The sequence below is a fragment of the Neomonachus schauinslandi genome, chromosome 3 (assembly GCF_002201575.2).
Source record: "Neomonachus schauinslandi chromosome 3, ASM220157v2, whole genome shotgun sequence".
Lineage (NCBI taxonomy): Eukaryota > Metazoa > Chordata > Mammalia > Carnivora > Phocidae > Neomonachus > Neomonachus schauinslandi.
In genome coordinates, this window is record NC_058405.1 from 164054510 (window position 1) to 164198688 (window position 144179).

General features: G+C 39.9%; 4 protein-coding genes across 4 annotated transcripts in view; 2 read left to right on the forward strand and 2 right to left on the reverse strand.

Annotated features, from left to right (window-relative positions):
- Window positions 1-39576, forward strand: part of ADAM23 (ADAM metallopeptidase domain 23) — a 169516-nt gene extending 129940 nt beyond the window's left edge. Inside the window, exons 16-26 of the mRNA XM_044913386.1 lie at window positions 2698-2769; window positions 3494-3583; window positions 4850-4930; window positions 10942-10992; window positions 11705-11768; window positions 13476-13581; window positions 16338-16457; window positions 17788-17956; window positions 19936-20047; window positions 32494-32584; window positions 39528-39576. Coding sequence (XP_044769321.1) covers window positions 2698-2769; window positions 3494-3583; window positions 4850-4930; window positions 10942-10992; window positions 11705-11768; window positions 13476-13581; window positions 16338-16457; window positions 17788-17956; window positions 19936-20047; window positions 32494-32584; window positions 39528-39576 — 1005 coding nt within the window. The remainder of the gene's footprint in view (window positions 1-2697; window positions 2770-3493; window positions 3584-4849; window positions 4931-10941; window positions 10993-11704; window positions 11769-13475; window positions 13582-16337; window positions 16458-17787; window positions 17957-19935; window positions 20048-32493; window positions 32585-39527) is intronic.
- Window positions 39577-65364: 25788 nt separating this feature from the next.
- Window positions 65365-69934, forward strand: FAM237A (family with sequence similarity 237 member A). The gene is made up of 2 exons (XM_021702701.1): window positions 65365-65776; window positions 69795-69934. Exons 1-2 carry the CDS (start codon window positions 65365-65367, stop codon window positions 69932-69934), a joined length of 552 nt encoding a protein of 183 aa, XP_021558376.1.
- Window positions 69935-73158: 3224 nt separating this feature from the next.
- DYTN (dystrotelin) lies at window positions 73159-118212 on the reverse strand. The gene is made up of 12 exons (XM_021703245.1): window positions 118194-118212; window positions 114407-114481; window positions 111304-111505; window positions 108752-108837; window positions 108132-108232; window positions 103467-103538; window positions 103054-103217; window positions 98687-98798; window positions 97085-97233; window positions 83516-83675; window positions 80562-81069; window positions 73159-73262 (listed from the first exon to the last, which is right to left on the reverse strand). The coding sequence occupies exons 1-12, from the start codon at window positions 118210-118212 to the stop codon at window positions 73159-73161; spliced, it is 1752 nt and encodes a 583-aa protein (XP_021558920.1).
- Window positions 118213-129705: 11493 nt separating this feature from the next.
- Window positions 129706-144179, reverse strand: part of MDH1B (malate dehydrogenase 1B) — a 24341-nt gene continuing 9867 nt past the window's right edge. The window contains exons 5-12 of the mRNA XM_021702996.1: window positions 143471-143967; window positions 139901-140042; window positions 137986-138149; window positions 135659-135798; window positions 135299-135350; window positions 133415-133495; window positions 130558-130626; window positions 129706-129746 (exon numbers count right to left, since the gene is read on the reverse strand). Coding sequence (XP_021558671.1) covers window positions 129706-129746; window positions 130558-130626; window positions 133415-133495; window positions 135299-135350; window positions 135659-135798; window positions 137986-138149; window positions 139901-140042; window positions 143471-143967 — 1186 coding nt within the window. The remainder of the gene's footprint in view (window positions 129747-130557; window positions 130627-133414; window positions 133496-135298; window positions 135351-135658; window positions 135799-137985; window positions 138150-139900; window positions 140043-143470; window positions 143968-144179) is intronic.

Here is a 144179-nt window from a genome sequence, read left to right on the forward strand (position 1 = left end):
AAGATACATTGCTTTAACCTGTTCCTCTGAGAAAAATCCATTTTCCATTGATATTCTCTCTAAGAGTATAACTAGTTTCCTGGCTTTTTTTTTTTTTTTCTTTTTAAGTGGTCTATTCTCCTAGACAGGAAGCATTACTAATATCAGCTAGCCAAAAAATAGCCCAAAGTATTTATGGATCTCATAAATACATTTATGTATTTATTATTTATTATATAGTCTCTTTATGTGGGGGTCCATGGTGTCGACTGGCATTTCATCAGGATTCATATATACATTGTCACAATCCTTATCCATAATTCCTTAACTCAAAAAGCTCTGAGAATTGGAAGTCTTTTTTATGAGTTTGCAGAAAACACGTCAGGCAGTAAAACTTATCTTGGACTGAAAACCTTTATTACCCCTCATAGTATAAATATTCATAAGTATTACTGCAGAAATAGAAATGTTTTTGATTATAGGGTGTGCACCAGGCCCCTTAGGGCTATTACATAGAACATGGTAAATGTATCATACTTTTCTAAAATCTAGCAAAGCCAGAATTTTCAAACTCACTGGCTACAAAGCTTTTGCGTAAGGGACCGTGGACCTCTAGTAGCGTATTTGGAAATGAATCGTCAATAGACAAAAAGACAGGATTGCTGCTAATTAGCAGATGGTATAGAAACTCTTAACATTGCACATCTCATATTTCTTTTGAAAATACTACTTCATAAGTCAAATGTAGTCCATTTGCTGTACAAAATGTTTAATGCTCTATGAATTGAGAGAGCAGTGAAATCATGTTAACCTTCAGAAAAAAAATCAGTGACTAATGTGGGTAACTGACAGAATAATTTACTCCTAGCCTCATAATTAAGTGATACCCCTGTAGTCAGGGGATGGTAGTTGGATGCCTGACATCTGTATAAAATCTCAGTGAGTCTGCAGAAAAAGAAACGGGAATTTTAAAGTGACCTTGCACCATTAAATCCAGCCGCCTGCCTTTCATGACATTGATCTCAGTGCAACAGGAAGCTGAAAACTTCGAAGTGTTCAAAGTGGGGGTAAGGAGTAGTAATGATTGACGTAAGCTGCTGACATTTATGAATTGGAGTATACATGACTAATTTCACCTGCCTTGCATCTCACCAGCCAATTAGAAGCATTGTGCCTGAGAGCACAACACTGAGTCCTAAGGTTTCTAGTGTGTGTGGAAGGATCCATCATTAGATTTCTGTAATTGCCTGTGAGTAGGAAGAAAATTATTCTGATAACTTGGAAACTAAATGAATATAACGATATATCCTCAATTTTAAAAGTTAGTAAATATGGATTTTTTTTAACCTACATGGCAGAATGATTTTTCTTTAAAAGCCTCTATGGATTCTAGTGGAATAGTTTGTATGTATGTATCAAAGAATTGACTTTTTTTTCCCCAAGTGCTTTTAGTCAATGAATGTATGCATGCATAGTTTACATGTTATATTCCACATTATCTGCATGCCTCTTTTCTGCGCTGTGGGACCCTTCCCACCTGCTATGTTTTCCACCTGTCGCTGGATGGAAGAAGGCTCCTAAGAGTGAGATCTAGCAGCTGGTTCCATGTGAGGCCTGATAGGAAAGTGCTAGCCATGTTCCAGTCTGAGCTTCCCATTTCCATTTTCTCCTGCCTGCTGATAAAATACCACAGAGATCAGGACTGTTGATTTCACTTATTGGACTTTCCTATGGTGGAGTCTCACCCAAATATGCTGGAAAACTTTCTTGCTTTGAATAAGAGTTTTTCCCTACTGGAAGTGGAAGGAGAATCGGGTCTTTCTCAGATGGACTCGGTAGAAGGCAACCCTTCCTTGGGGTCGCTGGAGGAGGAGTCTCTCTTACCCTCTCATATTCCTGTCTCCGAGCATTTGGGTTGGAATGTGCTGTTCCAGTCTTCATCCAAGAATGATGGGCATGCATAGGGAGATCTTGCCCCAGCTAAGGGAAAATAGAAATATTTCTCATAAACACTCAACTGCCTCCACAATTGGTTGCAATATAGTTTGTCTGGCAAGCAAGTTCATAGCACTAGTAGAGTGGATTATTCTAGAAATCTGACTCTTCCATTGCTCCAGGAATGACTGAGAGATTTCTATACATCCGTGCATATGTCTGCACGTTTATTTAATATGCTTTAGACAGTGCAGATTTCTTTTCAATGCAAATGATGGGCATGGATTTCCAGCAGGACCTTTTCTACGCTTATTTGCATTTCCTTGATTGTATTTGTTACATTTGGCTGTGACTGAAACATTTTTATCTTTTTGACAGTTTTTGTGTTTTCTCAGCTGCCTGGAGATAAGTCAGTAAATTAGATATCTGTGAGTCTTAGCATTGCATCTTAGCTCCATTAGCAAATATGATAAATAATCTATTCCTTTTGACAGCTTATTTCCATTAATAAGTAATTCTAATGGTAGAGGTCATCTCTGGAGCCCACCTCCAGAGAATCCTCCAAGAAATAGTACCCCATTTGGAATATGGTTTTTAGAAGTGTTATTAATAAGTGAACAGTGTTACCCACAAAGACATCATTTGTAAGATGCCATTAACAACAGATCACAGAAGAATTTCACATGGTAGTGGATTATAGGACCATGTATGTGGCCCTATTGGTGTGTTGATTTTCTGTGATAAATTAAAACGTTTTTCCTTTCTCTTCCTAATCTCTTTTAGCTATTTGAGCCCACAGAATGTGGAAATGGATACGTGGAGGCTGGAGAGGAATGTGACTGTGGTTTACACGTGGTAGGTATAAGAGATCTTTCCTACCTTCAACACGGCTCCTCCCCAGAGCAAACAAGAATAGTGAGAAGCCTACAGGGTCCTTCTCTGTGGTCTTACTGCCTTTCTTTCTCATCTCTCTCATCAGTGCTTAATCTCAGCTCAGACATGTTAGAATTAATCATGTCCTTATGGCCTTGTTTGAAAAAAACCTAGTGGGTTCTTCTAATCAAATCTCCTACCTCTTAAAAATTCATAGCTCATATTCATCCCATTCAAATTTTACCAAATCATGAAATAGTCTTTCCATGGTATGTATTATTTTTGTCTTTATAAAACTAGATAGAGTCTTGGGGCCCCTGCCTGGCTCGGTCAGTAGAGCACGTGACTCTTGATCTTGGGATTGTGAGTTCAAGCCCCATGTTGGGTGTAGAGATTACTTTAAAATATTTTTAAAAATCCGAAACTAGATAAGAGTCTTAAGAATGTATTGGAACTAACTGAAGGTGAGCAGCTTGCTAAGAAATAAGCTTACTTTTTGGTAGAGAAGCCCTCTCACAGAAGATCATACTTTGCTGGAAAATATGGCAGGAAGGAATTTTATCATTGTTTAAAGTGATTATTTACTGAAATATTTGCTTGTTATTGTATAAGTCTCCTCATGTGGATTATAAGTCACATGTGGAGAGAGGGTTGAATGACCAGCCTATAAGCTTTCTCACTTACTCACGTGAAGTGTTTCCTCTAGGAATGCTATGGATTGTGCTGTAAGAAATGCTCTCTCTCCAACGGGGCCCACTGCAGCGATGGGCCGTGCTGTAACAATACCTCATGTCTCGTGAGTCAACTGACACTTTCGCCTTCCTTTTCATCGACATGTTAGCTACATCTCTCAATGCGTACACAGAGTATTTGTAGAGCTTGCCACACATTTGTTGATTGACCATGTGCCTCGCAATTTTGTAGAATCAACAAAGCTACCTAAATTCTGTGGGTCAAAGCATTTACCTTTACTATGATGCACTATCAACTATCCTATCTTTCAATGCCTCCTTAAGAAAATATACGTATACTCCTTCCAAAATAAACATTGAGAGTTGTCCTGCTAATGCAGATGAGAACCACATTAAGTGGTTGAATAGAAGAGGGACAATTTCTGTGGTCTTTTTAATAATATGACCTACTTATAATATTTTTCTTTAAATTTATTACTATGTATATGTACATTTATTTTGGACATGAACCTAAAACCTAGTGCTCACATTTTTTATGCTTGGGTTTAAAATCCCCTATAGAGGCAAGAAAGCTGGATAAAGAGGTAATCTATGTGTGTATATTTATATGTGTATATATACAGCTTATGTATGTATGGACACAGTTCATTTCCCTCTGTAGAATCTCCAGTCAATTTTTGAAAAGTCATTTTTTAAATCTTCCTTTTTCTCATTTACTAAACCTCTAATATTCCTTATAACCATAAGGTTACATGATTTTATTATTTTATTCAATACAAAGAGGTATTAAGCATTATGGTATTTTAAGATACTAGCTTAGTTGCCTTATGTTCCCCACCAGATTATAAATTGCTTGACATCAGTGGTCTTTTTCCTTCATCTTTTACCCACCCCCTCAGTGTGATTGGTGTCACTGAAAGGAGTTCATATGAATTCACTGAAATTTGATTGTATATATTTAGCTAAAACAAGATTAAGATCCAAGCTAATAGGTTCAATTAGTGAAGGTTGGGTGTGTATATTCAATCTTCAGAGAGATCTTAAATGTTTATATTTTAGTGATTTGCTCTTTTGTTTTAAACCATACTACTCTATCTTCTTTACATAATTGCCATTACCTTGTTTTCCAAAAGTAATACTCTGAAACCGTGGGTTTTGAAATCTGAACATTTAATGCCTTGGTTAATGATTCATATTTACTACAGAGAGTGGTATCTGGGCCTTGTCTCTATTCTGCAACTATCTTGCTAATTCATAAAGAGTTTGGTAATGGTTATGAGAGAGTGCCTGAATTATTGGTGAATATAACAATGCTAGCTATTTGAAATACTAATTAACACTAGCTCCTAATATTGAATTTTGATTTGCAGTTTCAGCCACGAGGGTATGAATGTCGGGATGCTGTGAATGCATGTGATATTACTGAATATTGTACTGGAGACTCTGGCCAGGTATAACAAACTGAGTTTTTATATAATACATTTTACTTGCAAATATTTTACACATTGGAAAGCTTTCAATTGGGCTACATGTGTGAATATGATTTGGTTTCTTTGTTTTTTGTTTTGTTTTACTTTGTTTTCCAGTAATTTCTAGATCTCCACTATGCCTTTATTTTAGGAACATTTATTGTGTTTCCTGGACCTAGATCTCTTTTTTCTTCCAAATTTCCCCTTCCTAATTAGTTCCCTTTATATGGTTTCTACCCAGCAAATTGATTTTTCTTTCCGTCCCCACATCTAAAATAGTATATTCACACTGATGAAGAATTAAAATACTGTTTGCAAACATTTTTAAGCCACCAAGCCCTTTCTTCTAAGAAAAAATTGGTAGGATGCCCACCATAGCAGAGAACAAGGAACATTGCTCTGATTGAAGAGGGATCGGGAGCAGGTGTCCACATCTCTCGGTTCTGTCTCCAACTCTCCCCCACTTACATTGTCCTAGCATCATGCCCCATATGCTTTGGTGTGGTTTTCTTCACATTAAAAATTACTATAACATAATTAATGCTGCCTACTAGGATTCCTTTTTTATACAATTTTTATGTTTTAAAAATTTATATCACATTATTTTAAGTCTTCATTTTTCATTCAAATGGGCATTTGCTGAGCACCTGCTGTGTGCCAAGCACTGCTATAAATATTGGGATATGGTAGGGAACGAGATAGGCAAGTCCTTGCAATTACGGAACTTACATTCTGCAGGTGGAGAAATAAGTCAACAAAAACATCCGGTGGTGCTAAGTGCTAAGTGTAATGTAAGGTGATGTGGGATATGGGGTGGGGGGCTTTAGGTGGGGTGCTCAGGTGTATTTTCCTGGAGGAGTTGGCATTTAAGTAGAAAAGCACAGAAGGAGCTAGTCAGAAAACAGCGAGTTAGGAAGCTTGGCTTCTTCAAGAAATGGAATGAAAGTGGGGATTACTGGAGAGTAGTGGGAAAAAATCAAGAGGAAGTCAGGAATCAAGGCAGTTAGGGAATAGGTAAGAATTTTGGATTTCATTCTACTTTTATTTTTTCTCTGACATGACTTCAAAAACATGTTCCTGTACTATTACTCAGTTTTTATAAATACCCTTTTTACAATTGCACGAGAGTCCGTCATGTGGATTCACCAGTTGACTGGTGACTTGTTATCCAGTGGTGGATATTTAGGTTGTTGGCGGTTTTTCATTATTGTAATTAATATGGCAGTGAACATCTTTTCTTTATGCATATTTCTCGCTCAGGATTCACTCCTTAGGATAAATTGCCCAGAAATAATGGAGTTATCTGTTGCCAGGTATTATGGTTTCTAAGGGACTCCCCATAAATAGAGTACAGCTGGCGGTCAAAATACTATTTTTTGTATTGAATATGGCCAAGGTGGAAGCCATAACTTAGTGTGAGAACTAAATGAGCTCTTTATAGATCCTAGATTCAGGCTGTAGGAACAGGTTATTGACAAAGTGGGTCTGGAGCGACTTCTCCATGCAGAGATGGGCCGTTGTCTTGTATGTGTTGGAGGAGCAGCGAGAGTAGTATGATTTATGTGAGTAGGCAAGAGAAGAATGGCAGAACCGAGCCAAAGGGCCAGTAATTCTTCCCAGGTTTGTCAGTCATTCGGTCACTCTACCTGCCTCAGGGGGAATGGAGTGTGGCAGCAGAATAGCTGGAGGTACCCTGAGTTCCCTTCACTGGGAAAAAACAAGAGGGGAGGGAGACAAAGGTTTCTAACTAACCTTTTTGGAAGCTCTTGATGTGTATTATCTGAGATGCAATTCAAAGGGACCCTTTTAAGGATGTGATACAGTGAAATATGTTCAGGCTATTCTTTATTGATTTTTATGCATATCTGTTTCTTCTATTTATATATGTAAAGGGGTTTCTTTGCAATTTTCCTAGAATATAGTAAAAGGAGTGTTAGAATTGTGGGTTTTGTGTTTTATGCCAAGTTTTATGTTTTGTGACAATCCTGGTATACTGTTTCACTGAGTTATATTTTTAGTTTTGTAGAATACTACTATTCTTATACCCATCATATATGGTTTTGGTTCTGTGTTTCAGCTCTTTTCGAAGTACAGTATTTTCATTTCAGCCTTTAATTCCTGAATTGCCATAGAATTTACTGGAAATAAGGCTTTTATAATGAGGGCTCTATGTTCAACTTAATATTCCAGTGTCTAAATTTTTAAAACATTCTTTTTTTAAGCTTTTATTTATTTATTTGAGACAGAGGGAGTGGGAGTGAGCAAGAGCAAGCAGGGGGGCGGGGGCGAGGGAAAGGGACAAGCAGACTCTGCACTGAGCGTGGAGCCTGATGCGGGGCTCGATCTCAGGGTCCTGAGACCATGACCTGAGCCAAAATCAAGAGTCGGACGCTTAACTGACTGAACCACCCAGGTGCCCTAAAACGTTCCTTTTGCCTCATGTATGTATGTAAGGTGAAAATTGCGCTGTTAAATTAATTTCTAAGTGGCATATTAGAATAGCATGTTCTTTTAGCAATAATTTCCTTATATGACCAGAATGTGCCTGAAATAGATAATTGGAGTAGAGGGAGTTAGGATCCCCCAGAATTCTTCTGCTTTGTAACAGGCAGTGAGCCTTGAATTTAATTGATACTAATTATGATTAGGAAAAAGGGGATCTCAGAGAATCTCTGCGTCTCTGAGAATCAGCATCATTGGCAACATTATGACTGTATGCCTCGTATCTCAGTCTTTGCTTAATTTTGATCTTAGCCTTTACTGATGCCTTTGAGCTACTTTTTAAATTCACAGTTTATCACAGAATAAACAATACTTGAGCAACTGAGAGAAATCCTTGGCAAACGATACTGGATGATATAATAAAGGTATTTTTGAAAAATGTAGGAAATGTATCTTGTTGGCGCTATAAAAGATGCCATCTATATGGGTGGTATAACACAATTAAAAATAAGCACATTTAAATGCTACTGCACTGTTGAAGGCTGCCTCCTGTGAACTTTCCTGCACAGCCTGAAACTGGGGGCTGGGAGGGCATTTAGAGACTGAATCTAGAGCTCTACTCACAGGTAGAATAAAGCACACAGATTTATGGTTCTTCTGTTTTAGTATATGTGCAGCCGAAGTGAGCAGTATGGTTCTTCTGTTTTAAATGTCCCCAGAGAATGTAAGACATTCCATAATTCCCCATGTTAAACATTTCAGTGATAAGCAACTTGCTTTTATTAGCCTAAACTAAAAATAAATTGATTAGAAATCTTGCATGTAGGGCGCCTGGGTGGCTCAGTTGTTAAGCGCCTGCCTTCAGCTCAGGTCAGGATCCCAGGGTCGTGGGATCGAGCCCCGCATTGGGCTCCCTGCTCCGCGGGAAGCCTGCTTCTCCCTCTCCCACTCCCCCTGCTTGTGTTCCCTCTCTCACTGTCTCTCTCTCTGTTGAAAAATAAATAAAATCTTTAAAAAATAAAAAAAAAAAGAAATCTTGCATGTAGCTGTAACAGTTTATAATCAGGGCTTTTTTTTTTTTAATTAGTAAAGAGTTCTACAAAAAATTTTTTTATTGAAACATCACAAAAGTCAACTGTGATAAATTAATTTTAGACCCTGATATACCTATTCTAGTAGCAACATTTCTTTTGCATTTTTGTTCCATGTGATTGTATTCATCTCGGAGTAAGTGAATAATTACTGTTAGTTGATTAATAAGATACTGATTGCATCTGGACTGGATTTGGGTGGATGAAGGAGCCCACGAGGATCTGTTTCTATGCTACTGGCCCAAGTAGGCCAGGTTTTGGTGCTGATAATTTATGTCCTTTGAGTAGTCACCATCAGATTGATTGAAAAGCTATAGTGAATGAAGGCTTATATGAAAGTTAGTTATTCTTTAGAAAGATGTAGAACCAAAGCATTTTATCTCAAAGTGTTCCTTTTAAGTTAGTGCTTCTTAGCAATTGCGAATTCTAAATTAGTTCTATTACCTTTCTGTAGTGAACTTGATAAACAGCTTGAGATGTGCAGAACAGAGTAAGTTTTTAAAAAAAGATTTTATTCATTTATTTGAGAGAGAACACAAGTGAAGCGGGGGAGGGTCAGAGGGAGAAGGAGAAGCAGACTTCCTGCTGAGCAGGGAGCCTGATGCGGGGGCTCCATCCCAGGACCCTGAGATCATGACCTGAGATGAAGGCAGATGCTTAACCAACTGAGCCACCCAGGCGCCCCAGAACAGAGTAACTTAATTGTGTCTGCATGGGTCATTCATTTATTTATCCAGTTAGCCAATAGTAATTGAGCACTTACTCAATAATAATTGAGCCCGGTTTTGTTCCAGCTGCGAGGGTGGCAGCAGGGAACCACGCATACAACCCCTGCGTGTGTGGGATGGGGGCAATAGACAAACAAATAAGTAACGTATATGAATATGAGGTGGTAAGTTCTACGGGGAAGGAAAACACCAGGAAATGGGGAACGGAGAATGCCAACATGGGAGGTCTTACAGTTTTTGAGAGCAAACCGTGGGGGAAGATCGAAGGAAGGGCAAGGGCAAAGCCATGGGGTGGGAAGCATGCCTGGCACGCTGGCAGAGAGTCAGCTCAGGCATGGCAGAGCAGGGATGAGGTCAGAGAGAGGATGGAGTTGGGGGGACAGCAAAGTGCGGATTGTGTTGAACTTTGACGTCCATTGAGTATGTTGGGAAGCCATCGAGCAGAGGAGCAACACGATGGGATTTATGTGTTTAGAAGGACACTCCAGTAGCTGAATAGGGATGGAAGCAGGGCAATCAGTTGGAGGCTGCTGCATAATTCAGGTGAGGGATGATGGTGGATTGGACTGGGGGTTGGCAGTGGAGATGGAGAAAAGTGGTCAGATTGTGATTCTAGTTTGAAGGTAGGCCTAGTAGGATTGGTTGACAGACTGGAAGGAGGGTGTGAGAGAAGGAGAGACAGAGGATAACTTCATGGTTTGGGACCTGACCAATGGGAAAAGCGGAACAGTCCTTTACTGAGAAGGCGAAGACCGTTTCTTACTCACTTGCTTTCCCTGTATATTGCTTTTTCTTTGCATATTTGCTTTGAACACTGTACTAGAGCCTTTGACTTGAACCGTTTTCAGCTCTCTCAAATGTGGCAAATAAAATGCATAGAGAGTAAAAGTTTTTTGTTTTTTTTTTTTTTAAAGATTTTATTTATTTATCTGAGAGAGAAAATGGGAGACAGAGAGCATGAGAGGGGAAGGGTCAGAGGGAGAAGCAGACCCCCCCACTGAGCCAGGGAGCCCGATGTGGAACTCGATCCCGGGACTCCAGAATCATGACCCGAGCCGAAGGCAGTTGCTTAACCAATTGAGCCACCCAGGCGCCCCGAGAGTAAAAGTTTTAGTTCATTCAGAGTAACTTTTTAGGGAAATGAAGTATACTTTTAAACAATGACTTGATAAACAGACCTGGAAAAAGAAATAACCATCCCATCACAATTGTTCTAGTAGCACGTCTGTAGTTGGAGAGGTCAGGGACATAATGGAGATGCAGCACTCACATTGAGTTGAGAGACTATTTCTTCTTTTTCAATAATGTGGCCTAGAGGTGAGCGTCAGGGGTGTCGAATGCAGATTTGACACTTCCCAGGGCTGAGAAACGTCCTGTGAGTTAGTTCCCAAATGTGTCCACTCCTACATAACAAGCTGATTCATGCCCTTCGTTGTCCGTTTTAATTCCTTCTACTTTTGACTCTATAAGCAAGTGAATGTAAGTTCCTACTTTAGTCCACCTCATGGAAAACAGAGAAGTAAAAAGTACTCACTGCATGGATGAATTTATTATTTTTACCAATAATAGAAGAAGTAGTTTGGATAACCTACTTAAGGGGTTACTCATGTTTTTCTAGACATTCCCAATTATATATTCACCATGCTTGCTTTTTTTTTTTGCATATTTATGTTATACACATAAGGTGAAGGTACTTATGTTGAACATTAATGAAAAACATTGTATTTTTCAGTGCCCACCAAACCTTCATAAACAAGATGGATATGCATGCAATCAAAATCAGGTATGCTGGGCTATAAGTTTTCAATCTAATTTTAAAAGGACTAGTTTGTGAGGTTTCTTTTTTTTTTCCTTTCCGATGAATATATCTTCAAAGGGAAATCGCAACTCAAAGAACCATACATTATTGCAATGGACTTCTAATTCCGTGTTGCTTCATGGCATATTAAATACTAAATCTAGTATGATATTTAACTCTGGTGACAAATTGTCCAGATTGAGAGCAAAGAAAAAATATAATGACTAAAGAATTAGGAATCTAATTTACTGAGTTGTGACCATCTTTCAATAACATCAGCCTCTAATGGGAAAATATGACTGTTATAATGTGCTATCGTATGTGATGATGTGGGTTTTGTCTTTTCTGAAGCCATGTTATAATGTAACATTCATACCCCAAAGAAGCTAAAAATCATTTTGGAATCGCCCAAAGAAGTGTACCAATGTTTGTTTTCCATAAAATTTAAAATTTCAGGGGATTAGTTTTGACTTAAAGAGCTGTACTCTGAGGTCTGTTCTGAGTTTTAGAATTTAACTGTCTGTTGTGCTTCCCTTAAGATGTTTGTGATTTTTATTTTCACTGTGAAAATATTGGGGTATGGAGTGAAAAAACAAATCAACTAATCCAAATAACAACAAAAGGAGACCTTGCAGTGCAGATCTGGGGACAAGGGAACTGGCTGCATGGGCCTCCTAACGTGTGTCCCTGTCCCCAGGGCCGCTGTTACAATGGGGAGTGCAAGACCCGGGACAACCAATGTCAGCACGTGTGGGGCACAAGTAAGTCGCGTTTTCCTGCTTGGTGGTTGCACACGGTTTCTCTGGGTATTATCCTGCTCTGCCAGTGTCGCTGAAGACATGGATAGCTTGGAGTGATGTTTTTATTTTATCGTATTTTTTTAAGATTTATTTATTTATTTTAGAGAGAGAGAAAGTGGGGAGGGGCAGAGAGAGAGGGAGAGAGGGTCTCAAGCAGACTCCATGCTGAGCAGGGAGCCCCATGCGGGACTCAATCCCACGACCCCGAGATCACGACTTGAGCCGAAACCAAGAGTTGGATGCTTAACTGACTGCATCACCCAGGCGCCCCTGAAGTGATGGTTTTTAAAAAAAAATCCAGAAAAGGGTGAGAATAAAGAGAACTGTGAATCTCAGTCACAAAAACCACAGAAAAGAGCTGTTGAAGCTGGGGACTTGTCATCAGAACCAAGCCGTGTCACACAGTGATGGGGCTGTCAGAGAGGGGATGTCACATGCACCTGCAAAGATTGGGTTCAGTGTGGCTGTCACATTATTATCTAGCCACTTGTGTGAATCACTCTCATTCTGTACCTTGGGTTTAACCACTATCCCTCAGGTTAGCCTTTTGTTCCTTTACCTCAGGGAAGTACCAGAATTACTTTTAAAAATTCTGTAGTTTTATCATCTCAATTTGAAAGGAAGAAATGCAGGTACTTCCTGAGGTGCAGACCCAGAGATTTGGGTACATGGTCCTGGCTCTCAGTACAGTCCCTAAATGTTTTTTTTTTTTTTAAAGATTTTAAGATTTTTAAAAAAATTTATTTGAGAGAGAGAGAGAGCAAGCGAGCATGAGCAGGGGTGAGGGGAAGGGAGAAGCAGACTCTGCTGAGCAGGGAGCCTTGATGACAAGGGGCTCAATCCCAGGACCCCGGGATCATGACCTGAGCTGAAGGCAGATGCTTAACTGACTGAGCCACCCAGGCGCCCCAATGCACTTACTCTCTTCCTGACGTTTACAGTGCCTGTCCTTTTAATCTTCAGTTCATGGGGGCCAGACCACAGCAGAGAGAAATGGGTCTGTCTTGCTGGCTGAGACTGGGTCACTGGAGAAAAGAAAAGCACACGAGATAACAGAGCTCCTGCAGGAGTGATTTCAGTGTTTGGCAAATATCATGTAACTGAAAGATTTACTGTCAGTGCTTCAGTTTTGAAAGAGGAAAGATAAGAGAGGCATATTTGTCTTTTAAAAGGTTTAAATACCAAAACCCAAGTGTCGACATAAAATCTTAATTGCCTAAGATTTTATAGTATCTTTTAATACTTGTGTAAAACAGGCCTAAGAATCTTTCTTCATTTTCTAAGTGCCACTTCCCTAATTCCTGCTGATGACCCTTCCTCCCTCCCTCAAACCCACCAAGAATTGAAATCAGTTTGTTTCTCAAGTTAAAAACAGCAGCTTGTGGGAGCTGTCTTGGAGTAGCTTGCAAGAGCCAAGTGTGAGGTTTTGAGGAATTTCAGAAGCCTGTTGCCATCACATTGATAGCTTGAAATTAGCCATGTGTTACACCATGGAAATTGACACGATGGTATTTACACCATGGAAATTGGCAAATGCTAAGAGTGGGGATTTTTTTCTTTTTTTCTTTTTCTGGAGAACCAGTTGTTAAACATTTACCATTGGTGCTGTTGGTTGTGCATAACACAGACAGCTAAAACACATTGTCTTCCTGTGCTCTTCTCCAAAAGAGGCTTCTGGGTCTGACAAGTTCTGTTACGAAAAGCTAAACACAGAAGGCACCGAGAAGGGAAACTGCGGGAGGGACGGAGACCGATGGATCCAGTGCAGCAAACAGTGAGTGGTCAGCTTTGGGGGCACGATGAGTGATTTGGAAGCCCTGATTCAAATGTAAATTGAGCACGAAATAAATGTTACTGATTTTTAATAAATACTCAACTATTTAAAATTTTACAGTATGTATTTCAAAAAATACGTTAGTATATCTAGAAGCAAATTGCTGTGGACCAAGCTGTTAACTGTGGTATAGACTCACAACATTTCTGTAAACTTCAGAACATGTCTCATATGTTGTATTTTACTTGATGCTTATTTTGAAAAGACACGTTGCTAAGGTATTATAAAGTGCTATTAGGTCTTAATTTTCTACTTTTGCTGGAACATATGGCCTATGAATGTCCTACTATACACAGAACTCTACAAGCAAAATATGTAGACTGTATATATTTGGGGGACAATTCAAAATGAAGTAATATATATTTTTGATTTTTCCGTGAGTGCAATACCATTTGATTTAATTAAACATCTAATGTCCATATCAGATTTTTTCCCCCTTCTATAAAGCATCTAGTTAGTGCATTCCAGAGGCATCTTTACTCAGGAAATGACATATTTTCAGAGTACGTTGGTAATATTTTCCCTGGATTAGTTGAGGAACATTAAAATTGTGATTTAATAGTTTATTAAGGTTAACTCAATGACATGGATCAATGAGCCCATCAAGTTATGGGCCAAATTTCCTTCATTACCCTTCCATAACAATGAGGATTCTCACAATTCTGAAGCAGAGCAAGGATTTAAAGAAGTTTCATTTTTCTAGTTAATGATCTCTCTGTTGTGTTTCATGAAACTTTGCTTTTGCCTGCAGCCTTTGATGGTGGATGAGGCTGATGAGGCAACAAATCTTTGACCATAGTTTCTTTAAAATTAAACCAAAATAATAGAACAGAACTTCCCACCTCATGTCTCACGAGTGAGGCACAGATGTTCCAAAATATTGATCCTCCTTCTGAGGTAACAGAGACCAAGAGGAAGTGGGGCCTAAAGTATTAAAAATCCATGTGGTTGGACACCTGGATTTCATTAGCTTCATTCATTAGCTTAATGTCCTAGACAAACCTGATCATTTCTCTGTGTCTTTGTCCCTTCAAAAAGTTTGGGAGGCATTGGATTGGATCATTGTATAAAAGATAGCTTTTGACTATCTAGTAACAGAATATCCAACCACCACTGAGTTAAAGAAAATTAATGCGTGTTTTCTGAAATGTTCAAAAATTGGAAGATGCGACATATAAGCAGAAACGTGAATAATACACAAATATACAGTTTGCCAAATAATTATTACATGACCTCCTATGTCACCCCCTACCTGAATCAAGAAACAGAACTCGCAGCATCCCAGAAAATGTATCCTTCCCCACAAGGTGCCCTCATCTTGCTCCTGGAGGTACTATCATCCTGACTTTTGTGACAATTACTTTCTTGCCTTTTTAGAGTTTGGCTGCCTCGGTTTTCCTCCCTAAACAATACATTTTGCCTAAAAGTTTGGTATAGCATTTGGGAATCATACTTCATGTATTATTTTGTATTTTGCCTCTTAAGTTCAGCATTTTAAGCATCTTGCATGGTGTGTGTCACTCTTCATATTTATTGTTCATTGGTTTTACTATCATTTGTATTCATGCTCACATACCATGATGTAGCTCTCCACTCTGCATTAATGGTCATTTAGGTTGTTTCCGTGTGTTGGCTGTTAGGAACGATGGGGCCGTGGGTATTCTTGTACATGTAACTTAGTGCACATTCGTGGACACTCTTCTAAGTCCTATACCTAGAAGAAAAATTGCTAGGTCAGAGGGTATGTGTATTTTCAGTGCCACCAGATGATGTCATGATTTTCTAAAATGGGTGTGCTAGCAAACTCAACCATCAATAATATGCATATGAGAATTTTGTGGAATCACATACTGAACCAGCACTTGGTACTATCAGACTTTTTACTTTTCTCCATTCTGGTGGGTATAAACTGCTATATTATTGTGGTTTTAATTTGCATTTCCTTGATTACCAGTGGAACTTAGTACATTTTCATGCATTTATTGGACATGGATCTCTCTCTCTCTCTCTCTCTTTTTTGTTGTGCCATTTCAATTCCTTGACCTTTTTTAAGGGGGAACTCATTGTTTACTTAACAGAGAGGATGGAGATAGCTGCTTTCATGGGCGCTGAGTCATTTAACAGTGTGACTAAGGACCCAGATGATTTCTCCCCTGTGCTCTGGAATGCTTAGCATGATGAGTGTGTATCCTGCTGCTGGGGAGCTCGCTATGGCAAGGTGGATGCCAAGGCCGCACGTGCAAAGGCAGGCAGTGTGGGAGTCGGAACAAAAGGTTTTCTCCCCGTCAGCCTCTAACCTCTTGTCCAGAAAGTAACATTCTCCCCAGCAACTTCCTAGCTGGCTTTTCCTCACATCTCAACATCCAGCGGCCACTTTGAGCTCTAGTGTCCTTTGAGGCAGGACAGTGGGATGGCTAGGAAAGTGGGTATAGGGGTCCGGGGGTGCCACGACTGGCTTCGACCAGTCATGATCAATCCCTCGGGGCTGGGTATGTTGCTACCCAGACAAACTGTGATCCTGTTAGCAAGGAAGGATGGGGGTCATAGCCAACCAACAATATCTGAACACACGTTTTTATTTAGAAGGAGAGAAAATATTTTCAATTTTTGAATATATGTGGACTGAATAGTTTTGATTATGTTGAGCTTGATTCCTCCTGTCCTGTTCTGTTTCTGTTTTTATTTAACATGCTCAGTGATGTGTTCTGTGGGTTTTTACTCTGTACCAATCTTACTCGAGCTCCACGTATTGGTCAACTCCAGGGTGAGATCATCCCAACTTCCTTCTATCATCAAGGCCGAGTGATTGACTGCAGGTAATATATTAAATGTTTGAAAACCTAATGAATCACTAGAACTACAAATTCAGAAAAATCAAGCGAAATTTTTCTATTTCTCACAAGAGGAATGTTGACTTTGATTTTATGATCTCCTTTCATGTTTAGAGTTATTTTAAAAAAACAAAGTTGTATATTTATTTGCAAATTACATTTGCTCAAAAATCAGGCCACTTATTAGTAATGGACATTCTTTGTAATGATGATCATTGAGTAGACTCACAGTATCCATTTTGACCCATGATTAAAGCTTTGAGCATTGGAATAGGTCACTATTTGAACACTATGTGTTTTATTTTTTATGACAAAAGAAAAGTTTAAGCTTTACTTTGTGTAACATATTTCTGGCTTAGAAGATGGTTTAATAGTCAATCACATACAGAACGTATTTATTAAAATATTATTTATACTGTAGGCAAGCATTTGGTGTCCAATTATCTGTGAGTACAAGGCACAGAGATTATGAGGCTTATTTTTTAATCTAGGGAGTCATGTTATATTCCAAATAAGTATTGTTCCTTTCAAAGTAGTCATAATTCTAAGATGCTATGCTTTCATTCAAATGGTACTGTTGTTGCCTGAAACACTTCTGGGATTCTTTTACAGAATTGCCATTAGCATCTGCAAACTTTTATCTGTAGTATCCTTAGATTTAGCAGACCTTCATTTTATGTGAGTGAATATGAGATTTGGAAAAATGCAAAAATTTTTTGAACAAAATTTAGGAAATTTATTGGGTAAACAAGTTGAATAATGTTCTCTTGGTCAAATGATTGCTGTATTTTTCTTTTATTTTTTTAAAAAGACATTTATTTGTTTGAAAGATAGAGAGCATGCACATTGGGGGAGGGGCAGAGGGAGAGAATCTTCAAGCAGATTCCCCGCTGAGCACGGAGCCAGTTGCTGCCGGGCTCAGTCTCACGACCCATGAGATCATGACCTGAGCCGAAACCAAGAGTCAGACACTTAACCAACTGAGCCACCCAGGATCCCCTGTGTTTTCCTTTTAAATTGTTCTGAAGACAATTCTAACTGGTCTTAGACAAGTTAGACCCTTCCTGGAATAAAGGACAGTTTTTCTTGATGGCATGCAATATAATAATGACAATGAAAGGTATTTCCTGTCAATGTGCTCTTCTATTTTGGGAAAGTGGGGGAAAAGGAAAGGAAGGTAGAAGTGGAGAAATGCTAGGAGCCATCCACGTCCGCTGACAGCCTCTTTAGTTTCATGAGGAGCAAGCCTCATTCATGTTGACTTTTCTTTCTAACTATGGTGCTAATGGTTGTATGAATATCTTTCTCCTTTCAGTGGTGCTCATGTGATTTTAGATGATGATACAGATGTGGGCTATGTAGAAGATGGAACGCCGTGTGGTCCATCCATGATGTGTTTAGATCGGAAGTGCCTACAGATTCAGGCCCTGAATATGAGTAGCTGCCCACTTGATTCCAAGGGTAAAGTCTGTTCAGGCCATGGGGTAAGTAAGCATCTGTGTTCCGGTTCAAACCTTTATTGTCTGGCATCCTGAAAGTTCACAGTGGTCAGACTTTCATGCCAGCCATTTTCCTTTTGTGAGTGTTGCCAGTATTTATGCCCTGACTATGATGATTTCCTTAGTATCCTTATCTGCTAAGGATAGTACCCATATGTATTGATACGGTTTTATTTTGTTGTTTCTTCTATCACTGGCTATTGTATCCGCCACGTTGTCTATAGCTTGACATCTAAAGAGTTGGAAGAAAATTGATACGGTTCCTAAAAGAGTTATAGACCCCCTATGCATTACTTTGTACCATTCAAAATAACTTTAGTCCCCTCAGTAATCCCCTTTTAGCCACTCAGCACGTATACTGAGCATCTGTATGTGCCAGATCACATAGACTAGGGGTTGGATCACTGATAGAATTCACATGTTTCAAGTCGTATGGTTATGCTCAGACCATTGCCAGCTGAAGAGAAGATGCTTTCTCTACTCACACCTGCATGTAATTGTAATTCTATGAACTACATTTCTAGTTGAATGAATTACATTTGTAATTCTATGAAGTGGTTGGGCAGACGCTTCCTGGCAAACCTAGGCTTAATATCTAGAAACAAATTTTAATAATTATTTAAATTGGCTTAGTAAAAAAAAGATATTTCAAAAATTTATATAGAATTTAGAAATGGAAAAAAAGAGACCTGGGGAAATTGAGAGTGATAATGTAAAAGGAGGATGCTGGAGTGAAGGTAAACCTAATTCAGAATATAGCTAGCAGATGATGTGGAGTAGAACAAGGTAGAGAGGCCTAAGAAAGGCATGCCCAGTGACTGTTTAGAGTTTTGGGTTTGGTTGAATCCTAGGCTTATAAGTGGAGCCAGTATAGCTTAGTGATTTAGAGCATGGATTTGGAGGCTAGAAAGAGCCATGGGTTTGAGTCCTGGCTCTGCTTCTTGCTCTCCTGGTGACTTTGGGTAAGTCGCTTATCCTCTCTCAGCCACCAGGCTGCTAGTGTGAGGATTAAATTAAATGCTTTACATAAAGCGCTTGGCATAGTCGATGTGCAATAATCACTATGTTAAAATAAAAACACCGGACGGACCTTTCAGTTATTGCTCTGAAAACTTCATAAAACTTAACGCCTACAAAGGCCCTTCGTTCCTACTACCCCTCCCACTTTTTCATCCTGTTAAATAAAAGGTCAAATTCAGCATCGTTAATCGTAATCATGATATTATAACATTTCAGATTAAAAAGCTTCTTACAGCAATAAGCTTGTATTCAATTTATCATCCCTAATGATCAGTCTCTGGATGTATCTCACAGGCAGATAAGAGTTTAAACACCTCTGTCTCTGGTTTGCAGATGGTGGTTTATTTCATATAAACTACAAGCCCATTCCAGGATGCTGCTTGGTCTCCAGGACAAGCAAAAGGAGACAAACATCATGCTAGGGGGTCTTCAGCCTGGCTGACTAAGAGAAGGGGAGGTGGGCAGGGTGCTCTTTTGTCCGGGACAATGCTACCAAACAAAAGTGATATTGGACATGGTGAGGTAAAACAGTGCATTGGTGATTTATGTCTTCTGGTCTTTCATCACTGGCCTTGCCACTGGAGCCCAGTGTCTATTAATTTCTTGAATTAAGCATGTTTCTAAAGTATGTTCCTTAGAAACAACTACTTCTGAAAAAACTACAGCGTCAGACATTTGTGCACTTAAGTAATTTTTTCAACATAAACAATTAACATTTAATTAAAAGTTTTCTTTTTTTAATGGATGTCTCTCTCTAAGTAACAAGAAAACACCATTCAACAATTTAATGTATCATTGTCTCTCCTTGTCAACCATGGGAGACCTAAAAAATTCAAAGAGGTTTTTAAAAGTTTCCGCCCTGCCCCGTGTCTCTTTTACATTTATCTCCATGATTCAGAAAAGCGCAGTGAAAATGTGCCATCTCTGTTGTTTGTTCTTCACAGGTGTGTAGTAATGAAGCCACCTGCATCTGTGATTTCACCTGGGCAGGGACAGATTGCAGCATCCGGGATCCAGTTAGGAACCTTCACCCCCCTAAGGATGAAGGACCCAAGGGTTTGTGTGATTTCAGTTTCAGTTCATTACATAATGAATTTGTTGGTACTCTTTCAGTGGTGCCAATATAAGAACTTAATAAATTTGAAAGGAGACACATCAGATTATCTTTTTTTGCCATTCAAATATATAATTCATGTTACTGCAGAATCAAGGATTCTAGAATGACGTATCGAAAGAAAAATGTTTGAATTTCCCCTTAGTTTGGAACTGAGGTTAGGAAGAAGTAAATATACCAGTTTCCTTCCTTCCAGTTTCCTTTCTTTCCTTTCAACCTTCTTTTTCCATAATCACATATGTTAATCATTTTACAGTTTGTCTATGCTATGCCAGTTTTCTAATAGATACAATCTTTTTGGCTGTCGTGAGACTCTAGTCGTTCCTCAATATTTGAGTCCCGCCAGAGGGGGATGGCAGTCTTCTATGCTCTGTTTAAACACACTTTTGATTAGGAAGAAGTTGAAAATCTTCACAGAACTTTAATTCTTCAAAGAGAACATGAACGATCTGGACTTTGTTTTAATCAGCCATCAGATGGAGAGAAATTAGAATTTTATTTTTTTCTTATTTTTTAAAAAGATTTTATTTATTTATGTATTTATTTATCTTTTTATTTAGGGAGAGTGAGCAGAGGGGGGGCAGAGGGGGAGAGAGAATCTCAAGCAGACTTCGTGCTGAGCATGAAGCCCGACTCAGGGCTCAATCCCATGACCCTGATATCGTGACCTGAGCTGGAATCAAGAGTCAGATGCTCGGCCAACTGAGCCACCCAGGCACCCCTAGAATTTTAGAATTAGAAGGAGTCTCAATAGCCATCTAGAACCACCCTCATTTTGCAGATGAGAATACCTAGGCCTTGAAATCAGGTGACATCCTATAGTAACTCAGGTAACCAGACACAGGGCTGAGACTCAGGTAACCAGACACAGGGCTGGGACCAGGACCCAAATGCCCAGTCTCAGGCCCATTGTCTTCCATTACATTGGGTTATATAATCACTTTCTCATTATTCCCCCCATTCCCAAGCCCTCATACGATTTTCAAAGATCTAAAAAAGGCATCAGTTGCAATAGGCTTACTACAGCATCTATAGCCTTGTACCTGAGAAACCGGAGTTACTAGAACAAAGGGTGGATCCCGGTGACATCATACATCAGCTTCTTCCTTTTCATGGTACCACTAATGGTTTTATTTTTATATTTATTTTATTTTATTTATATTTTATATTTATTTTATTTTATTTATTTACTTTATAAATAATTATCATGATTTTTTTTCCCTGCAGGTAGGAAAAATACATATAGAAATAGTATCATTTTGATCTGCTTAGTTTTGCATGAAAGCTCATTTAAAATCTCCGAACCAGCGTTGTCCATATGGGAAAATACGACTTCAAAAATGTATGAAGCTCCGTGGTCCTCAATTCCTGAAGAGATTTAGCTGGTCCGGGTGCATGTGTAATGTTCAGTAATGGTGGGCGTGTTTAACACTCTCCATGCATTTGCAGAATATGGCCATGAAATTAAATTCTGTAAGAATCATAGTCATGCCCTCACAGTCTATTTCTGTTCCCCTTCTTCTATTTGTAAAAAGGAACCAATTCCACTTTTACATTTAGTCTTTAGTTACGTTAAAACTGGAACAAAAAATTCTTGGATCCACCCTCAGAAGTTAGATTTAGAGCAGATTTAAAGCTCTTACAAGGGAAGCAGACGTTCACGCTTTCCAGATTTTCTCTCCATGGCACGTTAGTTCCTCTTCATTCTCCTGAAGACCTAGATGCTGTCTCTTCAAGTGATGTATAAAGATGCCTGAAGAGATGAGCAGAGCTCAAATGGCTTAACCTCTGTCCTTTTTCATTAGGTGGGGTGGGGGATTATCAGGTGTCTGCTTCTGTCAGTTCCCCATTCCCTCGCCCACCCATGCCTAGAAAGTTTAGTTGGAGGCGTAAGCAGCTGCATTCTGGAGAAGAGGAGATTCACGGCTGCCTTCTGTCTTAATTTTCCTTGTTCCCGTGGTGCTATTCTCTATTATCTTTTAAAAATAACTTTTATGACCATTCAAGTAATACTAGAGAATTTTGAAAATACAGAAAAGATTCAAAAGGAAATAAAAATCATGCTTAATTCCACAACTCAGAGGTAATCCATATACACATCCTGGTATGTTTCTTTCTGTTGCATGTTTTCTTTTTTCGTTTTTAACGAAGACAGTGGAGTCACTAAAGTAAAGGCACCCACTGGTTCTAAAATTGTTAAAATCCTCGTGACTGCAGTAATCTTGATTAAATTGAAAAAAAGCCATTAATTACTACAAATGAAGAGCAGTCATTATTGTAAATTATTAGATTGCCAGAAAAGGCAAGTAATTTTAGTATGACTAAATAATAGCTCTGTCTATAATGGTTATTAATATCTTTCCAGCCTCTATAGAAAACTCTGTTAATACACTAGTAAAATGAGAAACAACAGAAATCAAAGTTTAACACCTTGTAGTGAGTTTCGTGATTTTATTTTTGATACTCTGCTTAAAAGAGAATGTTAAGAGAGAAACTCTGGACTTTATGTCTAATTTTATCCAGATAGCAAATATTTATTGACTGTCTACAATCAAACGACCACATATCCTTGGCGTACTGTAGGCACTTAATAAATGTTACATCCTTTCCTGTTGGGAACATGTGAAGGAAATAAAATGGTGCATGTTAGTGCTGATTTTCAGTTTATCAGTAATCATTTGTTGTATTGCCTTGTTGAAGAGGAGCAGGTCGTGAACTCCAGACATTGAAACAGTCTGTACTTTCCTGACTGTAGGTTCAACTGCTTGTGAGGTGCCTCAGGTTTCCTCTAACTGCCAAGTATTCTTTCTCGTGATCGAATTAGTTTGGTTGACCCTTGCCTTACCGATCACAGGGGGTGCTTCTCAGTTGCCTGCCATATATAATGGGCAACACCCAAATGATCTGGCCTGTCCTATCCGTAGATGAAGGTTTTTTGTATAGATACAGTGACAGCATATTAAAAAATACTTAGTTTTATTTAATTTCAGTGTGCTTTCTTGTTAGGGAGAAAAAAATTCAAAAGAAAATTGAAAATATTGCCTTTTTTATTCCAAACGTGGGCATAAAAGATAAATTGTATCCAACTGCAGACCTCTGGCTCTAAGCCTAATTAGTAAAAATCAAGGAGAACTCTGTGACTTTGGTTCAGTTGATTTGGGGGCATCAGAAATGAGCCCATGTGGTTTGGAAATTTTATTTTAACGGTAAGTTTCTGGAAGAATAAAAATTCAACCTCTTATCTGGGTAGGGACAAAAAAAAAAGCACACATAAAAATATTGCCATTGAAGTCACTGTGCACTTGTTGACCCACAGTTTTAAAGCACATTGGTTTATTTGCTCCAACCTCTCAAACCAAAATTATTAAAAGACAGGAAATAGCATTTCAAAGCAAAAACCATGTGAGCGGGGATTTTTTTTTTAAAAGATTTTCTATTACATATTACTTCACTCATGTTCTCCACATTGCCATTTATTTCACATATGAAGACTCTTATGGTCCCTCTTCTCCCAACATGTGTCCACTGAATTCACGGGGAGAAATTATTTTGGTTTATCCTCATGGGGTAGAATAATTTTTGACAATTTGTGGGCATCTTTGCACCGTGCTTATTATGCAATACAATGGAACGTCTCTCACTGGATGGTTTGCATCACCATTACAGGAGGGAAGAGAAGAAACTGGAACATATCACATGTTTTCATTGATAAGGAAGGGCAGAGACTGTTCCTGGGAGCTTTGGTCAGCCCCTCTCATTATGTCCATAGTCATCAAATCAGAGATAGAAGGGCTTTAGTGGCCATTCAGTCCAGACCCACTGCTTTGCAAATGAGAAAACGAACTTAATTATCCAGGTTAACTGCTAGGTAAGGACAGAGCCAAGAATCAAACAGATCACCTGATCTTGAGCCAAATGCTTTTTCTGTTATTTTGCACTGCCTCATTTAAAGCTGAGTATTCAGTTATTCTGCTGGTTCTCACAGCATAGCAATAAGTTGAAGGGGTGAAACAGTAACCAGGTAATGATTAAGCTGGTATTAAGGGAGTATTATATTATTAGCACTTAATATTTTGAAAACAATAATTTCTAAGCCTTAATACCTTGAGGGGTATTATTTAGTGTTTCCATGTACCTTTTGCATTTATCTTGTTGATAACTTCCTTTGTGAATGCACAAATCTTTGATTTTGTAGTTCAGATGATTAGATATTATGATTACCATATATGTTTATGCTCATGTATAATTATATATCACCTACGTATTTTTCTCCTTTTAATAATGGCCTCATTAATAACCTAAGGATTTACCAGGTTTAAAATTTTTTTAGTAACTGAGTTTATTTTGTTTGGGTTCAGAAAAACTCGATGATATTTTCTTTTTTTTTTTTTTTTAAAGATTTTATTTATTTATTTGACAGAGAGAGACACAGTGAGAGAGGGAACACAAACAAGGGGGAGTGGGAGAGGGAGAAGCAGGCTTCCCACTGAGCAGGGAGCCCGATGCGGGGCTCGATCCCAGGACCCTGGGACCATGACCTGAGCCGAAGGCAGACGCTTAACGACTGAGCCACCCAGGCGCCCCTCGATGATATTTTCATTGACAGTGTAAACTGACTGAAATAGTATTCTTATATGAAATAATTTGTTTTTCATCTTTTTTAGACGTTTGTCCCAATGTATCTGAAAATGAATTTATTTTTTAATTTCATGGAAAAGAGTAAGGAGATCTGATTGTGTGTCTAACATTGAAATATGGAGCTGTGCCAGTATTATACTCTAAAGTATAAAGAGTATATTTAGTATTTACTTCTAATCTTAAATTTTAGGAAAATCACAAATCCCTGCAGAAAGAACTTTGGCTTATAGAGCACAAACGATGGCTTTGATGCCTCCTGCCTTTGAAGTATTAAGGGATGCAGGATTATAGTCCCTTTGGCTCATTAGAATCACATGGATGAAATAATGCACCATTTTGTTTCAGAAACTCTCTAAAAGTATGAAAAAAAACCCAACTACTCAGTTTCAAAAGCACAATTTCACGCTATCTGAAGCATGACCTGTCTGTGGAAGAATTCTACATGTAAAGTAGAAAGTCTTATGAAAAGGAGGAAAGTTATAGTTTGTATCTTAGTATCACATGCTTATTAAAAAGTTCTGCCTTTTTAGCATGTATGATCGAACCCAAACGAAAAACAATGATAACAATAAACCAACAAACAACAGAAATTAATGAGAAAACAAAAATGAAGACATACTGCTAGGTATTAAAGAACTTCCACAAACAAGTTATAATGGGAAGGTAAGTACGTTAAAGAGTTAGGGAACAAAGTCGAGTCCCTAATAGGCTAGAATCTTTACAAGTTCCATCTCCAGGTTTGGTGGGATGTGAAGAAAACTAAGGTGTGTCATCATGTGCCTGGCATAGTTCCTGGAACAAAAAAAAAGACAGTTAGTGGATAACAAATGAACGAGTGAATGAATGAACAATGACATTACGTCATTAATAAATTAGTACAGAAGGAAAACGACAGCACAGGCCCCCAAAGGTCCAAAGGTTGGTTTTGGGTTTTTTTTTTTTTTTTTTTTTAATAAGAAGATAAGTCCTTTGTAGCTGTGAGGAGCAGCTAAACTCTCAGTTTTCAAATTTGTCCCCTATAAAAATCCACCCACTTGCGAGCCACTCGATTAATTCACGTCAGTTTAAAAGCAGGTTGAGTCATGACCCACTGGAAGAGATAGCCCTGTTAAGTATCAGTGATAAAGAGTCAAGTGTACTTTACATACATTTTCAGTGTACCAGAATTAAAGGTAGTGGGAGGGAAGGAGGGCAAACGGGGCGGGGGGGAGGTACTTTTGAAAAAACTTTTCCCACTTACTTTATCTTGCTTTGCTTTTAAGAGTGGTTATCAGTTAAGAATTTGGAAATTATTATTCTTGCTCAGCAGAGATTATAGACTGTATCTGTTTATCTGGAATGTGTATTTGAAGCAAGGTAGCAATGCTTTGCTCCTCTGGTTGGTTTCTAAAACCCACATGACAGATTGCCTAATTTTATTGATTCTACTGTGAAAAATTATGTCCGTAGCAAACACAAAAGCCTCTTTAAATTGCTATTTTATTCATCATTCATGCCGTTATAGTTTTTAAAAGTTAACAAATATTCAGTCAGCACCACATTTTACCAGTGTGTGTGTGTTTCCTACAATTTAGCATTAGAAAGTGGTGTAGCTTACATAAAAATTGAAGAGGTAATAGGACTTTCATGCATTTTGGCTCTGAGGGCCAATGCCCAAATCTTTTTTTTGTTGTTGTTAAAGATTTTATTTATTTATTTGACAGAGAGGGACACAGCGAGAGAGGGGACACAAGCAGGGGGAGCGAGAGAGAGGGAGAAGCAGGCTTCCCGCTGAGCAGGAAGCCGATGTGGGGCTCGATCCCAGGACCCTGGGATCATGACCTGAGCCGAAGGCAGACACTTAACGACTGAGCCACCCAGGCGCCCCCCAATGCCCAAATCTTAAGAAAAACACAAAATAATATATCCTTGTTAATTTAGTATTCTGAAGGCAGTGATTTTCTAAGATCTTAAAAAAATGAGTATTTATATCTATAATACCTTTCACTCCAGTATTAGCCTCCACAATTTGGAAATCTGAGATATAGTTTAGGTTATTTTGGATGATAATGTATTGTCATATTTGGAAAACATCACCACCACCTTATATGTTGGTCTTCTTTCCATTCCCCTCAATGCCCTCAGTAGACTTTCTCTGTTTTCTGTTGTGTTTCCCATCCTTTTTTTTTTTCTTTTTAAGAACAACTCAGGTTGTGCCTACCTAATGATAAAACTAGAAACTCTCACTCATATTGTTTGCCCTGTGATAAAATGCAGTACAGCTGCTCACCAGGGTTGGAGATCCAAGGTTCTCTCTCTTCTGTGGGAGAGTAGTTAGACAAAAAAGTCAATGAACCCAGTATTAAGCCTTAAGAAATTGTGAGTTCAAATTGTGGTTCTTTATTTTGCTTCACTGTCTCCCAGCACACAGTCGGTGTGATGCAGCCTTATCACAGTGACTCTCTCTTTTCATTAGTAAAGTGATCTGAAACCAGAACTTTTGGTTTGCAGGGAGATGAGGTAAAGTGTGTATAGGTCCACACGCTTGCACCTCCGCCCCCCACACTCAATCTTAAATAATCTGCCTTCCTGCTTCAACACTACGCTTCATCTTGCCTGTGTGGAGAGCAGCTTGGGGACTTCTGCTTATTGCAGGCCCTTTTTGCAGTATCTGAAAGCTCTGCATGGAAGGGGTGAGGTGTGGGGATGGAGTGTCTCCACTCAGTAATCTACCACGGGGCGGTCCAAAGCTTCCGGGCGACCCTAACTCTCTCTCAGTGAATAGTTTATGCCCTGGAAACTGTAAAAAAACACCTAAATGCCCAACTACCAGGACAGAAGCCCAAACGTTGCAGAGTTATGTGAAATACACACTTCCAGGTGAAAATACACTTAATTTTAAAGATACTCTGTTTTAAATTTTAAGGATTTTCACAAAATTGGATAAAAAGTTCCGAATTTTAAAAACACGTAGCGTCTTAGGCATATTTTGCAGTTTGAGAAGTTTATAAAGTATATTAATGGTTTGTTACTTTGTAATTAAAATCCAGACTTGCTGTTACGCATTTTAATTGACATTTTAATTCCAACTCATTCCTTGTAGGAACTCTAACTCCAATTAGATTATTTATGTGTTGAAGAGTGTTGATAAGAGATGATGTTTTTAAGAAGGGTTTGTGGAGTTTGAAGTTTAATTATCCTCAAAATTACCGAAATTATCCTCAGGTATAATATCCTAGGCGTGTCTGTAGACCTTCATTTCAAATCTTAAAGGAAAGATGTCAGTATTTAACTGACTCTCAAAGCATTTCCTAAATAGATTATTTTGTGTGTTAGCAAAATCAGTGTGTAATTAATACCCTGTGTTAAAAACAATCTCCCTTTTCCCTCCACACAGTGAACATGGCCACAAGCAGGCTAATAGGTGCAGTGGCAGGCACCATTCTGGCCCTGGGGGTGATTTTTGGAGGCACAGGGTGGGGAATAGAGTAAGCATCTTTGTGAGTTTCAGAGTGTTTCTGTGTGGTTCCTGGTGTGTGAGCTGACCCTTGGTACCTGGCCCCTACCATGTGTTGTCTCGTTGACGTATTTCCCATGCTAGTGCAACTTGTGGTGTGATTTGGATGTGTTTGTGTCGTGTGGTTCTCTCGTGCAGTGAAGAACCTTCTCCTGTCTGGAACAATGTGGGGCATAAAATAATACTGGGGTGCTTATGATGTCTTCACAATTAAGACGATGGTCCAAAAGCTTCCATTGCTCCTCTACTTGTAAAAGTCATTTTAAGATACAGACCTTTTATTTTCATTATTTTTTATTGGCAAAAAAAAAAAAAAAAAGCTTTTATACGAGTGTTTCATTAGGATTCCTTTAATGAATGTAATCCTCACCAGTCAAATAGATCCACATATCCAACTAGGAATTATCAACAGTTGTAGCTTCTTTTTAAGATAATCTGAATGATAGTCACTAATACCTTTTCCACTCAAAGTGATAGGGGAGGCTTTGGCTTAATTTTTTTAAAGAAGATATGTAGGATATTGCCTTTATTTTTTTTCACATAAAATAATTCAGATTAGAAGTTTACATAAATATTTGGGACCTAAGAGTATGAAGAAGAAAGATATATTTATCCAAACCTGCAAAACCTTCAGTGAATAGTTGCAAATTATCTGGTGGTTTGTCTTAAAAGTAACCAGTGCATTAATAAGTAAATTCTGTATCTCTTGCCTGTTGATCTCTCACAGAAATATAAACTCTTCTTGCGCCTTTATTTAGGTTGCTCTGTACTTGATCCACATCCTCAGAATAGCTGTCAGTTCTCCACGGGATATTGCTTTCATGGGTTTGCTAATCTGTAGACCAAAAGAGTATTGCGATTTTTCCCTCTCTCTCTAATTCTAGAGAACACTTATAGATGACAGAAATACCCCTTCATGCGCTGTCTTTGTGTTCACGGGGGTGGTGGTAACACTTCCCAGTGGCCCAGGGAGAGAGGACTAGTATTACAGGATAGCCTCTACTCAACCGGTCCAAACTATGGGCATGTTGATCCTATTACACACATTGCTCCTTAGTCCCAATAATTACAGCCCACGGATGCTCTTCCATTCGGAGCCTGGGAGACCCAGGCACTAAAACAGCAGTTAGGAGGGGCGCAGGCCTGAAGGCCCTGCTCTGTGTTGAAGATTACCTGAACCTCCTCTCCCTTGGTTTGAAGGACTTTGACTAGACTTGCATCTGCTCACTCAACATCCCACTGGTAGGGACTGTGAAGCTAGTTATCTCAAGACAGCTAGAAACACTGAAAAAGATATTTTGTTTCTCTTTACTCCTTAGAAAAAAAAGTAGTAGGGCAGAGGTAACATCTTTAGAGAAAACAAACTCTGTCTTGTAAAAAATCTCACCTTGGATCTGCTGACTGGATTATATATAGAAGTAAGATTCCTTTTCCAGGGAATATTTTATATATACGTTTATGTGAAATTCCTCCTTGAAGAAAGGTAGTTTTCTAAAAAAAAAAATCATTCCAGTGTTGTTTTTTAGATTATTTATTGACCATAATTGTGATGTGCTGCAGTGTACCAACTAAGGAATGAATTTTAATAATTTTCCCTTTGAGCCTTAGAGAATAGGCAAACCCTAAGGTATTCTTCGTAAAGCATGGTCCTTGTTACCAGGCTTTGTTCTCATCCTCCCTTCCAGTCTTGTTGGTTTGTGCCTCTTTCTGGTTGTGACAGGTAAGTCCGTATAAGTGTATTTTTTTTCTAAAAATAGATTTGTTATTTATTATCCTTGCTTGATGCACTATTTTTGTTTATTAGCTGATTGTTTTCCCTCGATTTCTAAATTTTGCCTTAATTGCTAAATCATAAATATAATTTTTTAAAAATCCACAATAGCACAATACAAATTGTTTTAATACTTCCTAGCTTAGCTGATAGTGTCATGTTCATCTAGTCACTAAGGATTCCATGAACAGAAGGTTTGGGTTTTTTTGTGTGTTTGGGATTTTTTGGGGGGGGGGCGGGAGTGGGGGCTTTTATTTCTACTCCTTAGTTTATAATTGTAAATCAGGAATCATTTCTCATGAATTATGTATTGATTCTAATCCCAGCCTGTGTTCTGAGCTAGTAAAGTGCAAATCATGCCTAAAGCATAATGTACACGGAAATATAAATATTTTCTCAATGTTTGTTTCCAAATGTGTTTCCGTATTAAAGTGTGGGAAGGAAATACATATAAATGGAATGTTTCATTAGAGCAGGGGTTCGCAGACTTTCTGTAAGGGGCCAGGAGGTACATAGTTTCGACTTTGCAGGTCACAGGATGTTTGCCACAACCTTGTGACTCTGCTGTCTTAGCACAAAAGCAACTTGTAAACAACATGAAAAGTAATGAGTGTGGCTGTCTTCCAATCAAATTTCTTCGCAAAAACAGGAAGTGGGGCCAGATTTGGCCAATGGGCTATAGCTTGCTGACCCTTGATTTATAGCATAAGCTTCAAAGACAAATCAGTCTTCAAATCTTGCCTCTGTCACTACATTCTAGAAGCCACTGTTTCTTCTTCTATTAAACAGGGATAGTCATAAATCGTACCTCGTATGGTTTTTGTGAGGATCCAGTGAGCTAATATTTGTCATGTGCTTAGAACCACACCTGGCACATTGTAAGTGCTCAATGCAGAGTAACCAGCCTGCTTTCCTTGCTCTCCTATTACTAATTGTTATATTCGTGCATTTTTGAAAGCCCCTGAGATGTGTGTTCTGTAGGACCTCAGTGGTTAGTCTTAAGAACGTGTCACAATTGGGCGCCTGGGTGGCTCAGTCGGTTAAGCGACTGCCTTCGGCTCAGGTCGTGATCCCGGAGTCCCGGGATCGAGTCCCGCATCGGGCTCCCTGCTCGGCGGGGAGTCTGCTTCTCCCTCTGACCCTCCCGCCTCTCATGCTCTCTGTCTCTCACTCTCTCTCTCAAATAAATGAATAAAATCTTAAAAAAAAAAAAAAAAAGAACGTGTCACAAGCCCACGAGCCTGAAGAGACCACATCCCCAAACCCCCATGCAGCTGTGCCCCCACCTTTCTACTCACCCTCACAAGCACTGGGTGGTCTCTGAGTTAAAAACGTGATGCACACAATTTTAGTGCTGCTCAAAGTGGCATCCATTTATGTACACAGTTGAGGGCACCAATGTGAGCAGAAAAGAGAATTTTTTACACAGAAATGGATATATTCACAAAGTCGAGGGGTTTAGGGAAAATACCAAAAGTGGCTTTGTGACTTCTGGAACAGGGCATTCAGTTAGGACTGGAAGTATTTTGCTGTTAGGGGCCCTGTACCTACGTATTAGCATCCTGAAGGATGTGATATTCAAAATAATTCTTGTACTAAAGTTAATGTTGCTTACATTGAAAACTTCGAGAGCTAAGGCATTTTCCCCTGTGAGTGGAGAGGATGTGCTGTCCTACGTGTCACCTCGGACTCAAACAATAAATGGAAACTCCACCTTGTGTTTTCTGTCTTGCTGTCCTTTCTGCTCCCTTTTTAAAATCTATCTCCAAGCCTCAACTTGCAAATGGGAACTTGAAAGATAGTCTCAATTGAACCTGCAGAATCTTTTTTCCATTTCCCACAGAATTCCCCAGATGAATGCCACTGTTTCAACACTGTATGGATCCGTACAGTGAAGAAATGCATCTCTGGGAGCGAAGCTTCAAAAGCAGATCTTTATTAGTAACCTCCTTCTGACTTTTAAATGTATACTGTTTCCACGTGGGAGATTAAAAAAAAAAACAAAAACGTAGCCTCCGGACCACTTGGTGTGGGGCTTGAAAGAGCACTTGATTAGAATATTTTCCCCTCTTTTCCTGCCCTCACTGGCCAGTCAGGTAGAGCTAATTCTAATGCATCTGTGTTGTTGATGTGCTCTTTTGCTTGTTTGATTCATGATATTGGGATGGAGGAGGAGAAGAAAGATGAGCAGTGCCGGCCGTTGGGGCACATTCACTTCAAATTCTGTGGAAGGTGAATTTAAAGGAACTTAATTGTCAGCGGTGCAGAAGCTTTAGACGTAGAGGCAATTCCTCTCCAAGGAGTAGCTCTCCATAGCGTCGGAAGTGCAATTAAGCTGAGTCAATAAAGGCGACGGAAGTGTTTAGCATTTTTTTTTTTTTTATGCAGGGTATTTACTTCCTGAAACCGCCTAACTGCCTTTCCCTTGTGGTAACGACAGTCGTTGGCTCATATGACTTTCTTCCCATGATCCTTTGTCACAGGTCCTAGTGCCACCAATCTCATAATAGGCTCCATCGCTGGTGCCATCCTGGTAGCAGCTATTGTCCTTGGGGGCACAGGATGGGGATTTAAGTAAGCAACGGCGCATGTCTGCTTCTCAGTGGCTCTGGCACTTCTCTTTTCTGCTTACGTAACCAAGTTTTGAGTTCCTGCTACAAGATTGCAAGGTTTAACGGTAAACTGCTACAAGTAACTATTTTTATTGAGAAATGGGTTAGGAAAGAAGAAACCTGGAACCTCAAGTGTCATCTTCAGGCTGGTGGGAGGACAGGAAATGTAGAAGGCCTTCACGTGCACGAGCTTCAGGAGAACAAAGTAGAGGTTCTTCAGAAGACACTCCAGCTTTTAGGGGCAAGCATCCTGAGATAATGTTTTTTTTATACAGCATAATTGGGAAAAGAGATAGTCGGAAATAAGTGGCTATAAATCCTTTGTATCTCTTTAAAATTGGTTTATGTTCCACTGACATGTTGAGGTTTGCACAACCTAAGTAACTATTTGTTCCTTATTTTTCACACATAACACATTATACGTAGCTTATTGTGATTTGAAAAGCTTCATTATTTTATAAAAAATAGATCTAAAAAATTTTATTAATTCCCTAACCAACTGAATTGGTTTCACACTGGAATTTGAAATCTGTGGCTTTGTGATACTTAAATATTTTCTAATTAACTGCAAATTAACTGGTATGTTTCCATAGTAACTTTTAGTTTGGACCGTGCATTGATCACTGAACTAGGTTTGTTCAAATACACATGGCAGATATTCACAAATCAACCTTAATTATCATCAAAATTTGTAAAGCTAACTTATCAGGTTTAGGTGTTTTCATAGCTCAGATTCATTGGGTAATTAATTTTTATATCTTTTCATATTGTGGTGGCTTGATTATTATGATGTGTAGATAAGACTTCCTATGCCAAATACTCCGTGTGATAAATTAAGTCCCAACCGGATCTATAGAAACAGATTTAAGTGGGAAATAAGACCATTACCTAAATTCAAAGCCCACTTTGCCTCCATCTGGTTACTCAGTAGAGGAAGTTTTTTACTTGGATTATCTGAATAATTGCATTAATTATGAACTTTATGCTATTTTACATTTTGAATCCCAAATTCAAAATATTGAAACCAGATAAAATGTTATTAGAAACTGATTATGAAGGAAAAACAAACCACACGATGATTTAAATACATTCAACATTTTCTGCTAATTTTGTTATCATATTAAGATTTAATGAGTAAGCCTACATATTGTTGAGTGGCTTCAACTTGGAAAGTTGTTATCAAACGGTACTTTCTTTCTACAGAGATATTTGTAACCTTGAACTTGTTGGCCGAAACAAATGGCATCATTATTTTTTCAAAACCACACACAAAATGGGCAACTAAATTTGAATTTCTCACTGTGGTTTTAACAAACCATTGCCCGGATAATGAGTCACTCACGGTACCTAACAACAACAACAACAACAAAAGACATATATATTGTCGTTGTTTGGTTTTGGCTGGCCTAATTCAAGCAAAAATTTTTCTTAGTGCCATATTACTGTAAAAAAGTCATGGCACATTATGGTAGTTCCATGATCTGTTATTACTTCATAATGCTCCCTTGAACTTTTTCATCAATATGTTTCAAGAAAAATAAATTTGGCTTGTGCCCAAGCTTAAGCCTTCTTGGCATCAGGAAGCCTCCATTTCAAGGCCTGGAAAACAGTCCTGTGCATCTTCTTCTATCCAGCCACACAATGCCAAATTGTGACCATCTTGGCCTTTGGAGACAAGAGCACTGTTCTGTAGCAGGACCTCAAAACAGTGGCCTGGCCTAGTGCACAGCTTGAATTGCATGTTTCTTTGGGGAAAAATGGAAAAGCTTTTATCACTGTGTATATAAGTGGATTAGGCCCTGTGCAGATTATTTATATCCGAGAGACATGTCTAATCATCAGAAGAACAGAGAAAAGGAAGGGGAAATGGACACCTAGTGAGGTGAGAAGCAGCCTCTGGTGGCCGCCGAGTGGGGACTACCGTGCAGACATGCATTCTGCTGCGCTAAGCCAATGCCCCTTCCCATGCCCTGGGACCCTAAGAGTTACTGCAGAGGAAGACGCTGTAGGGACGCACACGATAACGTGAAGTATACTTATGGCCTAAAGCAAAGAAAAAAGCAAGCACAGAATAATTCTTGAACGTTAGGAGTTTAAACTTGGAGAATCCACTGCTCTTCGTGATGACTATTGGTTGCTCTCTGAGGATCTGAATTTGCTTTAGGTTTTAAGAGTAGCCATGTGGTTTATATTAAACGTTAAATAACTACTTCTCCTTTGCAAGAAAAGGCTTTGGGTGCCCAATGATGCAGGTTAGGTTTCCCCCAACTTGGGCAGTTTTGGAGACTATTGGTCTAGAAGTTATTTGCTAATTGAACTGAAAGTCTTTGAGTTTTTCATTGAGTTCAGTGTAAATACAAAAGAGGGTCATTTAGGATCAGAAGTAGGAAATAGTTTGTAAAAGAGATTGCTCTAACTACTGTCATTGGAAATCCCTCCTGGAATTGTGTTTTACTAGAAGAGAAAAGCAAAGCAAGTAGCAAAGTCGCCTGAGGATTTGGAGGGTCCATAACCTTTTAGGTTAAAGGAAAACATACTAACTGCTCATGGGAAGTACTGCTTTTTCCTAAAGTCACATTTCTTGAGGTGGAACACTGCGAGTTATTTAAATGTGGAAGAAGTGTCATACCATACGTGACCCGGTCAAGTATAAATGAGGAAACAGCTGTGCTCTGACCCCTGACAATGTCTGCCATTCTCCGTAGATTTTTTTCTTAAGCCATATTTCCTCTGAAATAGGTGATAAAAAGCATGAGTCTTTGTGAGTGTGCATGCGTGTGTGGGACTGTGTGCACCTTGTGAATAAATGATAATGAAGTTTGGTCAAGATAATTGTGATAAAAAACAATATAAGTCTAGATGACATCTTTCTAGCAGAATAAGAGTCTGCAAGCTTTGCTTAATGCAAACAAGACTTCCATAAGCAATGTTGTAAAACTCCCGAGAAGAAAAAAAAAAAATGCTTTATTGGGTAGGTTATTTCACTGAACATATTCTGATACATGGGGTAACGTGTGGTAACTTCAGTTAATCCCATCCTCCGGAAGTAGTTAGTTTATGGATCCCCAGTCTTTGGAGCATTAGTACTCTGAGAAATCCTGTGAAAAATGAAGGTAGGTTCTTGGCACACTCATTTGTCCAACTTTTCCCCCCAAATCTGCATCTGTTTACAAGCCCTCTCCATCACCTGCACACACAGAGTAAAGCTAGGGATTGTGCCTCAGAGTATTGCAAGTCTTGGTCCTGGTTGACTCGTGAAGACTCATAGCCTCTGTTCAGTTTTGAACAGTAATGCTGCTCGATTTGATTTTTAGGGCTGTTGCTTTACTAGACATTAGCAAAATCAAGTAGATGGAGGACCATTTTAGTAGCATCTTCTCTAAATCTTAGGAAAGGTAACAAATACATGAAAAGAGGATTTCATGTTTCCATTTGAAAATGAACAGAATTGCGGGTCCCACCCTGGACATGGTTTTTTTTTATTGGGCATTCCCTAAATGTGAATATAGGAATGAGATGTGAGCAATATAGTTATTTTACAGGACCATATATGAAGTATGTGATGACCATAAGCGATGGTGGTCAGAAAGAGAAATTCTAGGTGATAAAGAACTTGAAGGTATCAGTGACATAGTCTGTTGCCTGGATTGGGGGATGAGTCTTGAGCTCTTCCAACCATGTTACCGTGCCTCAGACTATGGAGCCCTATCACCATGTCCCACTTTCCCACCACTTGTTCTCTCAACGTAATTCAGTGGCAGTAGTGGTCAAACGCTTGGCAGAGCTGCTCTTGACATTGAAAGTGTTACTTTAATAAGTCTGTATAGTAACCGTGATTTCCTCTCTATGAGAAGTTACTTGGGTTACAAGTTCTTACTGAGCCTGATTTTGACCGTAAGCAATTCTGTTTGGCCTGCTGTGTTCCATTTCAGAGGACATGCTAAAGAAAAGGTACTCACATAAATGATATGTAAAGGATCATATCTGGGTTTATCACAAGGAAAGTTGCAATTTTGCATGTCAAGTTGGATGAAATTTGGAAGGAATTTAATACTGCTAATTATATTTTCTCAAAAGAGTAAATGTCTTTTGTTTTTGATTTTTGTAGAATTAGGAAGTGGAATCAATTGTAGCTCGTCTTTCTATGAGGAAAACCAAGCTGCTGCTTATCTGAATTCCATGACCCTATCCCAGTGGGAAACAGGAGCCTAATTCCCTTAAATCCTGTAGCTCCTGGGTTAGGCACTTTCTCACTCAGACCTAGCAGGCTGGCCAGGAAGACCCAAGGTCAGCTCCCTGACTCAGCCCTCTAGGGAAGTGAACGCTGTCAGACGTGGCCTAGGAGGGGTTGAGGGAGGGGTTTTTGGTGGGCAGTGACGACTCGCTGTGGAAAGATAAGAAGGTGATAGCGGTGGGTAAATATATACCCTTGAAGGAACTAAAGGGTTTATAAACCGGAGATGCCTGTTGTTACCTGAAGAACTTTGTTTTAATTTTGTATAGCTGTATATACATACAACGTATATTGTGGACGAAAGTACAGGTTTTTCAGGCATAAAGATTGATGAAAACTGGGTCAATGCAAAGCTTATGGGTTATGCTAATATTGTATAATGATCCAGAAATACCTCACGGGTTATGATGAGAAAGTTCATTGCCTTCCCAATCCTAGTGAGCGGAGGGAATTCAGATGAAACACTTGGGGAAGGGAGGCAGCGAACATCTACCTGTGATAGTTGTGCTTTCACATTAAAATGGAAAGAAAAGATTTTTTTTCTGTAGAAAATTCAGGGCAGGCAGTTGTCATATATGGTGAGTTCTCACAAGTCGCCGTGGTAGTTTTGCAGTTGATACGCGAGGAGCCCTCCCAGTCAGCCTGCCACGGGAGGGTCCCTCTCTGTCCTCATCGCAGGGCCCTGCCTTCCTTCTGCTGGGATGCCTGTGGAGGAAATGTGGTGCCCTGCTGGTATTCAGAGTCCACTTTCCCGCAGAAACACAGGGTTCTACGGGGTGGCACAGCCTCCTGGTCTGGCCTGGGAATGCATTCACCCTGTAAAATAGATTTTCTTTAAAATAACGCAATCTAAACTTCCAACATTGACTTTAGAGCACAAGCTTTTGGACCCTGGAGGTTGACTGTATTCCAGGTTGAAATGGAAAGGCCTATCTGCATTTAAAAATGGACTGGATTGCAGTTAAGACCTCGGACATGGCTATTTATCTGCCTTTCCCCGAACTTGAATAAGGGAATTTAGATGTGAGCAATATAGTCCTTTACACGCACAGCCCTAGCTGGCTCGATCTTTCCTCTATATTCGTTTTTAATTGAGGGGACATTAGTTTTGCATTTCTCTCCAGTTCCAGCAATAGATAGCTAAATTGGTTGGAGTCCCTGGTCCTTCGGGGTCATTTGGCAAGGTCAGGCAGTCCTTGTTTTTCGCCATCTGACTCACTGGGAGAGTTGTTCCTTATACACCTGCCCTTAAGGGCTGTGAGTGTGGGTAGTAAGCATGGGTGCTGAGCTTCAGCCAACGAACTCTGTGCCGGATGCATTATGGGAGATGTGCCCTTTGGGTCCCAAAGCAGCCGTAATGCCTGCCTTCAAGAATACTGACTCAAAAGCGGGTGGTTGGAGGTGACCGGGACTGGGGAAAAAAGGAAGTAGCCTTGTTGCAAATAGTGTCTGCAGCAACGGATTATCTGCTAGGCCAACAAACCACAGGCTTAGGCCATTAATGAAGCCATTTTAATGAAACCTTTTGAAAGAAAAGGGAGATTTTCTTTAAAGATTTATTTTTTTTTTTCTTCAATTTTTGTTCTTTCGAAAGAGAAGTCTCAAAGTGGTCATCTTGGGAGAAATGAGAACTTTTGCGGGATGCCTTTATACATATGTTGAGCTTTGGTATTGTTTTTATTTTGAATTACATGGCGCAGGGGAGGAACACACTGTAATTTTTTGGCACTTAGGGCTGAAAGGGTACCCAGCCGGCCCTGAGTGGGCAGGGGAGAGAGGGATCTCGGGGACTCCTCGGGCTCCAGTCTTGCATGATGCCTTGGTGACAGCGTTGCACCCGCCCAGTGCGCAGACTAAATGCATGAGCCCCCTTGCTTGATGCCCCACATGAAGCCAGACCATGGGGAGGTTGCAACCAACTTCTGTTGTTGCCTTGTAATGTCTTGCTGGTTCTTTTCTTTTTCTCTTTCTCAACATAGGAACCACTTTTTAGGAGACTGGACACTGTGAGCAAGGCATTTTAACTTGCTTATTTCCACTAAGCTTAACTGCTGCATTTGCTTAACTAACCCGAGCCTGTGTCCATTCTCCTTGGAGTGTACTGTCTTACTGTGCACTCTGGTTTTCAACTTGTTAGATATGAAAAATGCTTGTTCCATGGTGGGGTAAGAGCTCACACATCAAGGCAGCAAGATAACTGGGTAGAACAAGGCTCTTTGCCCTCTTGGCAAAGGCCGATCCACTGATAAAGAACTCTCAAGTGGTGGAAGGAGGCAGCTAGGAGCCCTTCAGAGTTTTTGCGTAGCTCCCCTAGTAGCCCCCTGGAATGTGGGAAGAGCCCTTCCTGTCATGTTCGTCTGGTTAAAATTAGCCCATATCCTCTACCTCCGAAATAAGAGACCGATTGGCCTGTGGAGGCTTCCAGTGATTTAAAACGCACAACTCGAAGCTTCTTTTGGTCTTTACAAATGGCTGTACTCTAGTGGAGATGTTGTAAAGACATTCAAATGTGTGAGCTGTTCTGGGCCTCCAGTTATTTTGGGAAGTCTGCCCCCGTGTGAGTTGATTACTTTGCTCTGGAACTGGTGTTGTTGTCATTATCATCACCCTCCTCTCATCGTGATCTGATTAATATTGTGGATTTCTCCCTCTCTGCCTGCATCTCTGGAAGAAATGTCAAGAAGCGGAGGTTCGATCCCACTCAGCAAGGGCCCATCTGAGTCCGCGGCCGCGGGTGAGCGGTGCCTCGCACTGTTGGATTCTGGGTGAGACATGCCCGCTGCACCCTTGCTGGAGCTGCTAAGTCTGTAAGCGAGACCGCTGGGTGGTTAATGACCACAGGACTGAAGTTGGGGACAGGGATGGGGTAAAAGGAACCTGTCCTTTGGGGAAATAATTTCAAAGAACCCCTCTCACCACCTGTCAAGAAAAGGGGATAAAAGACAATGTTATAAAAAGAACTATTTCAGAACCGTTTTTTTTTTTCTAACTAAAGGAAGAAGGAACAATAACAAAAAATTAAGTGCAATAAAAGAACCATAAAAAATAGCAAATGAATTTTTTTCTTTCCTCAGCCTGCTGGCACATAATATCTCCTAAATGATTTGGCATGATTTTTTTTTTCTTTTCCTACCAATGACACACTCCAGTGGCATGAAGATCTAATTTTCGAAAGGGTAAAATCCGCATGGCATATCTACAACAAGCAGCTAGCAAGCCAATCCACAGCAAAACCTGCAGCTGAATTCCCAAGGTGAAGACGTCCCGGGAACATGCAGAGGTTGCCTGGCCCTCACCCCCTCGTCTAGACCGGGCCATGAGGGACTCCACGGACCCCAGCTCTTGTTGAGTCCCTTTCCCCTCGTGTGTTTGCCTGGGCCAGGCATCCTTTGGAAATGGGAGCTGGAATTTGAACAATGATGCTATTGTATAGTTCTTTTATAAATGTAAATATGGAAATAAGAGATTTTGACACATCATTTTCACTTGTCTGTACTGGAATATTTTTCTTGTAAAGGTTCCCTGTAGATTTGAGTTTATTGTTTGCTCCCCATCTTTTGGGTTCTTTTCGCTGTTTTTTCTCTTTCTTCTCTGATAACACGTTGTTCAGTGATTTGGAGGCTTGCTTCAAAAAGACAGATGTAGCCACAGATGCAGGGAGTTTGGGCACAAAACAGGTGCAAGTTAACAAGGAAATGCTTGAACGAAATGAAATGCTTGAAACCAAAAATAAGCAAAAGCAGGGGGGGGGGGACACAAACAACTAAATAACCCATATTAAAAACACAAAAATTATGTAAATGCAAATATATGTACTGACAAGTCTAACATTTTTTGATGTCATTATAAATGTATGTATATAATGTAAGAAAGTAGACACCCTCTCGTATGAATCACAAAAGTGCCAAGCTCATGACTTGCGTTTTTGGTTTTTGACAGTTTTCTTTCCCTGTCTTTAATGTGAAAGGAGGATAAACTTAAAGCCTTAAATTAAAAAATAACTTTTCAATGTTAAAAAACTGGGTGTGGGGGGGAAGTTAGGCTTTTCATTTTATTCACATCGATTATTGTCAATATCTCATTCATGCCTCATCTTTCCGCCTCGAGATACAGGTGGTGGAGCCCCAGCGGCAAGCTGCTAATGGACACAGTAGCAGGGGCTGCTTTCCCGTGAGCGTGGCTCTCGTGGGCTTTACGTCTGTGTGTTGCGTTTTCCACAAATCTTGTTGGGGGCCCGTAGTGTGTGACTGGTCTGTGGGATGTTCTGGATTGTGATGGGAATTCTACTACTCACAAATTCGTGATCTTCTTTTGCCTCCAGGCAGATGTGCAGATGTAATCTGGGTTCCCAAGTCCCTCCGAGTTTCCTTCGGTGGCACTGCTTTCTTCTTCCATTTAGGATCAAGATAGCTTCCGTTCAAGTGTTCAGTATATACATGAATAAAGAAATCTGGTCCTGACTTGGTTTTGAATGTAGAAATTTGTATGTGAGTCCTTCAGTCAGCACCCACTTAGAGATGAGCTTTCCTGAAGCCCCCGCCCCGAGAGCCTGCACTTCTCTAACGTCCCCTTTTCAGGAACAGGACACGCCATCCTACTATTCACTTCATGACAACCAGATGAGTTGCTAGATTTGGCTTTCATTCCCTTTCCAGCAAGATTCATAACACCAGTCTCACAGTTTTTGCGATAATGTGCTAAAAGTGTACTGCTTAAAACTGGGGTTGTTTTTTTTTTTTCCAGGTATATTTAATTGCGGCAGTATCACAATCATAGAGCAGAAACCTTAATTTCAGTATGCTGACCTCACCTAACATCTTAATCCTGTTACTGCTCTCTGAGTACTAGGTGCTACCCAGGTCCGCAGTCTTTCTCTAGAACTAGCTGTATATTTATATTGTAACAACAGGGCTATCTACAAGGTGTATCAGCCTTATTCTGCTTCATGAGACACAGGCTGTACCCCTCCACCTAGTGGCAATGGCCCTTTCAGCCCAGAGGAAACTCAGATTACTTGGCATCTCTTCCTGTCACTGTATTGTCTTTGTTGCTAGATCCTACTCCCTAGCGAATTCCACCTGTTACTGAGTGCACCACACACATTTCACTGCTCTTCCAGAGGCACCACGGGTGACTTCACAGAACCAAAACCATGGTGGTTACAAAACAAGTTAAATCTCCATTATTAACTTTTGAGCATTTCACAGACAACATTGTAAGTGTGCGATGTTACGTTTTAAATCAGACCACAGTGGTCCCCAAGTATTATGTACATAATGACAAATGTCGGTGTAACTGTTTGTTACACTGGCAGTCTCCTAGGTAACCGAACCTATGTTCCAATGTTAAATTATCTATGTGTATATGTAAAATACACAAGCTTTAAGCTGCCTGTGTATGAAGATGAAAGATAATGCACCCATACCAACCCTAAACAATGGATTATAATTATTTTTGGTGGTATTCGGTTATGTCGTTCTGAACTCTTTGCTGTCTTTTCTCTTGCACATGCCGTTCATTTGCTGATTTTTGTGGTGAGAGTAGTCCTTTTTATGAATTTGAGCTCAAAGCATAAGCATATCGCCATCTTACTGTTACCCAACAAGAGTTAGCGTTAAGTGGTGACAAGTTCCCATTTCATCTGCTCTTTGCTGCATTAATTAACGACACCTGGATGAGGAGGTGTGCGCTAACTTCGTTGCTCACCTGGGATACTGCATGAGCCCACTGAATTAGTGCTACTCCTATTAGATAAATGAGCGGTACACATAGGTGCATGTTATGAAACATGAATCACGTAGAGCTGTGGAGTTTTACCAAGTAGTATGTTTTTTGTTTTCGTTTTTGTTTTTACTATGCAAAGATGGGAAATGCACAAACTTCTCAAAGACTCCAGTGTCTGAAGAACTTTACAAATAATACTTGAACCTTTCTTTCAAGTCATCCCATCATATTTTATAGTCATTGTTGCTTCCATTGTTAATTTTCGTTTTTAAATGGTTTGTAATTTTTTAAGTGTACAACCTGAAGTTTTGTTTGAAGTTAATAAATTCATTCATAATTTCGTTGGCTGCCTATGAATGGAGATTCAGTAGTCATTGTATGCATCTTTTAGTCAAGTGTGTATTAAAATCTTTGTTAACGTAGACTGTTGTAGCTTTATACTTTGATCAATTTTCTTAGGCCCCCTTTTTTGTGTTATCTTGTGTTGAATCAATGGCCATGTGCCTGATGTCAAGAGTTTTAGCATGGGCTTCTCAATCAAAGGCTCACTTAAAATTTAAGCAGTCAGTGGAGCAAAATAAAATCTCTGATTCATGAGAAACCTGTTTCTGATTAGAATTCAGTTTCATTAGATTTATTGGAAATGCTCTGCCTCTTATAAATCAGGGGGGAAAAAAACCCACTTAGGATCATACCATTATCAATTTTTTTTCTTTAGTGTCTCTCTTCTGCATCTAAAGGGGATGGCTAGTAATAAGATCCACACTTTTGACCTGGTACCAAATTTACAATCAAGCTATAAAGAAAATGGAAGTATTTGGTTATACAAATCGTTTTATCAAAAACATTCGAAGGAAGGAATTTCCTCACAGCTCACATGGGATTGGTCCCCAAATGATATTCCTTCTTTACAAATGTCTTTCAGTCTGTCTCCTCCATCCTTGGTTTGGCCTCAGCAGACACAGGTAACTCACATACATCTAGCACACTGACATGCAAAGAGGCTGATCTGACCACATCGTTCTTCTGCTGAAAGTTCACAGGGGCTCTTCATCTCCTCTAGGATGAAGTTCAAACTTAATAGTGTGACTGAAACTTCTGCCTGCCTTTCATAGCGTCACCCTTGTTTATTTTTCCAGCCATCATCAGCTTATCCTCTCAGTCCCCTTATTTAAGATTCCCCTCCAAGAGCCTCTTCTACCCAAGCTGAATAATCTCATGAAAATTTTATGTCCATTCACCATAATTCATTTGCTTCTCTGTCATTTCATGTAATAAAAGAAATACAGAAACACTTTAAAATAATACAAATATCATACTTTAAACCAGAAAGCACGTAAGAGTATCATTTAAATTTGACTTTAAAAGAATTTTCTGATTTTTTTGATGTGTTTTCCTTTAAGTCATTCTGTTTTTGAGGTTGACATTGAACTGAGTTCTCCCCCATGCTCCCTTGGATACTGACTGAGAAAGGTGGTCTGAAACCAGAAACTCCCTAGACACAGAACAGCAGCCCTAGAGTTAAAACTTGGATGTGAATAATTAAGTAGATAATCCATATGCTCACAATGGAATTCTTTTTTTTTTTTAAAGATTTTATTTATTTGAGAGCACACGAGCGGGTGGAGGGGCAGAGGGAGGGGAGTGGGAGAGGGAGGTGCAGGGGCAAATTCTCTGCTGATCAGGGAGCCCCACCTGGGGCTGGATCCCAGGACCCTGGGATCCTGACCTGAGCAGAAGGCAGACGCTTAACTGACTGAGCCACCCAGGTGCCCCTCACAATGGAATTCTTAAGTCACTTTTGGAATTTAAGATAGGCACCCTTTAGGTTAATGTGCAAGGGTTAGGGACTTCCATTTATCAATTTACTCATTTAACAAATATTTATTAAGCCCCTATGCCAGGAACTCCTTGTGGAGTAACATTGAATTGAAGTAACAGAAGGAAATCCTTGGTCTAAAGTTGCTCACAATTTAGCAGAGAGAGATACATGATAACCGTGACAGACAACATCATGAATGGGAGAGATGAGAACTGATGTGGGGCAGGTGGGAGAGGGATGCACGAAGCCTTCCTGAAAGAAGTGAGTTCTGAACTATCTTGAGAGATGACAAGAGTTCACTAGTCTAAGAAAGTGGGAAGCACACTCAAGGCACAGGAAGCAATGTGCCAAGACCCAGGGAGAGCTGCTCAGACGCTCGGTTAAGGAATGCTAAGTGTCCATGTTTCCTCCCATTCTTTCTCCCTCCCTCTTTCCTTCCTTCTTTTCCTCCTACCATTCACAAACGATCTATAAAAATCCTACAGTGTTGTGCCAGGTCACAGGGACGCAAGGATGAGCTCTCAATCTTGGAAATAAGATGCATCATAAGTGTCCTAGTGGACATAAGTATGAGGTACTTCAGAAGAAGAGAGGAGGGCGACTATCACTGCCCTTGAGATCAAAAAGGGCTTCACAGGGGAGGTGGCATTTGAGAAAAAAAATCTCTGCCACTGGACCTAATTGCCATGATAACTAATTGTAAGGTTAACCAGGACTCATTTTGGTTGGTGGAAGTCCGCTCATAAATACCTTGAAGAAGAACAACCTGTAACGTTGAGTCCAACTTTCAGATATCTGAATTCTTCTAGATTGTGTGGAGATGATTATTATCAGAGGCTCTGCCAGAACCTTGTATTCTTTAAATATTTTCCCATGGATGTGCTCATCATGGTTCAGTCTTAAATGCTTGGGGCTGTCAGTAGTGACAACCAGGGCTTTTTGACCTGACCTGCAAACTTCTAATATTTTCTTCACATAAAGATCCCTGGCTTAATTTCAGTCTCGAGTGAGGGGGTCAATAAAAACCACAAATGCTTTTAAAGCATCATTTAGTGGGTCCTTCGATTAATGAAGGGTCAGAATCATTTTCCACCTGCGATTGCACTTCTGGTCCACTAAAGTTGATGTTTATCTGTTTTTTCTGCCTTGGAGAGAAGGTTACCATTCCTTGAGCTTTTCTGAAACCTGTCAGCAGGTCTGGCTCCTTGACTAGGACAAGTTCTTGGCCACAGTCATGACTTCTGGAGAGAAAGCAAATGCCATGATCCCTCATTACCCGAAAACAGTTGTCCTGCTGGGATCTGCTGATGCTCCTTTGCCAGCTGATTGCGTGCACACATACACACTGGCCCTGGTGTGGCTGCAAAGACTGCACTTGTGACCCCACAGAGTCTACCCTTATGAAAACATTTATCTGACTGTGATGGTCATTGAAAGCCAAATTAGCTGCGTCAATCGATTGGTCCTACAAAAACAAGGCAAAACAAAGCAAGGCAAAATAAAACAAAACAGAACAAAAATCTTCGTCCTGAACGATCAGGAGTATGTCAAGGGTTCTTCAGATCTCTTTGGAGCTTGAAATAGCTTCCAGTCTTCAGGGGGTAAATGAGATCGCAGCAGAGCTCCCTGCTTCTTCAGGCCCAGGCCTCAAGGTGAAGACACAAGAAGGTAACTTGGATTGTAAATAATATCAGAGACACCTCTAGTCTGCAGCAACAGACATGGCATTATGGGGCCATTGCAAATCCCATAGGGATAGCGAATGGACTGTATGCAGTAGGTTTTCCTATGGAGGTGAAATGGCCATAAAACAAGGGTGGCAAATTACCCCAGTGAGCAGAATGGTGCAGTCTAGGAGACCAGAGGGGTGGGGAAAGTGAGCTGGGCTGGAGAGCACATGCCCTGTCTCTACTCAGCTCCAGCCAGTTGTCACCAGGTGGAAAATTGGTTCCTTATTGCCCTTTCCATTTATTTTTCCAGAGGAGCAAGAAATCCAGATTTGTATACAAAATTGCCTGTTTTTTACATGGTGCAGCCAATTCATATTTTAAAAACACTGAGTGGATCAAGGTGGTGCAGACAGAACCTGTCTTCGTGTAGGATTGAACCTGTTGGCCCCTAGTATGTACCTTCTCCCAACATTAGTGAGACATTCTCACATGTGGCCTCCTGAAATCTTCTGATCGCTCCAGTGAGTACCCAGACATGGCCTTGCTCCCAATCAGGGCTGCAGGTTGCCAAGCGGAGAGTCAGGCAGATGTTCACATGAGTTGCCACTTATAATGTTGACTTAACTGTTGTTTTGTGTGGATGAGGCAAGCCACAGAAATCAGCCTGCCCAGAAGTACTTCCTTTGGATGGTGTTTTGTGTGCTAAGCTTATTCAGATGTGCTCGTTGGTGAGCAATGAACTAATAATGCATTGGCAAATAGGCTTTGTCTCAATGATCACTAAGGCAGCTTAGTGGCTGCCTGGATCCTAAGACATGTCTGCCATCTGTTAGAGCGATGTGGTTGATTATGAATGTCTGCTACCTGGCAACCAGAAGTACCTGGCTAGATCCATACAAATCTTAAGACAGTCTTTCTTTCAGTTTTTGACTCTCGAAACCAATTGGATATAGGGGTGAATCAGCCAATTGAGCTAATTCAGAGGTCCTATGTAATTTTCTGGATCCAGGGAAATAAGAAAATGATTTTTAAGAGGATTTTTAAAAAGATTTTTATTTATTTGAAAGAGAGAGAGATGGAAGGAGGGAGGGAGAGAGGGAGAGAGCCCTAGCAGAGGGGAGGGGCAGAGGGAGAGGAAGAAGCAGACTCTCTGCTGAGCCCGGAGCCCTATTCGGGGCCTATCCCAGGACCCTGGCCTCATGACCTGAGCCGAAGGCAGACACCTAACTGGACCACTCAGGTGTCCCAAGAAAAAGATTTTTGAGCAAAGAAATGCAGAAGCTGAAAATTTCAGCAGGAAGGAACAACTTAAATTTTTTTCTGATTAATTATGAAAATCTACATGTCTAGAGCAGAAAAATTGAGAAACAAACAAAAATTTAGAGAAAATTTAAATAATCATAATCTAATCAGCAAGATATAACCTCCATCAATATTTTGTTAATTTCTTGACTCTTCCTTTTGTTTTCTCTCACCGCTACAGAATCAGCCCACAAAGATACGCAGCAAGTGGGTCTCTCTGAGGATCTGTGTTTTCATTCTCCTGCTCGTGTGCATGTGTGTGCATGTATGCGTGCACGTGAACGCACACACGCACCTGCTAGTACCATGTTCTGTGTTCTACTGGATCCAGAAACGGATGAGACAGATCATTAGGGCAAAGTAGTACTTCTAATCTCTTAGCCTTGGCTCAGCCTGTTTCTTCTGCTGAGAAGACTTCTCCTTCCTCCCCTACAGCCCCAGTCAAATTCCTATGCACCCCCAAGTGTCACCTCAAATGTTACCTTCTTCATGAAGTCTTTCCTGGTCCTTCCACTGCTTTCTAGGTATGCACAGAGATGAGGGCTCCAGTTAGTGGTGGAGCTGGAATGAAACTCCAGGCACTTTAAGCTTCAGAGTCCATGGTCTAGCCACATCATTTTATTGCCCCTCTTTTATCGCCATTTTTCAGTTAAAAAAAACCCTTTCAACGTTGAAGAAGTTAAACACCTTCCTTAAGATCACCATTCTAATAAGTGGCAAGGCCAGACTCAGGACACAGGCAGTCCAATTCTGGATCTTTTCCTGAACCCAGGAGAGCATGGAATATAGCATCTGTAACACAAGAAAAGGAGCAGGAGGGTGTTAACAGTAGATCCCCAGAGAGAATCACTTGCTGCTTACCTCTGTGGGCTGAGTCAACCAGGAGAGCTGCTGGAACCACTACTTGCTGCCACCACTGGGAGACAGGGAGTGTCCCAGTTCAGAGAACCTGTGTGGTAAAATCTTCCTTTTCTAAATGTAAATGTTAGTCTTTTGTTAGAACTAGAGATAGGATAGCAGGACTGAAGGAAAAACCTGAAAATGGATTCCTATGGCACTCCTCCTAAGGGGGAATATGTAAACCAGCTTGAAGAATGTGTAGGGCGTTGAGTGAGAAAAGAAATGGGATTTTTTTTTGTTGTTGTTACCTCCGACAAGTGAGACAGTTTTCTGTTACAAAACTGGTGAGTGAAAGATTACAGGAATGCCATGTCCAATTCCGTATGAAAAAGAACTCCACTGAGTCAATGAGTACTGGGAACATCTACTAATGAAAGACCTTTGGCTAATTTTGGTGGATCGGGAATTCTGACATGCAGATGTTGCTCTGCAGGATAGCACAGTTTAGTAGAGGAGCTGAGAACTAGGGAAAGAATGACCATTTATGATGAAAGTGTCACACTAGGTAAAGGAAATACAGCTAAACTATGGAAGATCAGCAGAGGAAAATGCTACTTCCTGCTACAGAGGTGAAGGAAGGAGATCCACAAACTTCTTGGGGTAAGGTAGCATTTGAACTGGTATTGAATAATTGGTGCGCTATGGACATAGGGAAATGGGGAGGAAAGTGTTACAGCTTGAACTAGATAGGATGTACGAGTTCAGCTAAAATAACAAAGACCAAAAATACCAGTGGCTTAAACAAGATGGGAGTTGTTGTTTTTTTTTTCTTCCATGAGCAGTCCAGAGCTGGTAATGGTGACTCCACACACCCGCCATCTTCCTGCCGTGCCATCCTTAGTACATAGCTTCCGCCCGGTGGAACAAGTGCTCGGTGCCAACGTCCACCACCCTGTCTGCCTTCCAGGAGCAGGAAGGAAGAAGGAGACATGGAGGGACTACCAGTTCCTCTGGATACTAATCCGGCAGTTGCATGTATCGCTTTTCATCACAGGCACTGGTTAGAACTTAGTCACATAGCCACACCTCGTTACAAAGGAGACTGGAGAATGTAATGGGTGGGACAGATCATTACTAAAGAAACGGGTTAGAGAGGAGCATTGGGAGACAGCTAGCAGTTTGCCACGGAGCTTACAGGAAAGTGACCGTGGGGAATCGTGAGGATGGATGAGGACCCCTGGGTGGGTGCGTGATGTGCGGCTCAGATCCACTTTGAGGAATAAAGGGAGTAGAAAGGATTTATTCCTTTATCTTCTGGCAGTACCACAAGAAGATGGGCATCAGCTGTTGGCCGTTTTGGGGTTTGCCTTAACTGAAGAAAACTGCCCTTGCTGAGGTGGGCCACATCCAGTGGTGGATCAGTATGGGCTTATCAAGGCCCAGGCCTCTGGCCCTGACTCAGGACAGCTCTCAGGGCCAGACCAGCTCCAAAATCTCGTCCTCCATTGGGCCTGTGAGGAAACTCGTCTCCTTCTGCCCAATCCTACTTCCTTCCCTCCCTAGTAAACAGCTTCTCCCTACTCTGCGCCTTAGAGTCTGCGTCCCAGGGAACCCCATCTGGAACACTGGCCATGTAGCTTGGTTTTTATCAGAGCACAGGGTATCAAGAAGAAAGGAAGGAAGTGAGGAATGACCTATAGCCTTGGGTAAAGTTGTCGATTACAAACTGTGGTGTGTGGACTTGATTCTTAGGCAACTGCAGGAAGCAGGTTTCGGAGGATCAGAGTAATTATCTGCCAGTAGGGTATAAGATGGAGTGTGGGGCGGAGAGCCAGGAGGTAGTATCCAAGGCCCATACCACAGATCCAGGATAAGGAGGAATTGAAATAGGGCTCTTGCAAGGCAAAAAGGAGTAGAAGGGACAGGTCACACAGGTGGGATCAACAGAAGTGTGCAGCTGGTTGTGGGAAGCAAGAGAGAGGGCAGGGTAAAAGATGAAGGCCAGGTTTGATACCTAGTAGTTGGGACGATGGGGACAGTGTGGAGGAGATCCTGATTTAGGGGGCAAAGATGTATTCCATTTTAGATCTGTTGGATTTGAGGGGCTTGATAGAAATCAGGTGAAGATGTCCAGCATGTTATTGAAATGAAGATATAGAACACCTTGGAAAGGTTAGGATGGAAATATTTACTTGAGAACCATCTTTAGACGTAATAATTTAAGCCATAAAATGAGAGGCAAATTCTCGAAGTGGTACCACAGAAAGGGAAAGGGAGAGAGCGGGGGAGACAAAGAGCTGATGAGACTGGGTGAAAATATGGAATAAATGTAGCAGAGGAAGAAGAGTACTTCCGTGAGATTGGCACTATGTGCTCAAAGATTCTACTGGCAGCAGAATTGAATTCTGTTGGTCCCAAGACAGAACTTAGCAAGCAAGGGTGAATTCAGTCTTCCTGCTGTGGCCATGATTCCAACTGATATGAAATCAATAATGGCTTCCCATAAAGGGCAACATTCAACTTCCTCAAATCCTGGGAGCTTCACTAGGTTATATTTAAATATATTTAAATCCCTCACTAGGATATATTTAAACTGGGATGTCAAACTTGAAGAAACTTTTGACAATACCTCCGTGTAGCAAAAGAATGGATTTTTTAAAAAATCCTTTTACTTGCATTACCGTAACCGTAATTATACTTTCTTTAGTCCGAAACGGAAATTATGAACATTTGGCATTTCAGGAACAAGAGATGAGAATGACACTCCCCTACTTATTGGAAGCCAAATATTGATTTATCAGCAGAGTAGTTGTTTATTAATAATACCATGGTGGCTCTCCATAAAAAAGTATTACTCCTGGGCCACAATGATTTAAGTGCAGACGAGTGGTATAAGGTGGAACACAACAAAGGTGGTAATTGTTCTTGAGTCTTCAAATTACATTCTCAGTATCACACGAAGGAGAGGTAAGATGCTTAAGACAGTTCACCAGGCATTTTGAGAAATGTGATTTGAACAAAAGAAATAAAAGAAGCTAATCCAAATAGGAAGTCATGGTTACAGGTAATCAAAATGGCTCTGTATTTCATCGAGTTCTCAGAAAGTTGTATAACTTCTCTTTTCCTGGTGATGTATTGCCCAGAGCCACATTTCATTAGCTATGGTTAGAAATGAAGAAATAAATTTTTCTTTATTAAAGTTAAAAAACTCTGAGAAGGCCTTGTACTCAAATATTTATATGAGACCAAACACTCAGATGAAAGGAGGAAAATGTAGTCAATTCAGTCCATTTTGGCTTTGTTCTCAGGATATAGATACCGAGTAGGTAGCTGTCCATATAAAATAAAAAGCCTTTTGCTTTTTACAGATGAATGAATTACAGATGAATGTCCCTGGAAGAAGTCCTTTGACTATCAAAGTTTGTAAAATTTCCAGTTAGTTACCCGGAAAGGCAAACAATTCATATATCCACATTTCACATATAACTTATATTAGTGGACTATTACAAATATTTTATAACATAGATCATCTCTTTGTTTGGCAAAACCTTATTTTGAAGGTTAGTTAAATAGCTCTGAAATTAGTTTGGTTGGAACACTTTGTGTATATTTACAACAGAAAGATAAATTTTGAATTCCTTGCACAAAAAGTGATCGATATCTAAAACTGAGTTCCTTGCACAAAATGTGATTGACAGCTAAACATAATGTTGACATCTTGCTTTTGAAACAAGATATTTTTTCCCATCACAGAAAAATTAAAGCCTGGAAGCACCCTTAACAGAAAGTCCCAACCCCTCCTACTACTCTTCTCCCCCATCTAGATTTTATGAGAGCCTGAGAATGTCTCCACCTCCCTATTCAGCGTGAGAGAGGCTATTATACAGGATGTGTTATGGGGTTAATCCTTGTCCTGGGAACCGTTTTAGAAAAAGGGAGATGTGTAGTGTCAGCAATCTGTTGGGATCATGGTTCTGGACAGAGTATGGTTGAACTATGGTGATTTAGAAATGAGGTGGGCCATATTTGTAAATAAGACTTTTCAAAAATGGCCAGAGAGACAGGGCATGAGTCTACTAGCAGATGAGCATGGCTTTAACTTTATTTTGTTTGTTGTTTTGATTTCCCCTCTATTTTACTGTTTTTATGTCTGAAACATCTACATCTGAGGCAGGTAAAGAAAAGGTTCAATAGGTTTTTTTTTTTTTTAAGAGGGGGGAGGGGCAGAGGGAGAAGGAGAGAGAGAATCTTAAGCAGGCTCCACACCCAGCACATACCCCAATGTGGGGCTCAATCTCACAACCCTGAAATCATGACCTGAGCCAAAATCAAGAGGCAGACGCTTAACTAACTGAGCCACTCAGGCACCCTGGTTCAATAGTCTTTACGACCAGCAGCTCACCAGAGTGTTTCAAAAACTGCCAGGCATTTGATGAAATGTTTAATACAAATGCTTCTGGGATGTGGGTTGTTGCCTGACATCTTTCTGGTCTTGAAATGGATCAATGCAATGGTTGTATAATAGATCTTGGGGAAAATTCTATCACTCCTGTTACCTAGTGAGCAAGAGGTGTTGAATTAAAAGCTCAAGAAATTTGTTCCAATATCAGAGTTTTCAGCTGGGGATGACAAGTTATGTTAGATATCAAACGTAGATGTCATGTTTGAGAGCAGAGGTGGTCAGTTTTCTGACAGCAACTCTGGATCAGGTTTACAAGTTGAAAACAATCACAAACATATACACAGGAATTGGTAAACTACTCACTAAGATTTAATTGATGCCTTGGCTGATGTCACACCTTTGTTAGAGTCTAGAAGTTTTCTGCAAGGGTACTAATTCAAAACCATGTATTAATGGGTGTCCCAAGGTGTCAGGTATGAAACTTCATCTGAATAGGGAATCCCAAGATGGGGTGGGTGTATGTATACATATACATACATATAAACAAACATATACATATATATATTTATATATATATTTGAATATGTCTATTAGCAGATATATATATATATATATTTGAATATGTAACATGCGTTTCCAAATCTGTGCCTATATAAATTATGCACAAATTTAAATTCCCTTGGAATATAACCCTTAGATATGTCAGAAGCATGGGGCCTGTTAAAAGAAATTTACTCTTCTTCAGAAACTGCTGGTCATTACAGAAGGGGTCGCTCTCTTATGTGGAAGGTTTTCAAGGAAGAGGTAGGGGAAGGGTTAAACAGAAGCCTAGTTGCAGAGTGGCTGACTGATAAATAGGCATGTGCTCTTCACATATCTTGGTAGATTTCAGTAGTTTCACATGTGTATGCCTAATGACACTTGAATTTGGTTGATACTAGTCAATTTTACAAGCATAAGGGGCTGTGATTTTGTTCTAATGAGTACTACTGCAATCTCAAAGCTTCCATGGATTGAAGACCTAAAAAAGTTGGAGGACTGGAGTCAATTGTGCATTAAAGCCATGTTTTTCTTCTCAATCTCTATTATAATACATGATTTCATTTCCTTCATTTCACTCTTTTTCTTAAATTATCTTGTTTATGTGTTTACTTAAATATTGTTAGTGTTTTCCAGTAGAATGGAATTTCCACAAAAGCAAAGATTCTGCTTATCCTGTTCATTGATATATATCCCCCAAGTCCATACCAGTGAATGGCACTGTGTGTGTGTGTGTGTGTGTGTGTAATATTGAACAATGAATTGCTTTGGTTTGGGTATATGTGTTAGTATATTTCAATACCTTGTCCTTTGCCTCATCTACTGTATTCCCCATTAGCTTGTGGATTTATGAGTGGTTTAAAGCATATCTTGATGACCTCTCATTTCACCCAGTAGAGGACATGCTTTGAAACAACAAGTATTTGGTCATCTCAACAATCTGTTTTCTGCTCAGGAAGATGCTGTGGATGGACCCTCACATTTCGCTGTCCTGACTTCCCCTCTTGAAGGAGCACAGGGTTGGGACTGGTGGTCAAAGAAAATAGAATGCAGTCATCCTAAGAGAGACTAGAGTTCAGGGCAGGTTATTATGATATGTTTCTCATTTCCCACCTTGTTTTATTAGCACTAGTTAAATCAGTAGGTGCTCTAATAGAAAACATTCTAAATAACCAAGAAATTCCATTTTTGCTGAATGAAATTCTACATCATTTGTTTTATAGGAGGAAGGAAGAACATAGCTTAGTAAGGTCTTTATCTTAAAGACCTCCCATGGGTGACATAGACTTAAAAAATTTTTTTACTTGAAATATAAATAATCAGAATCAATTCTTGATATACTCTATCATTAGTCCACTGGACTTTTGTATGCATGTATGTATTTACTTACCTACTTATTTATTTAAAAATCCCATAATAAATATCCATGAATCTACTACTCAATGTGATAATTAACTAATTAACATTGCTTGTGTGAAACTCCTCCATCTTGTCCATTGAACTCCTCTCTCCTAATGTAATTACCACCTTGATTCCTATAATAATAATTTAATTGCCATTTGAAGCACATAGTCATATTCTTTTACACATTCCTAATAAATGTGTTGTTTGGTTTTAGTTGTCTTAACTTTATAAATATGGTATTGATATTTTGTATATAATCTTTTAGGACTTACGTTTTCATTCTCAATATTATATTTATAAAACCATCCATGATGTTCCAACTAGATGTACTTCATTCATTTTAACTACTGTGAAGTAGTAGTTGAAGTAGTACTACAATGTATTTATTCCCTACTCTTTGAACATTTGAGTTGTTTCTGGGTACTTGCTATATGAAGAGTGTCTCTGCGAACATTCTTATACATATTTATTAGTGTACAAGTGCAAGCATTTCTCTGGTGTTTACATTAAGAAGTATATACTTACTCACGGGGTATAACAATGTTTAACTCCTTTCTACAATGATTATACCACTTCTAATTCTTAATTTCAATAATTTTCTAAACTCCAGGATTTCTAGATATTTATTTAATCAATGGATTATTGCCACAAATCATAGGTAATAAATTGATAAGGCATAAAAGAATTTTGGGATTATCTAATTGGACTTACATAATTTACAGAAAACATCAATGCATAGGAGAGTTGAAATGCTTAGCTCAAAGTCCTAGAAACAAGGGGCTTTCAGATACATCCCCAAGTAGTTTATGCAACCATCACTGCATTCTTACTAGCATCTTCTATTTCTCAAATATGTAATGTTTGGTGAATAATAATAAGACTTCCATTTTTAAGATAAAGAAGTTAAGACCTAAGAAAATAAAAGATAAGCAGCCAAAGAGTTATCCCAATTTAGGGTTAAGGTTGCATGGTTTTCCATCAGCTTGTGTTGCCTTCTGGGGCTGACTTTGCTGATTGCTTCCCCAAAAGCCATTCCCAACTCCCTGGACAAAGCACTTTACCCCCCTTCCATTGGCGCTCTTTCTCCCAAACTTACCTGCCTCCATAAATGACCATGTGACCTACGTGTAGCCCATGAATTTAAGTCTAAGGCTGTTGATAAGGGCTTTAGAAGTGTTTTCATTTTCATGATTAAAAAATAACAGAGGTGGCTAGGCTGGAACAATCCTTCTACCAATCTCCTGCCTTGAATGTAGATGTGATGCCTGGAGCTGTGGCAGCTAAGCTGAGAGTCCAAGGGAAGGTTAAGGGAATAAGAAATGTAGGGCCTGATATTTTTGGCCACTGAACTAATATCAGCACCTACTCATCTCTAGACTTCTTATTGGGTAAGAAAAATAAATCCCTTTTTATTTAAGTTACTATAGTCAGGCTTTCTGTTACTTGTAGTTAAATGCATTTCTAGCTAATACTACATGTCACAAAAATGATCTCAAACTAGATTTAGAATGTTTCTCATTTTCCAATGACTGAAAATTAAAATCTTATCATTGAATGGGACACGTTTTTTTCCTCAGGGAAAAAGATTTTATACTTTCATCTTTAGCATCTACTTTTAGATTATAGTCTTTCAAGCAAAAGCTTCATTTCGGAGGATATATTCATAATCATATCAAAGTAATAACTCCATTCAGCAAAAGCATGATAAATAACTTGGGGCCCTGGATAAAGAAAAAAAGAACTAAATTGGCTGACTGACATTTTAATTTTTTTCTCCAGACATAAGAAATTTGACCAATGCAAAGTTGATTAATGACACTCACTACTCCAGTCTCAGGTTCAAAATGAGACTATTCTCATAAATAAATTCAACCCACATTGATTAAGAAGTTATTATGTGTGTGTTGGGCCCTGAAGCTGAGAGTAGTCAGACATGATTCCCATTCTGAAGGAATGGTTGAGGTAGGAGTAGGAAGGTGAGGAGAAACAGATAAGCATGTATGTCAATTAAAATACAGTAAGTGCATAATGAAAGTATGAAAAAAATTGTGGCAGAACAAAGTATGAACAAAATCCGGTGCAGAGAAAAGCTAACTCCCTTAGAGGCACATGAGTCAAGGAAAAGTTCCTCATCCCAGGAGCCCTGTTCATACTGTGAGAGTGAGAAGTTTTATGCTTTCAACATATAGGTCTGTGTCCTTATTTGACCTTCTCACAGATGTTTTCTTCTTGGCAAAAGTTCATGATTGTTTCTGGACCCCTGACTTTCTGGCTGTGAACCCCTTTACTCCTCCTACATGTGTTGAAGTAGAGCTTTTATGTTGTTTTTTGCTACTCTATCATAATTGAAGCCTTAGAAAAAGAAACTTACTATCACTAAAATCTTAGACCTTTGTTATTGTGGCTTTGGTAAATAAACCAAATTGAAAACAAATTACTGATATTGTAGTCTCCTTTGGAAATGAGAGTCCAAAAGACAGGACTTAATATGGTCGCTTTTGAATGACTGGGATTATTGCAAGAGAAAACTCTACTCTTGACAAAGCCATAAGAATCCCTATGGGTTTTGCAACCTGCTGGAAAGAATGGGCAAAGGATAGATGTATTTTGAGAAGTATCTTTGAAAAAAACCACCACTATGCCTATGATCACAACTACAGTATCGTTACTTGTACAAGCAGGAAAAACATGAATGAACTATTCCTGTATCCCTGAGTAACTTCCCTTTTCTGCACCTTTTAGAATCAATGTCCAGTATCATCTGACTACTTCACTGCAATGTGTCCTTATGAATTTGATAACACTTAAAGAATGACTCATCCACTTACCCCAATGGGCATTCCAGGAAATTGTCCTTGTTTATTGCCATCTTCAAATTATGGAAAAGCATAAAAGAATGAGAGAAAGTAATTATTTTTACTCTCTGGTCCTAACTGTTAAAGAAGCACCCAATTCTTAAAGGCTGTCCCCATCATTTGCAAATTAATGTACTGCTGAAGATGCAAACTATCTATATAACTGCTCTCGAATTTCATTAAAATTAATCGGAAGTCCCTTTTAATGTCTTTGAGAATTGCTTCAAGTGGCAAAAATCAGGAAATCTACCCATGGGGCACATTCAGCTAATTGCGATTTACTTCTCAACTAGTCATTCTTTTGCCCTAGGCTGCAACTGCCTCAATCTGAAACAACTCTTTGGATGACAAATGCCAGTCAAACCAGGGTTTTTTGGCATCATGTAATTTTAAGTGACCCATTGGTTTCCTGAATATTTTTAACAAGTTAGAATGATGATGTGATGGATTGATTCCAGATGTAAGCTTATTAAAATGATTCTCTAAGTTGGACCTGCCATATGCTACCGAGCTTGGTACTGGGGAGCGAGTAGGGGAATGAGGACAGACTGTACGGTGAAGAGAACAGAGACTGGGCGATAGTACGTGTGTTTGTACAAGTACACTATTTAGGACAAATAAATGACAATGAATAAAGCTAAGTTTTGGAACAGACCATGTTCTAACTCTTATCAGCTATGTCACCCAAGGAAAATCCCTTACCTTAACAGCAAATGGGGAAAGAGGAGGATAAAATATGTTTTCCTTAGGGTCACATGAAACCAAGTATATGAAAATGATGTTTTGTAAAATACTGCTGACTAGAAGTCAGCATTGTTAGGGAGTTTAGTTTATGTAAAGGAAGCCACAAGAGTAAGATATCAAACTAAACATTTTTATATGTTCAACAGAGTATAAAGTGTTTCATTCAAATCATTTGGTGGCAGCTTTCGTTTTATTTAAATTCAAGAATTAGTCTGCTATTTTTCTCCTGCAATTATTATAAAGTTCAGATGAAAGACATATATTTCTTCCCAAGAATCTCTCCAGATTTCTCTGTTAACCACGGAGTACTAAATATACATTACAACAGAGTATATAGTCATTAGGATCCCTTTCTAAATAAAAATAAGCAATAAGATGACTATTTAATTTTCAAGTGCAAGGTGGTAAGTTGTGTTTATGAGAAATGTTTCATCAGGGCATTATTTTCCAGGGTGGTACTGTAAAAGTTTTACTGAAGGTCAAAACTTCCAGTCCCAAGTAATTATTGAAAAAAAAAAGTATATGAATAGGCACGAGCTAGACTTAAAAAATATATATTTTTAAAGCCTTTACTCCCATTGGCAGGAGCTGTTGTAGGCCATCTCGTTGGGACAGCAGTGTTACACACCCTCAGCTTCTATAAATAGGGGCAACCATTTTAGTTCATTATCTTCAGACTACAGGGAAGGTGGAGCTCATCTACAGTGGTCTCCACCTTCACTCCATCTCAGTCACTCATTTCAGTGGTTGTGCTCAGAATTCAGAGCTGTTCCACCTCTAAAGTGTGAAACATAAATGTCCCTCTCCCTGACTAGAACCTTCTTTCTTTATTCCTCTCACAGTTGCCCTTTTTCCTCCCTCACCCAGACCTCCAGTTTCCTCTACTTCCTTCTAGTCTTTCCTCCTCCACTCCAGCCTCATCTCTTTTCCTAATTTGCTTTTATGACCTTCAGTCCTTTGCATCCTTCTTCATCAGCATTTACTCAACAAAACTCTAACACTAGATCAATGTAATAATGACCATTCTTTTCTCCTACCTTAAGTTGGATGGACACTGCAGGAGAAAAGTAATAACCAGCATTTTTCAAGTACTTGCTACATGCAGCACCATTTTAAGTATTTTCCGCGTATGATCTAATTTTACTTTCACTAGCCATAAGAGAAATTTTTGCCCATTTACAGGCAGGAAAACTGTTTCACAGAGGCCAATTTGCCCAAAACATTACATCAAATCAAAGATGCAATCAACTGTAGACATCCCATTATTTTGAAGAAGCAAAAGAAAATGTTGCAATTCTAATTGCAAGGTACCATCAGCTGATAGATACATTCTGATTTCAGTGGTGTTAAATGTGAAAAAAAATGCGTCTAAGAATCAATGAAATATGGCAAGTGAGAAAGATATGGTGTAAACCCAGGCGGTTTGGATACAGAGCATAAAAGTCTTCATTGTTAAGTTATTTTGCCTCATAAAAACCAGGGAGGCATGCAAAATGGTTTGTTATGAATTTATGGTCTCAAACTTTGCCTGAGCTTTTAGTACTTTCTTTAGTCTCTCTTATCTCCTCTCTTCTCTTCAATAATTATCCCAAAGTCTTTTCACTCTTCAATTCACTCCTTAACATCTCCCCTCATTCATTTCTTGTGGATGACTATGCATCTTAATTCATTAAGATAATTGAGACCATCTCTCACCATCTCTCTCAACTCTTGCACCCCTTCCCACCATACTACCTACAGACATATCCATATCCAGAGATAGCCCCCCTTCTTCCTTGTTCATAGAGCAAGCTATGCCCCCTTCTGTTAACCACTGCGTTTTTTTTTTTTTTCAATTCTCTTATTCCCCTTGCTTCTTCTTTCCTCTGAGATTGTTAGTTGTCCTTCTCTTCTGAATTTCAACTTCTCTTTCTCTAGTGGTTTCTCTCCCTCAGCCTGTGACTATAATAAAGATCTAACCCCTAATCTTCTGTTCCAATCCTTCCTCCTCTTCTTTTCTAAACTTCATAGAAAGTGCTTCATAGGGGCTGTCTGCATTTCTTCACTTTCCATTTCTCCTCAGCCCACCACTCCTCCTCCCCGAACACTCAGTTGAAATTTTCTCCTCATGAGCAACTTGGCAGCCTCCTATTTTTCAGACTCAATGGAAAATTCTTTGTCTTCATTTTACTGACCCCCTTTCTGAATCTGTGTGATATGGTTGATTTCTTCCTTCTTTGTGAAAAGTCTCTATCTCATTGGCCTCTAAGGCACCACACATTTATGGTTCCTTTTAACTCTGTTTCTTAATCACTTAAATGTTGGCACATCCTAGTTTCTATCCTCTGGCTACTGTTTTACCCACTTTACATACTTTTCTGTGAGTGTTTTAACTATTGCCTACGGGTAAACATAAATCCCAAGTCTAGACTTCTTTCTTGAATGCTGTATCTCAAGTGTTTATCATTAGTCCCCACCTTTGCCTTGCCTATTCAGCATCTCCATTTGGATGACAGTCGTCTCAAACTTGACATCTTGAAAACCAAATTCTTGATGTTTCTTTCTCAAACTTGTTCCTCAAAACACTTTTCCTCTCTTGGCTGTTGGTAATTCCAAACTTCCAGTTGTTTAGCTCCCAAAACTTGAGGCCATCTTCAATTTCTCTCTTTTTCTTGCAGTCTGCTTTCATGTCATCAATAAGTCCCATTTTTTCTATCCTCAAAATATATTCAGAATCCACTTACTTTCAGCTACTCCACTGCTACACCTTTATTGAACTCACCATATCTGATCTGAATTTTTGTAGCAGCTCCCAACTGTATTCCTTGCCTCTGCCCTGCCCCATCCAGTCAATTATTGAGCTGCCAGGATGGGTTTCTGACCACCCCTCGGGCCTCACTTCCTACCGCTATACCCAGAAAACACTTCTCACAATGCACTTGTTCCATGCTTCCCTTGTACCCTACATGGAGCATTCGTTCCTATGTTTATGTATGACTCACTCTTTCACCTTAATAGAATTTACTCAATATTTCCTCACCAGGAAGCGCTTCTCAGTATTCCATATAGAATAGCTCTTCTCCACACCTTTTTCCAATCCTGCTTTACTTTTTCATGATGATCTTTTATTTTTTCTTATCATATGTGACACATTACACATATATTTTGGGGGGGGCTTCAGAATGATAGACTCTCATTATTGACTCATACATGGCACTATTTGTTTATTTAATTAGCTAGTTATGTGTTTTTGATATATAGCTGTAAACTCAATGTTCAACACAGGAACTGGAAACACAAATCATTATAAATATATGTAATTTTTTAAAAGATTCATCCACTTATTTTAGAAAGAGAGAGAAGCACAAGCGAGGGGGAGGGGCAGAGGGAGAGGAAGGGAGAAAGAGAGGGAGAGAAGCAGACTCCCCACTGAGCATGAAGCCCCAAGTGGGGCTCAACCCCAGGACCTGAGACCAGCAGCTGAGCTGAAATCAAGAGTCAGATGCTTAGGGGCCCCTGGGTGGATCAGTTGGTTAAGCGCCAAATCTTGGTTTCTGCTCAGGTCATAATCTCAGGGTCTTGAGATCAAGCTTGAAGTTGGCCATTGGGCTCTGCGCTGGGTTTTGATACATACATAGCATCTGCATACATAGCATCTAGAATAGTACTTGGCACATAGGCACTGGAAAATAAAATAAGCATTACATATTTATATAGCAATGTTTTCAAAGGTAATGCCAACATGCCCCAAACCAGAATTAAATCCTCACAACCCTACTTCTGTTCTCCCTTCTCTCTTTATACTCCTTTCCTTTCCTTTTCTCCCTAGAAACACAGAACTCCTGATTGCTCCCTCCAAGTCTTTGCTCATTCTGATTTCATTGCCTGGAGGAGACTATCCCTTCTCCTTTTGGCCCCAGGACACCTATATAACTCCTTCAAGAAGTTCATCCGTCACTTCCTCAAAGATACCTGCTCTTCCCCCTCTTTTCCCTTTCCTTTCCACAGGGTTCTCCCTGTGCTCACACACCTGTGTTTCTCTCATGACCTTCTCCAAAAAGCTGAGAGCATCTTGAAGTCCAGGAAGCAAGTTCAAAACCTCACCCATTATCTCCTCCCCTCCATCTTTAGGGTGTAATTAGAAGCAGACATTAGAATGCTCAGGTCACAGATTGAGAAACTGAAGTACACTCCATCCAGTTTCAGAGCAGAAAAAAAAAGCCCAGAACCCCTTAGGAATCCTTTTTGGAGCTCTATTTCTATCCCTTGGGTAGCTGGTCAGTTCTTGTCTTTAGTATACCTTGCTACAAGCCTGGGTTCCTCCCTGTGCCCCTCTGGAAAGTAACCATGGATACTATTGAGCTAGCACAAAAGCCTTCAGTTAATGGAGACTACAAGTGGTTTTTAGGACACTTAGAGGGTTTTGAGGTGAGGGGCAAACCCTGGAAACACTTGCAAAGGTAGGACTTTTGCCTTAGGCCTCCAGGCTGGGTGTGTTTCAGTTGAGGTGGAGCTAATGCCCAGCAGAGCCCTGGATACTTGACAGGGCTTAGCCTCACACTAAGATATTAACTAGCTGTGAGTGGAGCACCAAAAAGGAGTCCCAGGCGGAAAGCAGGGGCGGGGCTGTGAATCTGGAGCGGTGGGCTGACACAGGTGATGCCAGCAACAACCCGGGCTCCTGAGGGGATCCAGGCCACAGAGCTGGAGGCAATAGGGTCTCCTGTCCCCAGACAGGGGGGAGCTGCCAGCTACGCCATGTCCCTCCCTCCCTCCGTCTTTGCCCCAGGTGCGTTTTTCTCCTCCCAGCCAAGAACCGCAGGCAGGCAGGAGAAATTCACACCCAGATGTCTTTAGGAGGTGCCCTATTTCCTCTGAGCTCTTCCCCACCGCTGTCCTGGTGCCCACGTGCCTTCTCCGACCCCAAGAGTCCCGCATCTCTTTATTCTCAAACAAGGCTCCCCTGAAGGCTGGGGATCTGGGGAGCCCCACTCGATCCTAATCTGTCGTGGAGCTGGGTCCCAACTTTCCAGTTCCTGCCAGGAGCGTCGCGCCTTCCGAGGTAAGACTGGGAAGCCAAACCGCATAAAGACTCAGTTCCACTGGGTGGAGGGTAGGTGTGCGTCAGGGTCAGTGAGGGTGTGTGCGGCTAAGCCTGCTTGTTACCTGAAGTGAGATCTCCAGGGGAGGGAGGGAGGAAGAGAGTTCCGGAGATGGACTTGGGGGCGAGAGGTGGCAGCAGTTCCCGGCGCTTTGACGTAGACTTGGAGAGGCGCGGAACACTCCCACTGCTTAAGAGGCACCGTAGCCTTCAGGACGCCGGGGCTGGGGACCGTCACTCTCTCGGGAAGCAGCCTGAGCTTTTCCTCTTCACACACTCCAGGGAATCCAGGGAGGGTTGAGCCGGTAAGTGCGAAGGGGTGCCCTCCTGCGACCTGGGAGTTGAGCCTCCGTGTAAAGAAAATAAAGGGGCACAAAGGACACAGTGGGTCCTTGGCAGCTCCGCCCTAAAGAGGGTGAGGCCATTGAACCAAGTGTGGGATCGGGACGCAGCGAGCCAGCGCGGGTCTTGTAGCGGGGCGCACGAAGGACCCCAGGGCTGAGGAACTTCCAGGCTCGGGGAAGACTGTCCTGAGAAGGGAACCTTAAGGAGCCGATATGAGTGCTGCGGTGGGAGCAGACAGGGAGTCCTGGACTACACTAACTTCAGCACACTGGACAGCGTCCCGCCCTCTGTCTTCCAATAACTTAGCACTGACACTTGGACATGTTCCCTAAGAATAAACAGCCTTTGGGGCAACTCGACTTTGATATTTTAGTTCAGAAGAGGACATATTGAATATAATTTTGTTCAGGGAGAAATCCTGTGTAAGTGATCTGAAATATTTTTGAATAACCTTGTATCTCAACATGCCTCTTCCAAATAGGAATGTGCATGTTCAAAGGCATTCCTGAAATACTGATTTAAGGGTGCCTCAGTATGTTCTGCTGCTGTGTAGAAGAGAAAGATTCATTCTTAGGGTGTTATCCTTAAATGTTCCAGTATAGATGTATTCCCATGAGCTGTGCCTTGCTTGCCTTCTTGACACTCACATCTAAAAGGTTTGGGAAATATAAGATAAAACTGAAAGTGAGCTTATATGTCCTCCTGTTTTTCCTTTATGTTAGAGTTGTTTAAGTGTGATATACATTTTGGGTAGTCTTAAAGAGTCAGATAAGATTAGTATTATTTTAGGGACATTATTTCTCATTACACTTGTCTGAAGTGTAACAATAATTTCAAAGGGCTATATAGTTTAATTTTTTAAAGATTTATTTATTTATTAGAGAGAGAGTGGGGAGGATGGGGGAGAGGGAGAGAATCTTCAAGCAGATTCTCTGCTAAGCGTGGAGGGGATGGGGGTGAAAGGCAGGGCTTGACCCCACCACTCAGGAGATCATGACCTGAGCCGAAACAAAGAGTCCTAGGCCCAACCAACCAACTGAGCCACCCAGGGGCCCCTATATAGTTTAATTTTATTGCAGCAGGCTTTGAGAGCCAGAAAAGTTGACTGAGAGGCAAATGTTTTCATTAAAATTCTTGAGATTCATAGCAAGAAGAAAAAAATGATAAAACATTATCTTTATGAAAGTTATATCAGAATCGTAGAGCATTTTTAGGTGTTGATAAAATGTCAATTGATTCTACTCTAGTGGATTGAATATATACCCCTTGGTTCCCGTACTTTTAGCACACTACCTTATGTTCATTTTTATTTAGAACATTTTACAATTCTTATGCTTTTTAAAAATTGAAAGTCACCCCAAATAGGAAAACACTAAGGATAAAATATATTAAAATTCTTAATTGCATGGGAGTCCTGGATTAGAATAGGTAAGCTAAACTATGATATTATAGAATAATTAAAGCCATGCAGCAAGATTTTACATTTTTACTTAATGTTCTTTTAAATTATGTTCCTCTGTACTAGGGAAAAACAAATTCACTTATTCATCTCATAAAGGAACATGTCTTAGGAATAAACACTTCCTAATCTAAATATCTTGGTTTTATACTACCTGGCTTGGCAATGAGTCATTTTAGATAGAATGGGACTTATGGGAGGAACGATAAGACTTTTCCTAAAGACACTGGTGTATTTCCTTTGCTGGCACCAAGGTTTTTAAAGGAGTGGAGCTCAAGCAAGGATTTGTAAGATATTTCCATTCTATGCAGTTTCAGCGCCATGGCCGATCCTGGGAACAGAAGAGGGATCTACCGCCCCTTGACCCTTATCTGCTCCCTGCTCATTGTGGGAATGTGCTGTGTGTCTCCTTTCTTCTGCCATAGCCAGACAGACCTGCTGGCTCTTAACCAAGCTGATCCTCAGTGCTGGGAATCTTCTTCAGTGCTCCTCCTGGAAATGCGGAAGCCTCGAATTTCTAACACTGTTTCAGGTTTCTGGGATTTTATGATCTACCTGAAGTCATCTGAGAACTTGAAGCATGGGGCACTGTTTTGGGATCTGGCCCAACTCTTCTGGGACATCTATGTGGACTGTGTCCTCTCCAGGAACCATGGCTTAGGAAGGAGGCAATTGACTGGGAAGGAAGAGAAGATTTCAGCAATGCATCCACAGCACACAGGAAGAAAACAAGGTGGTCAACTCTAGGTCCCATGTCTTTCAAAAGGGTCAATCAAGTATGAATGTGCTCAATTGTGAGGAAGGGGGAAATGGCTTTAGGGGAATTCATTGCACTCTCAGGAGTGAACCCAAGAGCACACAAAAGCACACAAGTGATAGGAAGATAGCACTTCCTTTTGTATTTCATGGCAGCTGTTTATATCAACATATTGTCCTCATTCTCATACTTCATGTGAACAGCAGCAAGGAAGAGTAAAAAGACAAGGAAGGAGAAGCATGATTCCCAAAATACAACACAAAAGTATTAAGTGATTAGCCTGAATATTAGCAGTCATAACCTGTCTTTACGTGCTATGGATTTGGGAAGATTTGAATGTAAGTCTGGGGAATATTCACAACACACAAGCTCTCACCCCTTTTAAATAGAAAAAAAAAAAATGGCTTCCATGTAAATGGAGGGGCTCCTTGCGATGTATTTAGTTGGTGAAATGAAGGGCAGAAAAATTGGCTGGCTTGCAAATTCACTCCTTGTTGCTTTTTGAATAAATCTCAAATATGTAATTACCTTCCAGCAAGCAGAGTGATTAATTTTTAGTAATTTGGAATTTCTGACAAATTTAGAGATTCTCACTGGTGCAAATATTATATTCAAAAACAGTCTTCTCTGGGGGCACTAAAAGAAATATCCTTTATAGAATTAGGATTAGAGCAAATGAGCCCCTGTGAGTAAGCTGAGAGATAGATAACTTAGCCCTATTCATATTGTTTTTGTTCCTTTTTTAATGTTGTTTCAACAAATGAGCTTCTAATCCTTGCAGCAAAGGCTGTTTGGGTGGTAGTAACTCTTAGAATTACTTATCCACTAGTGCAAAACTGAGGCATAACTAATTTTTACATTAGTATATTTTATTGCAAGAATTGTTATATATCCCCATAATTTCTCTCTTAGAATAGCACTTAACAGTAATAGTTCTATATCAATCCTTTCCCAAGATATTGTAGAGCCTTTATATATCTAGTTTGTTCTAACCTCACTAACTAAAAATCCTCATGATTTGCTGATCCATTAAACTAGATAATCCACTGCTGTACTTTATAGATAAATTTATTATTTTGGCAAGTGTTATTGTAACTTAAACCAATTTCCATTTTTAGAGGAAATATTCTTTTACCAGCTTAGCTACTAAAGAAATAAAAAAATAAGTGTCTTTCAATGTTGGTTACCAATACTTAAAAACCATTTTAAACAGAGGCTGTTCAGACATCAGCATCCATAGAATTGGATATTTTCTTCGTTTGTAGTATAGGACTCCTTTTTCCATTCTTACCATATTTAGTTGTCATACTCATCACCACCAATATTTATTTATTTATTTTTTGTATTTTGCACTCACTTTAAATTACTAAAGTAACTATAGAATAAATGAAAATAATATTTGTGTTCAGACGAACATGAAAATAATTATATACGCACACAAGGTCTTTCTCTAAAATAGCTTTCAGTTTACTTGCTTGCAATGTTGCTATCAGAACAATCTGAAGCTACATGTAATTTTTTGAGCATATTTCAACATAGCATTTCTATCTTCTTCTTCTTTTTTTTTAAGGTAGTAGATTTATCTTCAGCTTAGGGAACCACTTCTTTTCTCTTGCTACAGAGTTGCTGTTGACCCAGCTGGTCTGCAAACTTTAGCCAGAGTGGCTATGTAGCAGGAGGGAGTATTTTACTTATTGAAGTTATTTTAATGTTTGACATAAACGATTGTTTGTAGACCAGGAAACAAGACTTTCCATTTGGATCGTATAATCACAGTCAAAGAGGGTCCTGGGTCAAGGAGACACCATGGCTAAAAGTTAAATAGTTGCTGGAACATTGAGATTTCATCTCAAGAGGTTTGATTAAATCTCTAGTGGCTCAACTGGGCTCTGGATGTACCGGCACAGATTCTCCACTAATTTTTTCTATTGTCCTTGGGGGATTAATATACTACCAAGGTGGGGTGGGGGTGAGGGTGAAGAGGTGTTTGTCTCTATAGTTCTCGGGGAAATCAAATCACCAGAGCAGAAGGAAAGAACTAATGTGTCTACATAATATGCGAAAAGGTTTTTGTTATTTTGATGTCCTCAAATTTAAATAGTTTATTTTTTTTAAGGTTTTATTTATTTATTTGACAGAGAGAGAGAGAGAATAAAAGCGGGGGGAGGGGTGGCACGCAGAGGGAGAGGGAGAAGCAGACTTCCCGCTGAACAGGGACCCCTGTTTGGGACTCGATTCCAGGACCCTGGGATCATGACCTGAGCCGAAGGCAGACGTCCAACCCACTGAGCCACCTAGGCGCCCCTCAAATTTAAATAGTTTAAACACACTTGAGAAATGTTGCTATGAATCATGCTTTGTCAAACATAAAACTCCTATATAATTTTGTACGTTAATATATTTGTAAATACTGGGCCAACAAATATGAAAACAAGAGATGTTAAATAGCTATGTAACTCAGTCAACTTCATTAACTTATGTAACCCTCAGTTTCTTCATCTGAAAAAGAGGGATGTGGAAAGAATTAGAAGGCCCATAAAGTCTCTTAACATTCTCCATTCTAATGCTCTGTGATTCTATAAAAAAGGAATTTTTGAAAGGCATGTATTTAACTAGGGAGAGAGCCCGGAAGAGCTTGACCCCAAGGACAGCTTATTGAGCTGGGTGATGACCTGGATACTTTAGTTGTTTATAACAATGCTCAGCAGGAACAGAGGGCATCCAGAAATGAGAATTCCAAAAATTCCAAGGGCTAGAGATATCATCACTTGGGGAAAGACTCAAAAGATCATTGTTATTTAGTCTAGAAAGATATGAGTCAATAACTGAATGCTGAAATATCCAGAAGGTGTGAAGAGGGTGTAACCCAGCTTAACCACTAAATTATGATGCATCATGTCAAGGCAGAGAGAAAGAGAGAGTGAAAGAGAGAGTTATTAATTGATTTAGGAAAAGAATATGCTGACAAGGGATTTTGAAGTATATCCTTGTTTTCATCAAAAAAATAACGGCCTTTTCCTTCAACTAACCTTGCTCTGCCAGTGAGAGAAACAGAAAAACCTGCCTGCCTGAGACTGGTAGTTTAATATTTTCGAAAAATTGTGAGTCTTTGCATTCCTTCATGATGAGAAAATTAAAATTTAGATTTATAATTTGATGATATTTGCAGTTGGTACCTAACTAGCTGGCAAATGTTAGTATTTATTTTTTCAACACCAAGCATTAGAGAAAACAGTGCTTCAGGGATATATATATATAATTAGTTTCACAAATGCTTGGTTTTTTACCTTACTTATTCCAAGAATTTCCTAGGAACATCTTCAGAAATTACTCATCTAGAAATCTATCCTAAGGAAACATTCAGAGATGTGGCCAACAATGTAGTACAAAGTTTCACTGCAATACTGCTTATAACAGCAGAAAACTTGGAAATTGTTTAAATGTAATGGTTGACTAAATTATGGCATAAAGTGTATATGCATAAAACTTTAATATAAAAAATATAATGATCAATTTTACCTTTTTAATCAAAAAAATCTTAATACATATATTAATTAACAAGGAAATGTATTTATTATAATTTACTTTATCTTATTTAACTGCAAAGGACACATAAACAGATTTACATATACGCTCCTGCAATAAATTTATAGAGACTTTGATAGTGACAGAAACAACAAACTTTATTTTTTATTTTTAAAGATTTATTGGAGAGAGAAAGAGAGAGGGAGAGGGAGAGAGGGAGAGAGTGGGGGGGAGGGGCAGAGGGAGAGAATCTTCAAGCAGACTTCCCTCTGAGCACGGAGCCTGAGGCGGGGCTTGATCCCATGACCCATGAGATCATGACCTGAGCCAAAACCAAGAGTCAGACGCTCAAATGACCTAGCCACCCAGGTGCCCCAACAAACTTTCTTTTAAACCCAATGTATTGATATTTAATTAACCTGAGAATAATTTGGTGCTCTAATAATGAGTTCCTTTTCTCTACTTTCAGGTGCATATTCTCAGCAACTAAGAACACCTTTCCTAAAGAAGAAAGAGTTGATTGAAGGTTTGATGGGCATGCACTTGCACAGGAGTGGGTCTAAGTTCATCGGAAAAGTCGCCAGTGGCCTGGAAATAAAAAGAAAATAAATCTAACCTCCGAGCTAACTCACATCTTGGAATTAAAAACAATCCACGCTTCTCTTGACTATTGACCGTTTACTTGAAATGGTGGGAATGTCCAGAGATAAATCGTAAGCCACATCCTCTCAGAGTACTACTTAAGCCTGCTAGCGTGTTCCTTCAAATGGTGGCTTTACTGCCAAATCATCCCACTGTCTGAGAGAGTTAAAATAGCTTCCAAAGAGGACCAGGGGATTGGGCAAGTCAGACTGAATTCACTCTGATAAATTGCTCTGTGATGCTGGATATTGTTAATGAAATAGAGGGCCATACATTTAACTTGAATGCACTGCATGACTTCCAAGCCATTAAACACTGCTTGTGTATAGGCATAGAAAGGACTATATTTATTAATTACCACTGTCTGTCTGTCTGTAATACCTAAATCTTGTTTGAAAGAATATTTTTGAATACTATATGAAACAAAGAACAAACAAACAAAAAACATGGACACAAATGGCAAATAAAGCATTCTTCTAATGGAAACAAAATTAATCAAAGCTCTGGACCCCACGTAACATTTTTGGAATCTCTTTATTTCAATATTTGGTGTTACCATTACTGATAATCTAAACTCTAATAAAATAACAGTAAGTATAAGTATTTTCCAATTAGCGTATTTTCTATTTGATTAGATATTAAAACTCCCTAAGTGGTTAGTTTGCAAAGCAAACTAAAAGTAAAATGAACAGCATTATAATAAAAGAATCCATAAAAAAGTTTTCCCTGAAAAATGAACAGACCTGATGAGGTTCACAGTAGAGAAGCCCAATGAGCAAATGTATTTGAGATCCAGACACAATGTGATTTTTTATCTCTATTTCATCTTTCCAATTGTTCTATCACAACCGATACTTGACAATCAGTTTGAATTTCAGATACGTTAGCAATTTACTTGCAATTTCCAGATCTAAAGGAAGTGTCAGTAAATGTTTTTTCACAGAAGGTTGAGGGGCCTCCTTAAACTAAAAACCTCATCTAAAGGTTATCGGAGTATATTTATTTAGATATTCCTTAGATAAAAGTGCAAAGGCAATTCAGTGGAGAAAGGGTAGTCTTTTCAACAATCAGTGCTTGAAGAAATTCTTGGGGGTGATGGATATGTTCATGACTTGATTGTGGTGACAGTTTCACAAGGGTATAATATGTCAAAACTTAAGACTGTACATCTTAAATACATGCAGTTTATTGTATGTCAGTTACACTTCAATAGAGATGCTAACAAAGCAAAAAAAAAAAAAAAAAAAAGAAAGGGAGAATTAAACAAGTCCTAACAACAGGGGAAAAGAGTCTGGGGAAGGAAGTGGGGAGGGGAACCAACTTCAGCTTTTCTTGGTTAGGAGAATGAGCATGTTAAAAACTGCCACATTGTATTTCTATGTGGACTCATGGTTCTACTTTCGTGCCACTTTCTCTAATACCTTTCATCACATTCCTAAAAACCATCATATAAACTTATTATCTCTTATAAATCATGGAAGAAATGCCACTCTTGCTCTCAGAAAAGCCTGCCCTTTGCCCCTTCCTCTCCTGGGTATTGTACAACAGGGGCTGCCAATTTTTCTGTAAAGGATCAGATAGCAGATATCATATGATTGTAGGCCATCTGGTCTCTACTGCAACTAATGATCGATTCTGCTTTTGTAGAATACAAGTAACCATAGACACTATGTGAATGAATGAGCATGGCTTTGTTTATGGACAGTGAAATCTGAATCCATACCATTTTCAGGTATCCCAATATATTCCTCTTTTGACTCTTTCAACCATTTTTTAAGATGTAATAACCACTCTTAGTTCATAGCTTGGACAAAACAGGCAGTGGGCAGGATTTGGTGTGTGGGGTGTGGCTTGCTGATCAGTGTTTTAGGGGATGCTTATTAAACTTGCAAGGAGCAAGGTTACTGGGATAAAGTAACCTTGGGATAAAGTGGGATAAAGTGAGAGGGACAGTGAATAAAATAAAAATAAGAGATTTGTAATAGGCTGAAAAGCAAATATTAGCATGAGATTGAACAGGGATAACCTAGTCCTAATCTTATTCAACTGGACATTATTTTCTTCTGGAACAGTATTAGAAATTACAGATCACATAAATAAAAATCCATAGCCTCTCTAAATGCAACATGGGTTGCACATCAGATAATATGCAAAAGACTGGAATCAGAGCAATATTTCTTGAGAGAAAGTACAGAGCAGAGGATAGGCTCAGAAGCCGGGTTCAAATCTCAACTTCATCAACTACTGGCCAAGCAACTTTCAACAAGTTACTGACCCTCTTTGTGCCATAGTTTCCTCATAAAATGAGATATCTACTTGCTAGTTTTGTTGTGAGGATTAAATGAGTTCGTACTTATAAGGTGCTTAGAAAGTAAGTGCTCTAATAGTCAAAAAACTATTAGCTATATCTTTGGACATTATTAAATTAAACATCTATACCCCAATCATACATGCAGAGAAAGTAGGCTGACAGGTACTTTAGCCAAACTCATTGGATATAGGATTTTAGCAAGAAATGTTCATTCTTTCAAAATAAATTTATTTTGAGATAATTGTTGATTCATATACAGTTATAAGAAATAATACAGAGACATCCTGTATACTCTTCATCCAGTTTCCCTCAAGGGTAGTAAAATCTTGCATAATTATAGTACAATAATGCAACCAGAAAATTGACATTGGTACAATCCACGGAGTTTATTCAGATTTCACCAGTTTTGCATATACTCAATTGTGTGTGTGTGTGTGTGTGTGTGTGTGTGTGTGTGTGTGTGTGTTTCGTTCTTTGCCAAGCCTGTTCTCCATCAGGAGCATCCAGATAGAAAATCTGGTCATCGATTCACTAATTTAAATGATACCTGAAGAAGACAGTTGCATGAATTCATGTAAATCACACACTTGAATATCACTACCAAGGCATTCAAATTAAGAAAAGCCCTCTATTGGAAACTCAGCACACTTAGATTTAACTTGGCCTCTTCTTTCCATTTCCCTCTACCACCCCTCACTCCCAAGGATTTACTCTGAACTGAAGAACTAAGACACATGAGTAGGGAGATTAAAAAGTAAAACTCATTTTCTTCACGCTTCACACCAAATTATTGAGAGGCAAAAGGCTTAATTCTTTTAGTATAGATTTTGAAAATATGTTTCATCATCATCCCAAGGGGCCTTTGAGCCAGGACTCCTTATCACTTCAAGTCAGACAAGGTGATTTGATCAACAAGGGCAGAGAAGGCCTTGCACACCCACTCAGCTCCAAAGTACAGGTCCATGTTTACCGAAGGCTGCGGGCCTGAAATCAAAAAACAGGAGAGTCCTTCAGAGAAAGCACCTGTAGTGTTTCAAGCTGATCTAGCTAAAGGTCTAGCACAGAGAAGATGTGGAAGCCATCTCTCCCCAGTTCCTGATGACAATGCCCTTTTTCTACCAGCTGGCAATTACGATGGCTATGATTTGCCATGATCAGTTACTAATACAACTTGGTTGTAGGTTCTTCAAGGGCATTTTTCCATGACTCTGAGAACAAATCTGAGTAGCCAGAAAGCCCACTCTTGAGCAGCAGTCTTCAAACTCTGGTGTCTATCAGAATCACCTGGAGGATGTAAAAACAGATTGCTGGCTCCTACTCTAAGAGCTCTGATTCTGTACATAAGATGGCTAATTTTATGCCTCAACCTGATTGGCTACTAATGCCCAGAGGTTTGGTCAAACGTTAATTCTGGGTGTGCTGTGGGGATGTTTCTGGATGAGATTTAATATTTGAATCTGCAGACTGACTACAGCAGATTGCCCTCCCTAATGTGGTTGGGCCTCATCCAATCAGTTGAAGGCCTGAATTAAGTAGAAAAGCTGAGTAAGAGAATTCCTTCTGCCTGACTGCCTTGTGGCTGTCACATCAGTTTTCTTCTGCCTTCAACTTCCAATGGAGATATCAGCTCTTCCTAAGTCTCTAGCCTGCCAACTTTGGCAATGAAACCACACCCACTCATTCCTCTAGGTTTCCAATTTGCTGACAGTAGATCTTGGGACTTGTCAGCCTCCACGATCACATGAGCCAGTTCCTTAAAGTAAGTCTCTTTCTATATCTCTATCTTATTGGTTTTGTTCCTCTGGAGATCCCTAGCTAATATAGTCTATCAGGGAGGGGCCCAAGAATTTGCATTTCTAATATGGTCCCAGGTGATTCTGATGCCCTTGGTCTAGGGACCATGCTTTGAGAACCTCTGCTGGGTAGCTACTAATGAATGGTTGGAGTGGTCCCCTACGATCTATTATAATAAGGATTGTGTTGTAGAAAGATCTACAGTGTGTCAGTTATCAACCAAAAGTTTGATATGTGTAATTTTTAACCTAAGAATTACATTTCTAGGAATTGATCCTACAAATATATTCACATATGAATACAAAGATATAGGTCATAAAGACACTCACCAAACCATTCTTATCACAATAAAAAATTAGAAGCAACTTAATTATAGACCAATAAATAAATTAGGGTACATTTATACACTGTGATAAAAAATGAAATTGCTCAATGTCTAAGGTATATTGTCAAGTGAAAAAAAAAAAGCAAAAGAACTACCTAACTTACGTTGAGAAAGGAAAGACATACAAATATACAGAGAAAAAAGTTGGAAGGAAAACTCACTAAACTGTTAACAGTCATTATCTTTGAGAAACTGGTGGCAAGGAACGAAGGACAAAATGAATGAATCCATTTTTTAAAAATCCTGTACACTTAGGCATTTTAATACTGTGATGAACATGTAGTAGAACATTATTTGTGTAATTAATAAAAAACAAAATCGCAGGGAATGAAAACTTAGAAAGACTTATTAGTTACATAATTTAGTTACATAATTTATATAATGGCTGTTTTCTGTTGAACATAAGAGGAGAGGATTCATGGCTTTTTAAACCTATCTATTCTTTAACACTGTTCCAGAACTATAAGAACCTTGAATAAATAATATTTTATTGCCTTGTCCAGAGGAAAACTTATTTTAGGATATTCTGCTTCTCAGCCCACAGTGAAAAAACTTACAATACAGCAATAAAGAAATAGAAAAGCAACAATCCATTTCATTCATGGGAAGTTTTTCTTATTATTTGGCTGTTTTCTTTTTAAGCTTCCGTCTCTTGAAATGTTAAAAAAGAAGCCAAAGATACACATCCACCTAGAACCTAGCATGATGCTTGGCATACACCTGGGATTCCGTACATGTTGGGACTGAATTAATGTACAGCACAGATGGTAGCCTAATGAGATGTTAGAAATACCTGTGAAATTGACAGTCCAAAGGAAATACAAATGGAATAATTCACTTCAATGTAATTAAAAATCTATCTGGTCTCTGAATGAATCAGGGATGTGAGAGGAGGCTACCAGAATGATAGATATAGAGATGAAAAAGTATTAGGTTATCTAGTCTAGGATTACTCTGCTGGGAAATGGAAATTCTGAGCCTGTGTCTTCCTTACAACAATAACTAATTAAGCAAACCCATATGTATTGAATATCTACTCTACTAAGACTTCTCCCGTGAGCTTCAGATTGTATACGTTGATGGGCAGGCACTCTGATATTCCTATTTCGATGTCTCTCAGGAAACTCACACTTAATGTGATCCAAACAGAACTCTTGATGTGCCGTCCCCCATCTCAGCTCTCCCCATTGCAATAAGTATATCCCCAACCCCCCAGGCCAAGCCACCACCATTTCCTGCCTAGATTACAACAGGCTTTTACCTGGTCTCTGCGCTCACCCCCTTGCCCTTCCTCAAATTATTCTCTACACAATGCCAGAGTATCTTTTTTTTTTTTTTAAAGCTAGAGTATCTTAAAAACGTAATGTACCCCTTTCAAAATGAATGCCCAGTGTCCAGCACATAGTAAATGCTGGAGGAATATTTGTTGAATGAACAAATGAATGATGAATGATGAATCAATTAGAAATATTTTTTCTACCTTCATGGAGCTTCATTGCTGGAAGTCTGTATCTTCTCCCATCGAGAGAAATTGCTTCTACTTTTTCATACATACATACATACATACGTACATACATACATATATATGTTTGAGAGAGAGTGAGAGAGACAGAGAAAGATTCAACAAGATTTCAGTATACACCCCCCAGGGACTCCCAGGCAATATTTGAGCAGACTACCTTCTTAAATAAGTGAGCTAAAGATACAGTGTTGCACTTCTCTCTCCTGAGCTTGCACTGCTCTTTATTTTCTTGGAATTTGCTGAAGTTCAAGCTTCATTTTCTGATTATTTATAATAATAATGTTGATGATGGTTTCATGTGAAGAAGAAAGGACCAAGAAGAACCCTCCCACATCCACTCCCTGGACTTCCCTTCTCATTCTTAAAACGTACAGTGACAAACGGATGACAAAGAGGGATGGGAGAGAAGCTGGGAAAAGGATTTCAGAGATGACACAGGCAATTTCACTCACAAATGGAATGAAAATAATTTAATGAGAAAATAAAATTAGAATATTATGTCTTTTTTTTTTTTGTCACCACAGAAGCAAATAGTGTTACACACTTTCAAATTGGATTCTTTTACTGCAAGTGTAAGCAAATTGTTTGCTACTGATTTTTAACCCAACATTTGGAATTTAAAGAGGCTTGGGGAACCTCTTCTACATACTTTCTATTAAACTCTCATAGTCTCGTGACATCCTGTTATCCTGTCTTGATATTGAATGACTATATTCAGTAAATGTCTACAACTGCCTGCAAACTGACCATCAGGCTTGCTGTTTTAGTCTTATTAAGCTTTTAATTAATGTAAAGTTCATCTTAATTTCCAAAATGTGTTGACTCCTTAGCAAAACTCCAATCTAAAAGGATAGTCAGCTCCGATTGACTTACTTTGCTCAGCATAATTATCATATGGTTTTACTCATATGTGGAATATAAGAAACAACGCAGTGGATCATAGGGGAAGGGAGAGAAAACTGAATAGGAAGAAATCAGAGAGGGAGAAAAACCATGAGAGAATCTTAACTGTAGGAAACAAACTGAAGGTTGCTGGAGGGGAGGTGGCTGGGGGGATGGGGTAACTGGGTGATGGGCATTAAGGAGGGCACATGATGTAATGAACACTGGGTGTTATAGGCAACTGATGAATAACTGAACTCTACCTCTGAAACTAATGAGGTACTATATGTTGGTTAATTGAATTTAAATTTAAAAAAAAAAAGAAATAAAAGGAGAGTCAGCTACAGCGAGACAGGGAAACCGAAGGGATCCTGTGAAGGAAAAGGCTATGGTTTTTTTTTTTCCCCTTTGCTTCTTTTCCTGCTTCTACTCTTGCTAGGACCTGCACCCCCTCCCTATACATGCCTTATTGTATATCTTCCTTGTAAGGGACAAAGAGATAATGATATCTTTGGGGTCTTCCAGCACAGTAGATGGTATCTAGGGAATGACCGGGCAAAGCCATTATGTGTCTGTCCAGACCACTGGTGCTAGACATCACGATGCCAAGACCCCCGGCGCCAGGAATAAGGGCTTATGATGGACATCTGGACCCTGTCCTTGTTCTGTCCAGTTCCTACGTGCCTGAGAGGACACGCACACCACACCACAATTGCCGAGGAGAAGCCCAGACCCCAAGCAAAGACGAGACTCCCTCTTTTCCTTTCTGAGTCTCCTGGACACTCTGTCTCTCTCTCTCTATATATATCTTCAATAAAATCTGCTTTCACATCCTGGTGGCTCCCATTTGATTTCCACCCTGGGTGAAGCCAAGGATTCTCTTGGCTGGTCCAGCCTGCCTGAATCACCAGGATGATCACAACACTGGCTGGAGATGTTGACACTGTCTGAGTAAATCTTAACATGTTACAAGCAGTGGAACTTTCTAATTTTCCAAATAATTCTCAAGTTAAAAACAAAACAAAACACTGGAGCAGTAAAATGACCAAAAACTTCCTGCTATTATTTGATGCATCCATGACCGAGAAATAAAACAAAGGTAACCAATACCTTAATTTAGTTTGTTTGCCTTTCCGCCTCTTCATCAGTGTGGTTATCACACTTCTGGTTCTGATTAGGTTTGATGTAATTTTGGTAAGCATGCATAGATTATGCATAAATTATGGAGTGTACTTTTATAATCTATATTGCCAATGGCTAAGTAGAATTTGCAAACAAGATCATATTCAAAACCAGATTGAACAAAGATAAAACTTACTTAGAAATGTTTGAGTGAGGAGTAACAGTGTTTAATAAATGCAAATAGTCATGGAGATTAACATAGATCCTATGCTTAAAAACATTAAGGAGGGGCGCCTGGGTGGCTCAGCAGTTTAAGCGTCTGCCTTTAGCTCAGGGTCCTGGGATAGAGCCTAGCTAACATTATAAGCACTTTTGTATAATAATGCATAGTTCCAGCAGAAGCATCTCAATGGTTTTACTTAAATTTTAAGTGGAAGATGAGGTAATTTTTTGAGACTTTTTTTTTTTTGCATTTTCTACAAGATTGGACAATGCTAACTGCATCTTTATACATTATTATTGCATCGTCTAAATGCAGAAATAAGCTTTACCCTTTCATGATTTTCCTTTTAATAATATAATCATGTGTGTATATACATATAGTTTTTTTTTTTTATAAATAGACTTTGATAAAGTAACTTAAAATATGCAAACTGCCTAAGTGTTAGGACAATGTCTTTCCAACGTGTGTAGTCAACCTAGCTTATTAGCAATCTGGAATGTGCAACACAGCCTACTTGATTTGTGAGGGCTGTGAGGAACCAGCAGCTTTTATATGCTCAGCTGGAGAAACCTAACAAAAAATTAAAATGAAGATGTTAAAGACTAAAAGACTTTTGTAGAATAAAAGTCAAATTTTTATGTGAAATTTTCCTAAGAAGTTTAAGTAGATGTTGACTTTGCTTTGAGTGCTCGTCGTGACCCCGAAGAAGTTAAGATGGAAACACAGTGGGTGGAACTTTGTGTCGGCCTCAGAATCAGGTACAAGGAGTTCCCACCCTGTCTTTGTCTCCCGCAGTCTGAGCATGCTTCTGGCATCTTTGTGATCTTGTCTTCTCTAACACTAACTCCAACTCTTCACAGTAGAGAGTTTTAGAATCACCAAATAATGACTTCATTGACTCGGCTCTGCCAACTTCAATATACAACTGACATTATGATGTCCTGATTTTACAGGTCTCCAACTGTTATGGGCTGGATTGTGTCTCCTTCTCTAAATTCTTATGTGGAAGTCCTCACCCCCGTACCTCAGAATGTGAATATATTTGGAGTAGATTCTTTAAAGAGTTAATTAAATTAAAATGAAGTTATGTGGGTGGGTCCTAATCCAATATGAGTAGTGTCTTTATAAAAAGAGCAAATTTGGATAGGGGCGCCCACAGAGGGACACCTTGATCTCAGATTTCTAGCCTCCAGGACTGTGAGAAAATGAATTTGTGATGTTGAAGCTACCCGGCCTGTGGTAGGTACTTTGTTATGGCAGCTCTAGCAAACTCATCACCAATTCAGAAATATTTTGAGAAGCAAAATATTTTCCTTCGATTCGGAAACACATGAGAATGTTATCCTTTGTTTTATCGCAAATCTCTAGATGATCCCTCAAACATAAAAGATCTGAAGCTTCCAAAAAAGACACGGATATAGGTATATAGATATATTAAGGTAACAAAACACTATAAATAAGACAGTGTTACTCCAAAACAGAAGAAATAACTATAGTTTAAAAATATTTTTAAAAAGAGCCCTCAGAACTTAGCAATGAGCTGTAGCTTATGAAGAAGATGGTGATGATGAAGATGGTACTACTTACAGTAGAGAAACTTAATCGATGACCCTCTAGAAAGAGCATCATTAGTACCCCCATTTTCAAGTGGTAACATCAGGCCGCCCAGCTATATTTGTTGTAGTACTATTGACAATAATAACTACTACAACAAAATTATCTAATATTTGTTATTTATTTATATTTTTTAATTTCATATTTTATATTTCACATAAATGTCACATAAAAACTTGGCTTTTTTTCCTAGAAAAGTCTTTTAGTGCTTGATGTCTTCATCTCATTTTTATTTTTTTCTTTTTGTGTCTCCAGTTCAGCTTATGAAAGCTGCTGATTTCTAAAGTATTTGTAGTTATTTCCTATCATTGAATGCTTGGATTGTGTTAGGTGCTATAGCAAAATCTCTTATGGTCTATCTCTGTTAATGCTCACAAGAACCCTGTGAACTGGGCAATACTAGACATGAAGTTCACAGGTGCTACTGATGTCCAAAAGGTTCACAACTCTGACTGTTACTCACTAGATGAATTGTAGCTGTTGGGATAATGTTACAAAATCATGTATTTGGGGACGCCTGGGTGTCTCAGTCGGTTAAGGGTCCAACTCTTGATTTCGGCTCAGGTCATGATCTCAGGGGCGTGGGATCGAGCCCTGCATAGGGCTCCTTGCTCACCAGGCAATCTGCTTGAGGATTCTCTCCCTTTCCTTCTGCCCCTCCCCACATTAACAAAACTTAGGTGTTTAAAAGGCAGCCTCAATTCCTGGCCATCACTACCTCCACTGATTGTGAAATCTTACCTGACGGCATTTCTAGAGTGAAGACATCTGTAAGTTTTGACAACAGTTCTTGCAGTTCCTTTTCCTCTAGCTCATCCTTTCCCTCCTGAATGTTAACTGTCTCTTTCCTTTCTGCCGGTGCCAGAGCAGGACTGTTAGTTTCGGCGGGAACAATCTGGGGGGTGTCCTGCGGTGGTCCTACCTGGGAAACAGGTGGGGAGCTAAAGATTTCCTTTGGGATCTTTTGTGCTTGCCTTTGTGCCCTGGTGCTTTGTGTTGACTTCAGCTGCAAAACGGCCTCTGGTGATTCTGAATTTGGTAGAGCATGCTCTGCATTTGCTTGACTTTGGCGACTTCTGTCAATGATGGTTGGGTAAGCAAGGGGTTCCCATTCTGAACAATCCTCAGTGGCATTCGTGATGTGGGAAGAATCTCCTTCCCTGCAAAGCCTTTCACCCTTTCCATGGTCACCCTTGGAAATCATATTTTGACAGGAAGAGGATGAAGGATGGAGTGGTTGTAACACTGCCTGGATAAAGAAAACTTGATGAAGAAATCGACATTTATCTTACCTTTTTCATAAGTGCATTAAATTTTAATCTTCTAGTAGAAAATTTTAATGCAAGATTTTTCTTTCTCCTTTCTAAATCCATTATTATTGATTTTATTTTATGCTGTTCCTTCAATGTCCATCTAAAACTATCTACAAAAGATACAAAAGCCCAGGTTCTAAAATATCACAGGGAGTAATCATGAGGAATTTGGGACAATTCTAGGTCCTAAATGTTCAGGTTCTAAAGATATCATAAGGAATTTCCGAGAACATCAGCATCTATTCAATTGGTAGCTAAAATGTATTACAGTAAAACATGTTCATAATGACCCACCTAGGTAGGTACATTGGGGAGGGCTCATAATAAGCCATAGCTATAAAATCTAGGGCATACACTCTCTACGAAACGCAATTCCCAAAGCGTGGTCCACAGACTCCCGGAAATCCCTAAGACCTTTTAAGAGGTCTGTGAAGTCAAAATTATTTTCACAATGATACTTAGATGGTCACTGTGTTGACATTTGCCCAGATGGTGAAAAGTCAAAAGTAAGTAAGGCTAAAGTAGGTAAGGCACTACCTTAGTACAAACCAAGGCAGCCGCAGACAGTGCTAGGGGTCATGGTACTCTTCACCATCGTGCGCTCACAGCTGAAACACCAGCCAACCAAATAACAACAATGAACAGTTCCACTTAAGAATATCCTTTTTTTTTTTTAAGATTTTATTTACTTATTTGAGAGAGAGAGAGAAAGCTAGAGACAGAACACAAGCAGAGGGGGAGAGGCAGAGGGAGAGGGAGAAGCAGACTCCCCACTAGGCAGGGAGCCCAACACGGGGCTCGATCCCAGGACACTGGGATCATGACCTGCGCTGAAGGCAGACACCTAACCAACTGAGCCACCCAGGCGCCCAAGAATATCCTTGATGGTGTGACAAAAACTCCTAATTTTCTTAACTATAACTTGTCTTTTTAATATTGTGTATGATGAAATGGGAAGTGTGTAAAATACCTCTAATATTATTGAAACACAAAAGTTGCCTTTTGTGTGAAAGAATGACTTGCAGACTGTTATTCAAGACTTGGATATTTGGCAAATATTTTCTCAAAAATGAGTGAAGTGAGATTGGCACAGTAAGGAAATAATTAACAACATGTATTGCCAATTTTAAGAACTGAGTTTTTAAGCAAAAATCAGAATTTTAGAAAACTTGCATTCATCACCATGTGCATAACAACTTTCCAATTCCTAAAGACTTTCCCAATGAGGTTAGTGGTGATATTAATGAATGTGATTTTTTTTGGCAGGGGGGTGAACATTGTATAATGAGCATTAGGAAGCTTGGCATAGCTCAGTAAACTTCCAAATTACCAGTGTATCATGCTACAAAATCATGCATGGGTAGAAAATTCATTCAAAGAGCACAACAGAACATTGTATTTTAATGAAACAGAGTGTGAGGTAAATACGGTTTCAGATATAATGCTTCAACATTCCTTTAAGAAACAAGCACTTACTATGTATTGGTGTACTACCAAAGAAAAAGATCTCCAATGATGTGAAAAGACTATTAAAATATTATTCTTTTTCAACTGCAAATCTCTATGAGGCCAGATTTCTTCATATACTTCAACTACAACATCTTGCAACAGACTGAATGAAGCAGTTATGAAAATCTGTCTTTCATTAACCCAGATATTAAAGAAATTTTTTTTAAAAAATATAAAGCAATGCCACTCTTCTAAGTTTTTTTTTTTAAATACGTAGTTACTGTTTAAAACTGTTACATATATAATGGGTTTATTTCATATTTAAGTTAATACACTTTTTTTTTAAAGATTTTATTTATTTATTTGAGAGAGAGAGAATGAGAGACAGAGAGCATGAGAGGGAGGAGGGTCAGAGGGAGAAGCAGACTCCCTGCCGAGCAGGGAGCCCGATGCGGGACTCGATCCCGGGACTCCAGGATCACGACCTGAGCCGAAGGCAGTCGCTTAACCAACTGAGCCACCCAGGTGCCCCAAGTTAATACACTTTTAAGCCACTTCTCACTTTTAATTTTGATCATGGTAAAGAGCAATAGATGTAACCCACAAAAGCTCCTTGGGATCCTCACAATGTTTTAAGAACGTAAAAAGGATGCAGAGACCAAGAGGCTAAGCATCAATGCTGTAAAGGACCACTTTGCTCTAGATCTAGAGTTTCTAACTGGCACCTGTAGGGTAACACCAAGTCTCCTAGTGGTACTGCCTTCAAGAATGGGGAGGATAGAGACTGAGGATGAAAAGTGGGAGGAGGTGAGGGTATGGAGAGAAGAGGGAAAGAGAAGAGGCTAATCAAAGTGAGGTGAGAAGTTTCAGGCTGAAGTCCTCCCACAGCCAGAGCAGTTGAGGTCTGATTTCCGGATGGTCCACACTTCATACCTGGAGATCCTGCCCCATCTGCTGTAGCTGGGTCCACAGGCTATCCTGGTTGGCTGTAAGTTCGGGAATCTTGGTCTCAAATCTGCAACTTTTTTCTTCCTGCGGGGCATAGATGGCTTGCAACTTGTCTTTGTAGCGGTTGAACTGTTTTTTAAGGAATCTGCAAAGAGGATACGTTTGAGTGGGTGGGGAGGGCAAGAGGCCAGCGCACTAACTAGCTCCCTAGCAAAATGTGCTGTAAGTCCTCTCTGTGGGAGAAGATGCTGGAGAAGCCTGTGCCTCCACTATTACTTCACATTGATCAATGCTGCTTTATACCGTTTGACCGTTCACCACACACCACTGACCTTCGTGCCTCTTACGTACACGATTCCACCAAGAATTTCATTGGCATTAGAAGTGTTCTAGAAAACTCATCATGCCTGTTGCGGAGTACTTTTAACAGCATACCTTGACTAGCTACTTAAATTTGAATATTGGCTTGATTTGTTATCCTTTCGTCTGGAATCGCTCCGTTTAGAATGACAGTAAACATGTCATGGCTAAACACCTAACACCTGACCAGGATAGGGAAGGAACAAGGAGGCAGGCCATTCCCGAATTGCCAGTCTGTTTTGGCTTCTCTTCCTAAGTCTAGTTGTTTACTGGTTTAAAAATGAACCAAGCAGTCAGGGCCATTTTTTAAAAACACTTGAACAAACAAACCTAAACCAAATAAAAAATAAAATAAAATAAAATAAAATAAAATAAAATAAAATAAAACATAAACCAGATCATGTCATTCCTCTGCTCAAAACTCTCCAATGGTCCCCCTCCTTGTTAAAATAAGCCAAGTCCTTATAAGCCAAGGCCCAACAGTTGGCCAAGACCCTCTTTCCTCTTTCACCTGCTCTCTGCCTCCTCTTGCGCACACAGAACTCGTGGCTACTCTGGACACACCAGGCATGTCCTCCCCTGAGAGTCTGCTCTTTGGCTTCTCTTCCTGGAACCTTCCTTTCCCCAATTCTTTCTCTCTTTACTTCTCACATCCTTCAAGTTGTCACTCACCATCGTATTTTCAATGAGACCATCCCTGATTGCCCTACTTGAAACTGCAAACCAGGACCCCCAACCTTGCCTCCGGCACCTCCTATCTCCTTCCCTACTTTGTCTCCATGTCTAATTGCTACAGAGCTTGATACAGTCTGAGATTTTGGACTTCATCTTCAGTCTTCAAACCTCTGGACAGTCACATTATAAGACATAGGACCTATTTTACTTCTTATTTTACTTATATATTACTTACTCTATTATTTAACAATTGCTTATTGTCTCTTTATTCTGGCAACTTTATTCTTCTTTTTTGCTTGTTGCTCTATATCCCCCAGCCCAGGCCTAAAATAGTCCCTGTTACAGAGTACATATATAATTAAAATTGGCTGAGTAAAGTACAATCTTATCTTTAATCAGTGTGGTTGGCATATTTGTGAAATTTGTAGAAATTATCTCGCTGGTGGGAAATGCAACAAGATTTCTCAATGTTAGAGCCTTTGAAATTCCTAATTACCAATTACCAAGATCTAGAAGAGGTCTTGGAATTTGGTTTGGGCTCCCACCCAGTGTGGGCATCTCTGAAGGAGAGCCCTCAAACTTCCAGGCAGTCACACTCAGGTGAAATGGGAGTCTGATTCTAAAATCCTTCTTCATAAGTGGAGTTTCAAATATATCTTTATCACGGATTTTTCAGAAAGGAGTCAGCCCAGGGATTTGATAGCAGACAACAAAGATACATTCTTAAAAGTCATCTCTGGCCGGTTTTTTAGGCAGTCTTGTGCTTCTTATGACCACCAGTGATAACAATTTCTCTCTTTTTCCTATGCTGTTCCCCACCCCCATCCCCCGGCCTTAATATAATTAGCCAGATAATTTAGGTTATCCTTAACTACTGAAATAGAGCCAAAGCCCCCCTTTTACCTTCCTATTGGGCTTACTATTTCTCTGCTTAAGGAATTTCTTCTAAATTAAAAAAAAAAAGCATCTTTGTAGAATTTTTTCCCATAAAAGCAAAGGGAAATGCTTTTGATTTGTCTCTGCTGTCAATGTTTGTGCATTCACACGTGGGTCCTACCTTCTTTCCCTGTGGAGTGTGTTAATGGATTCATAAGTTCTCCACAGTTCATTCCTGACGCTTACCACAGTCTAAAGCAAGAAATACAGAAAATAAATCTTTGGCTTTTGGTTTGAATTTAAACCACATTCCTAAAAATTCACCATAGGAACATGATAATTATATATATATATATTACATATAAAATATATATTAATTACATATATTCAAAAAGTGAGTGGTGTTTGGGTTTCGGTTCAGATACAATGATGCAGATGTTCATATGCTCACAGTGCAGTTTCATGATCTCATTTTTACATGATGCTTTTCTTTAAAGGATTTCAACATAAACAAGATCTTTAGGTTTTAAAAATCCATTAGAGTAGTCTTTTGCCTAAGTTAGGTTCCTGCCCAGAAAACCTCCTTCCCCAAAAGCATCTATGAAAAGCAGCTGGATCACTTTCTTCTCCTTGGCTCCAGAAATCTTTCCCTTTAGGGTGCCTGGGTGGCTCAGTCAGTTAAGTGTCTGCCTTTGGCTCAGATCATGATCCCAAGATCCTGGGATTGAGTCCCATATCAGGTTTCCTGCTCAGTGGGGAGTCTGCTTCTCTCTCTCCCTCTGCCCCTCCCCCCTGCTTGTGATCTCTCTCTCTCTCTCTTTCAAATAAATAAAATCTTTAAAAAAAAAAGAAGAAGAAAGAAATCTTTCCCTTCTATCTGCCACCTTCTACTTAAACTTTCTCATCTTTCCATTGCTTTCCACACGGATGTGTACTGAGAGTCACGGCTTCTCTTTGAATTCACCAAGACTCTTTGCATTAATAGTGATCAGCTCAGCAGCTCTCATTTAGGATTTTCCCACCAAACCTTGCCTCTCTTCGTATCACATTCTGCTCCCTGAATGGCACCCAAGTGCAAGTCCTGACCTGACCCAGCCTGGCCCAGCTTCTGGGGCACCATGTACTGGCTCTTGGCTCCCACACGTCTGGGTGGGAGATTGGATTCCATTACTCTACATTTATAAGCAGCTGTGGCTACACTCTGTGGCCTCATCTCCTTCCTGAGAAGGATCTGAAGAGGGGTTGGCCACCTTGGGAACATTGGTCTATGGGAACAGCCTGAAAAAGGAAGAGGGAAGGGCAAGAAGAAGGAGCTGAACTACAGACAGAAAGTCACACTGTCTGGTTGGTGTGTACTCTGTGGCCCCTCTGAGTGACCTGGACTCATCTGCCTCTTCACTCAAATGCTCAGCTTCCAATGTCTCGCATAGGCTTTGGATCAGTGAACTTTATATTATTAATATCAATGTTATCATGTGGCATGTGTTGTTGGCGGTTGAGAAGCATTTCAGGTTAGCACGTAGGGGCCCACTGTGATTCATCCAAGAAAAGGGCCTATGGTTTAGTTAGTCATTCTCAGTTGACCGACGTGAGGCTGTTTCCAGTTTTTCAAAAGTACAAGCAATGCTGCAGTGGACCAAGCTGGACCTGCCTCCTTGAGCATATATGCATGGGCAGGATTCTCAGGTTTTAAGTTTAATAGATACTAGCCCTGCACATGCACACGCACACACACGCACGCATATTTGAAAATGCATAGATACACCGCAAACAAATTTGAAGTTCTACCCCAAATAGATGATCTCCAGGGAAGTAGGAACCTGACCTGGGTTGGGAATTATGGTTGAAAACGACTTTGCCTTTATCTGCAATATTTTAGCTTTTTATAAGGCAAACAGATTCAGGTCTTTTTGTATAATTAAAAAAAATTTTTTTAAAGATTTTTATTTATTTATTTATTTAACAGAAAGATTTTTATTTATTTATTTGACAGAGAGAGGGAACACAAGCAGGGGGAGTGGGAGAGGGAGAAGCAGGCTTCCCGCTGAGCAGGGAGCCGGATGCGGGGCTCAATCCCAGGACCCTGAGATCATGACCTGAGCCAAAGGCAGTAGCTTAACCAACTGAGCCACCCAGGCGCCCCTAAAAGAAATTTTTTTTAATCAAAGGAAACAATGTAGAGCATGAATAAGAGGCTGTAGCAAATGCTAAACACAAAAGACGTGAGAGTGAATGAAAGGAGAGTGAAGTAGAGAAACCCAAACAGCAGAACCTCTGTTAAATTTCCTCCCTCGGAAGGAAGAAACGTTAAAGCGGAAAAAAGGCTGAATTGTGAAAATGGCTCTTCTTCCTCTTTTATTCAAAGCAGGAGCTAGAGGAGCTTTTTAGTGCGACCCCACACGTGTAAGCGCCGCGCTCTGCCGGGTGCCCAGGAGGGGGCGTGCGAGGTCTGCGGCGCGGGGCCTGCGGCGGCTTCCCTCTGGCCGCGGAGGGTTAATGTGCTCACGGGCCGCTGGTTACGGAGGGGTGGGGGGTGAGGGGGGGTGAGGGGGGTGAGGCGGGGTGGAGGGGGTGAGGGGGGTGAGGGGGTGGAGGTTGGAGTGGGGAGAGTCCGCAGGACCTAGCCTCTGCTGACGCTTCTGCCCTGCACCACTGCTCCACGGGAACCTTAATTTTTCTTGGGTGATTGACAAGCATTACAGATACTATTTTGAAGACCTTCCTTAGGATCAGATTGTACTAATTACACTGATTGGGGGGAATGGCTACCAGTGCAGTCACACACGGGAGGGCAAATAAACAACTGACTGAAAACATGATGAAGTATTTGCAAACCGTAGAACACACACACGCGCGCGCGCACAAAACCAAGATGGCATTTCTAATTCCTTTGATGGAAAAATTCCATTGGGATTTTTTTGTTAAGTTTTTTCTCTTACCTCTTCCCTTCCAAATTTCCTGACACTATGTTGTGATTCAACACCGGAAACTAATATAACTCTGTATGCTAACTATACTGGAATTAAAAGAAAAAACTTAATAAAAATATTAAAATCATGGTTATATCATGGTTTGTAATTATAATTTTGTTCTTTGCTCTTTGCTGGCTTTTCCAAATTTTCTGTAATAATATGTGACATGTTATGATTAGAGATAAAAAATTATTTTAAACAATATTTTCTTTGATTGCATTAACATCTCGAAAATATTCCGCACACCACACTGATTCTCACTGCATCCTTACAAAGGGGCCCAGATTGACTACGCATTGGTTCCTTTCCCTTTTGGACTCACCTGATGATGTGGGCTGCTCCTATCAGTTCTCTGAGCCCAAGATACCGTTGGAGATACTTGTTTGGAAGCCTCTATGGCTATTTCCACTGGTCTAGTCCGACTTCCATATATTGGTACTTCAGGGCTACTGTACTGAATAGAAATCCTGTGTAAAGCAGAGTTTTATAAGACAATGTAATAATATTTAATTATCAGGTATGACATTGAGGAAAGTCTTTTTGAAAAATGTTAAATCAGATATTAAATTTGATATTCAAAATAGCATTAAAGTAGCATGACTTTTTTTTTTTTTTCCTGTGCTTTTTCCCATACAACTACTTAGGTAGAGAACAATCAGCCAATAATGGAAATGGGGATTCTATTTCCTGCCCTCCTTCTTGACAATCTAGAAATGAGAATGCAAAGAAATTTAGGGACGACTGTACAAAATCCCCCAGGTCATTCTGTTCAGGTCAGATACTAGGGGTTCTGAGCACAGGTGTATGCATAATTATTGTGTCATATTGGAAAGAACATAGAATAGAGCAATTGGTTTAAGGTCAGGCATATTCCATTTTATACATTTCCATTTAGTTTCATTCCTTTATTCAAAAACTATTTTAAAGCATCTCACCATCTTGAGTTATTGCAGATAAAAGATGAAAAATAAAAGCAGAGAACTCCCCACTTGCAGAGACTTCACATTTAATGAACAGATGAACATACGATTGTTATTGACATAATGTGATCTTATTTCTACAGAACGTGATGAGCGCACAGGGTGAGAAGTGATTACTGTGTGGTACACTTAATTATGTGTTTAAGCAGTGGGGCATTTGGGGATAACCCCTAACTTCTCTGTCACACAACTTTGAGTGATGCACTCTCTTCCTCCCCTGTGTGAGATCATTTTGATACCTTTGGGTTTTTCCATACTGTTTTCTGTACTCATACAAACATCAAATATATATTGAATTTGTTTTTGGAACAAAAATGACATTTTATGCACACTACTCTGCCACTTGCCCTTTTTGCTAACGGATGATGATGAATGCCCTCTAGTATCATAGATAGGTGCTTAAATTTGTTCATCTAAGTGGATTCATTATATTCTGTTGTTTGCCTGTATCATGTGTGTTCTACCATTTTTCTACCGGTGGGCCCTTAGGTTCTTTCTGGTTTATTTCCCCACCCCTCCAGTGCTATCATGTGTGTCCTTATTTACTATGTAGTGGTGCGTTCATTCCCATAGGACCATCCCCTTCAGTACTCAAACATGCTGTTACTTTTCCTATCATAACAAAACATCCCCTTCGTGTCAGGTATGATGCCACCTACACTATCTCTTTGTTCCCTCTACTGTAACAAATCCTGGAAAGAATTGTATTTGGTATCTTCAATTCCTCAGCTCCCATTATCTCTTAAACTACCTCTAGTCTGATTTTTTTTTCTACTACCGCCGTCCTACCCTGCTCTTTTTGAGGTCATCAATGATTCCCTCATTGCAAAATCCAAAGGCCAATTCTTACTTGCCCTAGCAACAGCATTTGACAGAGTAGACCACGCCCTCCTCCTTAAAACACTTTATTTACCTACCTTCCATGATCCCTCATTTTCTTGGTTTTCCTCCCAGAACTTTCATCTTTCTTGTCTCCCCTGCTGGCTCTTCTTCTGCTCTCCAACTTTGGAGTGTGGACTGCTGTAGGACTCAATCCTCTATTCTCCTCTCTTTCCTGTCTACACTCTCCTTGGTGATCTCATACAATCTCATGGCTTGAAGAGTCAACAACTATCTCTGTCAACAAATCCCAAATTTGTACCTCTAGGAGACTTTCCCCCAAATTCCAGCCATGAATGGAGAATGGCCTATTCAACATCTCCATGTGATGTCTGAGATATCTTCATCTTAACATATCCCAAACTGAACTCTGATTGTTCCTCCCAAACCTGCTCCACCTACAGTGGAGATGTTCAGATGACAACTGCTTTCTCCTTCTGCTTACTATAACACCACTATGACCATATAGATTAGTATAGATACAAGAATTGACCCATAGATCTGAGGATGAGAATATAAATTATCTTAATTGATCCAAGTATACAAGGAAATCTAATATGTGACAAAGTTGGTATTTTAAATAAGTGGGGAAAAGATAGCATAATTGGCTATGCATCCGAAAGAAAGCAAAGCCAGGCCCTTGCTAAAATGAATTCCAAATGGATTGAAATTTAAACTCAACATTCAAAATAGAAACACTAAAAGAACATTTAGAAAGTTATTATGTGACCTTGCTTCTACTCTTGCCCCCACGCCTGCCTTCCCTCTAGACTATTCTCAGCATCTCCTCTTTGTTGCACTCTGCCACACTGGCTTCTGCCAGTATGCCAAGCATACTCCCACTTTGAACTGCTTGTCTCCTCAATTTGCAGCAGGCTTTTCTCAGATACCTGTATGACTTCCTCCCTCACCTCCTGCAAGGCATTGTTCAAATGTTACATCTCACAGAGGTCCACTATGACCACCCCATATAAATAAATTTGCTGTCAATTCTTCCTCTAAATCTTGATACCTCTTACCTGGTTCTTCTTTTTTCTTTTACTTTAGTATTTATAACTTCTAATGTACTATATAATTCAATTATATGCTTATTTTTCATTGTCTGGTCTCCCCACTAGAATGAAAGCTCTATGAAGGCAGAGATCTTTGTCCCATTGTCCCTGACATATCCCAAGTGCCTAGAAAAGTGTTGACTAAAGATTAATTGAATGAATAAATGAATGAATATTGTTCAGATTATTTTCTGAAACGTCTATAGCTACTTGTACTCCTATTAAATTTCAAGAACATCTGTTGTCTTCCATATTCACCAGCACTGGATGTTGTTATTCCTTTAATCTCTGCCATTCTGATACATAAAAGGATGAGAGCTCATTATTCCTTTAATTTGCCTTTTTCTAACCACTAGCGAGGTTGAGAACATTTTTGTGTGTTTAATGGTCATTTGAAATATGTCTTCTGTGGTTGCCTATTTATGTATTTAGTGTATTTTTCTCCTCACTCTCTTCCTCATTCTCTTCTTCCTCATTTTGCCCTCCTCCTTCTTTTTGAGTTTTTCTTATCAATATACAGGGGCCTTTCTATAATGTAGTTTGTTTTATTAGAGAAAATATTTTTCTAAGTTTCAGGTTTATCTTTTCATTTTCTTTATATCACTTACCACAGGAAAATGCATGTTATCATATATATCTGTGTATTATTACTTCACGATTCCTTGTTTTTCTGTCTTGCTTAGGAAGATCTCTTCCAACCCCAGGTTTACTATTTTTAAACTGTTTTTACATTAAAATTTTGAACAGTTTGGAACTTAGTTTATGGGGTGAAATAAGGGCCAGTTTGTTTTCTTTCAGATGGATAGCCAATTATGTATCCTTTTTTTGGTGAATCAAAACACCACTTTATCATATGTTGGGTTTCCATTTATGCTTAGATCAATCATTAAATTTTGTATTCTTGTCCTCATATCTACATGTCCATTCCATTTTTTTTTAGAGAGAGAGCAAGCGGGGAGGGGCAGAGGGAGAGGGAGAGAGAGAATCTCAAGCAGGTTCCATGTTCAGCCCAGAGCCAGATGCAGGGCTCGATCCCATGACCCCCGAGATCATGAACCGAGCTGTAATCAAAAGTCAGATGCTAAACCAATTGAGCTACTCAGGTGCCCCCCACTCCTTTTTTATATAAATACTATTTGGTCCTAGTGGTCTATAGTAAATTTTAATATCTGTTGAAGAACTTTCCTTCCCATTATTCTTCGATTTCATAATTTTAAATATTCTTGTACAATTTATTATTCCAAAAATGTCTTCAAAATCATTTTATCCTATTTAAAGAAAATGATTCTATTTGGAAATGCACTTAGTTTAAATACAGTTGGTTCTCATTATTGATGGCCATTATACTCTACGTAGTCATTGTTAACAACAAATTAGGGAAAACTGACCCATTGCTCCAACGGGAAATACAGGGTTAGGTCCTTGCTAATCTCTGGTCAGATCGTTTTTGTCATCCAATCAATATATAACTTTGTTTTATGTGTGTCTTGTATATGGACACCTTATTTAATACATATTGTCAATTAATTCACATGGAACTTATGGTCAACAGCACTATAACTTATGCCTGAACAAAGGTTATTTAACATACGTATTTTCTTGTTAAGGCACATCATAGCCTTCCTGTGCTTAGGAACAGTAGACAACATTTCAGCACGATGTTTGGGGGCGATTTGCAATAGTAAAATCACCATTGAAAAGCACAAAAATGTGAAAGGACGTGTTTATGGTAGGAGAATTGAAACAAGAAGGCAGAGTGACTCTTGACCTCAGCTGTGCATCAGGCAGTTCAAATTTTTTGCCACTCTGTGCCTGTCTGCAGATGACCAGGAAAACATCGTAAGTATTGATTTTAGGGTTATAAATAAATAAATAAATTTTACTTATAAATAAATAAATAAATTTATTAATGAATTACCATGAGTAAGTGCATTCATAAATATGGAATCTGTGAATAATGAGGATCAACTGTGTTAATTTTTGGAACATGGAAAATTCTTACGCTAGAGTCTTTTCTTTCAGGAATTTGGTATGTTTCTCCTTTCGTTCAGGTCTTATTTTCTGTATTCTGAAATATAGTTTCTTTAATGTGGCTTTTGTATCCTTTTTGCTAAGCTTTTTTCCCCAAGTTTCTCTTTAAAATAATTTTTACAGCTACTGTAAAGGGATTTTAATAAAATTTCACTTCACTATGATAGCTATTGCTATCACTTGACTGAGTGATACCACACACTTGACTGAGGACTGATAGCTATTGCTATCATAGTGAAGACCTACTAATTTGTGAGTATGTATTTTATTTCCCACCACTCAAAGCCTATTAATTCTAGTAGTTTTTGCTAGAGCTACTTGAGCTTTCTTGGGTATTTACAATCATGTTAGCTGCAAATGAAAGTAATTTTGTCTGTTTCACTGTTTTAATTTTCTTTGTTATATTTGCAAGAACTTCCCAGAATATTTAATAACAGTGGTGATAATTGGCACCTGACTTTCATGTTTTTTGTAAGTGAAAATGTTCTCAGTGTAAACCATTATATGTAAAGTGAGTGAATCCACATTAAAAGGAGGAGGCTTATTACCTTGCAAAATATTTGCTGAATCAGTGAATGAATTTAGTATCATCACTTGGAAAAATCATGAATCTCTTAGAAGATGGTCAGTACTAATGTGTCAACTTAGTAGATATTAGGGATGTGTTTTTACCTCTTCCACATTGTTAAATAATAATGTTCCACATTCCTTTCTCCTAGATCGGACACTAATCAGAATTTCTGAACTCATTCATATCTAGGTGAAATTGAAAATTATTACATAAGAATTTTACTTTGGGGAACACTGTTGTACTCAAGTGGACAGAGTAGAACACATTGACATTTAAAAAACCTTTAGCTTTGCATAGCACTTGCAATTTTCCTTTCCTCCTCTTATCTTTACTGATACTACTCTGGGAGAAGGAAGGACAGGTTCTCTCTATTTTCATGTGAAGAAACTGAGTCACAGAAACATGAAGTGACTTCCCCAAGGGCACACACTTGCCTGAGGACTGAAATTCTCAATCGAATTTCACTACCTTCTCCCAACCCTGTGTAATCCCTCCTTTGACACTTTCCCATGTTCCATTCTAAAAGAGTTCATGACCTACCTTATTACCTCCATCAATCCCTTCATCACACATCCATCATTGTATTATTCAGTCCATTGGCCAATCATTCAATAAACATTTATTGAGCATTTATCAAATTTAGACATTTTTATAGATTCTGGAAATACAGCTGGAAACAATAAAAGGTTCTCCACCCTCACCCCTGAGCTTACATCATAGTAAACAAACAAAAAATAAAAGTAAAATATATAGGGTGTCAGGTGCTGATGAAATGCTCTGAAGAAAAATAAAGCAAGGGAGGAGGATTGGGAGTGCCAGAGTGGGGACAGGGGCTGAAATGTTGAGTAAGTAGTCAGGCATGGTCGCGTGGATGAGATGGCATTTGAGCAAAGACCTCTATGGGTCTTTATTATTATTATTATTATTTTTTTTTTTGAGAGAGAGAGAGAGAGAGAGCACGTGCATGCGAAGGGGGGAGGGGCAAAGGGAGAGGGAGAGAGAGAGAGAATCTTGAGCAGTCTCTATGCCCAGTGTGGAGCCTGATGCAGGGCTCCATCCCATGACCCTGAGATTGTGACCTGAGCCAAAACCAAGAGTCGGAAGCTTACCCTACCGAGCCACCCAGGTGCTCCCCCTTTATAGGTCTTTAGGAGTGAGGCTCAAGCCATGCGGTTAGGTGGGCTAGGGTTACTTCCTCAAAGTAAAGGTTTAAGTCTTAAGAGGGGAGGATCTGGCTTAGTCTTGTGGGGAGGGGGAAGGAATGAGGGGCTGGATCACAGATGATGTGGGGCTGGGGAGATGAAACTGGAGAGGTTTCAGGGGGGCCCAAAATATGCAGAACTTTTGTAAGTCATTATGACTTCTAGTTTTTAGCTTAAAAACAATGGGGAGATAATGGAGGGATTTAAGGCATGGGAGTTTGGGGGAGGTGGGCACATGAGGGATGCCATCATATTTGTACTTTTAAAACATCAGTCTGGCTTCAGTGGCCAAAAGAAATCAAATTAAGAGTATGGATCTTTGCATTTTAAGTATGAGAATGTAGGAATTTAGACAAGATCTCAAGTATTCAATAAATCCAGATGACTAGTTGACACATTGTATTGTTCCTTTGCTAGGGAAAGGTGAGATCTGTCTGGAAGAAGACAGATGAATTGGTACCTGATATTTTTGTTCTTATTTTTAAATTCCTTGTACTATATTAAAGATATACATCAAGATGATACTCATATTCTGTAACTTTAAAGACATATTGATAACAACCTGCTAGGTAAATGTGATGTAGGCATAATAAATGGCACCTGATCATAATGTCAACATACACTTTTTCTTTTAAAGAGCTATAAAAACATATCTAGGTTGGGAAGTGACAAAATGACCCTAAAAATAAGGTCTGGGATTGAGATAGAAATATGCTGGTGGGTGTCTGAGGAAAGATTAGAAATTACAAAAGAAATTAGTATGTATCTGAATACCATTCTGATTTAAATTGATCTCTTCTACTCTCAGTAGATAAAATGGGAGTGAATTAATAATTCCGGAGCTTTTTCCTCCCCAAAATTTGATGATCATAAGCCCACAGAAACAGTATCTCTTTGCTTTATTTTCTACAATTTTAAATTTTGAAGAAGTGGTTATTTCCAAAATTAACATCACAAAGACTTTTGTAGAGAAGATTTTATTTTTAAGTAATCTCTACACCTAATGTGGGGCTTGAACTCACAATACACAAGATCAAGAGTTGCATGCTCCACTGATGGAGCCAGCCAAGTGCCCCCATCACAAAGACATCTTTAGGCTGGTGATCTTTAGGTAAGTGATGGGTGACCTCATATACCAGTGGTGCTGGGGTGTGTTTTGGGTTAACCCTCTGGAGCACAATTTGGTGTTTTGAATTTTGAGAGTTAACGAAGTTCACAACTTTTTATCCAATGATTTTATTGAAGTAAATTTATCTTAGTAAAATATTAAAACTATAGGAATATGCACGTATAGGGATGCTGACTACAGAATTTCAGGGGGCAAATTTTAAAAATAACCAAAATGTTCAATGATACAAAGGATTGCTTGTATATTATGATACTTCCTTATAAGGATGAGTGAGGTCATTAAAAATAATATTTTGGAAACTGATGGCATGGGAAACACCCTCCATTTAGAAAAGAAAAGAAGAATGAAATATTGTATCTACTGCATAATTCCATTTTTGGTAATACTAACGTGACTAACACTCATCTGTGAGTGATGGGATTCTGAGTGTCTTTCTTTTCCTTTTTTAATAAAAATAAAGTATTCATTCTAAATTAGGCTTTCAAAAGCAAACCAACAGAAACTAAAGATATAAAAAAAAACTAGGGATATACAGCAAAGTCATTTGAATATGTTAATATTAAAAGTCTTCTGTGTTTGATGCTTTAGTTGGAATAATTCTAAGTGATGAGATGGGCCGTTTAGAAGTATTTTTGCCTCTTATTCTATTTGAAAATTAAAGCTCATTTCCTGGGGGGGAAGTGCATCTTCAGCCCTGGGCCAGCCCCGCCTCCTGCCTTCTTTCCGATCAGCATTACGAAAGCTTCTGCCTGTGTACAGTGGGCTGGCTGCATCATCAGCACCAGGGCCCTGGGCTGTCGCTCTGCAGGACTGTCACTCACACTCACCTGGCCTGTGTTTTGTTAGCCAGCTCCTTTGGAGTCACCTGGTCCAGCAGCCACCGCCTTCTTGAAGTGTCTTTTCCCCTACTGCGCCCTTGGAGCAGGTTGTTTCTGAGGGTCATGACGAGGCATTTGGTATTCTCCTTTGCTGACATCTGCCGGAATGGCCACTAGTAAAAAGGAGAGTCTTATCCCACTAAACGGGTCTTTTTTCCTCATTTGGGCAAACTGGCCACCATGAAAGTTTCTGGTATTACTTCACTCACTTTTATGTCCTTAGAAAAATCGTTTTCCTTCCTTAGTACCTGAATGTCTTCCCATCCTCTCTGCTTGTCCACAAAGTGTAAGTTACCAAATTAAATACCACTCACCTTACACATTAACCCCTCTTCCTGAGTGCGATCCACGAACGTGGAATTCTAAAGCGAGAAGGGGTACGGAACAGGGCTAAGTCCAGGGCTGCTAACATTTGGGGTGCGGATTCTCTTCAGAACTGGATGATCACTTGTGGATTTATCTCCAGAACAATGCTCATACATTTAATTCTGTATAAAATTTCAGTGGATTCCCAGACCACCTGAAGTTCACCCATCAACCCCACATTAAGAACCTTTGCCAAAAGGAACAAAAGAATGAGATGTCTTATTAAAAAATTTTCAGCCCTTGAAATCTAAAGTGTAATAACAAAGTGACCACACGGTGTCAGTCTAACATCAATAAGCCCTATTCCTCCCCAGGTTTTTAAAACAGGGAGCTGATGGGCCAATGAACCTGAGCATCTGGGTTATTTAAGTTTAGTAAAACAATGCCCACTGGGGATTCTTTGGCACACTCCAAGCATGGACTTTTGTGGACCATTCATGTTAAAGAGAGAACGAGGGAAAGCTGTCCTTGGTAGGGCTAGCTAACCAACATCCTTCACTACTGCCCTGTTTGAGGGTGATACCATCTCTATGGAGAAACTGAGTCATAGGAACCTAGTGATGAGAAAAAATGAAAATGCTCTTTGCTTAAAATTGACTATCTGATTTCTCTTTTTCCTTCAAAAGATCTGAATTCTCTTGCTGAGTATTTAGAATCTTCCTAAAGAACATTTGAAAGGCAGCTGTGAAGTCTTAGTTTTCTATTCTTTCTGTCAAAATGCAGATAGTAATCTTTCCCTTTCATTTTTCCCAAAGAAAAAATGGAATCTCAGGAAAAGACAGGTGAAAAGAGAAAAGTTTTCCCAAAAGGCACTAGTAACCAGAAACCCGATTTCCTCATTTTTACCAAACCAAAGCCTTTTCTTTGAATCCGTACCCACTTCCAATGCTTCTCCCCTTTTATTCCTCAGATATTTTCTGCTATATAGTACGGGACCAGTGCCTTCAGATTGAACGCTGTTTGGTCTTTTCATGTCCCAAAAGGTTTTATTAAAATCTATGATGTAGAGAAAGCATATGGATATTGAGAGATATTTAAGGTGGAGTTTGCTATTTCCTTAGTCTTAAATATTATCGGGAATGAAAGGAGCAGAATCTGTGGTCTTACTGCAGGGAAAGTTCTTTAGCTGCTGCAGCTGTCACTGATTGGATTCACGAATCGTTGGTGCGGTGGGTTAGATGTTACCTGGACGCAGCGCTCCATCTCAGGATGGACCTTCTGGGGAGACCCGCCGCGAAGCCCAGCAAAGAAGCACACCTGGCAGAGGTCAAAGTTGAGACACTTCAGACAGCGGTATCTGCCAATAACAGCGGAAGTGTGGCTAATGTCACAACCAGCCCGTGAGCAGAGAAAATAATAGTCAGGTGCAGAATGAGTACCCCAAAACATACAGGAGACATCTAAGCTCTTAAGGAAGTGTAAAATTTCTCCCAAACTTTGTAGGGATGTTAAATGACTCTAACATGTTTAATTTATTCAAAGAAATCTTCTTTTGGTGGTACTTTTTATGATATGGCATTATATTAACATAGTTTCACCCAACACACTATAATGTGGAAGCCTGATTCATGCCCCCACGAATATATCAAGCACATTGCCTACGCAGGGTACTGTGTACAATGAGCCTTGGGATAGACCCCTAAGTCTGTGGCCACATTTTCTGTGGTGGCACAATGCATTCAAACATTTTGAATTTAGCTGCCAACTTAAAAAATAAAATAAACTGGGAGATTTTTCAGTAAATTCTGACTTGACTTCTCTTGAAAACTGTCAAGATCTGATAATACTAGACCTGCATTATTGCATGGTATTGGGGAAAATGAAATTGTAGACAAAGAATTTGAAATAAACTTCTGTGATTTTTTAGAACTTTGTAGGAAAGAAATGCAGTGGAGGAAGGCTAGTTCTTCCAGCCAGAGTGTGGGGGAAGGACCCCCCGCATCCAAGTTTCTTAACACATCAACATTGCAGTCCTTCTTACACGAACGGTTGCATCCTTAAGTCTCCGGTGGGAACAGGTGAGGAGGTTATCTTGAGACACTGTGGGAAGGAGGGGTGTCTTGTAACACTCAGGGAAAACATGGTGATACCAGATCCCTGTGCTCTTCAAATTTCATGTCTTGCTGCAGAAAGAGGATAGGGAAGCTTGCAGTACTAACTAGCAAAGTTAAGCAATATGTGATTATGCACCAAGTATGAGGCATTGGAAGGCAAGTACTGCAGGAAGGAGAGAGGGGGAGACCCCTGCGGGCTGCTGAAAAGTTTTCATGGAGAAAGTGTGCCTTTGCGCTGGAGACCAATGAGGACGAAATCCTAGAGAGAAAGAGGAGTGAGGGAAGGAGGCTAGAGCCAAGAAGGAGGATTTGGAGCACATCACATCTATCAGACCTGCTGATTATTCTAAAGAACAGAAGAAACAAAACTTGGAATGCCCCTGAGGCTGGATGGCAGAGCAAGAGAATGTTAAGGTCTGTGAGATCAACCGTCAGCTGCCCTTGTTCACTGCTGTTACCCCAACACCTAGTTCCATGGTAGGATATTAATAAATAGTATCAAATGGCTAGAATAGTAGCTAATGTTTTGGAACACTTACTAAAGGGCAGGCAATGTACATGTGTTGACGCGTGATTCATTGCCATGCAAGCCCTTTAAGGTAAGGCGTTCTTATGATTTTATTATTTTTCCAGATGAAGAAACTGAGCACCAAGTTACACAACTTCTTCGTCAGCGGTAGAAGTAGGCTTTGAGCCCAGGGATACCACCTGAATGGAGAACTAGCTATTTTATCCACTGGAATAGACCACCAGTACCCGAGGCTTGAGGTGGAATGCATACACCACCATTACTAGTGACCTTGAAGTGGGAACTTAAGCTCAGATGTTTGGAAGTTACCAAGTTAACACTGCAGGTTTTCGATGACCATTAGTTAAATGAAGTTAAATGAATGACTTAGTTTATTTACAAGGAAAATGGGACTAGTAAACCCTGCCTTCTTGGCTTTGCAAAGTTTTACAAAGCTTTGAAAATTATTCAACATGCATAATTGGGAAGACAATTGCTGTTTGCAAGAAATGTATAACACAATATTTTTAATAAGGATTATTTATAAGTACTGGCTGCATTATCAACAATACACTGACCCTAACCTTTCGTTAATTCCTTTATGCTCAGAAACTGCCTACAGGTATACGAGGAAAGGTGTAGTGTGAATAATGAGATTGGTCTGTTGATGTCTTTACCAAGAGAGAATCGAGCTTGTTTTTTTTCCTCAGTCTTACATGGTTATTAGAGAGCATAAATGTGACACGTCCCGCTGAAATATAACACTGGCTTAGGAACAGTCTCTGGTCTTTGCCCTTTCTCTTATTTTAGAAGGTTAAGTCTTTGCCTTCTTCCTGTTACCTCCAGGTCTGCAAACACTTCTACTCTAAAATGACTTTATTAATCTCACTAAAACTTAAAGCCTTGAGGCTATTGCTGGAGTTTATGAGAGCCAAAAACACAAGTTTAAGGTTAGGACTATAATAAATTCAAACAATTTCTAATAGACTCGGAAGGTTACAGCTAAAAGAAGCCTAGCACTCCAATGGACTCAGCCCTCCTTATTTTACTTATAAAGAAACCGAGGTCCAGAGAGGTTAATGGCCTTGTGCAGGTCACCCAGCTGCCTGCATATATGAGAACTGTACATTGCCTTGGACATCTAGGAGGAAAGATGGTTTGCAGGGAGGCATTTCTAAGAGGAAGGTGAGTTTCATTCTCAATAGAAACGGACGTAACCTGAAATGTAAAGAATGGCGCTTCTTGCCCTCTGCCTTGGCATGACCCGAGTCGTTCAAGCTCTTTGAGACTCCTTTATAAAATAGGAATAATAATATCTGCTTTATGTTATACATAATAATTTTGGAAAAAATATTTCAATGTAAAAGTTGTGTTTTATATAATTGCAAAGTGAATTCTGTACCTGGTCCAGTGCAGGGCCTGTAGTAACTACTCAATTAGTACTTGTTTATTGGTTAAATGATTGTAATATGCACATAACATGATAAATCATATTCATGTTCTTCCACAGTCTAATATAAAAAGAGTTTATTTTTCATTGTAGTGTGGAGATTTCTTTCGTTCGGTTTGCTTGGTTTCCAAAGGTCCTTTCCACTTATGTTTTATTGTTAGGACAGTTATTTGCAAAGAGTTTTTCATGAATGAAATGTCACCATGTCCTCAGAATTCTCTGCAAACCCACTTCATTTTCTCAGCAAAATTAAAATCTTCCAGCTTATTAGCGGACCCAGAAGATGTATTTTATATCCACGGGGAGCATGTTTACCATCTGGGTTAGTTAAGATCTGGAAGTATAAGACGAGAAGAGGAACAGACTCCCCAAGTCCTCACTCTTCCCCTTCTGGGCACCCCCTTCTTTGACTTGTTTTTAGCAACCCGGTTCTCCCAGCAATTCAGTTCTACTACACCCTCAGCCCCTACCTGCATTCATTCACCATGATAAGGGCATCCCTGTGCCTGGCCTTGACCTACCAGCTTCCTTCTTTCCTCCCCAAGTCTTTTTTCTTTTTTTTTTTTTTTAAGATTTTATTTATTTATTTGACAGAGAGAGACACAGCGAGAGAGGAAACACAAGCAGGGGGAGTGGGAGAGGGAGAAGCAGGCTTTGTGCTGAGCAGGGAGCCCAATGTGGGGCTCGATCCCAGGACCTTGGGATCATGACCTGAGCGAAGGCTGAGCCAAAGACTGACTGAGCCACCCAGGCGCCCCACCTCCCCAAGTCTTTAATGACTTTAATTTCACTTCTCTACTGTTTTATTTATAAGAGATAAACAACACCCTTTTCCTAAGGTGGGTTCTGACTGTCCTCAAAGCCATGGAAAGATCTGAATCTCCCATGTCCAAACCTAGCTTCCAAATATGCCCTTTCCTCTAAGCAGAGTGAAGATCTGGTGTGAGCTGCCCCCACAAAACCCGATTATTCCTTTGGATCCTAAGACCCTGTTGCCAGTTGTCTACACTGGGAGGCAGCATAGCATCATGGTTGCCAAGCAGGGACTAGGGTTCAGGCTGCCTGCATCTACTTGGGGACCATGTGCAAGTTATTTAGCTTCTCTGCAAATTGGGGATAATAATACCACCTTTTATAGAGGTTATAACAAGTCCTTAAATGAAATGATCCATGTGAACCACTCAGCCTAACACTTAACACTTAATAAACTATTATCATTACTGTAATTCTTATGAATGATTCTAAAATATCTAGGGTTTTTTTTTTTTGTAACAAAAGAAAAAACATTTTCCTCTTAGAGGAACAAAAGTGTCTATTGATCAAACCATGTGTCAATGAAAGAATTTAATATTCTATTATTGCAGAAGATAAAATATAATTTATTGTCGACCAAGATCCCGCATGCATAAAATTACTGACCCCAAAATATCAACTGAGTTCCAGATGTGTGAGGACCACAAAAGAATCTGGAGAGATGCAGCTCCACCCCTAGACCCATTTGGAGAACGATTATCTGTGAAATATTGATGAGTGACTGTACCTCAGTCCTGTGATTGGAAAGTTCCTGCAGATTCTACACCGAACAGGGTGAGTGACCATTTCAGTGGCAGATAACTGGTAGCAGGTTGGGAGCCACAGGAGGATGGGAGGCTCAGACTGTAACCAAGACAGGAATTTTTCTTCTTTGATTGTTGGGCTCAACACCTGAAAAACAATGGCTCACTCAGATGTGTGGCCAGGCATGACTTTGGTCTCTAGAGTAGAGGAAAATGTAATTTCATCTTCTTTTCTGGCTGTTTCTGCCAAAGAAGTTTGCCACATGAAAAGTCAGAGGCAAGTCTGTATGTTAGATTAGATTTTCTGGGATGCTCTGCAGAGTAACAGTTCTGCCATTTGAACTGGTTAGCACACGTGTCTGCCCCCAACTCGGGGGGATGTTTGTTTGGCACTCACCCCTTGGAAACAGCTGCGGGTAGCGCTTTCCACAGAGCACAGAGCGTGACTCTCCCCCACGACAGTTGGGATCTACAAGAGGCAGGAAACCCCACGTCAGTCGTGAGAAACTGGAGAAATAGGTGACCACTGGAATCAGCACGCCTGAGTCGTGGTGCCTCCAACCATGGAGTTACAAGTACTTGGTGTCTGAAACTGGATGAACTGACCCCATCCAAGCAGACAAGAAATGTGTAGGTTTTGTGCAATGTCTGAATGGGGACAGTGAATGAACACGGGGGAAGAAGTGGGGTTGGGAGGAAGTGGGAGGCTGAGAAGAGAGTCTAGCAATTGGAGCAGTATGGGACAGCTTCCATTGTTTCACTTCTGATGATCCCAGGGATATTATTTTCACCTTGCTTTGCCCTCATTTACTTGTGAATTACATGCAACAACCATACTGTATGCATGTTCAGAGCAGTTTTAAGGAAAGCCTTTCCAAACACTCTCAGAGCTTCCCATTTTAACAAACACCGATTTCTGAGCTAGGGCAGTAATCATTACCCTTGTTTAAAGCAAGGGGCGCGTGAGATTTAATATTTTGCTCTGGGTAAAAATAAAACGTGCTTTATTTGCAGAACTGAGATCTCACTTCAAGACTCCCTACTCTATTGAGGGGGGGCTCACAAAACTTTGTCCTTTGGACTCATGTCGTAGGGGTTCCAATGGCTCTCTCTGTGCCTCCTCACGCGATGCTTTCCACCTTTCAATCCCGGTGACCAAAGAAGTTTCACCCAGGGACTAAGGACCCCGTGTGACCGCCAAGAGGGCCAGGACTTGGCTCTGACATTATCTAGATGCACAGATATGTGTACCTGTCACCTTCATTTATGCCCATGCGGTCGCGAGTCCTAATTTCACGTCTGATGTCTTCTAGGGCACTGGCTGTCAGGAGGCATTGCCTGCAAGCTCAAAAGCAATTTCAAAGACCCCCCTGCTGAGTCCATCAACTTGAATAAACATTCTTCTAATCAGGAAAGTGGCACTTAGAACCACTTTGCTGACAATTAGCCAGGCAGGAGTCAACAAACATTTGCGTAATAGTGACAAGATGGCTGTCCTTTTTATTGATAATAACCCCGTCACCAGCTGAACAGAAGTAACTGCTCCCTACATCATTTGGCCTTTGTCTGAAAAACTAACTCATTCCCCGTACTTTGGCCTGTGAGTGTTGATGAACTAACTGGACACTCAGTTAGAGGGTGTTTCTGAGCCCTTGGGAAGGGGGGTTAACCTCATGTCAAATAAGGGAAGGGTATCAGATGGGGTTGACCTGCCAGCTCTGTGATGCTGACATCAGTCCAAAGAAAGCTCACTTCTGGAGTGGGTTTTAACCTCCATTTTTGGCTTAAGTACGTGCACGAAGATTTTGTGGATTAATCGCCCATTTGACTAATTTCTTGCAGGTGTGCTATGGAAGATTGCATGTGGCTAGATGGTATGCTAGGACAGGCAGAATGCCACTTGAAATGATAATTAGGATTCTTGGGGGAGTGGTTTGAATCACACAGTGGGGCCTGGAATTTTCTATGGGAATCCATCTCTGAGTTCTTAATGGAAGTCAATGGGAGGATAATTCACCAGGCAAATTTCCACCTTCCTAAGAGTTTTCTCAGGAGCGTACTAATGCACGGGTGGGAGACAGAGCACTGCTAGACCTGCCATTTCAGCAGCTCATTGACCTCATTTGAACCTGGAGCAAGAGCACATTTTTAGGGCTTGTTGGATGGGGTGCTAGTCTGGGGCTACAGTAGTTAGAAAGTGAGCACAAGGATTTCTACAGAAGGAAAATGCCCCTCAGAACACCTACTTTCGTGATACTCACTTAAGCCCTCTAGTCTTTGAAGTCTGACTGCATAAATGGATGGACAGACTTTTCCACTCTCTCTGGCTCTCCACCAGCTTGAGTCCTGAGATGTGAGCATTCTTGGGGTAGTACCTCTGCTCTGGCACATATGCCTGAGTGTCAGCAGAAAGCTGGTGATGGGATCTACGTGCCGCCACCACCATCAGAACAGCTCTGAAATAACTATGCCTGATGTTTAACTTTCTAAATTTTTAAAAAATCATCACTCTGTTTAAAAAATATGAACATATTGAATATCATTGGGAATTTCTAGAATAAATTAAATATTAACTATTATGATCAATATGAACATAAGATATTAAGACCAAATCAAAGCACAGGTAATTTTGGATAGGTTTTTCTTTCTCTCTTTTTTCTTAAGACTTATTTATTTATTTATTTTGGAGAGAGAGAGAGAGAGCAAGTGCAGGGGGAAGGGACAGAGGGAGAAGGAGAGAGAGAGAATCTCAAGCAGACTCTTCCCTGAGCATGGAGCCTGATGGGGGGCTCGATTTCACAACCCTGAGATGATGACCTGAGCTGAAATTAAGAGTCAGATGCTTAGACTGAGCCACCCAGGTGCCCCGGATAGGTTTTTCTAACCCATACTCCCAGTCCTAGAGTTCTGATAATCTTCGTCTTTACCCACCCCCTTCATGACTATCCCCAGTTCAGAATTCTTGGTCCTGTAGAGTACCAGAATATGCCACCCCCAAATGTGTCTCTTTGGCATATGGATTATTTTGAGCTAAAGGCCAATGAAAACCAACAGATGCAGAAAAAGCTCTAAAAGCAGAACACACGTTTTCCTTTTGTCAAGAAAATGTACACTTATGAGGGAAATTTTCATTTGCCAAAGTTGTCTCCCTCTCCCTACCGGAAGAAGAGGGCTCTTAACAACTCTTATCAATGGAGAAGGTACCAACTTAAATCCTCACAACAAACTTTACTAAACAACCCTTGTTCAGCATACTTTTCCTGGTCACCTTCTCATCACTTTCCTTCCCCACCAGGAAGCCCAGAACCCCTTTCCCTTTGTTTAGCTTAAGATTGTATGTAAGCCTGAGTTCTAGTCAGCCCTTAGAGTTACTCATCACTGGGCACTCCCATGTGTATGTGCCATATACATGTTAATAAACTTCTGTTTGTTCTCCTTTTGTTAATCTGTCTTTTGTCAATCTAATTGACAGGACCCCAGCCCTTACAAAGATTATTCTTACAAAGATTACTTACAAAGATTATTCTTTTCCTCTCTTATAACCTAGACCCAGGAGAAAAATGACAGAAAGTTATTATAGCTTCACAGTGCAGAAAACCTAGTGTGGGGATTTTACAGGAGCTGGAAGAACAACAGAGACATCTTGAAGCAGGGGTAAAAGGTACACTGGGACAGTAACCTCTTCTGCACAAGACAATCTGGAGGCTGCTTCATCCTTTTGTAGAAGTTTTTGCTCGGATGCATCATTTAATATCATTTTAACATTTAACATAAGTAATGTATTTACTTTAAGGGGGGGTAAATTCCCTTGACTAGCAATAATAAAAACAATATTAAATCTGTACATTCTTAAAGCACGGGAAACGATGGAACTCTTAACTATTTGAGTCTTCAGCACAGCATTTCGTTTATGCTTTCATTAATCTTTGGTCGAAGGCCTTACTACCAGGCACATTTTAAGCCATTGGAGACATAAACATGAATGCAATACAATCATTCCCCTTGAGAAGCAGTCTAGTGTAGAAGGCATATATCCTGTAATAATGGCAACAAAATTTGACAAGTGCTATAACAAAGTTATGCACAGGGAGTGAAAGAGCTTTTAGTGAGGAGGTGACTAATAATCTGAATGACTTGAAAGATGAACAGTATTTGCTAAGTGATAGGCAGTGGTGCAGCCGATAGATGGAGCTGCACAAGTCAGGCGTGGAGAACTTGGCGCACGTTGGACAGAGTAAGGATTTTGATATATAGGAGTGAAATAGGCATAAAAAATGCAAGGAAATATTAAACACTATGGAATAAGCAAGAGAAACCACTGGTGATCTTTTCAATGGTGGTACCTGAACGTATAGAGATATGCATCATTGCCTTCGGCTAGGCTATTTTACAACTCTGCAAGAGAATTAAAGTTAACTTGCAGAAAACGGATTGAAATGCAAATAATTCTCATCTATAGACATGCAAATAAATTCCAGCCTGGTTGGGGACCCACCCCCAACTTCCCCCAAAGGCCAGTCTTGCATCCACCTGCAAGTTCATTTTAATATTCCTTATCTATTAGTTTGCCCATTCTTTGGTTATTTCTTTCAACTAGTTGTAAGATCTTACTGAAACCCTCTTTTAATTCATAAATTAAATACATTTTTGGACTCGTGTTCATTTTATATTCCTAAAAAAATCATGATTTTACCTCTTTTTGAAAAGAGAAGGATTGGGTCAAATCATGAAAGCTTTTCATATGATGCTAAGGAATTTAGGCTTTGTTCTATAGACATGCATGGCCAGTGAAGAATTTTAGGCATGAGGGTGACATTTGCATTTTGGAAAAGTCACTGACTGCAGTGTGGGGGCAGGGTTGGAGGGAGGAAAAGCTTGAGTTAGGAAGTGATTGTAATCGATCACACCTATGCTCAGGTAACAGCAGTGGCTGTAGAGCGGAGGAATGGCATGGAGAACTGTATTAAGGGAGAACCGACACTGTAAAAATCAGATTGTTTAATAACAAAGGTGGCTAATATAACTGGAACGAATTTAGAATTCTTAAGTATTAGAGATTTACCTGCTGTAGATCTGTTAATAGGTTTCTCAAAATGCTTCGAGTCATGCGTGCCCCAGAATCATAACCTCCCCTGGTATTTTCTGCATAGAGCTGAAAAAGAGCTAGACATACAAAGGGGGAAAGAAATCTTTAAACGGAATACTTGCAATACATCTTGGAAGAACATGTGCCTTGAATTCTAAACAGTTTATTTGTAGGTATGAAGGGAAAAGGAAGGGAAAGTTATATTTCTTGATTATTTGCTTGCTAGTTTGAAGGCTTCCCAAATGAGGTAATATGATAACTAATGAAAACCAATTCACATTTCAACCTCCTGATAATTCAGCACATCAGTGATGAAGACCACGAGGCTGGTAAATGGCATTGTGAGGAGAGTCCCAGTCTTGAAAGGAATAATAACTACTTGTGTGTCTGAAAAATCCCCACACAAATAAATAGCAAGGACAACCAAGTTATGAATAATTAGAAAGCATAGATCGACATCTTGAAAACTTCCATCATGCTGAGTACATATTCAACAAGAGTCATGTGGCAGGGGAATAGGAATGAGTGAAGAAGTTAGTGTGTTGGAGGTTTGGAGGTCACTGCACTTGATACACTCAAACTCATATGTATGTTACCTCTGTATTTTGTAAGAGGGCTGTCCCCGGACAGAGCAATCAGGGCAGCAGCTGCAGGTACAAGCTTGAGCATACCCGTTCCTGTGCTACAGGGCAACAAAACACAGAGACAAGAATGGGAAAGGCAAGGTGATTCTGGGTGAAGTGCTTTATAAAAACTATAACTATTAATGGAGACTTCTGACATCGTTTTTCAAGTTCATGCTTTTCTTCTCTTTTCTTTACTTTCTTTCTTTATTATTTTCTTTAAGTTCACATTTTTCATGGTCTGTTTTCCTATATCTAGATTTTGACAGATTAAAAATTGAATTAAAATATTTCATCATTCATTCATTCATTCATTCATGTGCCCAACAAATATTTATTGGGTGCTTCCTCTGTGCTAAGCACTGCACTGGGTACTGGGGAAACAGGGATGCACCCTATCTTCACAGAGCAGACAGTGTCAGTTCCTTAGGATGCACATGTCTGGAAACCTAACAAAGATACAAGCACAAAAGGAAGCAAAAGGAGCAGACATGTGTATAAAAGATCCACCAGCTCACAGGCCCTCTCATAGAGCCTACTCATCCTTTGCTCACTAGCTGTGCAGATCCAAGCCTGCAAAACAATGTCTCAAATGCAGGAGGATTGTTAGAGGCAGGCATTGATATTAGAAATGATAGTCAAGGGCGCCTGGGTGGCTCAGTTGGTTAAGCAACTGCCTTCAGCTCAGGTCATGATCCCAGGGTCCTGGGATCGAGTCCCACATCGGGCTCCCGGCTCAGCGGGAAGCCTGCTTCTCCCTCTCCCACTCCCCCTGCTTGTGTTCCTGCTCTCGCTGTCTCTGTCTCTGTCAAATAAATAAATAAAATCTTTAAAAAAAAAAAAGAAATGATAGTCAAAAGCTTAATGTTGGAGGATTTTTTTTTTTGCAAAAAAAAAAGTTTTTTTGATGGGGGAGGGGCAGAGGGAGAGTGAGAGAGAGAATCTTAAAAGGCTCCAAGCCCAATGTGTAGCCCAAAGTGGGGCTCGATCTTACTATCCTGAGATCATGACCTGAGCTGAAATCAAGAGTCAGACGCTTAACTGACTGAGCCATCCAGGTGCCCCCTCAAAAGCTTAATGCTTAGGGACGCCTAGGTGGCTCAGTCAGCTAAGTGTCTGCCTTTGGCTCAGGTCATGATCCCAGAGTCCTGGGATCAAGTCCCGCATCGAGGTCCTTGCTCAGCAGGGAGCCTGCTTCTCCCTCTGCCTGCTGCTCCCCCTGCTTGTGCTCTCTCTCTCTCTCTGAAAAATAAATAAATAAATAAAATCTTAAAAAAAATAGCTTAATGCTTAAGGAGTCTGAAATAATGAAAAAATAACTTGAGAACATGTTTATGTATTATTTGTGCAATAAGAAAAATAATAAACTAGAAAAGGAAACACTAGGAATCTGCCAGATGGCTAAACTGTGCTTGCCTCTGAGAGCCAGGATTGGGGTGACATTTCTTCTTTGCTCTTTTCTGCACTTTCCAAATGTTTCATATTTACTATGATTTTTTAAAGTCCATTCTAAAAGATGAGGCCTACTTGGTCAAGACCACATAAGGTAAACAGAATGAAGTGGGACAGAAGAATGGTAGACCCCAGAGCCAGTGGAACACACACACACACACACACACACACACACACACACACATCATTTACTCCGTGGCATGCATAATCAAGCCTTTGACATGGTCTAAATTGGCTTACAGGTGCAGTGGACTGAATGTTTGGATCCCTCTGAAATTCCTATGTCGAAATTCTCACCTCCAGTGTGATGAAGTTTGGAGGTGGGACTTTGGGGGATGATTAGGTCATGAGAGTGGAACCCTCATGAACTGGATCAGTGTTCTTCTTATAAAAGAGAACTCAGAGAATAAAAATAAAGAAAAAATAAAAGAGAACTCCGAGAACTCCCTCACCCCTTCTACCATATGAGGACACAGCAAGAAGACAGTTCTCTGTGAATCAAGAAGCTGGTGCTCACCAAACACTGAAATGGCCGGCACCTTGACCTCGGACTTCCTGGCCTCAGGAACTGTGAGAAATAAATGTTTGTTGTTCAAGCCACCTGGTCTACAGTATTTTTGTCAGAGCAGCCCAAACAGACTAAGACCGTAGGTTAGCCACTCACGCATAGGTTGATCAACATGACTACACCTGAGAAACAAAACAAAAACTGATCATTGGTAATAAGACATGAGCAAAGAAATAAGAGAAAAGTGTGGTTTTTTGTATGTATAGCTAGATAACCACCCTAGCAAAAGGTGTGCATGCGTCCAGAGTGGAAATGAGTTTGCATGAGACAAAAGTAATGTGGATTTGTTCTTCCCTTTTTGCTATTCACGGGTCATTTATATTAGTGAAGCTGATAAACATGTACTTCTTTGTCCCCCTCCTGAATGAATACTACATTTGTGGAAAACAAAGAAGCCTTCTTATGTAACAAACCTCAAGCAAACCTTAGACAACACCAGGTGGCCAATGACCAGTGGTGACTAAACACTCTCCTTGAGACCACAGCGTGACCTTCACACCCTCACCTGTCATACATCGTTGTGAGAAGGCTCAGAGTGAGTTCTGAAGCTCTGGGATGCACCTGTCCTGGTTTTTCCACCGTGACTCTCTGAAACAGCTCCTGAAGAGCCCGAAAGAGCTGCTGCACAGGGAGGGGGCTCTCTCTTGCTTCCCAGAGGCTGTGACGTAGGAGGACGTGCTGAATCAGGGCGCTGTCCATCAAGTCCACTGTGGAAAGCAAACAAGAAATTGTCTTTTTTTTTTTTAATTTAATTTTATTATGTTATGTTAGTCACCATACGATACATCATTAGTTTTTGGTGTAGAAATTGTCTTATTTTCTGATGGGAACAAAGGCTTCAAATAAAGCAAATGTCATCTAGTGTTTAATTAAGACTTCTTTAATGGCAGCCATTTTCTTTAAAGGGAATTAGAATATGAACACTATTTGGATGCATATCTCTTGTGTAGAATTCAGGCCCATTAGTCGAACAGCAGATTTGATTTTGGAAAAGGACATCTGTTAGCAAAGCCTAGTTATAACATTATTCCTAGTGTAACCTCTAGGATGTTGCTTTATAGAATGAAGTTGAAAGGGGAAAAAAGTGAGAAAGTTGAAAAACAGCCTTCCAAGGAAGTTAGGGCACTGTGCTGAGAAGTGGTGAAAACATTTTTTAGGCTGCTTAAGTGAATTGAGCAAATTTATCTTTCATGTTCAAATATAGTTTTCCCTGTCTGCAGCTTTGCTTCAGAAGGAATATTGTGTTAAATGCATTTGCCTAAGTTAAAAAACCCAGGGACCTTTCTTTTTTTTTTTTTTTTTTAAAGATTTTATTTATTTATTCAACAAAGAGAGAGAGAGGGAGAGCACAAGTAGGCAGAGAGGCAAGCAGAGGGTGAGGGAAAAGCAGACTCCCCGCTGAGCAGGGAGCCCGATGCAGGCTCGATCCCAGGACACTGGGATCATGACCTGAGCCGAAGGCAGATGCTTAACCATATGAGCCACCCAGGCGCCCCCCCAAAAACCCAGTGATCTTTATAAAAGAGTGGTTGCTGAATTATCGGATTCTTCCGGTCCTGCCCTTGCCTCAATATTTCTTTCTGTTGATCTTGGTTCCATCGGTATTATTATCTAGGGAAGGCACTTAATGCCAAAGTTGCTTACAAAAAATAATGGTTTATTTCTTACATTTTTTTTTACCACCTCCTAAAAATTTTACAAGGCAATGAATACAAGGAAGAATGAAATAGAGCTAACCCTATGGTTTCTTGCAGACAGAGGATAACAGACAAAATTAATAAACACCCACTTACACCATCTGAGAGATGAGGATGTCAGGGGCGCCCAGAGCTGCTGGTATTGAAAATGCTTCAGTCTGTGGAATGATAAAACCCTGCGCTTTTCTCTACCTCGTAAATCAGCCTTACAGATAAGAAATCTAGCAAGTATAATAAAATTTTTTATGTGTTCTCTGATCCTGCTTTCAAGGGGAGAGTCTACAAAAGTGAGGAGTAGATTTTCGGATGTGACTTTAATAACGTGGCTGCAGGTGGTGGAAGGTGCAAACTGTTTTATCGTGATTCAATCGCAAAACTCATCACCTTGTCCCGCGTGCTGAACACAGGGCATTCTTGTCTTCTGCGGCGAGTTCCGTATTACAGCAAAACAGATGATGGTGGTGTGCGAGCGTCTCTCCACAATATTTATGTCGTGCTCTGAGATCCTGCCGCCTCAAGCTCACGGTGTGCTTTATCTCAGGCTTTGGGACTTTTTTGTTTTCAGATTATTGTTTAGCTATCTTTTCTAGGGAGAACTTTGAACTACTGGTTTTGTGTATTGTTAATATTCCCTATGAGTATTATTCAGGTTCTAATGCGGGGAGGGGGACGTTCAAAAAGGTATATCCTCAAATTCTACCGTTGGTCCACACCCAGGCATTAATGAAGGAGGCTTACACGAACGTTTGCTGCTAACTTTCTTTAATGGGAGAAATTCCCCAGGAAAATAGCAAAATTCAGGGTAAATTTTTGGTGAACATACTCTGCCTTTTGTTGATCCCTGGAATAATAAGTAATAGTTATAAGTGAATTTGTCAAAAATCTTTTTTTAAAGCTGAGAATCCCTTATTCAAAGACCCTTTTACAGAATGCAGTAGGGAAAATAGAGAAAACGAGCTGAATTGGTTGAAGAGATGGTCTTTGGGGTTTCCCTCACTTGCCTCTACTTCCTTTCCTGCCCTACTTCTACCCCACTTTGTGAAGCACAATTTGAAAACCACTGGTCTAAATAACTTATTAGGCAGAAGGCAAACTATGAAAAAAATTCCAAACTTCAGGAGAAAAGTCGTATGTATAACACAAATTCTTTAAGGTCTGATCTGATAAATATCATAAATCACTTCACATGAAATGCTTATTAGAACTTATTAGAAATCAATAACTTTAGCTAGGTTGAATCCATGTTGTTTTTCATACATAGAACCCAATTTATTTCATTTTGGAGGATTTTTACTAAATAAACATTTTTACCATATTTGGACTTATTTTACCCGTGATAACAATATAGGAAAAGAAAATCATGGCATTCAATCAGTTATAAATTTAATCCCCAAAAAAGCAGTTCTCAGAGAATTCTTAAGATAGTTTTAAGATTTGTGGCCCAAGGATGACTCATCTGAACGTACTTTTGCATGTTCAGAGAGAGGGGTACGATTTCAAAATGTCAATCTTATGTGGTAGAAGGAATTTTTAATTTTCATGATTAAATCTACAAGTGTAGATTCTAAACTAACTTATTTTACAGTTTTATTTTGTGTCAATATTGGTATCCTAAAAAGGAAACAAACAAAAAATGTCCAGAAACCAAGTAGGAAAAATGAAACAAAAAAAATTTAAACCCTCATCCACAAGTTATTTTCTCTTGTCGGGCAACGAAGCTCCACATGGGCGGCACATACAGGGTGTACCCTCCCCGCTCCATCTTCTCTGTTACTAATGGGGTAAATGCACAGATCCAACCTTCTGGAGCTAGCAGTCACTCACATGGGGGAATTCTTGTTTTCTCTGTGAATTTTACATCACACATCAGCATCATATTATTTCAAGTTTTTAAAGAGATTCTGTACTTACATTGGCACAGAGTTTGCACTGATCGTAATTTGAAGGCTGTTCTGTAAATGGAATTCTCAATACTGTTAAGGGCATCTGGAAAGAAAACATGAAATATCATGGATAAAGGACGGTCTCATTAGATAAATCTCACATCTGAGAAGGGAATCCTAGAGATCACGTAGCCCTGTAGTTATTTTGCAGGTGAGGAAATCAAAGTCTAGAGCTCTCTTTCCTACCTGGGAACAAAAATAATGGTTTCAGTGTCCTAGGCTGCAAGTGACCCTACAGGACATCCTCTGAGTCTACTAAACTTTTTATATAAAAAGGAAACAGCCTAGAGGCGCCTGGGTGGCTCAGTCGGTTAAGCATCTGCCTTCAGCTCTGGTCGTGATATCAGGGTCCTGGGATTGGCCCTGCGTCAGGGCTCCCTGCTCAGTGGAGAGTCTGTTTCTCCCTCTCCCTCTGCCCCTTCCTCCCCTTCCCCACTCGTGTGTGTGTTTGTGTGTGTGTGTGTGCTCTTTCTTTCAAATAAATAAATAAATAAAATATTTTAAAAAAGGAAACAGCCTTATGAAACAAATAGGATTAAAAAAACTGTAGAATATAAACTCGATTTTGTTAATATATTCTGGTCAGATGTACCCACATGAATTTATGCATATATGAGAGTGACACAAAAGCTCTCCATCCATTCATTCCTTCAGCAAATATTCGTTGAGCTCTTACTATATGGCCCCAGCATGATTCTAGGCCCTTGAAATACAGCAGTTAACAAAACGGATACAAATCCCTGCCACGTGGAGCTTAATTTCTAGGGGCATTTGTGAAATTGTTAATAGACGCTATCTCTGGTTGCTTGAATTCTTAGTGTAGTTATTTTCATTCTACTTGTTGATATCACCTCAATGTGTTTATAGGGAGCATATGTTATTTTTATAATCAGAAAAGAATTATTAATATACCTTCTTTTGAGAGTTACCACCACCAAAAACACTACAACAATGGCTAACAGTTCTGAGCCCTTACCAGGGCCCGAGTGCTCATATGCCCCTTTCACAGTGTGGTGGAGAAGAGAAAGCTCTGGAGCCATAACTAGTTCCTTTTTCTTTTGGGGAAATTAGTTTACTATTTGATCTTCATTTTCTTCATCAGATAAATAGGTATGTGTGCTGGAGACTAGAAACACAGGCAGCCCTTTAGTTGCTGCTAAGCAGGCCCTACAGCAAAACAAATCAAGGGGTTGCTTAGTGGATTTCATCCATTCAAACATATGTGGCAGGATTTTATGGTGATATTAGTTTCCTTCTTATTCTTGCAGAAGTGGGAGAATTTAGAGGATGAAGAGGCAATTTTTCCATGTCCATTCTTGTGTGTGTTCCAAGGTCTAAACTCTTTTTACTCCTTTGGAAGTTTGAATAGCTTCTCTGTGCTTAAGGGGCCGCCTTGAAGTCAGCCCACCCAGGCCTTCTTATGAAAGGCCCATCAAAGAACTCAAGCCACTCATGGAAATGGGAGAGTTTGACTCAATAATAATAGAATTTCAAGGACCAAGATCAAGGGCAGGTTGTTCTTCCAAAGCAGAACAGGGCCACTGGTTCACCAGAAGAAAGCCAAATGGGTGCTGGGTGACCAGAGGAAGAGGTTCATTACCTCAAATACCACCGGGATCCCTTCCTTTCTGAATCCTCAACCTCATCCTCTCTCCTAGCTCCTCTTCCTTGCACACACATTCTGGACTCCCCTTGCCTTGAAAACCAATCTTGATTTCAGTGTTGCTCTAGCTAAGGCTGTCTCTTTCCTGAAGGGGGAGGGGAGGTTGATGCCTGGACAGGAAGTCCTGAATACTTCAGATCAGATGTTCACCCTAAGAACCTTCAAGGTTTTTATCGTGTCTTTAAGGAATGGCTCCTTCCCAAACTTAACTGAGTCGAAATTTCATACCAAGCCACAGTGACTTGGTTTTGGTTTAGAAAATAATGTTTCTTGCCCTGGAGTGTTGTGGGGAAAAGTTCTATCTGTTACACACATGGGTATTGAGTGCCAGGCACTGTGCTAACCCACTGAAGGGCTTATGGTGCCAAACCATAAGATCCACCCCCGGGGAGTTAGAGCAAGCCAACAGCTTCTCCTGAAACATACCCTAATTCAATGATTGATATATGATCATGAGTGGAAGACACTTACCTCAGGTGAATGTGCCTAAAAATATCATTAAACAAGCGATCTTAAGAACCTTCCACATCATTCCCCCCCCTTTTTTTTGAACAGGTGCAACCATATCAAAGAAGCTACAATTTGCTCTAAATCTTTTGTTATTTAATATTTCCCTATGTTCTGAAAATTCTTTTCAGTTTTCAGCTGAGTCTAGCATTAGACTATGGAGAAGTCAGAAGCACCTCTGCCCTCTATCTGGAGAAGGAAAACAAATTGAGAGTAGCCAGAATAGTGTGAAAATAGTTTACAAAACTGTAATGCCCAACATTTTCTTTCCTTCTGGAAATTGGCCAGTTTTTGTGCCCTGGTTCCTCTCAGATGCACCAAATGAATCCAGAGACTAAGCAAACTCGGGGCTCTGCAGGTTTTCCCAGATGCTGCTGTTGGTGGAAGAGCCATTCGGTAGCTGCTCTACCATCTGGCCCATGGCACTCCTGTCAAATTATGTTTTGCAGTGTCATCTGATGAGTTATGCAGCATAACATGGCAATCTGTGATCGAGTACAACGTGGAAAATGAATGAACATCCCAGGTGATTCACTACCAGCTCTGCTTCCTAAAAGCTCTTTTTTTTTTTTTTCCTTTCCTGCTGGTGGGAGAAAACTCAAGAAAGGAAAAAGTCGTTTGATGTATGAGGCCCAAAGCTATGAAGAAAGTAGTTTTAGATGCTTAAAGAAATAATAATACAAGCTACACATGGTCTTGTTCATGGAAGCAATTTGACTGGGAAACATGTTTTGCTTTAAATGATTCTTGTTTTGTCACTTCCTACAGATTCTGAGAATGTAATAAACTGTCCATCATCTCTAGTGGGATGATCCAGAAATAGATAGTTTTGGCCAGTGGTCCTCAAAGTGTGGTTCTAGGTGAGCAGCATCAGCATCACCTGGGAACTTGTTAGAAATGCATATTCTTGGGCGCCTTGGTGGCTCAGTTAAGGGTCTGCCTTCAGCTCAGGCCATGATCCCAGTGTCCTGGGATCGAGCACCCCCCCACCTGCCCCGTGTTGGGCTCCCTGCTCAGCAGGGGAGTCTGCTTCTCCCTCTCCCTCCCCCTGTTCATGTTCTCTCTCTCGCAAATGAATAAATAAAATCTTTAAAAAAAAAAGTCACAAGACACTCCTGGGGTTACCCCGGCATTCAGAGGTATTGGTAGAAAGGAGAATTACTGTCTTCATACCCATTTATGAAATATTTATACAGTGTCAGCTGTGAGAACTTTTGGGCCCACATAGTACTGTGAACTTACCCTTGACATTAAAATATCTACAGTGATGTCATTTTAATAGTAAACCATGAAAATATACAAAAATAAGATAAGCCACTTTTTGTATATATTAATAACAATATTGAGAATAAGTCTTTTGTTAAATTACTGTTGGTGCTTTGGGGACAATAGACCAAACACTCATCCATACATTATGAATTTCTGTTTAGAAAAAAAAGAAAATCTTTTTAATCACCCACTAGTTTCTTTTTCTGCCAGATGTCAAATGTCTACTCTTCTGCAACTCAGAAGTCTGAAAATACAACATCTGTGCCTCATTTTTTTGTTTACAAACTGTGCTCAGAAACTTGAGAATAATACTCACCTTGTTTACCTGGGTCCATTTCAGGAATTTCTTAGCATGGCAGATGGTAAGAGGGTCCCTGTAACTGAAAATAAGTCAATATTTTAAGCAGAAGGTTTTGCAGTGGAAGAGGAAGGATGGGAGAACAAAAAGACGACTAGGCAAAGTCATTTCACCTGTGGAACGATGAAGAAAAGTGTTCAGGGAGCCTGTGTAATCTCTTGGGAGGATAAAAATAAGGAATGTTGGCCTAGGCGCTTTTTATACTTAGACCCTTGTGAGGATTTGGAGCTGTATCTCCGTAACTGAGAACAGCTCCTGAAACTAATATGGTAAATACTTGGAACTTTTGAGGCATTGTAATTTCAATCTCACTTCAAGAAAATGTAAACTAACTTGAATTTTTAAGGACAAAATTTGAAGCTCTCAATGCTCAAATTTCTAACAGTACTATGCTAAATAATCTATGCATTAAATTTCTGACAGATACTATCCATTTGAACACCTTATCACATATATGTATATATGTGTGTGTATACATGTAATTCAATCAATGTTTTATTTTAAGAAGAGTAGTCAAGGGCGCCTGGGTGGCTCAGTCGGTTAAGTGTTTGCCTTCAGCTCAGGTCATGATCTCAGGGTCCTGGGATACAGCCAGCCCTGTGTTGGGCTCCCTGCTCAGCGGGAGTCTGCTTCTCCCTCTCCCTCTGCCCCTCCCTCTACCCCTGTTCGTGTTGTCTCTCAAATAAATAAATAAATAAATCTTTTTTTTTTTTTTTTAAGTAGTCAATTAGGCACCTGTTGTTTCATGTTGCAACTATGGTTCAAACTACACACACACACACACACACACACATACATATATATATTCACTGACAACAAAAAGAATGGGTTAATGGGTTATGCTATTAGAAATCTTATACGGTTCTAAGAAAAAAATTTTAACATAAGCAGTTGAAAACTGTTTTTAAAAGTTACATGATAATTAAATTTCAATAATACTTTCCTCCTCTTCTAATGAAGGAATGAATTAATGGCAAACAGTTTTACAAACAAAAACTGACTACATTAGTTATTTAAAAATATGATCGCAATAGTGATAATCCTAGACTTGCCCCAAACTAGGAAGGTTCCAAATATATTCAAGTAAGATTTGTTTTGAAAAATTATAGCAAGGGCAATCAGATCAGAACTCTTTTTGGTGCAGAAATGCTCCCCTGAGCTCTTCCTAAAGCCCCCAGGTAGGTGCAGAAGGGTCCAGCCTCTAGGTCCATGGACAGTGCAGCTAGAGATGAAATCGATCTGCTTCCTCGCCAGCTCCTTACCTTTCTGACTACTGGGAAGCAGTTTAGCCCAACAGCCTGTGTAGGTTACTCAGCAGTTTTGGAAGAGGGAAAAGCTGAGTAATAACAGATTTCCAGATGTGGCGTTCCTATGGAGAGTTGATGTCTTATTCTGACCGCCCAGCAATTTCATGCAAAGTAGTGACATTAAGGCCTCAGAGAGTGCATTCATTAGTCATAAAGATCTTGAATAATTTAAACCCCCTCCTACATCTCTGCTTCAACGGGCTATTTCTGTATTACTTTCCCGTGTCAGAGAGGCAAGTAAAGCATCTTCTGGGTGTTGTGGAGAGCAGGGGTTGCCATAGAGATTAGGATACGGTAAGAAGGGCTCCATATCCCAGGTGATGGCCACCTTACTAACCATCCCAGATAAGAGTGACCTAGAAATGGAATCTAATTCATTTGATTAATTCGGAAGTACTGCTACACATTTTTAAAGGGCACCAAATATAAGACAAGTGTTCAAAATGGTAATAATTTGTTACAAGTGCACATATCCTCTGAAGTTTTTAGTATCACATGAAAATGTCTTTATTTTTTGAGGAATTCAGATTAAAAATAAACCAGTTGGAATGCTAATAAGATTTTTTTTATTTTTTATTTTTTATTTTTTTAATTTTTTTAAGAATCAATTTGGTTTAATTTTTTTTATTCTTATGTTAATCCCCATACATTACATCATTAGTTTTAGATGAAGTGTTCCATGATTCATTGTTTGTGCATAACACCCAGTGCTCCATGCAGAATGTGCCCTCCTCAATACCCACCACCAGGCTAAATCATCCTCCCACCCCCCTCCCCTCTAGAACCCTCAGTTTGTTTTTCAGAGTCCATAGTCTCTCATGGTTCGTCTACCCCTCCGATTTCCCCCGCTTCATGCTAATAAGGTTTTATAAATAAAAAAAAGATGTCTCATGAACCAAATTGTATTAGAACTTTACCACTGGTGTTTCCAGATGGCTGGGGAAATAAGGAGCTGATTTTAACATCTTTCAAAAGGGTTAGAACCCAAAGCACGGGTATATTACTTCATGACTATATTACTTCTCTGTGCCCTGGAGAGTCAGAATGTCTGGGAATCCATGGTCCCAATTGAAACACTTAAAACAATTATGATAAGTGGTCACTAATCCACTCCAGAATGTTTCATAATAAAAATCAGTTTTCAAAAGTAAGTATGATATCCAAGGATAGCCAATGTATTCCTTTCTTTTTGAAAAGTATTAGTATCACACTATTGATTTCTTAAAAACAAACTTGAGGCATTTTAAAGAATGAAAAATGGATTAATAATGAGGTTAGAAAGGATCAAGAGGAGGGGAGAAAAAAACCCATCATTTACCTTTTCCTATATAAATTATATTGATTTTCTGGGAACAGATAAGACCATGTGGGAAGAGAGTAAGTTTATCTCACATGAAATTTATGTCTTTTGAGTGCTGGAGACTCAAAGTTGAAATCATATTTACAAGTTTTATGTTCTATTATATCTTGACAATAGAGGGCATTGGGATGTTTTACTGAATGCTGCCTTGATGAGTTCTGAGCAACCCTCTGGTGCTGATTAATTATGTGGCTCAAGAATCTTAGCACCAAAAAAAAAAAAAAGTCTGAAGTTCCAGCTAATATGACATAATTAGACAAATATTTAAGTACATACAAATGAACTAAGGTTTGTTGGAAAGTAATTTAAGCAAATGGGCCTTGATAGTCTGAGCTCTCAGTCTGGCTGTTTTTAGACAGGCTGAGATAAAATCTCCCAGGACTGTTTTGGTTTCACATACTTCTGTTAACTGGAAAGTTTTAGTTACCGTTGTACCTCCTGGTTCAAGTTCAGGTAGACTTAGCCACATGAAGACTTTTCTCTTTCATAGAATGTTTTGGGTTATAAATCAAAACCAGTTACTGCAATTTTACTACATAATAGTTAACCAACTGGGGGGCATTTTTTGCTGACATGGCAGTAAGTTCTGTAAATCATAATTTGTGATTGATACTCTTTGCCTTCTGAATCAGAGTGGCCCCGCCCTGAGGAAGCAAGTAGGAAGAGGGTTCAAACTTCCTGCACAATGTGCCCTGATTTGGACATAACAGGCTCCACACCAACCAGAAACTGGGTGACCATTGCTTATTCTGCATGGGTACTGTTTTTCGAGGCAGTCAGTGTTCTATTCACCCTCTATCTGATAGCTCTTTACATACACATTTGAAGATTCAACCTCCCAAGAGAGAAAGAAGAGCCTTGACACATTGCACCCTAAAATGTGTAGGTAGTCTCTTATATAAATTACAGGGTAATTTTATATACATATTTACATATGTATGAACAATTTCAAGGAAAAATTAAGTTACTAAAATTGACTCAAGATAAAATAGAGGAAAGGGAACTTTTGTGCACCATTGGTAGGAATGTGAATTGGTACAGCCATTATGGAAAACAATGGGGAGATCCCTCAAAAAATTAAAAATAGATCTACCATATGATCCAGCAATTCTACTTCTGGGTGTATATCTGATGGAAACAAAATCAGTACTCAAAGAGATCTCTGCACTCGTATGTTCACTGTAGTGTTATTCACAGTAGCCAAAATATAGAAACAACCTAAGTGTTCATCAGTGGGTAAATGGATAAAGAATATGTGGTATGGGGGCACCTGGGTGGCTCAGTCGTTTAGCATCTGCCTTCGGTTCAGGTCATAATCTCAGGATCCTGGGATCGAGCCCTGCGTTGGGCTCCCTGCTCAGCGGGAAGTCTGCTTCTCCCTCTCCCACTCCCCCTGCTTGTGTTCCTGCTCTCCCTATCTCTCTGTCAAATAAATAAATAAAATCTTTAAAAAAAAAAGAATATGTGGTATGTATATACAATGGAGTATTATCTAGCCTTAAAAAAGAAGGAAATCCTGCCATTTGCAATGATATGGATGAACCTGGAGGATATTGTGCTAAGTGAAATAAGCCAGACACAGAGGCAAATATCACACAATCTCACTTATACATGGACTTTTTTTAAAAAGAAGAAAAGTTGACCTCATAGTAACAGAGAGCAGAATGGTGTTTACCAGAGATGGGGGGAGGGTGGGATGGGAGAGATACTGATCAAAGGGTACAAACTCATCCTTTAGGCTTCACTGAGGTCTTCCATGGACCACCCTATCTGAAGTAGCTTCCATACATTACTTTATTCACAGCTATAAGCACAAACTGTGGTCATCTTGGTTTTTTTTTATGTTAATTTGTTTATTATTTTTCTTCTCTACTAGAAAGCAAGCTCCTCAAAGGCAGGAACAAGAGCTCTTTTCTCTTGTTTGTCCCTGTGTGATATTGTGATTTATAATAAGTAATATATATTTGGTCTTTGTCTTTCTGGCACAGAGCTCTTAAAACCCTTGGAATTTCCTGGGGCACCTGGGTGGCTCAGTCAGTTAAGCGCCTGACTCTTGATTTTGGCTCAGGTCATGATCTCAGGGTCATGAGATCAAGCCCCACGTTGGGCTCTGCACTTAGTGTGGAGTCTGCTTGAGATTCTCCCTCTCCTTCTCCCTCTGCCTCTCCCCCTGCTTGCACTCTCTCTCCCTCAAATAAATAAATAACCCTTGGAATTTCCTAAGGGATGGGAGGGCTAACATATCTTTTGTTATGCAAATGAGGCAACTTTTGGCCCCATCTGAGGAAGGGGGCTGGTTGTCAGGGGAACCAACCCCATGATTAGAAGATTGAAACTTTTAAGTCTTACCCCTGATTTCCAGGATGGAGAGAGGAGCTAGAGGTTAAATCAATCATCAATGGCCAGTGATTTAATCATTCATTCCTATGCAGTGAAGCTTCCATAAAAACCCAGAATGGTGGGGTTCAGAGAGCTTCTGGATTGGTGAACATGTGGAGATTTGGGGTGAGTGGTGCTCTGGAGAGGGTATAGAAGCTTTGTGGCCTTTCCCCATACCCTACCTTATGCACCTCTTCCATCTGGCTCCTGAGTTATATCCATTTGTAATAAACCGGTAATCTAGTAGGTAAAATGTTTCTCTGAATTCTGTGAGCCCCTCTAGCAAATTAATTGAATCCAAGGAGAGAGTTGTTGTGACCTTTGATCTGTAAGCGGGTGGGTCCAAAGCACAGGTGACAACTTGGACTTTTAACTGGTATCTAAAGTGGGGTGGTTGGGGGGCAGACTTGTAGGACTGAGCTCTTAACCTGTGGGATCTGATCTTATTTATGGGTAGATAGTGTCAGAATTGAGTTGAACTATAGTACACCCAGATGGTGTTGGAGTCTTGCTTGGTGGTGAGGAAACCCCCACATCTCAGAACTGGGAGCAGAATTATGCTTACTTTCCACACTACATGACCAGTCATAAGCACTCAAGAAATATGTTGAAAAAAATGAATCAAGAGAGACTGATTGGCATTAAGCAGGAAGAGAGTGCCCTGCCCATCTCAACCAGTCTATATTGTATATGGCTTTATTATGGAGATGAAAATTAGAGTCTGAGGCCATCAGATTTCCAAATCATCTAAGTATTTTTCCTTGTTCTGACTCTAAGACTTCTGATGATAATTTTGTCTCCATCTAGCTTGCACGGGAAGTGAATTCGCTGTTAGGCCTGTGGACATCTGGTATCCTCAGTAGTTCTATTTTAAATCTCGGATTTATAAATTGGCATTCTTGTTCCATCATTAGTCTTGTTGTCTTGGTTGTGTGAGGATCACTAATGGTGCCTGCAAACTACACTCCTAATCCTGCAAAGATGAAGAACAGGATTTGGTGGTGGATTCTACTAAGTAGTGTCACCCTAGCAGTAACCTTTCCACTTCCTTGAGAGATTCACTGGTTTTCCTTTTCTTTTATACTTCAAAAAATAATAATGGATATTGTCAGAATTTAGAAGAGAGGGATCAAAAACATATATTGATCAGCAATATCAATTGTCCGGCATTGTTGTAGGTACTTAGAAAACATCAGAACAGATGAAGATTCCTTCATTCTAGTGTGGGAGATGGACAATATAAGTATAACATATGAACAAACAATATAATTTTAGACTATTTAAGTGCTATGGAATAAAACAAGTATAGGCTTGAGATTGCTAAGAAGGGCTGATTACAGTATTAAATAGCATGGTACATGTAGGCTTCATTAAGAAAGCGTAATTTGAGCAAAGACTTGAAAGAAGTGAAGGTGCTGGTTAAATAATACTTGGGGAAATAGGGTTCCGAGTAGAGGCTCCCAGGTGGAGGGGTGTCTGGCAGATGTAAGATACGGCCAAGAGGCTAGCGTGGCCAGAGCAGAGTGGGATGAGAATGGGGGAGAGCTGTAGTAGAGAGATGCAAAGGTGGGGGTAGAAACATTTCATAGGGCCTTTGGGGCCATTGTAAGGACTTTGGCTTTTACTCTGAAGTAGATGGAGAGCCTCAACAGACTTTTAACACAGAGGAGGTACAATATGATTCACATTTTAAAAGAAAGCATCACTTTGGCTACCATCCTGAGAATAGTTTGTAGGAGGTCAAAGATAGAAGGGGTGGTAATGGTGGAGATTGGCTTCTAGCAAATCCAGAATATTTTGAAGGTAGAGCTAACAGAATTTTCTAAGAGACTGAGTGAAGAATGTGAGAAAAAGAGAAGTCAAGGATGACTCTGAGGGGTTTGGTTTGAGCAAGTGCAAGGATAAAGTTTCCCTTTAATGGGATTCTGTGGGGAGAGCAGGTTTGGTGTGGAGATGTTGGAGTTAAAAGACAAATTTGGGACTTGTTAATTTCTTTGCCTATTAGCCATTTGACTGGAAATATTAAGCAGCATAGGTGAGTCTGAGGTTTGGAATAGATGACTGCGTGGTGATACAAATTTGGGAGTTACTTACATATAGATGGCATGTAAAGTCATGGGACAAGTTGGGATCATGAATAGTTGAGTGTAAATAGAGAAGATAACCAAGGACAGATCCTTGGGGTCTCTCCAACATTATGAGGGGGAGAAGAGGAAGAACTAGCAAGGGGTACTGAGAAGGAATGGGGGCACTTCATGGACATTTAATAGGAAGAAAAGCATGAGAGTGTCATGCCCTGGAAGGCAAGTGAAGTGTATCAGAGAGAGTAAATGATCAAACATGTCAAACTCTGATGGGAGGTCAAGTCAGCATGGGGACTGAGAGCTCATAATGGGATTTTTCAAACACCGAGGTAGTTCTTGGGGAATGAAGATGAAAACTTGCTTGGTGTTCTTACTTGAGTGTGACCATTGCATGTTGTTCTTGAGCAATACACACTCCAGTTTGTGACCACTGTCCCAGAGACAAGTAGGATACCTATGAGAAGGGAGGAGCCTGTGTATTCTGCAAAACCCCTGCTTCTGGCCCCTTTGTATAGAAATCATGCTTCTTTACACCAATGAAGTGAGAAAGTTGTAATTAGATGTTTCTGTGGGCTCATAATTTCTGCCCAAAAGAAATTAATGTGAAGGAGAGAGCAGCTGCTCACTCTTGGGAGGGTTATTAGTTTTGCTTCTAGCAGCTCAGCTATAAGCTTGGGTAACCTTTCTGTGTCCTCTGCAGAATGAGTGAGTATTCAGCTGTGGTACAAGGCAATTTTAGAGTTAAAGATGTTTTGTTTTTTGTTTTGTTTTGTTTTGTTTTTAGAGTTAAAGATGTTTATGTTAAGGCCAGCAAAGGAGTAAATGACAATTATATAGAACATCATCCCCCACTTGTACCTGGTAGGGAGTAGAGGGAGGAAAAAGGCTCTTTAACCTATTTCTATATGTTGGGTCCCATGATTTTCTTTTCTCTGAGATAAAAAGAAAGAAATAATGATTTGATCAAGAGAAGGCCACCCACTGTGTCAGACCTAAAGGGGCTTCAATGAGATAAGGTTTGGGGACACACTAGGCAGGGCAGATGGTGTGTGTAAAAGCAAGGCAGGCTGCAAACCTAAGGCTCATAGGATTGTGGTAGACCAGTTTGGATAACATTTAAGGAGGCCTAAAACAATTTACTGGTAAGTATGAAGAGGAATCCTGTGGTCAGAAAGTGAAATTCAGACTAAATAATCTGGGGTGTAGGTATGAGTAAAAGGCAACGGGGGTGTGGCTGACTTAGGGCGTGACTGCCCATAGGTTAGACAGTGCTGGTCAACGTATGGTCCCCAGATCAGCAGCATCACCATCCCCTGAGAACTTGTTAAAAATGCAAATTCTCAGGCTTAACCTGAGACCTACTGAGCTAGAAATTCTAGAGGTGGGCCCAGCAATCTGTTTTAACAGGTGATTCTGATTCATGCTAATGTTGAAAAACACTGGTCTAGGACTGAACTAGGCATTTACTAACTGGAATTGGGGAGAATATTATAAATATAGAAGTCAATAAAGGTTTTGAGCCTGGCTGAGTGGGTGAAGTCAATTGTTCAGATTTTCTAAATATATAATATTTTCTAAATATATTTCTTCCTCGTTCTTCTGAAACAAATAATAATAACAAATTGAAAGATATTTCTCTATCAAGTTATACAGCTGTTGCCTGTAAGTGTATACGGTCATATATATATATATATATATATATATATCTCCACTGGCTAACAACTAACAGGGGTCTAAATCATAAGTTGTTTATTGTTTATTTGACAGAAATTCTGAAGTTGGTCCAGAGTTGGTTCAGAGGCCCTTTTAATTCATCAAGGTCTTAGTCCCAGATGCCAGGCTTTTCCTCTTTCCACACTGCCACCCTCCTGGTAGCACCATACTGGTGATGTGTCTCCTCATAGCCACAAAATGGCTGCCCAAGCTGCAAGCATTATATCCTGGTAGAAGAGCATTTTACACAGGAAGGAAGTTGGTGGAAGCCAGAGTGCTTTCTTTTCCTATGCCATTCATTCATCTCCAACCCCATCTGCCCCCCATACACCTCCAGAAGACTTCTTATGTAACACTGTACAAAACTGGATCCCATGCTTGCCCCGAGACCAGTCACTGGCACATGGGACTAGATTAGATATAGCAAGATCCATGCCCTGGGTTTGGGCCTGTTGTACATCCTAATAAAATCAGAGTTCTCTTAGTCAAGGTAATGGGGCAGGGCTGTAGGGAGAGCAAGTAACAGTGCTTGCTATAGTTATAAGGACATATACACTTAACCTATATTTCTTTATTTATTTACCTATATTCGCATACTGCTTCTGAGTAATCTAAATTTTCTACTGAATATTTCTCCCTCATGCCTTTATCGCTGACAGTTTTAATAATAGAGAGAAATTATTTTTAATAACCTCATATTAAAGTTATTTCTAGTGGGAAGACCAGACTTGAGATTTCCCAAGTTGGCCTATTATTCACATCAGGCTGCCATGACAGCTAGTGCATTAGCTGAAACAAAACTCTCTGAGAGATGTTTTTGAAATGGTACCAGCATTATTTTTAAACAAATAGCAAACACTAATACTTTCCTTTGGTGTAATTCCATATTTTATATTAATTTGGGACAAATGTGTGAAACTATGTATAATGATTAATATTAATTTGTTGTGTGCTCCTATGGGAGTCTATCCTAGAGTATCCCGGTCATCCTATAGTGGTTCAAACATACAATAGCTCATATTCATGCTGGAAAGAACAGCCTGCTGGAGATGGGGCTGAATGTTTCCTACAGTGTCTCTACAAAGGAGAAACTCTGCCCCTGTTTTTTTCCAGCCCCTTCTAGATGTCCACCTAGAGAAGCTGCTGACTATCTGAATGGTTAGGGCTTCACCCACTGGAAAGTATATCACTAAGGAGCAGGGCCCTGCCTCGAAAGGTGATGGACTTCATAGTTATATTCTCTATTCCAGCTTTGCCATCTGGTTTCTGCTGATACGTGACCGGCATGCCCGATTCAAGGGGGAAGGAACAGGAAGCTTTGCTTGAGTTTCTTGGCCTGAGTCACATTTTCCAATCTAGCTCAGTTTTACCAGGAAGAAGCCCTGTATGTGGAGGAATGACTGCCACATGCCCAGCGATGTGTAGAGCACCATATGACTTCCCACCCAGTTAGTGCTCTTTGTGGTCATACTCCCTTGAGGATACCACAAGCCGAGGCAGGGGAAATGGTAGAATTAGGGCACCAAACCTTACCCAAAGTCCTTAACACTGACAGACACTAAGTTTTCTTTACAATAACATCAAAGGAGGTGCTGACTTTGGAAACAAGCAAAAGTTAGTCACAGTTTTGAATCATAATGGTGCAGAAGCAATGAAGGAGCATCTGAAATTTTCTTGAATTTTCAGAAAGTAATTTGTACTGTAAAAGCTATTTAAACTACAGAGAAAGCACAGAGATCAGCAGTTTTTAAAGTGACTCCTGGGCTCTCAAAAGTTCTTAACTGGCATTTGTAAAGGGTTCTATTAGCTTGCAAATATATGAGCATATTGGTTTGACTACTGCTGCTTTAATAAAGACTGTAATTTTTACTTAAACCATGTAATTATATGGTAAAAATATTATGCTTTCCTTTCAAAATTCCATTTATTCAGGCCACATCTGGTGTCAAGAAACAGAAACCTATTCCATCTGAGCTAAAGTAAAAGTGTGATTTATTGTAAAGATAATTATCCCAAGCAAATCCAAGGAGAAAGAATATACAGCCAGGCCTTATGAAGCTGGTGAACCTGACTAGCTCTGAAGACCTCACAGCAGAACTGTGCGGCTCTCTCTAAGTCACTCCCTTTACCATGATCCAGACACCAACTTACTCAGCCATTTTTCTCAGTGCAAGTTTTCGACACTGTGAGAGAAAATCTATTGGTTCCCCTTGAGTAAGGTGTATTTATTCTAGTCCAATCAGTTGAAGCCAAGGTGGTAAGAACAGCCGAGCAAACATGGCCACTCATGTCCATGCCTTAGGTATGGCCTGTGGGGGGAAGCAGGCTCTCTTAGAAGCATGCACAGGCAAGGATGCAATGACTGACCATTGTATTTTAATGTAGTTTAAAAAAACAGCAATTGACACCAAACTATATGAGAAAATAGGACAAAAAGCAAACCTATGAGGGGATTCAGGTAACACAAAATGATTGAACTCAATCTTTTTGTGTGTGTGCAGTCCCATTATTGTCTAGCATAACATTATCTAAGATGGAAGTCAATCTTGCAAACTATTCTTCCCTAAATACAGGCATTCATGGGTCTTTCCATATTTATTACACCACCAAATATCTTTATAGTTGGTCTAATTTATCTGTTGCTCTTCCACCCTTTTGTCTTCAGAATCTGTAAAAGGAGGAGAATGAAAAGGTGTAACTATTTAAAAATCCACTAGTAACCTATGTTTTTATTAGCTTTTTGTTTGCTCTCCTCTTTCTTCTGTTTCCTGGATTCCTGTATTCAATCTGATTCAACTGAGGGAGTGTGTGTGAGAGGGATTCTATCTATGAGGGACATCAAACCACAAGACCATCATTAGATCTTTTACATACAGCAAAACTAAACTCTGGCCTCCCTCCTGACCTTAATCTATTTCTACTTGCAGTGTTGCTTGGTTCCTTTGCTTCCCATTCTGAATTTTGCAGCTACATGGTCAGTTCCATTTCTTCTCTTGGCCCTGCTTCTCGTCTATGTACCAATTCTAATTCCCCCTACTTAGCCCCACTCCAAAGCCCATCATCCTATACATTTTCAGAATGGAAGGTACCATGGATTTGTTCATTTTATTGGACATTCAAATAAGAGTGTGGAGGCGTGGATGAATATCCTGACTGGTCAGCCCCAAAGAAGTCTATATCAGCCTAGTTTTCAAAAAATACCATGACAACTAGGTTATAGACTTTGAAAATCTGGACTTGCAGATATATCTGTGTCCATTTCCTTACTTATTCATTCTGAAAGAAGGATTCAGTTGCCATTGACATAGCCCTGGTTATAAATGTAGGAAGGGAGGTTCCAAAAGTGTCAGCAAACAAAGCTGGGGATGTAAGGGGGGAGGGTTTGAAAAGAATTATATCTGGGGGACACTTGATCTCTTCTACCTAGTTGTATTAATCGAATAAGAAAAGACTAGTTAATGTTTTGTTTCCCCACCTACCATTTATGGCTTCTTGACTGTATGGCTTTTCAGAGTTGGGTTGAGGAATCAGATCTAAAAGATCCACTGCTGTAAATAGAGAATGCGCAGAACAGAGATTTTAGTATCTAAAGCACATTGATTTTTGAAGTTAGTCTCATTTTCTCCTATCCTGTTGCTTCCACTCCAAGTTTCTCTGAATGCCTTGTTCTTGGGAAGCTGCAAGATGCCTGATCACTTTTATATGGAGTCTTGAGAACTGGACTACGTTCTTCTGACCACAACGTCATTCTCTAAGACCCGACAACGTGAGTCATGACCATTAGCACTACAGAGATGGTATGTGACTCGATTGACTTAGTGTCTGACATAACCAGGTTTTTCTCCTCATCTTGGATTAGATCAGAACACATTCTATCTTTATATTCTGAAACCAAAATTAGATAAAACATATTGGATTTAAAATATAACTAACAACTATGAAATGGCCTAGGTCAGTGTTTTTCAAACTTGGTTGACCATGACTCACAGTAAAAAATGCATTTTACATTATAGTTCAGTATGTGCACTTGTGTGCTTACAATAAAACAGAAAAAGTTACATGAAACAGGACTTACCCTTTTCTTATCTTTTCTACTCATCTTTGTTTTTCTTTTCTATTCTATTCTAGTGCATTGGGAAAAAGAATCTGTTCTTCTTACTTACTCTTATCACTTTTATTCCAGTTTAAGGAAAAAATGCCAGTTGTTAAATTGATTTCATCACCCACGATTTTTTTTTTCTTTTTTTAGTAGGCTTCACACCCAGCATAGAGCCTAAACGGGGCTTGAATTCATGACCCTGAGATCAAGACCTGAGCTGAGATCAAGAGTCAGATGCTTAACTGACTGAGCCACCAGCCGCCCCCCACAAAATTTTTTTATGACCCACTGAGGCCACACTGTGGAAAGCACTATCAAGAGATATTTGATTCTAATGCTCACTCAACACATAGCCCCTCAAACAACCTGAAATCAGCCCCATTTTCTCTACTTTATCACCACTAACCTTCTTCAGTCTGTGTAAGATTATGACTTAGTAGAGGGTCTAAGAATCTAACATTTTAATTAACAACTTGGATTGTTCTGATGCCTAAACTCTAGAATACATACTCTACAACTTGGCTCTTTTTCAACCATGCTGGAAAGCTGCCAGTCACCTTGCCCATGACAGATCTGACAGTTTTTTCTCAGTTCTCTCACAAGGGCCTTGGAGCCCTCAGTCATTTCCTTGAGTATTGCTCAATACCAGCTGGGCCAACTGGAACAACAGTGCTGCACCCATCCTAGAGATACTATATAAATACCTATTCTGTCTGGGACTGAACTCACCACAGTCCTCCGGACAGTGATTTGGGAGGCTCCATCACCTTCGAGGGGGCCAATGAGAAAGCCAGGTTAGTTCTCTAAGCCTAATAGCAGCCATTTCATGCTTGTCTCGCCACCCACCAGCCACTTGGCTGAGCTCTCAACCAGCCAAACTAGAGATGACCTCCATGTGCCTCTTCCAGTTCTACTCATCATTTCGGGATCCTCTGCTCTAGCCCAGCTACTCTGTTTATTGTCTTCTGAATACAACTTTAGACTGCCTTGGGTTCACACTTCTGGTCATGCCTTGGCCACCTGAAATCCTTCCTCTGCCCATGTGGCTCCTTCTGGTGGGGCACCTTTCACAGCTTCTCTGACTCCTCCACCTGCAGGCTTCTTTTTCACTACATGACATGAGAAATTTCTACTCATCCTTCCAGACTCAGGTCCCATGTCACTTCTACTTGAAAGCCTTTCCTAACATTGCTGTCCCTGTCAGGAGACCCCCAGTGTGGTTCCATTATACCTGGGCCTCTCTCTACATACCACTTCCTTCTCAACAGGGTAGGTTTTTTTTTTTTTTTTTAAGATTTTATTTATTTATTTGAGAGAGAGAGAATATATGAGTGGGGGGGGGAGGGGCAGAGGAAGAAGCAGACTCCCCGCTGAGCAGGGAGGACATGAGGCTCGATCCCAGGACCTCAGGATCATGACCTGAGCCAAAGGCAGATGCTTAACTGACTGAGCCATCAGGCCCCTCTCAACAGGGTAGTTTTTGATTGGCTTTGCTGTTTCCCATGCTAGACGGTGAGCACTTTGAGAGCAAGAACAATATTTGATTTATGTTCATATCCCTAGGATCTAGTGTGGTTTCTTTCTTTCTTCTTTTTATTGTGCTAAAAACATGTAACATGAAATCTACCTCTTAAACATGTTTTTCAGTGTACAGTACAGTATTAACTATGTATACATTGTTGTACAATAGATCTCGAATATTTTCACCTTGTGTGACAGAACCAGCAGAGTTTCTGAATAAATGATCATTTCATTATCTTTAGCCATCTTAAGTCCCAACTAGATTTGAAGATACGACAAAGTCTTCTTCATATATTACAAGGACTTCTCTTTTCCTTGTGCCTTTCTAGATTATTTATTATATACTCTCTTTCCTTTTGACCTGTATTGCTTTGTTTTATTGAGTTAAAAAACTCATTGTGCGTCTTGGCATTTACTTCCTCGTATTCTCAGGGCTCCTTTCCCCAGACATATCTGTATGGCTATAACTCTGTCATTGTGTCTCCAGTGTCTCTCACAGTGACCAGTATACAGAACGTGCTCAATGAATATCTGTTAATTTCCTTCAAAATTTTAATAGATTTTAAATATAATCTGATTTTTGAATATAGGATGAGGGTGATAAAAGATTTAATTTCCACTTTGTGGCTAATAGATGATCAAATTCCTTTCTTCGAAATTTAGTGTTAAGCCTTGGATAAAAAGGACATTTTTTTTTCTTCAATTGTTATACCTACCATCTGAGACTCTTTGATTTTCCTGGTTGTTGTATGTGGTAGGTAAGGTGGTCTTTTCATAGCTTTTGGCTATGTCAGTCTCTAAAAGTCAAGAAATTAAGTATTAAATTAATCAAAAAGATTAAACAAACCTCATGCATGAATCATCTCATTGATATGCTAATAAGCAGAGATCTCCAAACTGTACAAAATTCTGATTATTTTCAATGCCTTGATGTTGGAATCTCTGGAACAGTGTTTTGGGCAAGGTCTGAAGTTGACAGAATCAAGATCTATATCTATATCTATATCTATCTATCTATCTATCTATCTATCATCTATCTATGCCTTGACCTTTGTTAATGAAAACAGCATAAAATTAGGTTACTCTTTTTCACCAAACCCTCTATAATGCAAGTATTACAGAAAATTTAGGACTAACTACCAAAGGAGTCAAATTTAGAATGACTTCTTTATAGCCCATTCTCAGAAAAGGAATTTGCAGCTCTACTCTGCAGAAGCAGGAAGCCACACAGAGAGCTTCTAAACTCTGGGAATAAAAGAGTTCCAGTGAAAACCAACTGCTCTTCGGACTTCTGTGTCTATGCCCTTGGATTCCATGCTGCTTTTGGACTTTATTTGCTTTTGCCCATTCCTAGTGACTTGACCACTGGCAGAACCAGATCTGAATTCCCAAAGCCCATCCTCTGCCCAGAACCTCTTTTCCTCGAGGCCTGGTCTCTCTGCCCTTTCCACACTGCCATACTTTGCCTCACTAAACCCTTTCTGGTCTGGACCAAGGACAGTCTTCTGTCCCCTGCCAGGTTCTTTTTTACCAGTTAATTCATTCTGAGAGGCAGCAACTATTTTGATTGGGTGGAATCTGTACCATACTGGTTGTTAAATATTTTCAATATTTAGAGATCAAAGAAAGATGATAGCACTTCCTTGTGAGCTTAGTATTAGAGAAACTGCCAGTGAGAAAAATAGGCTTGTTAAAATGTATTTTTTTTTTTTAAGCAATCTAAAAGTAAATGGAATGTTGTGGTTTGGATTGTGTTCCCAAATGCGAGTCCCAATCCCTGATACTGTGAATGTGACCTTATTTGGAAATAGGGTTTTAGCAGATTTAATCAAGTTAAGATGGGGTCGTACTGGATTGCAATGACTGGTGTCCTTTTAAGGAGAAGAAACAAGACACACACGGAGAGAAGACCGGCACGTGAAGACAGAGGTAGAGATTGGAGTGATGCAGCTGTAGCCCAGAAGAGGCAGAAAAAGGTGCGTCCCTAGAGCCTTCTGAAGGACCATGGCCCTGCCAGCACTTTGATTTAGGCCTGCTAGTCTCATTTATTCACTAGAGAGTAAGTTTCTGTTGTTGAAGCCACCCAGTTTGTGGTCATTCGTTACGGCAGGCCTGGGACATGAATACATATGTTACACACAACACTTATAAGGTCATTGTGTTTTTAAGATGTGATTTCTTTAGCATTCTTATGAGATGTTTTATTTCGAAGGACACACTAAACTTGGCAGTTTCTTTTGTCAATAATTTCACTTAAAACTGATAAAGTATAGATTATAATTACCAATATTCAATAGCGATTCAGTTTTAACAAATATTTTTTAAAATTTTTTCAAGATTTTATTTACTTATTTGAGAGAGACAGAGAGCATGAGAGAGAGAGAGAGAGAGAGCACGAGCAGGGGGAAGGGCAGAGGGAGAGTGAGAAGCAGGCTCCCTGCTGAGCAGGGAGCTGGATACGGGACTCTATCCCAGGACCCCGGGGTCATGACCTGAGCCGAAGGCAGATGCTTAAATGACTGAACCATCCAGGAGCCCCAACAAATATTTTAATAGTTTTTTAGCAGCAGCTCAATAAAACATCACATTGAAAAGATTACCTGATTGATAGGGCTGAAAATTGATCAAATCTCCAAGTGCAACAAGTTTCTCCTGTTGAAAAATTTTATAATCAGAGAAGTGACCACAATTGCTAGCTTAATCAATCAATCTTCAATAGAAAAACACTTTGGGTCTTGATTTTTAAGTAACCAGCAAATATTTTTAACATGCCAGACATTATGTAACATAATGAGTAGTGTTCTTCTGTTGATTTCTTCAAAGTCTTATTGCCTCCTGGTTGTTTTTAGGAAGAGGAATCAAATTGAACCCACAGAAAATCAGTGTGGGTTCCTTGGCCTAGAGGAATCAGTTTACGGTCATTATCAAAGTCAGGGTTCTTATATCTATTCAGACATTACCTGAATGAGATCACTTGTCATTCTGGTCATTATTTGTTCACTGATTTCAATATCTTCGAGATCTGTAAGAACTACCCAAGTTCCATTCTCAAATTTTACAGGCATAGAAAAGACGATCCCTTCAGGAATACCAAACTGGCCTGTAGTGAGCAAATAGAAAGCAAAGCAAAACAAAAGCACTCAGAACAATACACCCTTCATGTAAAGCGTTGTAGAAAAGGACAGAGATTGTACATGATTTTTAATGGTAACGGCGAACTAAATTTCTGAGAATTCCTTTCCCGGGAGGATTGAAACACCTACTCTAGAAGTATTGACTGAGCATCTCTCCAAGTTCTGACAACTCTCTCTTCTGTGTTTCTCTCTGAAAGAAGAACTACTGCTCCCTCCCGTTACCCCTTCTGTCCCCTCAGGCTTGGTTCAGACCCCACGCCTGTGCCTCGGGGGCTCATGTCTTTCTCCTCCATTTTGTCTAGACTCCTTTTTTCTGCCCCCTGTGGCCTTTCCTTGCCCCTCACTGGCCCAAGACCCCAAGACATTTGTTCACCTGGCCTTGCGCTCTTCTAGCCTGCTGTGGTGGTCCCATAGCTGCAGTGTGAGGCCTGGGGTGGGAGAGGGAGGGGCTGGGGAAGTTGATGATTTCCCGGCAGCTCCCAGGGCCCATTTTGGATGTGTTCCAAATGAAAAGATGGACAACACTTACTACTACTAACTATGCAACATTCAGATAGAATTGCCCCCCTGCCTTTTGTGCCTCCATCAAATGAGAAAATGATTCTCGCCATGCTAGTCTTCAAAAATGCGGTCAGTAGAACAAAAATGTGAGGATAGTCAAGAAACGAGGATCTAAAAGGCCTTTCTTTAGAGGGCATCTGAGGTTCTCTGTTCACTCTCTTTTTTTTTAATCTGTAAAGAGCCAGCCTGATGGGTGGACAACATACAAGAGTCTACCTACATGGTTTCAGGAAGACAGTGATGACCTGCCCTTCACCACCAGTATTGCATTGCTTATTGGTGAATTCCTACAGAAATTAAACTGTTAACAAATAAAGATAAGGTTTTAAATGCCTATTACACCAAAAAGGTAACATACTGATTTGATTCACCTTATGCATTAAAAGCGTGCTCATGCGCCTTACTGCAATTGAAACAAGATTCCCTGAGTGTCTAACCCTGAAGTAGCAGCAGGAAGACTCAGCCAAAGCCCTGCCCTCAGGGTGTATGCGCTCGAACACAGGACACAGGGGACTTAAAGAAATTAACCACGCCACCAACGAGGACAGGCTGGAATGCGCTCCCTGACAGAGGGACAAAATGCTATTCACATACAGAGGAGAGACAGATGATTTCAGACTTGGGGGATTTGGGAGATTTCCTTGAGCTGCACGATGGTCACTGGAATAACAGGGATGATGGTGGTTCCACTCATAACATAAGGAACAAAAGAGGTAGATCAAATTGGAGAGGAAGACCATGAGTTCAGTTTGGTGTATGTCGGTCTGAGGTGACAGCATGGTCCAGGGGACAGTGTTTCATAGGCTGCTGCTCAGCAGAGAGGTGGAGGCAGGAAGCTTTAGCAGCAAATGAGTTTGCACAGGGAGAAAGTAAAATACAAAGGGAAGAGATGCTTTCGATAGAACCCACAGAACACAGAACAACTCTTCTCTCTTTCCTACTCTTCAAAAACGTAGAAGTCCTCTGAAGTAGTTTTTAGCAGATGAAAGCGGTAAGGTTGTAAGAATGCATATACAGTATCTGCAGCTGAAGCTTTCCACATTCCCATGGGTGCCCTAAGATCTACATCCTGATCCTAGGTCCTTCATATCCTGACCCTGGATCTTCGCCACTGTGGCTCCTGGGGGGTGTTCTGAACTAGTGTTCAGACACTAGTCTGCCAGGTAAACACTGCTCAGACTTGAAGGCTTCCTGGGGGGTCACCTCCTTATTGAAGTCCATCCTGATTCTTCCTGCCATCTGCCTAAAACCAACCTTGCTTTCCCTTCCTCAGCTGGGATACAGTGAAAACAGCTTAGTGGAACTCTGGAGTTTTTGTAGCTGGCTCTTCTTCCCTCTGCTCTAGGTCTCCTGAAGGCAGCAGCTGTGTGTGTGTTCCCTGCTCATTCACACAAAACATCGCAGAATTTCTCAATGGCTGAATGAGTGCATGAATAATGAGTGAGTGCATGAACGATAAGTGAGTATGGTACTGTGGAAGTCCAGACAGCTTACAGACCAGGTAAGGCAGAAGGCGGGGACACAGAAGCAGGGGTATGAGGCATACAGGCAGGTTTGAAAGTAATACAAAATAAAAAAAAACCCAGATTGACCTTCACTTAGTACTCCTAAAGACACGATCTCTCCAGGTGGTGAGCCATGGTACCAGTATTTCAATGTAGTGGCTATACTGTGTGCAGATAAGATGGCTCCAAATTGTTTTCCTGTGGCCGTCAGCTTTTTAAGAGTTTCCACATATTGTCTGTTTACCCAGTCACTATAAGGAGAGAAAGAAACAATTTTACAGTGGAGGGAAGAATGGGAATAAAAGAATGTTCTTTGGGTCAATGGATCTCAGTATAAGAAATCATCTCCATAAAAGAGAAATATGCCTTCCTGTGTACCTTCCTTCTTCAAGCTTCTTGAATCCTGTAAAAAGTCAATCGACTCCTGCTATCTTCTTCTTCATGGAACACTACATCAAAAACTAATGATGTAATGTAAGGTGATTAACATAACATAATAAAAAAAAGTCAAAAATATTGGAAAGGAAGTTAAAAAAAATAATAATATAGGGCAATATGGGCAGAACATACAGGGCAGGCTGGCAATCCCATCTTGGGGATTGAGCTCCCAGAAACCCTCCTAAACAAAATGCCATCTAATTTAATTTTTTCACTGAAATATGTTTTTATTTGTAACAAACAAATATTAAGCTATAAAGTATTTTTGTACAAATTTAATACTTTCTTAGCATGGTATTTATCATCTATGAATGATTTTGGGGAATTCAGAATTGTTGCAAATATCTGTATGGAAAAAAAAAACCCTCTAACAAATAAACAGTGATTTTTAAAAAGCAAAAAAAAAAAAAAAAGTCAATCGAAAAGTAATGAAATATCACAGAAAGGAATCCTGAAGTGTCAAAACATGATAATAGAAATACGGAACACAGAAAAGTGGTCAGACTGCAAGAACAGTTTCAAAAAATTTATTCTATGTAGACGTTATCTTGGAGCCAGTGGTATCCTTTGTTCTAAAGAAAATGTTATCTGGGGATAACATTATCTAAAGAAAATGCACATTGAGAACTGGGGAAATAACTAAGTTGTTATCATCTAAAGTTTAAATTTAGGGAGTAGACCAGCTGGACTAGAGAGGGCGATAAAGGGCGATAAAGGGCTGCCCCTGCTAAGCTAGCACCTATAGCTCCAGGAGACACTGCCCATACCCAGAGGAAGCATGTGCCAGGAGGGTGGGCTCGGGGGCGCATCATTTCTGGGCAGGGATGAAGTGCCCCTGGCCTGAGGAAGGGGCAAAGGAGAGGAAATGCTACAGCTGGAAAGGGGCTGCAAAGCTTAGAAGGATGCTTCAGAGCCACTCCTCCTCCTCTCCTCTCCCCAGCCCTGTCATAAAGGTAGCGCTGACTGCAGTGGGGGAGGTTCTTGGCGCTTTGCCTGTACTAAGCCATTTCATCTTCCCAACAACCCTGTACGGCCCATGCTTTGGGACCATTTCCACTTTGCAGATGAAACACCTAAGGCATAGAGTGGTTAAGCAATGTGTCTAAAGTCATACAGCTAGGAAGTGGCTGCTTGAGAATCCCAACCCAGGTAGCTTGGTTTAGAGACGGTGCTCTTGCCCAGTCCTCGGTCCTGCCTCTCCTGGGACAGAACACCCAGCACGGCCTAGGCCCGCTCACTGTCTTAATTCCTTATTCCCGACTCACTTTGCAGATGCTTGATTTAGAGAGAAATTTAAAGGAATATGTGAGACATTTTAAGGGTAGTCTGAAATATAAAAATTCATAATTGCAAAGTCAAATAAATTGGGCGTGGGGATTGACCAGTTGGGATTCTGTGGGATTTTCTGTATCTTCAATAGAGCACATAAACAAAGGTGAGTGTGAACAATACCAATGCCAAGTCATTTTGGTTCAAAGATTTCTAAGATGATTTAAAGGATTATAACAACTATTATACATGTATCCAACATTGCTAGTATACTTCACTTAAAAATATACCATACCTATCAAAAATCAAGCTCAAAACAGGACGTGAGTAGTTAGGAGGTCCCCAAATAGCACTCTCATATCTGTAAACCTTGGCTTTTCTCAGATCAATGTAGTTATTTCCACTAATATTACCCCAAACTATCACATTTTTGATACCTGTGAAGAGAAAGAAATTTAAAATTAACATAAGAATGAGCATTAATACAAAAAAATTGCCAGTAGTCTATTTTTTGTCTGTGTGTTGTTTTAGGATTGATCTTTTGCTATAAAATGATCTAAGTTTATGCTCCCCCCAAATGTACAAATGACATGATTTACTGAATCATCAGGGTTCGGCAATTCCTAATCATGTTCATACATAGGCCATATGAGTGAATTCAAGAAATATTGAAATGCTCTCTGAAAGACCTTGCTACTGAAAATTATACCACTGGTGTGGTCCTAACTTAACCACTCTGCTTGCCATTAGGAGAACTTTTTATCTGCTTTGGTTCTGACAAAGGTTCTTGATTCTAGACTGGAATAGAAATTTGGGCTAATCACTTAACCCCCGGATGGGTTTCATTTCCTGCAGAAGGAGGGTGTTATAATAAGAGGACCTCAGGAACATCCTAATCAATAAGTAATTGAATTAGCTTCTATGTGTAAGGCACTTTTAGGTGGAAGGTTTAGAAGGAAACACATCAGCCCAAATCCTTGCAACGTTCTGGGGGTGGAGGGGAGCGGGTAAGAAAGCAACTACTATACAAAGTGATTGCCCTGTGAAGGAAAATAAGAGGACAGGGGTTAGAGAGAAATAGGGATTAAAATTTAATATGATTCTAAAACTGTGGATCTTCTAGGAATGTTGTATCTGAAGTGAAAATAAGTAATTTTATTGATTTATTAACTTATTTGTTTAAAGACTTAATTATCTTCCAAAGTCATACCACTTCCTACGGTGGAGATTAAATTCTCTACTGTTGTGCATGAGGTAAGTTTGATGTGTAGGTTTCAAGTAACAGAATATCTTTCTGACTTGGCTTAACTAGGAGGAGCTCACTTTTCTCAGGCAATAACAAGTTGAGGTAGGCAGTAACACTGGTGCTTGCTCAGCGGCTCAAAGATGCTATTCTTTCGGCCTGCCTCTCATGGTCCTAAAACAGCTGTAGCAGCTCTAAGTATCATACCCTCACATGGTTGTGTTCAAAGGCAGGCAGTAGGGAGAATTAATTTTTCTTATCAGACTTAGGGCTCTATATAACTCTGCTAGAGAAAATCATAGTGGACATCTGCTGTTTTTCCTCCTAACATTTCTTCCCTACTGTTTTTCTTTAACAGCATCCTGGTTTTCCTTTAAATAACTACCTTTTCTCAATTTCAGTCCATATGGTTTGGGTGGGGCTGTCCTCACCCCTCAGGTCTATCAATAGGCAGGAGTCCCAGATTCCAGACTCCTGGCCATGACGATTGATTTGGAGATGGGCAAATGGCCCAAGCCTGGCCAATGAGATATTATCCTGCTCCTTTTGTACATTTGAGAGAGCAAGCCCTCTTTCTCCTGGGTTGAGCTAAATTATGAATGTATGAGCCTGGAGACACCAGTGGCCACTTTGCCACTCTGTACAGAGAGCCTGCCTGAGAAGCAAACCAATGCTGAGGAAAGCGGGGCCGAGTGATAGGTCAAGAGAGAGTGCAAGCCAGTCCTGACATCATCGTTGGAGCCCCAGCATCCATCTATGCCTGAAAATAACCTCTCTCTGTCTACAGTCTACAGTCGCTTTGAGTGGACTTGCTGTCACTTGCAGCAGAAAGAGTTCCAACCAACCCCAATGCACATGGTCTGAGAAACAGGGTTATGTGTGAACTAAACTCAAGGGACATCCTGGAAAGATCTGCTACCCTCTTGGCATCTGGACTCTTCACTGAATGACTCTCCTTGATGGTTTTCTGATTTCAGGAAACTGGCTTTGTTGGTGCAGAGTCTCTCATTGCTGCTTTGCGGACCATTCCCATGGACCTCTGTCCCTCCAAAGTCTCTCTTTCCTTTACCCAATGTTTCTCCATTTCTCTTTCTTCTGCTTCTCATATGCTTATTGGCTTTGGGTCCAGGAGAGCTTACAATTTATGGCACCACCAGACCCACACGAGAGCAGCTTTCTAGTTGAAAGCCCCCACCTTGTTTTAAATTTTGTAACACTGTCTCTTCTTGGCACTTTGATCAGCGTTATCAGAAATCTTTTGTGATAAAGCAGTGTCTACATATCTGTATATAAGGTTGGCACAGAGATAAAATGATTAGAAAGTGTTTTTCTTTCCTACTGAATAATTTTATAGCAATTTGGCTAAGGTAATCACTGAACCTGGGGGTGAGGCACTGAAGATCTGTGTGTGAGAATACCAGAAGTGATGGGTCTAGGGCCTCCCTGTAAAGCAGTGGGTGATACAGCTATTCCTATAATGTAGGGGCTTCCTGAAGCCCTTTATGGCCCCGATTTGGAGCATGTGAGGCTCACATTTCATCAACTCCCCACTGTCTTGAGGGAACGCCTCACACCTCCCTGCATTTTCATGGGCTTTGTTGCACCTGCTCCAACTAAAGGCATGGACACCTAAAATTTGTTAAAGATGATAAATGTTTTCAAATACAGCACTCCTCTTTTAAATACAACAATCCATTTTCTAATCCAGTCTCATCCTCTCGTGGTTCTGACGTCTACTGGTTCCAAGACTAATTGGGGGCAGAAAACGATCAGACAGCAGAATCCTGCGGACAAGTTTAATACCCTTGCAAATGTTTACCATCACATCGGTGGGAAGTGGGGTGGAGCCACTTAAACACACCCCTGATGATTTTTTTTTTATAACACTGATTAGGGGCACCTGGGTGGCTCAGTCGTTAAGCGTCTGCCTTCAGCTCAGGTCATGATCTCAGGGTCCTGGGATTGAGCCCCGCATTGGGCTCCCTGCTCGGTGGGAAGTCTGCTTCTCCCTCTCCCACTCCCCCTGCTGTGTTCCCTCTTTCACTGTGTCTCTGTCAAATAAATAAATAAAAATCTTTAAAAAAAATAAAAAACACTGATTACCTTAGTTGACTATTATTATGGAAAATTGAAACATTAGGTTTCAAATTATAACTAGAAAAACAGAAATCTTATTATATTAAACATTGGTTGGGTGCCTGGGTGGCTCAGTTGGTTAAGCGACTGCCTTCGGCTCAGGTCATGATCCCAGAGTCCCGGGATCGAGTACCGCATCGGGCTCCCTGCTCGGCGGGGAGTCTGCTTCTCCCTCTAACCCTACCCCCTCTTGTGCTCTCTCTCTCACTCTCTCTCTCAAATAAATAAATAAAATCTTTAAAAAAAAAAACAAAAAAAAACATTGGTTTAACTTTTTAAATGATGGACAAAGTCAGCCTGTCATGAAAAATAGTAAGAAAAAAATGTTCACACCGTAGTCAAATCACACAGTAAGGAGTTCTTTGTATGTGCTTCCTACTTTCTATTCCAGATATCCAGAATAATCCTAAAGGGGTACAGTGTTCTTCCTAGCGGCTTTGAAATCACGTTGTTGAAAAACAGAAACAGACACAGAAGCGCACTCACATGAGGAGGTTGTTCTCAGTTTTCTGGCCAGTGCAGCTCTAGCTTGGCCTTCCACGCCCAGAGCCACAGCAATGATGTTGTGGGCCACGTTTGGGGCATATCTCATAAGCAAAATGGTTTTAAGATTCACAAACGTTTTTCCTCCCACAATAACTCTGACAGAATCATGAGCATTTTTCTCGATCAGGTATCCATAGAGCCTACACAAAGGAAGCCTGCTTCGGATGCAGTCTTCTAGAGTGTACACCTCCTGGTCAGTGTTCTCATCCAGGATGATGATCACGTGGGCCTGGAGGAAGGCGTCCTCCACTCGGGTGCAGATGGAGATGCTCCGGAGCAAGGGGGCCACCAGGTCCTGAGTTTCAGTCACGATAACGTGGAGATTTTCTTCTGCCTGCTTATTGTCAAATAGATTCAGGCTAATTTCCGTGTGCATTCCAAACACTTCACCACTTGTCAAGATGGGAATTAGGTTGTAGCAGGCAGGGACAGATGCGCTAATAAAAATGCAAAGCCGGATTATGAATGGTTAAATCTTTTGCTCCTGCTAAGCTTTTATTCTTAATAGATATTTCTGCAGGTGCATTAATAGGGTGGTTTAATATCTTAAATAGGCATACACAACCACATAGACTTTTTAAGGTGAGGAAGCAAAAGTTGAGCAAAAATATTCTTACCACCAATCCCTTGCTCTGACCATCTGAACACA

What these genes read in the sequence shown, in the direction of transcription:
- FAM237A (XM_021702701.1), top strand. Translation starts at nt 65,365, where the DNA reads ATGGCCGATCCTGGGAACAGAAGAGGGATCTACCGCCCCTTGACCCTT. An exon ending in GCACACAGGAAGAAAACAAG is followed by an intron (nt 65,777 to 69,794) that starts GTGGTCAACTCT and finishes CTCTACTTTCAG; the next exon opens with GTGCATATTCTCAGCAACTA.
- DYTN (XM_021703245.1), bottom strand. An exon ending in TATTAACAGATCTACAGCAG is followed by an intron (nt 103,539 to 108,131) that starts GTAAATCTCTAA and finishes TGCCTCTTGTAG; the next exon opens with ATCCCAACTGTCGTGGGGGA. An exon ending in GCTAACAAAACACAGGCCAG is followed by an intron (nt 83,676 to 97,084) that starts GTGAGTGTGAGT and finishes TCCTCTTTGCAG; the next exon opens with ATTCCTTAAAAAACAGTTCA.